Consider the following 144,179-nt stretch of genomic DNA (forward strand, 5'->3'; position numbering starts at 1 on the left):
AGCTGAGAACTCATTAATGCTCCAGGTAATCTGGGCATGCACAGTAGACAGACAGATGGACAGAGCAGGGGGTTTTGTCTGTGGCCCTTTGGGTTACACAGCCTTGTCAGGCTCTGTGTTACAGTGGAAACAGAAGAAAGCAACGTGCCACAATGGGGGCATAAAATTCTCCTTTCATGCGGGTAGAGGAAAACCCTGTCCTTTTTGGGGAAATGCTTTAGAAGCTGCAGCTGATCTGTATTTTGTCATTGCTGTTATCATGAGGCAACAGTAATTGATGTATCTTTAGCCTGCTGCCTTGCTCTCTTTATACATGTAATTTAATCTTTAAAGAGCTTTAAATATTGATGCAGTTACACAGTTGAGAAAAGAAGGCAATAAAGGGAGGAAGAAGAAAAAGACTAAGTGAAAATAAAACAAGGTGAAAAATGAAGTGGGTAGCAAGGTAGCAAATAGCGATTATAATTTTCTGATACTGTCAGCAGTCCGGTATGAAAAGATGAAGAAGCCGAGAAGGTAGTGATGATAATGAGCCTGCCACAAATGGAAATCCTGGGGCCACATGGAGGATGCTAGACAGCAGCAGACTGCAGGGCCTCTCTGCATCTCTCCCAAGTTTTGGGAATCCCATTGATTGGAGGTGCTGCTTCCCATCCAAGCGATACCTGTGTGCTTCCATGCCACCAGTAAGCCCTTGGTGGATAGACATGATGGAACGATACCCTGTCAGCTCTGCAGATATGGACAGTCTCAGCCTCTTGCCAGCATCTCATTTTCATGATTTGTTGTTTTAACTGTGCAAGTGAGCACCAAATCTGACTCAAAAGCGAGCCGCAGAAGGCTCTGTACTTTACTGAGAAAAAGAGCTTGATAAAATGAGACAGATACTGTCATAGAAAATAAAGCAGAACATGTGTTGAATAGAGCTTCTCTTGAAGAAAAGGCAAGTATCTCATGCAGCATATATTGAATTTTCTGTGATTTACTATGTTTATTTTGTGAAGCTGCTGAAGCCTTAGCTGGTTGTGTGTGTTGTTGTGAGGTCGCATGGCCACCCAACACTGAGAAACAGCAGAAACGGAATTTTTCAAGCAATACCTCAACATCTGCACTCTGGCTTTTTAGAGAAGACAGTTATTGAATTTTCCATGCAAAGAAAAACAGTTGTGGAGTATTTATTTGAACTCAAAAGACCCCAACTATATTTTTATATAGATGTGCTTTAGGAGAACAAGTTCACTTCTTGCAGTCTGCTTCCTTACAGAAAATCTGCCAAGACAAAATTGCTGGAAGATGTAGTGAGGAGTAGGCCAGTTGCAGGGGAGGGTGCTGCAATGGAAACCCCACAGCTTCAGGGTTGGCTCAAATTTCTGAAAGTAAGAAAAGATGAACCATCAGCCTGGAATCCTTCCTTAGGATAAATTTTACAGCACTTCAGAGGGTGCTGAAGAGACTTAACAGATTTGGGAGCAGTGTCTTGGGGGAGGCTAGAAGATCATGAATACTCTTTTTTTCAGTGGTCTGCTGATACTTGGCCAGACTTTGGCATTACTGAGAAGACATTCAATGATTTAATCCATATTAAACCCTCAGGTTTTTGGATACATGTGTCTGATATGTTGCTGAATTGCTGCACTCAAGCAGAAGCAACAGCAACTATCAGTGAACAGAAAAGGAGGAAGTAGAAGTGGTATTGTAGCAGTGATCCAATAGCACCAATATCTGAGCCTCTTTTCAACCTGGGTGTCTGTGAGAAAGGGAGTTTTGTGTTTTCTTTTTGGTTCTCGCATTTATTTCTCTTTAGAAATTAAGTGCTATTTAAAGGTGAATTGCTGCTTTCCATGTGCAGTACACCTGCATTAAAATTCAAAAATTCAATATGTCATTACTAGTTTTAGCTATGTTGACATGTTATTTTGTCCAAGACACTCACATTTTAATGTCCTTTACTCTGTTGTTGTCTTTATTTATTTTTTTTAATTGGATTTTTTGGTACAGTCTAAAATACATCTACTATCACTTAGCCCTAGTACCTTTACCAGGCTGTTTGGAGATGCTTGAATATTGCAGTGCCCTGGCACTTTTGGGAATGTTTCCCTCTTTGTGTACCATTTTTCAATTGTTCCTTAGGGCTGGTTGGTTTGGTTGTGGCAAGGCTTGTGCTTTCTCAGGAAAACACCACCAGACCCCAACAAAAGTAAACAGATTCATGTTATAGGGTTCCTCTGATAACTGTTTTTACACATTAGGGGTGTATTTCCACAGCTTCTATGAAGTTTGAATTTCCTGTTCCTTGTCAGGCTTTACACCTCTTTAGAACTGATCATCGTGAAGAATTTTCCTTGTAAGCTGATGTTGAAAAAAACCTTTCCTATCTTTATTTAGAAAAAACACTAGTAAGTTTTGTGTGTGATAACATTTAAGACTGATGTTTCTATGGCCCCACAAAAAAAGGTGATGGAAAATACTCATTCATCCTGGTTCTTGAACTAGCTGCTGACATGAGGAACACCCAGCCTGAAAACTTGAGCTTCTTCTGCTCCAATTAAACTTCCCTTTTGGTGTAACAGATGCACATTTTTTGTGGATCACCACAGACAAGGACTTGAGTAGTATCTAAAGTTATATATCCACTTGCAGTGCTGATCAGAGAACAGCTTGGTTTACTCTGAAAAAAAGCTGAGATCTGGGGAGAGCTCCCCCTCCTCACAGCAAGTTCAGTATTTTCAGAGACTGTGTGCAAGAATCTATTTTATTTCCATTTTAAGCTTTAGAGAAAAATTTAATGAGGTACATACAGCCTGAAAGATTGGAGTTTTTTTAAAAAAATACATTTTGGAATGTGTCTTTCTGAAACATTTGTGATAGGAATGGCCCAGTTTAATTATCATGAGATTCTTTTCTTCCAGTTTTGGTAGAATTAAAGCAGCATTTTTCTGTGAAAAAGCACAGTTAAAAAGTTGTATTCTCTTTGGTTCCTAGGGGCATGATCTTATTCTTACTATTCAGGCTAGCCAGTATTTCTTTACAGCCTTCATTTAACCTCTCATCACACCACAGACTTTCTCCACTATTCTGTGGTGCTCCTCTGGAAAGTTAACCTGGAAAGTTAAACCTCTGTTTGCTTTTCTTCCATAGAGTTGGAAATGAGTCCCTCATAATCTCAGAAAGAAAAACATCACAGAGCCTGTTGTTGGTGGTTGATTAAACATAAAGGAACAATAAAGGTGCTTTAAAAAGCACTGGGTTTTTTTTGGTTTTTTTTGTAAGGAAGGGTGATACAGGGTCAGCTGTGAAATGACAGCAACTTTGTCCTGAAAAAAATTCCATATGGTGACTAAATGGAAAACTACAAGTAAAAAAAGTAAGCCAAATACACACTGGTTGTATTTACAGTGTACCAAGGAATCCAGCAGGACTTGACAGATTGCTTAAAAGCGGGCATGTTGAGGCCAGTTCAAGGAATGCTTGTTGGTGCAGTCTTGGTTGGCTTTTTCTCTGTGTTCTGGTTACAGATGTTAATGCTGATCTTCTGTTTTGAGAGGTGCATTTCCATGATGGTTTATTTTTTATTTTGTGGTGTTTTGGTGAAGAACTTCTTCAGCAAAACTAGCTGCTAAGGGGGTGACAATCCATGAAAGACACCCAAAGCACCCCCCAGCCAGATTCCTGAGGCCTTACAGCAGGAGACTGCACATGATGCAAAGTGATGAAACAGATGCAAGGTCTTGCAAGACAGTGTCATACCTGACCCCCCAGGAGAGACATCTGGGTGTTCCCACCTGGCCCAAATGTGTATTAATCCACTGAACTCTGTGTTTTTTGGGGGACCCTCACCACCAAGAAGACAAGATGGAGAGGATCAATGAGATACTGTTGGGATCCACAGAATGGTGATATTTTCTACTCAATCTGTCTCTGTCACTATCTCTCTCCTCCCACCTCTTTTCTATTTCTCTCTCTCTCAGATTTACTGTTAAATAATATTCCTAGTATTGACTTTGACATATGGTCTCATTTGCACTTTAATTCAGGCAGAGGCATCTCTAAAAATTTTAATAACTGAATTGTAGCAGCTACGTGGGGGCAAACAGTTGCCTAATTAACCTCCTGTGCCGAAGAACGGGAATTGGCTGGGGCACCAAGAAGTGATTGAACACATTGATGTGAAGGTTGTGTTCTTCTGCAGAAGGTTTTAAGGGGTTTGCTGGTGTTAGGTGAAACCATTGTGGCATTGGTAACCCCAGTTTCCCCACTGGCATTATCTCTACAAGGTACCATGCAGGCACCCAGCAACTTTAAACGCCCAACTCTTAATCCCTTTAATCTCCTTTTCTTCTGAGCAATGCTATAAATTAGCAAAGTACCTTTTTTCACCCCATCTCATTTTTTTTTTCCCTTTAGAAAACAAGTTCAATTTGCTTTATTCTTCCAGAATGAAAGACAATGCTGTGGGCATTGTGTTTGAATTGGAATGTTCTTTTTCTTGCTAATATGTTATTGCCAATATTTGTTTGTTTGCTGTGTGTTAATTTTTGGATAAAACAGAAAAATCCAGAGACAGCTGGATATACATTAATCTTTGCTAAAAGCTTTTCAGCAGATTAACCCTGGAAGGCAAAAAGGATGCGAACACAGCTGGAATAAATGATTGTTTTCTATTTCAAAGAATAAATCTCTTTATTTTGGAGATTCACACTGAGAATTACAAAATTATCTCCTCCTGCTTTTTTTCAGACTTGCCTTGTCATGGGAGTAACTTACTGTATATATCTATTTCTGTCCAGTTGATGAAATATATTGCCCAAATCCTTCCTGTCCCTCTCCTGGACTACCATTGGTAGCTCTGATTTCTTAGGTATTTGACCTGTTTATGGCAAATTTGCTGGGAATTCATAAGACCTAAGACTAAAATCAAGGAGTGTGGGATATATGTGTAGTTTGATGTTTGTGCCACACAATGTTTTTGTTGTGCCCTATAGTTTCCATCTGTTACTGTTTTGTCCTGGAGCACAGCCAAAGCCCTCATGGGGGTATGAGGAGTAACTGAACATCCAGCACGTAAAGAATGAGAAATAAAGAGTCAGAGTTTCATTTTTGAGGCAGAAACTGAAAACGGAAAGAGTAAAGTGAGTAAAAAACACTTTTCATCTTGGACTCAGAGCAGTCTTTTGCTCTCAAGGTATTGTGCAGGTGTGCCAGTAGTTCCTCTGCCAGAGGGGAACTACTTTGGACACAAATCCTTTGGGCATTTCACGCTGCTGACTCTGGCGCTGAAACTTGCAGCATGTCCAGGGCTAATAAGAAGCAGAGCCTTGTGTGGGACAGGTGAATGACTTGGTTGAGTAAAATCGATGGACACAAGGGAGTTTGCAGCTCTGCCATCACTGCCATGTGCTCCAACCTCCCCCTCTCCTGGCACTTGGAACCTTTGCCAACTCTTTTGCCTTTGAACCATGCCAAACAGACCCCACTGTCCTTGTGCTGCTCAAAAAATCAAAGCAGAACAAAGCAAAACCCTAAGGATGCCCCCAACTCTGAACTTAAAAGCAAACAACCCCCTTCTGCCCATTACTTTGACCTTTAATATTTCCACCTCCTCTTTTATATATTTGTGACTTCTACACTTCAGTCAGCCTCCAGAAGAGCTTGTTGCGGAGGAGGCTGTTACAGCAATTCCAGCTGTCTAGAAAAGGCAGCTTTCACATGCCAGCTGAGGATTCCATGTTCCAGCTGCTGTGGTGCAAGCAAAGAGCAGTGTCCGCAGCGACTGATGGATGCAGTGCAGGAGCTGCTGGCCTTGGGGGATTTTGCTTGTGGGAAGGAAGCTGACACTCAAAAAGGCACATTAAATACAGAGATGGCTCAATGATTCCTTTCAAAACTTCCTGATGTGGTGCAAGGGACAGATTTGTATCCATAGTGTGTGGAAGAGAAGTCTGGACAAATATATTTAAATTGCCACAATATTTTTGTTTGGTTTTAAACCAGTGTCTGACTGTAAATCCGTATGGACTCTGTCTTTCTCTGTCATCTTCATCACAGCATTTGAAAATTTCATAAAGGTTTCCAGGTTGTTTCCCTGCAATGTCAGACTTGGACATATGCCTATCTTACGGACCTGTACTGGAGTTAGTTTCCTTCCCAGGGGCTGTGGTTTGGAGCTGTGCTGCACACAGGGCTGGTAACACAGAGATGTTGTCATTGCTGAGCAGGGATTGCACAGAGCCAAGGCCTTTCCTGCCCCTCAGAGCCTGCACTGGGGAGGGGCTGGGGCTGCCTGGGAGGTTGGGAGGGGACACAGCCAGGACAGGTGATCCTGACTGACCCAAGGGATGCTTCAGACCCTATGACATCATGCTCAGTGTGTAAAGGGGCAGGAGGAAGGAGGGGATGTTTGCAGTGATGGCATTTGTCTTCTCAAATCACTCTTCCAGGGGAAGAGGCCCTGCTCTCCTGGAGGTGCTGAACACCTGCCTGCCCATGGGAAGCGGGGAATTAATTCCTTGTTTTGCTTTGCTTTTGTGTGTGACTTTTACTTTCCCTATTAAACTGTCTTTATTTCCACCCATGAGTATCCTAGCTTTTATCTTTCCAATCCTCTCCCTGATCCCACTGGTGGGAGTGACTTTGTGGTGTTTAGTTGCTGGCTGGGGTTAGACCACAACAGGACCTGAGATGGTGAGAACTGAACTGTGCAGCCCAAGGGCTCAGAGAAAGCTTCTGGCAGCCAAAACCCCACATGACCTTCAGCTGTGGTCTGGCATTGGGGTTGTAAAATGTGTCTGGCACATTCTTGATGACAGATTGATTTCTCAGAACATATTGCCAGGCAGGTTTGGAGAGAGGATGCTTGAGATAAAAGAAGTATTCCAGGATGAATATCCAGGGGTGTTCTGTAGCTTGTTTTCCAACAGTTTATTGCAACACAAAGGATAACAAAAATAAATTAAAACTTTTACTGCCTGTATGACATTTACTTCCTGTTGAGCTAAATGTTTTGATGAGAAATATTGCAATTGAATTTTAGCACATTCTTGAGCATGTTTTGGTTTGCTCCTAGCTGAGGCTGCATGTGCCTGAGGTCCCACTGCTTTTTGCTGGAGCTGCGGCCACAGAGACTAGCAGGGAAGCAAATGTTCCTCTGCTTGACAGAAAATTTATAAAAACTGGATAAGTCCCCACTGTTTTAGAAGCCTTCCCCATTGTTCCTCTATCACCATTATAAGAAATCACTTGAGCTTCTTCGGGAGGGGCATCTCAAGACATTCCTGTAACAACATAAGTTCACAGCAAAATTTTCGTTTTGCCATAGGCATTTATTTCCTTTGTGTGTTTCAGTTTATGGGAAACAGGGAAGAAAAATTTAGACCATCAATTTTATTCTTTCCTGGGGTTTATTAATCACCAGACAGCAAGCAATACTTCCTCTAGAGTGTGGTTATTATTGCATTGTTCTTGATTCTAATATAAGTATTTTTGAGATGTCCTTCTAACTGAATATGTTTGCATTAAATCAGCAGTTCTGTTATGTTTATTAAAACCTAACTTTTCCTTATTGTGTATTGTTGCAGAATTAATTACCAGCCTGTTACTGAGTTCCTTTCTTTTCCAACAAGAGAGGATTAAAGTGGCAGATGCTGGGAATGTATTAGCCATAGCAGTTTTCATAAAGCTTTCCTGAGAACTTGAATTTGCTGTTCTGTTATTTACGTGTCTTGACCTGGAGATCAGATGAAGGTATTAGGAGAAACCACTCATATTTACACCCAAGAAGTCCCTACTAGGACGGCCTGAAAATAAGACTGTGCAATATTCTGCAGGCAGGAAAATTTTCTTGGTGTCCTCTCTCTGATATAGTCAATGGCAAGAAGTAGCCCAAACTTTTGCTTCATACTGTCTTTTTGAATGCTCTACAAGCTCCAGGTATAATGCTGACCTGCTAAGACCTGGCTGCCACCAAATGCATCCCACCCAACCTCTCTGATCCGTATCTTGGAGCTACAAAGCACATGGAAACCCATGAGTAGTTCAGCTGAAACCAATGGCTTCAGGTACACCAGGGCAGGTTTTCTTGAATGAGAAACTTTTGGCTGAAATGGCAATAAAATAAAATAAAATAAAATAAAATAAAATAAAATAAAATAAAATAAAATAAAATAAAATAAAATAAAATAAAAATAATAATAAAAAATCCTGCAGTTGCTTTGGCAAAATATTTATGTTTTTGCAGAGGCTCCCTTTTACCCAGTTTTGTATTTTCCTGTTAGTTCTGCAGTTTTCTGTATGTCTTTCAGTGAGTAGCCATTTGTAGCACTCATTTTCCTATGGCAGCATGGGAGGAATTAATGATGATTAATGAAAGTTAGACAGGCTTGAAGGGGATGGCCAAGCCAATGTCTCGAGCTGGGACATGGCACAGTGAAGGAGAGCCAGAGTCTCTCAGCCAAGCAGGAAAAAACTTTGTGGCTTTTCTGAGCCAGACCATTCTTCATGCTTGCAGATGAATTCTCGGTATGTGTTCACATGCCCTGGGCGAGTGGCGGCTCCTCTTGATCTGAGGTCCAAACATCTCTGGATGTTTGACTTTGCCTGGGAAAGGAGCCTGGCTGAGGTATGAGGCTGCTGCTCGGGTGTATGCAGATAGGGGGGTTGGGGTTCCCTCTGGCTCAGGGGCTCACAGTAACCAGGCACATGGCTTGGCTTTCCTTCAGACCCTGCTATTTTTACCCTATTCTGCTCCAAATTTATTTGCCGCCTGCCAGCTCCCCAAGGTTTGTCTCCTCAATTCACCTCAGCAGCAAAGCCAAAGCCCAACCCTGTGGGGCAAACTGGCCAGCACTGGGGCAGTAGAGTGTGGGTTTGAATCACAGATGCAAAGCTCACACTTAAAAGTGTTTTTAAAAACTGCTTCCTTTCCTTAGGGCATGCAGATGTTCCTGGCTCCCTGGAAAAGAGGGAAGTGCCTCATTGCCTGTTGATGGAATGAGGCAGAGAGTGGTGGGGCTGGAAAACACACCTGCAGCGTGGGGAGACCTGGCAAAGGGAAGGGCAGTGTTCCAGGGATTGTGCCCTGGAGAAGACGATAGCACAAGGGACCCTGGGTCAAACCTTGGGAAGTGGCCATGTAAAAATCTGCCCATAGCATCAGGTTGCAAATTTACATAGCTCTGACAGAGTCTCTTTCAAGAACAAGGCTTGGTCCAGAGCATGCTGGACCTCCAGTGTGGGCTGGTGTTAGAATTGCATTTGGGAGCCTCTAGTGACTATACAGGTCACTGCAGCAGAGAATGGCATTTTGCAGCTGGTTAGGAAAGAGCACAGTCTAGCCAAAACATTCTTTCTTTAAGTGTTGCGAAGGAAAAGTGTGAAAACAGAAAGCTGGATTTGCCCAAATTGTTCATTCCTACCAGCAAGGAATGTGTGTCTCTAAAAAATGTTGCTGGAAGCCTTAGTGCCTACAATCCTAGAAGGATCCTAGAAGAAAGGAGATTTCTTAATACTAGTGGTTCTCCTATGGCCTGTTTTCCTGTTGTCTGAACACTGGAGATTGGGAAGAGGAGTAGAAAGTGTGTTCAAGTAGTCCAAGTATTCCCGTTTTATTTCTGTCCTGAATCAGTTCCACTTCTGGGCACTTTTTCCAAATGTTTGTGGTTCCCCTTTTGTTGGTGTAATGCTGAAGGACCTGAGGCAAAGGAGCAGGTCTCCAGGCAAAGGCAGCGGTCAGTGATGCCTTGGCTGAGCAGAGACACCTCCCTGCACAGACTGGGAGGGGCAATGCTTCAGAAGGTGAAGCTGCTGGTCCTTGCAGAAAAGTCTTTGCTTGCTGAGGGCTGTGAGGCATGGCTGGGTCAAAGCATTGCCTGTGCTTAGCGTGCTCCTTGTATATGGGCAGTGTGGGGAGAAGATGTGAAAAGGAGGAATGATGACTGCAGAACACAAACAGAAGTCACCTCCTGTGCCACTGAGCTACAGCCTAGAAACTCCATAAAAATGTGACTGTGGTTTAAGCAGTGCCTTTTATTTATGTGGCATTTCTGTGGGTAGTATAACCAAACAAAATCTATGAGTGTCACAGGATTGCATGAGTTCTTTCCTTAGGGTTTGGGGCTTCTAAGATTTTTTATTAGCTGGAGATGATTTCTTTAACAAACAGCTAGCAGCTAGCAAAGAAAAGAGGGAAAGGTTGTGAAATGTCTTTGAGCTCCTCTATCTGCATAATAATAGCAGATCCAGCACAGGGATACTGTGTCTCCTTGCAAAATAAATTCCCATCTGGTTTTCTCTGGTGGCTGCTGGGAGCACATTCACTCAAGGAAATAGGAGGTGGACTCTGTTGTTAAAATGATAATGGAGTTTATACAGTAAACCCCAGCAATCACTAGCTCACTGGAGGTGGCACTTCCTACTGTGCTCCCATCCCCCCTAGCAGCATTTTGCAATATAAATTTTTCCAACAAAAGCGAGGCATGCTTTGAGGAAGGTGGCTTTACAGGGAACAGTTTGATGCTGTACAGTAATAGTAGTAATGATGCAATATTCTTAATTCTCACGACAACAAATACTGGAAAGCAGAGGAGGCCTTATGTCAGGGAGCAAAAACCTTGAGGTAAAATGGAACACAGCTTTTCAGATGTTTCAACTGTTTACAGTAGCCCTACATGAAAAAAAAGTTAAGCAGTAACTATGAGGCAGTCAAAACAAACAAAACCCACATAATTCACAAAAATATCATAAATTAAATCTGTGTAGCTGGCTAAGGGGAGAGTATTCTCAAATGTTACCTAGATCAGTCTTTTTTTTGTTTGTATGTTGTCAAAGCCAAGAATTTAAACTCGATTGTCACTGCTAATTCTGACTAAAACAAAGCAGCAGCAGTATTCATACCTAGAGTGTTGGTATGTTTCCCCCCCATCCCCCCAGTAATGTTTTTTCATTTTCCAAATTAAATTAATTGTTGGGAGTAGCTTGGGTGAGTAACAGCGTTTTGTTGTTTTCTTGGAAATAAAAATAAATCATAGCTCTATTTTCTCTCCTTGTCCTTCTGTATGTGTGAACAACCAGCAAATCAACAAAGTCTCTGCTTTCTAGCAAGAATAAACAGTTTAAAGGAACTGGCTGTGATGCCCCTGTTTGTTTCTGACTTGGTGATAATGGCAGTCTGTAAGCCACTATCAGTGTTTTACCATCTTCTATAGAAATTCCAGAGGTATTTAATTTGCTGCTTGGTAAATAAAAGCTGTGTCTGCTGAGCATAATGTGCTGAATATAATCCTTCCTCGATTACTAGAAGCATATCAAAAAATTGTTGAATTGAAACTTTGTGTGAGGAAGCTGTAACACACCCAATCCATCTGTTTACTTCCTTTGTCTTGTATATTTAACTGTTTTCACAATTCCAGGTGCAGTTTGAGAAGGGGACTGAGTTGCAACTATTTGTAATTTTTTCATATTTATGTATTTTTAAAGCTGCTTTTTGTCCTCTTTCTTTCTGCAATATGTTCCATAAATTTTAGCACAGTGGAGTGCAATTGTAGTCTCTTACACTTGTAAAACCCCTAAGAATTACTGAAGTGTTTCTTTAATGAAAATGATCCTTTTCTACTTTAGAGCTGATGTGCTCTGTTATAGAAGCTCCAGAAATACACTCTGGCACATGAAGTAAGTGACATTACAAAGGATTTTTCATCCTTCCTTTAAAATTTGGCTTTAAAAATCTGTTTTTGAGTGTTTAGGTATATTCCCTAGCACAGTCTCTAATCTGTGAAAAATGAAGTTCACTCCTGTAAAATTTTAAAAAGGTTTAATAAAGACAATAAGAGACATAAAGTAAAGCAAAGAGTTACGGCCGGGTGCCTTGGCGCGCTGCCAAGAGCACACCTGGTATCTTGGGAATACCCTTTTTATCCCATCCTGCTGTGAGGGGTTAATGCATATTCAACGCATGTCCCCTCCCTGGTTCCACCTTCTTAGATCATGCTTTTGCACAATTTTATTTTCTGCTGGTCAGCATATTTTTTGCTGGTCATCATTATTCTAGCTGGTCAGCATTATTTGAAGTTTGGTTTCCTTTCTTCTGCAAATGGTCACTGTTGATAACAATCCAGGCCCGTCATCCTTCCTTTGAGGGCAGCTGGGCTTCATATCTCTCCCCCCCGCCAACATCCTGGTACTGGCTTTTTGATAATGGTTTGCTCTCCATTTCCTGCTGCTGATAATAGCCTGTTTTCCACAGCTTGATCCTCCCATTGTCGTGCCTGTTGGAGTTATCTTGCCTTGTCCGGATGAAACATATCCTTACCATTCAGAATTCCTATCTAAGCCTATAACTTGCTAAGAGAGAAAAGAATATAACGAAAGCATATAGTATATATTTATCAGAATAATTGTGAAAAGCCAATATTTACAACATGAATTCACAACAAATCTAAGGCTAGATCTGTTGCTGGAAGGATAATTTCTAATGAGAAAAGGTATCTGATGAGTATAAATACCAGGACTTCAGTTGGATATCAAGGAGTTGGGATGGACCAAAGAGGACAGCAAGTGCTGGACAGGAAAACAGCTGAGGGAAACTAAAGCTTGAGGACAGCAGGACAGAGCAAGAACAGTTTCTATAAAAGGAAACAATCTGTCCCAAGAGGTGATGTTGTCAAAAATATTCCCTACTAATAGAAGAGTTGAAATTTCAGCTCAGCATCCTCAGTATTTTGGGAACATTGGCAATGATGCCTCCTAAACAACAGGTGATGAAGAGACTTGAGAGGGTGTTCAGAAAATCTAAACCTTTCTGGGGAAAAGTTTCCAAATCCTCAGCCTGGAAGCAAAGAGCAAATTAAATCTCATTTCCCTGAAAACTGTTTGCCCTGCCTTTTCATACAGAGCAAACTAAACTGTGTTTGCCTCAGCTGGGGAGGTGAGCCATCTGGGACAGTGTATTTTAGGTATAAAAGTCAAAATGTTGCTTTCTTTCTGCTCAGTTGCAGTTTGGTCTTCTCTGCTTGCCTTGAGTAGTGAAAAGATTGTATTTATTTTTTATCAGGCTCTGCGCAATGTCCCACATTTCCCTCTTAAACATCTGGTATTTGCAACTGCTGGAAATGTGATGGAGATTAAATATAAACGCGTATTGATTTACGCAATGGCCTTAATGGCTTTTTTATGGTATGGTTTGGCTTCTTGGGGCCCCTTCCCCCCATTTCTAAATCCATTCTTTGGGTTAAATACACTCTCTTCATTTTACCCTTGTACAGACTATGGAGTTCTGGTATCTGGGGATTTCCTGCAGATGAAAAGGAAGCCATGAATTTTGAAGCTATCAAAATACTCGGAAGCTCAAATCTCTACAGCTATTCCACACAGCCTTTGAAACACTAAAGTGAGTTTTATTACAGAGATTAGTTTATGTTACACTCATTTATTAAAACCTAAGGACATGTTTATAAAAACTACTGTATATAAAGACGAGAGCAGTGCAATAGCAGTGTAAAACACATTTTTGGTTTACTTGGCAATCACTTTAGAAAGACAACATGATTCATAATATGAAGTCAGAGAATGCTGCAAAAAATAGGACAGGATTAGACCAGAAACTAGATTAGCAAATCACTGGACACTGGCACGTATTGATTTCAAACATCAAGTGTTATGTAAACAGTATTATCATCAATGTATCAATAAAGAGAAATCACTGCAACCCTAGAATTTCTAGTTAGCTTAGTTAGCCTAAAATAGTCAGCTGACTATCAAAATAGACTATTGCACTGTATATATATTATCTTCTTAGTAATTTACTACTTTTGTAAAAGGAGGACTAGAAGAAATGCCTGTCTTATAGAAGAGAACTTTTGAGGCTGAGAAAAGGTGTTTCTTCCCAGCCAGTGGTTGAGGTTTTGTTTTTGTTGCTTTACTTTTCATACACAATCACAGGTGGCATAGAACTGACTTTAAAAAATCATTTTGACACCACTTCTTCATGTGGACAGTCCTCATACAGAAATTACAGCCATAGTAAAACTATAAAAAACAGGTGTCTAAAATAGCTGCTACAATATGCTGAATTATACATTAAGAGGCCAGATTATTTTCACTCTGTTTTTTGTAAAATCCATAACCAGGCACAAAAGATGGTTAAATTACAACACCAAGTCCTGCACAAGCTTTTTAACTTATCTTTTTATGTCCTACATTATACACAACAATTACTAAGAAGTTGGACACAGTTCTCAGTGAAACAGGAGAGAGGAAATTATTTGGACAGGGGAAGAGGCTTCTGGAGCAGGAAGGTCACTAATAGCCACCGAGAGAGACAGCTGCCATTGTCACATAGGGGTATAATGTATGCACTTTTGTAAGTGTTAATTTCAGTTCTGTTATTTTTCCAAACATATCAGGATGGACATAGAGGAAAATACAATTATTTTAGTCCAGATAATTTCTTTTAGAGAAGAATTGCATTTGAACCAGTCTCTCTGCAGAAATAACTGAAAAATTCATTGCAGTTTGTCTGGTCCATCATTATTTTGATTAAGTAAATGAAGGGGGATACCAGAACACAGCTACAGAGGTGGCTGAGGTGTTCAGGTGGCTGTTTGTGTAGCCAGTGCTCTTCTCCAGTGTCCCAACACCAAGGAAGAAGGGCTGATAGAAATGGTGGTAGGGAAATACATAATTTTCCTTTTATTTAATGAATTATTTCCCTTTAATTTAATTTAAGGCCCAACTAGCATTAGTCTTATTCAGGATCTTTTATTCTGCTAGAGAGGCTATCAGATTAAAACAACACAATTGATGAAAAATAGTTCACCAGCTACATGATTTATCCATAAATTAACTGGTAGGCAAAATCAGAATTTCAGCCAGAGAATAATATACCTTATATTAACTGGCTCAGTATAGAGAGTAAAAGAAAACAAACAAACAAAATGCACATCCATTACAAGGTATACATGTGCCAGAAGTAAAGCATAAAACTGCTCATTAATAACGCACAATTCCCAAAGGGAAAAAAACCCTTACAAAATACAGTAAGTCACACAAACCAGTATTTAATACAAATTCCTTTATGAACATAAGCTTTTTCCAAAGCTCTCTGTGGCAGTCATCACTTCACACTGAAAGTAGGTGCCGGGAGAAGGTAAAAAACCCAAGCAGTTACTGCAGAGCACCACAAAAAGTATCTACTGTGGATACTTTTTTGGGTGTCTGCAGTGGTTATGGATCTTGGAGCCAAGGAGGAAGTGGGGAGGTATCACCCTGAAATTACAGCCTTCTGATTGTATGGAGTATTGTATTTTCCTGTTATTTATCCTTTTGATTGTTTATAATGTTGCTAGTTTCTTTGTTCATTTTTCTTTTCTTTTTGTAAAACCAAAAAGGGTGAGATGTCACCCTGAAAACTCAGCTTCTGAGCTTGCTAACATAGTTTTCTAAGGACTTTCCCAGGACAGTAACTGTGAACATAGATATGTGTACATTCTTTCTGTTACATGTCTTGTGATGGGCATCTCTCATGGCCAGTGCAGTGAGAAAGTGTTATCCTGACCATCCAATCCCTGGCCGTGGTCAGAAACCTATAAATCCTGGGAGGAAAAATAAACTTTCTCTTCCTTTCACCACACCTCGACCTGTGTCCGCATGATCTATTCATCTTCAGCGGTAACAGGGAGGGGGCATGACGTTGGCATGGATGGCATCACCTCTAGCTACTCAGTTTCTTTTTCTTTTCTTGGAGAGTTGTTAAGGTGTAACACAGGTGTAACACCCCAGGTGCACTGTGGCAGCTCCTGTAGGTATCTGCAAGCTGAGGGGGTGGGCAGGAACTTCTGTGGTGAGTGAGAGTGGGCCAGGCTTCAAGCTTTCCTGGAACAGGATGGAGTTTAATGCCTGCAGCATGGCACACCTACCTGTGAATTTGTTCTTTTAGGTACTGCCTGCCCTGACTCACTGGTACCTAGCATGTTTAGCTGTTGGTTTACAGAGAAAAGGGGCAAGTGCATGTGGGTATCCTACTCAGACTGGGCTTTATTTGAAGACTGGGCTTCCACTCCTGTGGTTTCCAGCCTTGTTGGGTACTCCAACACTATCTATTCCTTCATGGTTTTAGTCATGTACCATCCTGAACTCCAGTAGCCATGAAGTAACTCAAATCACTGAGAAAAGTGTCCCCTTTGAGTTCAACAGAAGACTAAAATTCATTCAGCCAAAGAGGTACAAAAGGAACATTTGATTATTCATTAGCAAGGTGTTCCTCATGTTGTGGTTACATGGTAAAATGTACGGTTACTTTAAAGTTACTGAGATTTGCAGGACAAAATGTTAGACATGAATCATGAAATTGGCATTATCATGGCTTTGTGTTATGATTTCCAGATGAACTCCTCTGTTTGCTTGTCATTGCCAGGATCTCCATGCAAATATCTTAAATAACTGAATTTCACAGGATTTTTTCATGTAATTGATACTGTATGATTTTAAAATAATCCCGTCCTGTGGAAAGTTACATCAACCTATTGCAACCCAGTGATCAAGTGCTCCACATACTTCTCTGGCAGTCATTGCCTTTCTGGCTTACAAATGGATTCTGAGACTTGTGTGGGGTAAACTCTGCAGCCAGTCAGTGGCTGAGGGAATTGGACTACTGCCTTGTAAAGCAGGGGGACAGTGGTATTATTGCTTTTGAAATATACAGTTTGTTGTGTTTTTTCTGTTTCTTTCAGCTTCAAGGAGTATGGGGGTGGAACGGTATTGCATCCTAATAAAGTTTGCCTCTTCAAGAACCTGAATTTAAGATGGGCTCAGATGTCTTAGCAGAATCATTGCCAGCAATGTAGAAATGTATGTTATGATTGCTACCCTGCAGTCTGACTCAATGAAAGGGCTCTGCTTACCTTAGCAATGCATAGGACAATATGGTGAACAGTGATGTGGATTGCCAGCAGCTACCCTACAGTGACAAAATGTTCACCAGAGAACTTTGGAAAAACTCACATTCAGGATTCTGACACTTAGGCTGAGATTAGGCTCAAATGGCAATTGATGGATGGGGAGGCAAAGAAAAGTTATCTACCAAAGGTTTGTCTTGTGGTTGTTTTCCACCTTTGTGTGGATTTGCCAGAGCAACTTAATTTTCTTCCTATTGAGCATTTTTGCAAATATGATGCTTCCTTTCAGAGATAATAGTGTCAGTCTAGAATTAAAATATTGCTTACAGACTACTTTCTCCTGGAGACTCTTTCTATATAATTTGCCTGTAGAAGTTGTTTGAATGGTGTCTGTCTTCATGTGACTTGCTCAATCTTCCTCTTTGTAGTCTTTCCTGCTTATCCGTAATTTTTTTTTCAGCTCTTGTAATTTAATTGGTTTCCTTGAAAGCTGCTCCTTGAAGTCTGGTCTTACCTCTCCCATCTTGAGGCACATCAATATAATTTTCTGGAAGACATAAAGTACAAATAGTTTCCATAATGTTTCAGGAGCACTCAACACCAAAGTATTTCCTATAAAGAAAAACTTGTAGTATTCTCAGCTGCAGATTTAATTTGTGGAGGCAAGAAAGACAAAGAAAAAGCATGAGGAAGGAAGAGGAGGTGTAAAGAGGCCTCTACCTTCCCTTATTATTTCTGTTTGGTCTGGTATGACCTTATGTGTGCTATGGATGGCTGCATTCTCCTTCTCTTTTTTGATTCTGCATAGCAAGAGTGGGAGGCTAAGCTTGTTTCTCCCTGCTCATATTAAGCTTGTCCTGGCTGCTTACTCTGACTCCTATTCCTTTCCTATAAATGTGCTTCTATTTCCACACATATACGTGGGTAAATAATATATTTATGTGCTTTCCTCACACAAGTGTTGTAAGTATTACTAAGCTTTTTACTTGCAGCACCTTCTGGAAATTACAGCTGCTTTAAATCTGCTGCTTTAAATCTTGTGCAGAGTGTGCAGCTGTCTGTGTGATCTACCCACAGACAGCTATGGCAGGGTGCAGGGGACTGGGCTGAAGGTCCAGCTAGGGAATGTTTTGAAGTAGACTAAAATCATTAATCATAGGAACAAATTAAAGAAATACATCTGTTTGCTCAAGCAGGTAACAAGTGTGAGATGCTGGGGCAGTGCAAGGTGGAGTATGCAGCCACCTGAGCACAACAGTGTTACCTTAATTCAGATTGAGATGTTTTTCACAGAACTGTCAGCCAGGGAGGACCTCAAACAGAAATATGTGATTTTCTTACAACTCTGAGGGTTTAAGCCTTCACCCAAAACTCAGTCACATGAGACCTGCCAAGACAGCTAATTCCTTTCTAATAATCAAATAGCCTTATTCATGTTAAAAATACAAAAAAAATTAAGTTGTTTTGCTCTGCCACTGTCCTTTTTTGATACTGGTAGAAATGCATATTAACACAAGATGCAAACCTGCCTCTTGTAAGGTCTGCACACAGATGAAGTTCAAAATGAGTTGTTCATATCTTGAAGAGAGTCTCAGAAGAGAGCTATAACTAATTAAAAGAACACCTGGGGAGATGAGCGCATATCATGGCTTGCAGACACCTCTGTCCTTCACCTTCAGTTGTTTCTGCTCACTCTTTTGTAGATTGCCATGTGTGCTTCCTCTCCTGTGAAATGATTTACTAATTTGCTATCTGCATAATTTACATCACTAGATTGTTTGACAGGATGCAGTTTCTTTTATTTATCTGTCTTTGCTTTTAAATAAATGTTTAGAGATGATGCAGACAGAGGAGGCATTTGTGTGTCCCAGGACAGAGTGCAGTTTTAAATATGTCGGACCTATCAGCAAGTTGCTCTTTTCCTCTACCTGAGTGTCCCAAAGTTGCTGCTGGTCAGGTCCTTCTTCAGGTTGATGTAAAATCAAGTGTCACCAAGGTGGTGTAAAGTGAGAGTTACTGGAGTCCCTGGACCCAAAGACCATAGCAAAGTTCATGAATATATGTCTGCAGCACAGAAGCTAAAATATCACTCCTGTGAGTATCTTGGATTTCCTTCCAATTCTTCTCATCTGTCTAAAGCTATGGGAGAATGACTGTGAGGATGTGGACAGCAGAGCAAACAACACACAGACCCTACTCATTTCTGAAAGCCTCTTACAGCAAGTAGAAGTATTCACCCTGCATTTTCCAAGCTGGATGAGTCTGGGCCAAATTGACAGCTTCTCCCTGAAACCAAACCCTGACAGGACAGTTGCTAGGCTAAAAAGTCCTCTTCCCCTACAAAAAATGAAGTGAGTTGTGTGATTGATTGATTGACTATGGAGCTGGACCAGTAAGGTTGAGAGGTACTGCTTCAGATCATTTTGCACCAGCAGGATCCCATAAAAATACCTGCATTTTCCTAAGAAAGATGAATGCTAATTTCCATGTGCAAGAGTGCTACTTTCCAGTCTCCCAACATAGAGTGCTTGGCAGCAGAAACCCTGTGTTTGTCACTTCTGGTCACTTCTATAGCATTTTCATGCACTTGGAGCTGAAGCTTGTATTCTGGAAGTGGCTCAGGTTGCTCCTTTTCCCTGGTAGAGGTCATTGTCACAATGCAGCACCCCAGGCTGCCACTGCTACTCTACCTGGCTGCTCAATGAACAGCACCTAGTCAAGCCACATCAACTAGGGGGAACTTCAGATCAGATATTGGGAAGAAATTCTTTACCATGAGGGTGCTGAGGCCCTGGCACTTTGGGCACAGGTTGCCCAAAGCAGCTGTGGCTGCCCCATGCCTGAAAGTGTCCAACGCCAGGTTGGATGGGGCTCTAAGCAACCCGGGATTGTGGAAGGTGTCCCTGCCCGTGCAGAGGGTGGAAGTGGATAAGCTCTAAGGTCCCTTCCAACCCAAAGCATTCTGTGATTTTTAATGCCTGACAAGGCAGCAGCCAACTAAAAGACTGCCTCCTCTTTGACAGCAACAATTGCTTGGTAGGTCACTTCTGATGGAATGAAATGTCATCCATTAGTAATGAAGGAATGATTCAAAGCCTCTGGAGGCAAGTTTTTGTAGAGATTTCTGCCATTTTTCTAACAAATGAGGTTGCCACATTCACCATTACAAGGCCTCTGGTTAAGTTGGTGTTTACATACAAGTGCCATCAATCACCACAATCCCTTCAGGCCTCAGATACATCCTGGATCCCATGACTTACATGAGTTGCGGCCCACAGTTCACATGAAAACAACCAATCTCTGCAACTGCTCAGGCTTTACTCTGGCATAAAATGGCACTACACTGATCTGAGCAGGCCTGCTGTGATCTGCATCTGTTTAAGGTTCTGCTGCAGTGCCTTCCAGTCTGGTCAGTGGGATTAGGAGAAAAGCGTTTGCTCTCTCTGTTCACAGGCAGAGCTGGGATGCCAGGCTAACAAACAGCTTTCTGCAATTAGAAGCCCTTGGTGGCTACACTGATTGTTACGGGAAATAGGAATGTGCCCTCCTTCCCCAGAAATGGAAGGATGAGGGAGGACAAAGAACAATGCACTAGACTTTGTAAAAACCTCACCAGATTGAAAGGAAGGACATGATAAATTAATCATGTAAGGCAAGCATCAAATGAAAAGCCATTCAGTTGTCTAAATACATTTTAAACCAGAAAGAAATAGAATATAATCTAATCCCTCTGCTTCTGGAGTCTGCCAAAGAGCAGGGAAATAATTTTCATAGTTTGGCATGTGTAGACTCCTATGGCTATGTTATACAGAGCATGTAACATTATATGCAAAATATACACTGAAGGTTGCTTGGGTTACCAATACTAATTCTTAAAAGCTATAGAATTCCAGAATGAATGCTGCTGGTTCAATCTCAATTTGGCCATCTTGTTTACATGAAAGAAAATGGAAAGTCTCAGACTTTTTAGACATGGCTCCTAATTTTTTTTTTTTTTTTTTTTTTTTTGAGAGCATCAAAACAGCTGAATGAGTCAGGTTTGAAGAAATTTCAACAAGAAAAATTTGCTTCAGGTTGGCTCAATACCAAAGAGGCTGGATGTTCAGGATTTTTTGAACTGACAAGGGACAACTCGGCATTAAGCAGTGGCCCTGGATGCTGCCATATTGCCATAAAGAAACATTGGATTTGCCTCTATTTTCATTCCCAGGCTGAATTACCTCACTTTTGATGGATCATGAATTCTCCTCTGGTCTAGCTGTGAAATGCATCCCAGCACCGGCATGAGGTTCAGATGAGAGGAGGACCTTAAGTGGTGGCAAATCAATTTTGTCCCAGCCACTGTGTAAAAATGACCACCATCACTGATAGCCACTGCTAGTATTTCTAAACAATATCTGGCTCAGGGAAAACAGACATGTGGTGCTTAAGAGTTTAAACAAAAGTCAGGCACTGGAAATGCTCAACTTGAAAAGCAGACTAAGATTTCAACTCAAGTTGTGAAATTCTGTTCCTACTGTAGCTGACAATTCTGCAAAAATTGAAAGAAATGTCAAAATATGTTTGAAAGCAAATACCTCAGGATGGTGTTAAGGTTTAAACAGTATAAATGTGCAATACATGGCTGATTCACCAGAGTTAAACAATGTTGCTTTGCAGGTAGGAAGAAAGCATTTGGATTATTTAAATTTCCCCTGCATTATGCTTACAGCAGTGTATTTGCTCACGCTACAACAAGCTAACATCAGCACAGTGTCCGTGAGGTCAGACACAAGGTGTGAATGTCACCTGGGCAGCTGTTCTCCCTTCCACCTAGGAAATGCAGGTGGGAAACAGGCATGTGCTTACTTCCACTGCTCTTTCACAGCTCAGTAGCTAGTCTGTGTAATGGGAGGTAATTATCACCTAAGGGCATCATGTGTTAAAAAGGTGACTGCTGTCAGTTGTCTCAGACATTGGCGTCCTGACTGTTTACAATGGATTACTAGAAAGGCTTACTAGAAAAAAATCAACTTGTGAAGAAGCTCAACTTTAAAGAAGTTTACATCTGGATAGTTTGTTATGAGTGCTGGTAAGTCTGCTTTTTAAATAGCTCACCACATTTCTTAAGAATCTCACCTTATACAAAACAGCTTAAGCTTGTGCAACTCCCATAAGGGCTCAGGGAACATAACCTGAACTGCACATTGCATCACATCACTTCTGAGAGCCGCTCCCTGGTTTTGGAGGAACTTTAGACACTTTGGGAAGATCTTGTGTTCCCGAGGGACAGGCTGGCTTGGGCAGAGAGAGTTGCTGCCAGACGTCAGGCAGGTACCTGCTGGCCAGGTCATGCTGCTGTCCTGCAGAGGAAGGTTGGTGAACCAGGGGAGGTGTAGGGCTGCTCTCTGTGTCAGAGGGACAGACAAGAACTTGAAAGATTTAAACTCCACTGCTGCCGATTTTCCAGGCAGATCTGAAACTAATACCAAGACCTTCTAACTAATAACAGCTGCATGCCCCCACTGGCAGGCACTCACCCATAAGACTGGGTTATCCCACCAGTGGACAAGCTTTGTTTGCCTCTTTAAATTACTTTTAAATTTGATTCTATGACTTTCTGTTGTTGAGTTCAGAGATGGTTTTCATAGGAACACTCTGCCTATAGGATGTGTTTGGGCTTCACACTGGTAGGCTCACTGGTTTCAACTCATGTGTTGATATATTTTATATATTAGTAAAGGCCTATATGCACAAACCAGCCTTTGAAATAAGTTGTGATATTAAAGGCTAAAGTCCTTGAAAGCTTCCTGCAGAAGAGAGAGTAAAGCAAAACAATATCCTTGTGTGTAGGAGAAAAAATGTAAACCTGTGTGTGTTAGCCAATAGTAACTTGCTCTGCCCGCAGACCCTGTAAAACCCTATAAAAGGTGTGCTAAAGATAGAAATAAACGGTGTTCACGTTTACTTCTATGGAGGCTGGTGAATAGGTGGCGGTCTCTCAAAATCTGGCGCTCTGACCAGGGACCTCCTGTGTGCAGAGGGGCTTTGGAGCCAGTGGAGCGGATCTGGGTGCGGGAAGCCGCGGGCACGGATCGGCACCGGATAGGCAGCCTGAGTGTGGTGAGACGCGGTGCGGTTGGACGTGGAAATTCAGGCTGCTGGGGAGGACCGAGAGGCGGGGGCGTAGTAGAAGGGTCGCAATCTTCCCTCCCGCGGTTTGCCACTAGCATGGAAGCGGAATGTGCGGCGGCGAAAAAACTGCTTCTTAGCATCCTCGTTAAACGAGGTGAAGCAGCCCGGGAAAAGGACCTGGATATGCTCATTATATGGGCTAATTGTCATGGGCATTTAGTAGTGCCACCACTGTTCTTTGCAGTGAAGGAATGGACGGATTTAAGGGCTCTGATATGGGAAACGGCAATCACAGAAAAGAGCAAGGACACTGTGTCTCTCGGTCGAACTTGGCAGATCATAATTAATACCTTAAAAACCAGAAAAGCGAGATATGCTGAGGCTGTGAGCCCCGTAATTCTACCTGTGTCACAGCGGCAGATGCCTTTACCTCCCACTGCTGGGCAAGCACTCCTATCTATGCTGCCCATGGAGAGAGGGAGGGAGAGTCAAAGAGAAGAAAATTATGAGAAAAAAGTTCCACAGCGAACGCTGAAACAACGAACAGAATCTGTTCAGTTATGGCAGGATGTGATACATCCAGAAATATTTGCTTCATTTTTGGAGTCACTTTTAACATTACAATCTTATTTAAGTTCCATCTTTACCACCCTGGAAGAAAAGAAGCCAAACTTAGATTGGTTTCCACCCGAACCAAGGGGACATGGGGGAGCACTGAGGTGTGCGCAAAGAACAAAGGCACCCTCGGGGTAGAAACAGCGCAAGAAAAGTTCCAAGGCCACACTGATAAGCTGCAATGATCGCTGCTGTTAGCACCTGATCGTGGGAGACTTTTCGTGTAACATTGCCTGCTTCTGTAAAAATAGTGCCCTTTTTTCCTCTATCTGCGAACAACAAGAGAGATTGAGAGAAAAAACTGCATTTGTTAAAGTTAACTTTGTGAGGTTTTTCTTCTTTCTCTCCATTTTTCCTCTCTGCGAGAGCACGTGGAGGATGTGAAAGAAGATAACAGCAGCAGAGAGCAGCAGCAGAGCGGGCAGTCCACCCCCCCCGCTCCCTCGCTAAGAAAAAGCACCGGGATAATACCCAGTTTGTTACAAAGTCATGATTTATTGGGTTTTCAAAATGTTTTTATATACCCTTTTAGAGTTCATTTTGTGTTTTAAGTAATTATGAGTTTGTGCAATTGCATTTTTTAGGATTTTACTAGAGAAGTTATTGTGATTCTTTGAATGTTTAAAAAAAAAAAAAGTGTTTAAGGTGAATATTAACAGAAGTTGCCTTGCAATAATTAGTTTTAGAACGTAAGGTTAAAATATGGTATGATTTACAGCTTCTAAGAAAACCTTCCAATTAATGTTATCTACAGAAGAGATTTGTAGTTTAAAAAATAATTAGTTAAGAGAACTTTACTGTACAAGATAAAGTTAAGTTAGAGCATATATTATCTATTTGCTTGTTTTTTCCACAATTTTAATAAGGTAATTTCAATGTGAGTTCTTTTGTTATATAAAACACATATAACTGCATATATACCAATTGGGATTTTGGATACTAGGCAAATTCCTATTATGAATAAGTATTTTTTAGTAACATTTGCAGTTATTGTGGGTTATTCTCAAAGCTAGATGACATAGAATTGTGATCTTTATAGTGAACCCATGTTACTGTTATATTGTGTTTAAAAGTTGTACATCAAACTTTTAGTTGTTTTTTGTAGTAACAGAATAAGATTAAGTTATGTTTTTATTTAATATAGATTAAGTGTTAATAGAATTAAGGATAGTCAAGTTTTATTATGTTTAGGCTTGAATGTTTTTAAGTTAAGTTTTCTAACTTAGATATTCCTTTAAGGTTAAGTTTTGTTATTTCCTTTTGTTATAATTAATTTTTATTAGGTTTAAATATTGTTTAATTTTAATAGTTTTATGTTTTATTGGAGACACTTGTCCAAACTGCAAAGTATAGTTATTTTTCTAGAGAAATGAAAATAGCCACAACTGAAACAGCTGTGATAGAACACTGATGAACACCTGCTTGTGGATAGAAGTGAATGCAGTCTGTGACACCCTTGACTTCATCGGGAGCTCTATTGTTTATTGCAATCTCTGCAGTTTTTGTTTGTTATAGCTTTCTTATTTTTCAGTGTTTCCAGAATTTTAAGAAGATGTACCATTGCTGAGGATCAGCTGCCATGGGGGAGGCTTCAGATTAAACCAACTGCTGCATGGTTGTTGAGGGTTAGGTGTCCTTTTTTTTGTTTTGTCTTCTGGCCTGCCCGGGGAATTTTTACCCATTATGTGCTGGGGCAACCTAACTACCGGTACTTAGGGGTGATTGACAACGGACAAAGAGTAGCCGGGCCCGGGGGGGGGGGGGGAAGGGGGGAGAAAAGGAGGGTGGGGACAGTTTTTAGCTGGCTTTTCTTCGGCTTCGGGGAAAGACGTTCGTTTGCTGGGTCGCGGAGCTGCTGCGGTGGAGAGAAGGGAATTTTTCGCCATCACACAGACAGAGCTGCTGCTTCTTCTCCTTCTCCCCTCTTTGTTGGTGGCCTCGCACCCCCTGCCCTGCCGGGACGTGTGGCAGTGCCAGGCACCGCCGCAGAGCTGCTGATACACCTCAGCCACCGGCCCAGGATCTCAGCTCATCCCTGCTGTTCCAGCCGACTGTTCCTCGGAGCCCTGCAGGAGCACCGGGACTGACTGTCCGAGGGGTTTGTGAAAACAAAACCTCTCCTCCATCCTGTCTCAGCCGAGAAGGCTGTCCCGGGGTCCCTGGTTCTGTGTTCTTGTTATTGCTGTAGTTATTGTTGTTTGTTTGCCTGGTTATACTAGTAAAGAACTGTTATTCCTATTCCCAGATCTCTGTCTGAAAGCCCCTTGATTTCAGAATTATAGTAATTCGGAGGGAGGGGGTCTACATTTTTTCATCCCAAGGGAGGCTCCTGCTCTCCCTAGCAGACACCTGTCTTCTAGAACCAAGACAATGGTTTAATTGGTCTGGTACCTAAGGCTTCTGATCATTTGATTTGTACAAATGCATTTTAACAGTTTGCTGTGCTGTAAGCATCTCATAGCTGCTACTATTGAGAACTTTGTTTTAGAAATGAGTTAAGAGGCATCTTTCCAGTTTAAAGCCTAGGCCCTGGCCAAGCCTTGACTTTACCTGGACGGAATGTTTGCCAACAGATCCAGATGTTTTCTGTACCAAAAGAGCATTTGAGTCAGTTTTTGACTCAGCAATTTGACCCTATTAATACGACAGCTGGATCAATTTTGAAGTGAGCTTGGAGAATCATTTCCGGAGGTGATTATCCAATCCTTCACTGATCTTTTTTTTCTCTTTCTGTTTGTTTGCTAACTATGGGATGCTGGTGCAGTGTTTTAGTAATTAATAGTAGTTTTATATTACATATGTTATTAATAATGTTTATGATTTAATTGATTTTTAACTGGTATAAGTTCTTATTAATTGTGTATATGGTTTTGTGTTGATGTTGATGTTTATAACAGAAGTACATCTCATTTTATTTTTTTTTAAGAAAACGGGGGAAATGGATGCCCTAAAAGCATTTGATTAGTGTAATTCATTAACTTCAAGGGGAGAAGTGTCTGTGTTTTGTTGGCAGGTTCAAAAAGGTCACCTGTCCATCTGACCAGACTGTGTGCCTCTGAACACATGCGATCCAGTGAACAGAGAAGTCACCATACAGCCTTGGTACTCCAGACATGGATCAGAAGTGGACCTGTCAGGACACAGTTGTAAACAGAGAGTTTACCAACAGAACTTTTATGTTGTTATTATGATGTTGTGTCTCTATCAATTTTTCAGGTATCCTTTGTTTTAAGATTTAGAAGGATCTGAAGAACAACTTGAACATCAAAGCCCTCAGTCACCGATCAGCTGCCAGCTGACATCACGGGAGCAGTGAACGCTCCAGGACTGAATCGTGTTAGAGAAATTCTGTAGAAGATCTAAGAAGTGTAGAGACTCCATTCAACTGTATATAAAGCAAATTGTAGTTGTGTGTTTACCCTTTCAGCAAATTGCTTTCACGCTTAGACTACATATATACCAGAGCACGTGTGTTAAAGGTAGTTAGATAATAGTTTAAGATAAAGAGTTTAGCCTGTGTAGTAATTGTTATGTCAGTATAAAGTATAAGTATTCCCCCTCCAAGAGGTAGTGTAAGCATCTTTGAAAGTTCATTTAACGTTAAAGTTTTAGCTGTGAGTTTGCAAGTATGATGTCATTTACATGGAACAAACTTCTTATGGTAATTGTGCTGTGTATAGTCCTGACCAACTGCTAACTAACATCCAAAAGCGACAGAACATATGGGTCACTTTGGCACACTGAACTGGCCAAAGGTCAATGTGTTTGAGCCTAGCCACACCTGGAGATCTTTTCACACCTGTCTCATAGGAGTCCCTGAATGGGATCCTCAAGCATTTAAAGGGTTAGTTGGTAACGAGACTCGACTGAATCGATTGGCAATGTTGCAAGAGTGCAGTCACACTGTTGGCTTCACATTAAGACAACTTGAACCCTGCTGGCAAGCAAAAATTACCAAAGTTCTTAATGTTACCATACAACCCTCAGAAGAATTAGATTTGTTAAGTTCCACCAATACCTCAGGTGGATGGATAATGTTTGAACCCCCGACAAAAAGTCATTCTAACAAAGTAATGCGGCACTGGGATGCAGTCAACCCTATAGCTGATCTCATTACTACCACTGAAAGTAAAGCCTTTATTCGCGGTGCAATCTCACAGGACAATTACCAAAGTGATTACCTAGTTCCATATTCCTAATCTGTGGAGATAGAGCATGGAATTAGATTCCTGCTATTCCACATAGAAGACCCTGTTATCTTGGGAAACTCACTTTGTTCCACCCAAGCTTACACCAATTGCTGAATGCAGCTAGCAAAATGAAGAACATCAAACAGTCAAAGTGAAGCCTGAATGAATTAAAACTTAGCAACTCTAAAAAGGCTTGCTTCTTAGACTAAGGAAGAATTGAACTTAACATCCACAATGTTAAGTGAACTTTCAGCCGATGTGAGTAGTGTATGTCACGCAGTATTACAGAATCGAGCTGCAACTGATTTCTTGATCTTAGTACAAGGACATGGTTGTGAGGAGTTTGAAGGCATGATCTTACTGATCATTCAGCTTCCATCCATAAACAACTACAACAGCTACAGGATGGGTTGCATGCCCTGAAAGAAGATAGTGACCCCACTGGAAGTTGGTTTGCCAGCTGGGGCATCACTGGATGGTTGAGGTCTCTTGTGCTAGAAGGGGGACGGACTTCACTTATAGTGTTAATGGGGATGACAGTCTAAGTTGTATGTTATCTTGTCTTCATAAGAGTATAGAAAGAGTCACATCCAAAGCCTGGTTTGTGCAAAAAGAGAAAGGGGGAATATTAGTTAAGGCCTGTATGCACAAACCAGTCTTTGAAATAAGTCGTGATATTAAAGGCTAAAGTCCTTGAAAGCTTCCTGCAGAAGAGAGAGTAAAGCAAAACAATATCCTTGTGTGTAGGAGAAAAAATGTAAACCTGTGTGTGTTAGCCAATAGTAACTTGCTCTGCCCGCGGACCCTGTAGAACCCTATAAAAGGTGTGCTAAAGATAGAAATAAACGGTGTTCACGTTCACTTCTGTGAAGGCTGGTGAATAAACTGGCGGTCTCTCAAAACTCATGTGTATGGCAGTGCTGTGATCTAGAAGCCAGAGAGCTTGGAAACAAATTTCAACCACTCAGGAACTGATTTTGATCAGCCAGGTTTTGGCACAGCACTGTGGTCACTCTACCAAATAATTTGGCTGCTCTTTTGGGAAGAAGGGCTTAGGATCTGCTTGGATCTAAGGCCTGTCCTACAAATGCATGCAGGAGGAGATTTGGCACTTGGAGTGAACCTGGAGAGCAGACAAGAACTGGCCTCCTCCAGCTCCTTCCCCTGAACTGTTGGTGTTAAAACAGCAGCTGGCTTAACTTTTGTTATTAATATGGCTGCCTGGCCAACAGACCAAAGCTAAGAGGGAAAACTGGTTTCCTGTAGAGTCTCTGGAATATCCATAACTGTACAAATTAAATACATCTTTTGTCCTATCAGCTGGGTTGGGTGGGAGAGGAATGAAACCACACAGGATACAATTTTCTCTATTTTCTTACTAATGGCCGTATTTTACAATACTCACTTGCAGTGATGTGAAACCAATTGGGTTGCTAACATAAATAAACATTACTTACTGTAAATAAGGTTTCTGAAGTAATTCTATGCTCCTGAAAGTCAAGTATTTTTCAATTAGTAGCAGTGTTTTTCATTTGGTAGTTCCTGAATTGTTGATACTCCTGAACACTGTTCTGAAAAGCAAAAACAACCAGGAGAATTTCTGAGGTTTGTTTTTATTTTAAATGGAAATCTGAAGCATTCAAGCTTTGATTTACAAGTTTTAAATGGAGGAACTAGGAAAGTCTGAGGACGTAAATTGAAAGATGATCACTGAAAAGCCGTGTTTTCCTCACTGAGGAGCTGAAGTTTGACTTTTTGTGATCTGAAGTGTTTTCTTCCTCCTCTTAAGATTATTTGAGTAAAAATACTCAGAACACCCCAGGCCTTCTAAAGTGTCTTAAAAGAGTGGATGGCCAATTACAACTGAAAATTTGACTTACTAATTCTCCATATATTTATGAAACCCTCATGTAACTGCCAGGCTGCCTGAATAAGATGTGTCACTTGAGGCTGAAATTCATCTGGTTGATTGTTGATGAATTTTCCTGCTAATATGTGGCAGTCTTCAACAGCGGATACACCTGAACCAAAATTTCTTTGTGTGATTCACAAAAAATCTCCAACCCTGGTTTTTCTATATAAACACTGTGAGCTGCTTTCAAGTTTTTTCAAGATCCCAAGGCATCATAATGCCAAGCTGAATGTGGGTATCATGTGAGGGACTGAAGACTTATTATTCCACTTGAGACTCATTTTCACATCTTTTTCATGTAACTGGAGTGACCAAATAGCTTTAATTGCACTCCTGTCATAAAGGAAGGCATTTAAAAACAGACGGGCTAGAGGCAAGAGAGTATTTTTTTTTTTTGGTCTGCTTCTTTAAGGTCCAAGTGAGTTGCTTTGGAGAGGAGATTTATTGCTGTGTGCAGTGTAATTTAATGGCAGAGATACTCCAAGTGGGTTTTCATCCCACTTAACTGCAGACACTAGAATGGTAAGATGGGTTCATTTCTAGAGAGTCACCTCAGGGTCCTTTACTGTCAACAGAAAGCAACTCTGCAGAGCTACTCCATTTCTCCTTAGACAGGTTCCAAAAGAAACTGACAGTGCAGGAACTCCACAGTCCCAAGCCTAACTTAGGAAATGAGAAGCCCCAGTGGTCCCAAAAACTGAATTATAAAAATGTGCAGCACTGGTATAGATTTCTCTTAACATCATCTTTGTCATGAATAAAATCTCCCAAGAAATCCACCCTGGTTAAAATACTGTGTTTAGTTATGTACAGTTAATGTTCTTATCCCATTTGTAAACCTTGTACCCCTTGTTTACTCCGATGGTTATTAGTAATGTTAATTACTTACCAGTTTCTGAAGCGTTTTAAAGGTTCTTATGAGACATTCCTCTACCCCTTTCCCTTACTTCCTTGCTACTGAGAGGAATGATGGGTTTGTCTTTACAAACAAGCTGTGGGTCTGCTGATAAGGTGTAGCTATCAGTGAGAGACAACAGAAACAATGGGATGGATTCTACTAAAATATGGAAGAGGCACTTAAAGAGCACCATGGATTCCACAAAGGTTAAGAATTAAGAAGGGATTATGCACTAGGTGGGGGAAGGTATTGCAAGTATTAGGCGTTCCGGGAAGCCTGTACCTCTCAAGTACCTCAGCCTATGGGGAAAGGGAGAAGGGACAAGCGGCTGGGAATTAGGATAAAAAGGAGGCTGCGCCCTCCAAAAATTTGAGAGACCCCAGGGGAATGCCCCATGGCCTCTCCCTTTATTCGAATAAAGAAGAAGGAATCCTCTGTTTCCTTTTTGGACATAAACCTCTAGTGTTTGTGGATTAATTTTCCTGACACTACTATGTAACAAAGCTGCTCCCATGGGGGCTAAATCAAACTAACAAAACCCATTAGAAAGGTATGCTACAGAAGGAGGCAACTCTCATGGACGCTGTGCCACACTAGAACAAAGAAACTCCCAGGAAGCTGTGCAACCAAGTAATATGCAAACTAAGGCATGCAAGACACCAAAACAACGAGCTAACAGAGGAATAAAAGGACAAGGAAACATATTCTAGAAAGCTATGATGAAAGATCATCTCCCTGCATCACCTAAGCCTGCTTAGAAACCATCTTCCTGCATCACCATGACCTAAGAGGACTGGAAAGGACTGACCCCCCCTAGACAACGAGCCAGAACAACAGGCCTCCTGGCTACTCTCATGAGGATGGAAGCCCCAGCTCTGCAGTGTGTGCTGCAAAGCTGAATTGTGCCTCCTCCTTGGAGCTGCCAGTGTGAGAATGGCCATGGTGCAAGCAACCCCTCGGGCCCCCCACCCCAAGAGTTGAATCCTAATAAAGGCATCAAATGGGAGTCTTGTCTCCTGGCCAATTTCTTTCAGTCTTCACTTTCATACTGCCACATGCAAATATACAATTTTCTATGTAAATATATGTGACTCTGTTTTACAATCTAGTATCACAAAGTGAAAGGGTTTCTGGAGTCTCCATGTTCTGCTTAGAAACCTTCTTCCCTCACATTTATTCATGACCAGATTTGATGAACACGTAAAACAGACCTATAACATCCTAAAAGCTTCTGATGGAAAACCCAAGGCTTGTAGGTATTTCCTCAAACACAGATATCTCTGGAAAGAGAAGGAGATTCCTATACTACATCTGCATGTGACGTCCTAGATTTTTTCCCCATCTCACAAACTCAGTGGCAGGAAAGGTGAATCCCTAAGGCTCATGACATGCCAAAAGATGCTGCATATTCCTGTGGGTGGGGTAAGAGATGGGCACTCTCTGGAGAAGGGCTTGATCCTCAATTTTTTCTTGGTACTGCTGTAAAAGCTCTTAAAAAATCTGTGAACTTGAATATTTCTGCATCACTGGTAAGGACTAAGCTATCTCTGGTTTCAGCTCATCCCAATTTCCCAAAAGCTGATGTCACCAGCTTTCAAAATCTGTTCCTAGAGTGGCTCTGACATACCTCAGACACTCAAATGTTCTACCGGTGTGCTGAGCTCTTATACAGGAGTGCCAAACCATTTATCTTAGGTCCAGGGGGGCACAGTGGAAAGTACAGGAGCCTTTACAAGAGTGTGCCCTTTTGTGTTAAAATTCAGGTATATGATAGGAGAATAAGGCCTCCTTTCATGATGACTGACAATTTGAATTTAACAGATCCTCTAGAAATTGAAAGTGAGGTTAAAGCAAAACAAACAACAACAAAAAAGCAGTAAAACTTGGCATGTGATTTACGATGCAGCTTATTAGGACACTGCCTTTCCCTGCTTACACAGCCTCCTAATGCACTGAAAATACTGACAGGGATTTTTAAAAACTCACAAACACCAAAACTTTGGTTTAACAGTATTGGCTTGATTCAGAAAGAGCACTTATAGAGCAGTCTGGTAACTTTTAATTTTTTTTAATCAATTTATTTATATATGAAGGGCATAATTTAAAAGGCTGTCTGTGGAAGCTATACTCAGTATAGCTCAGAGTATCTTTACTTATGGGGATTCTAAGTGTTGTAACAGTCTTCGCAAGTTACAGCTGAGGGTAAATACAGCTCAGTTATACAGGACAATGTGGTTTGTCCCTTGGCATTAATTGAATGGAAAAGTTAGTGAGTAGAGGAGAAATGTGGCCAGATGTAAGAAATACATGTATTTATTTATGTATCTATTTATCTGAACCACAGTTCCTGTATATAATCTCTGTATATAATTCTTTATATAGGTGTAGCTTTGTTTCTGTGTAAAATTCAAAAATAAGCTACTGAGCTAAAGAACAGCTCTGGCCAGCCACGTGAATAACCTGCTCTTTTTGCCCTAACATCTTGGCATCAGCAAAAGTCAATCTATTAAAATTGCTGCATACTATGTCCTGATGTCTAACAGGGGCTAAACCCCAATCACTTTCATGGAAATTGAACTGCTGAAACATGCTGCAAGGAAAAAGGGGTCAGCCAAACATTAGATTGGAGTGTTCTGGTACTATCGGCAGAGCTTTGAGGGACTTCTTTTGAGGCCCACAGAACTCTGTCAAGAAAACTGAAAGCCACTCAGATTTCAGGGAACTTATGTTAGAAGCAGGACAAGAGTTTCTCCTAGATTCTGTCTGAAAGAAGGTGGTAATGTTGGTTTACAAGGCAGACTAAATGAGTATATTGCTTGAACTGGATCCCAGCTGGATCACTAGGAAATACTCCAGGCTCTTGTTCCCCTGGTGGGAGGGTGGGTGCTGCAGGGATGGGGGGCAGAACAGTGGAGGAAGGTGCCCAATTCCTGTGCTGGCTTCCAACAACCAGGGAGCCCCCCTGGGTACTGGAACTGCTCTCAGAACAATCTTCTGAGACAAGATGCATGTGCTGCTTCTCTATGCCTCACCAGAGGCTCAAATTGCTCCAGCTGCACAACCATCTATTTAGGAGGGAGGAATCAGTTTCAGCACTTGAGTGTTGAGCACCAAACCCGTGGTTCAGCCCAGAGGTGGGTATTTGCTCCAAGTTAAATTAACTTTTTTATTTACCTCTGCACAATACAGGAGATTCTGTCATTTCTGGAAATAAAATGCACATTAATGACATGTGAGAAAAAGTATTTTTTAAAGTAGTTATTTCTTTTACCAAGAGCTTTATTTTCTGCTCTCACTTTTCAGTATTAAGAGGGCTAGTCCTCTGAGTCAGAGGTAAAGAGAAAATATGTACTAATTACTGTGTTGAGAGCTTTCATTGTAGGATGGAACCAGTCATGTTTCCTGCAACTGTTCCTTCTGTGTATATTTTTCTTTTCACAACCAAATTTGTATGGCTTTTCTAGCGGCAGGAAAATTTAAACTGTTTCTTTTAAAATAAGTTTCTGAAGACACTTCAAAAAACAACACAGAACAGCTTTTTAACATTAACAAAAGTATCAACAGCTAAAATCAAAATGAGTAAAGCCTTTGAAATTTATTCTGGTTCCTGTTTGGCTTCCTGTTGTAGATCCAGTGTATGTTTCCTTGCACATAATCATCCAAGCAATGAATAATTTTTAACTTTATTTCTTTGCAGTTAGGAGCAGAAGGGCAACACCCAAATGACCATCATTGGTTACAGCACTACATACTGGAAGCGATGTTAGAAATACAATTTTATGCAGAAATGCTTCTTCCCTCTTTCCTCCCCGCCTTTCCCATGTAAAGAAGTGATAGGAGAAATTGAGGTGCGCTGTGATGTGGAAAGAGAAGAGGCCAAGGACCCTGGGCAATTTTAGCAGAGTGCAAAAGGCAAGAAAACAATTTCTCTTCTGTGGTTATCTGAGCTGTATGGCTGGTTTTACACAGAAACGTGTTTTGACGCCAGCACTGGAACTGTGACTGGTTTATTATTTTTAAATTGTCTCACAGCTGCATCTAGATATGGGTATGCTGGGCCATAGAATGTCCTTTGGCTGCAACAGGAACATTTTGCATGGCTCAGTAACAGTGTATGAGCCCTGCAGAGCAGCATTTCTTGAGTCACGGAGAAAGAAAAACAGTGCTTGGTTAGTGTCACAGGACTGAGGAATTCCACTTGGTATGGCATGGTTTGAATGATAATTTACGAAGCATGGAGATTTTTTGTTGTGCACCATTGTGACTGCCAGCTGGTGGGCTATTCTTGTTTTGTTTTATTGTACTTTTCATTATTTGGCTTTTTTTTTTTAAAATCTGTGTACACATTTCATATTGTGGATCTATTGTGTGCTCATTTTTTTATGACAAGAAATTTAAGCTTCCTAGAGCTGCCCAGTAATAACTGCAGCTATCATGTGTACACCTTTACATTAGATGAGAAACAGAAAGGCTGTAAGAATTCAGGATGATTAATTCCACCACAGCTTTTACATGCACACACTGTAACAGATCCCATTGCTGGATGCTCTCACGTCCACTATAATCTCACAGTACTTCCATATGCAAAGTTTGAAAAAGTTATTTTTGCCTTTTACATGCAAAAATAATTTTCACCTCTTCAGTGCTGCTACCACCACTGGCTCTCTGAGCTTACAGAACCTGAGAGATGAGGACTTGGCAGGTGGTGCTGGGATGAAGCTTTGCCCAGAGATTCCCATTCTCTAAAGCGATTAAGCCATCACTGCACAGTCCCACTAGCATCAGCAGCTATTATGCAGCAGCTGCATAATCAGGCATATATTGGAAGAGGTGGGGAAAGAAGGCCACATGTTTGTCCCCTGCAGTCCTGAATGGCAGAGGGTGACATAACTTGAGAAAAGCATGGTGTGTGTTTTGATGTGCAGCTGTTGGTTTGTGTTTCCTGACTGCTCAGTGAGCATGATGAGCTTGCCATGCTGGGAAAATGTGATGCTTGGTCACCCTTGCAGCTTGAGGCTGGGGCAGAGGGGCTGGAAAGCTGGGAAAGGCCCTGGGGGTGCTGGGGACAGCAGCTGGACAGGAGCCCAGCAGGGCAAGAGGCCAAAGGCACCTGGGCTGTGCCAGCCGTGGTGTGGCAGCAGGGCCAGGGCAGTGACTGTCCCTGTGCTGGGGCCACACCTCAGATCCTGGGGCAGCTCTGAGCATTTGCAAGGGAGACATTGAGGGGCTGGAGCAGCAGGAAGGGCTGAGGGAGCCGGGGCAGCTCAGCCTGGAGTAAAAAAGGCTCGTACGGGACCTCGTTGCTCTTTACTACTATCTGGAAAGAGGCTGAAAACAGGTGGAGGTCGTTTCTTCTACCAGATAACAAGTGATTAGGTAAGAGGAAATAGCCTCAATTGGCACCAGGGGAGGTTTAGCTTGGATATTAGGAGAAATTTCTTCACTGAAAGAGCTGTCAAGCACTAGCAGAGGCTACCCAGGGCAATGGTGAAGTTCCCATCCCTGGAGGGATTTCAAAGCTGTGTGGATGTGGCACTTGGGGACTTGGGTTGACAGTGCTGGTGGAATGGTTGGACTCTATGACCTTAAGGATCTTTTCCAGCCTAATGATTCTAAGAAGATTGATGTTGGTATGAATCTTCTGCAGCCTCACCCATTCCCCAGAAAAATCAGATTTTTGAAGAGCTGTTCTCTTAGGATCTTCAGTTTGGCCAGCTGTGCAAACCTAGCTTCCCATTCTTCCCACTGTTGCTTAAGCTCCACAGGCTCCCTTGCCAATCTTAAAATCAGAAGTAAGGGGTGTTCTGCTGCATCTCAAGACATTTCCTTGATCAACTGCCAACTTTAAAAGAAATGCACATTTGGAGGAGATGAGTCCCACTGGCAAATTTCATCTGGGTAAATGACTTCTATAAATTCATCTTCCAGCATAATGTCAAAAAAATTAATCAAGCCAGACTTCCAAGCAATTTCATCCATCTTAAGATAGATGGAATAAATAACCCCCTGGAAATGCTTCTTTCAATGTGTTAGTGATGATAACTAATAGATACAGGACTTTTGATGGCTAAATTGACTGAGTTTAATCCTGCTCTTTATCACCAGTAAAGATTTTTATAATTAGATCTTCTAGGTATTGGATATTTTTCTGTCTTTGTACAGTCCTGTACTATCTGAAATTTCCTTGCCATGAAGAATTTGCAGACCAAACTCAAATTGCCTTTTAATGTTCCTTTAGCCTTGAGCTTCTTAAACTCCTTAGTCTGACAAACTTTCTGGAAGTCAGGTAAGCTCTGCAGCTCTTCCTGAATGCTTTCCCACCTGTCACTAGGACTTTTCCTGCTGCAGGTCCTAGGGAAAGTGGTGTTTCACTCTAGCAATCTCTTACTACTCGTGAGACAACAGTTCCCTAACTGGTATCTCCTCTCCATGTGCTCCAGAATTCCGTTTGCTTGTTTAGGCATCCTACTGTATGGGAAACTGATGGTGGGGAGTTACCTGCTGTACCACTGTGTGTTTCAAATAGTTCTAGGATATTCTCTATCAGCAGTGCCTGCAGCAGAGCACTGGAGAGGGAGTTGTACTCTTACCCAACCCAGTACAAAATTTTACACGAATTAGACCAACGGCAACCTTGCCAAATGTTTTCATGGCCCTCAGTACCCAGACAAGTTTTCCCTTTCCTCTGTCCAATGGAAGCAGCAGGAGATGGCTGGCTCACCCAAGCACTGTGTGGACAAACACCACAACCTACTAAGGACTCACAGACTCCTACAGTAACAACAGCACCAATTCCAGCTACAGACAGTAGCCTCTGAGAAAGATAAAGCCAGACAATCCCCTAGCTCATTTTTACTATTTTTTTTAAACATTCCAGACCATGTTTGCACTTATTTAACTAGAATAAAGGGAAAAAAATTAACTGAGGCAGCTGTTGCCCTCACAGGTGGAATTTATTAGTGTAACGAACACTGGAAGATTTAGGGCTCAGAATGGGATGATGGGGATTATTCCTCACCATCCTAATGCTTAACAAGGTGGGTTTTTTCCTAGTATCTCACTTTTCCCTAACTCCTTCAAAACCTGCCCCCCGCATCCAAGTATGATTGCTGGACTGCTTCAGGTAGTTCTACTTTTGCTTTATGTATTGCCAAGGAAAAGACAGGAAGAGTCAACCTCTGAGGCTGAACCAATCTTCTTTTTTTTATTTATTTTTTTAATAGCATCCCAATTAGGGTAATATTTTTAACACACCCACAAAAACACATCCCCATTTTGTCTTCTTTTTGTTGTTCATGCAATCACTGGGGTTCTTTTTAATTGGGATGCCTATTTTTGTTATGCTCTGAGAGGTTTCAGTGAATATTAAAAAAATATTATGGAGTAACCTCTCAGTTCATCATGTAATTTTCTTTAAAATGTCTTAAAATGCAAATCAGGCAGGTGTTCTTCTGGCTGCTGTTGACTTCAGCAGCATGAGAAACATTTGGGAGGTTTTTGGTGAGTGAAAGGCTGATCTCTGGCTGCCCTCCAGTCACAATTTCTTCAGAACGTTTTTGGCGAAGCTGTGCTGGCGATGAGCAGGTAGCAGGTGCTGGGTTCTGCAGCTCCCTGTGACTCACCACTTTCCACAGACTGTGAATGCAACAGAAAATTACTCTGCCTCCCTCCTCTGCATGACTGACTAAAATCTGTATCACTAATCAACAAAGAATATAGTTAATGACTGTTTGATTAATTTACTGTAATTCCTGATGAAGCTCACTGCAGTTCCATGTGATAGCTGTGATTTCCAGCAGACAGAGACAGCCCGTGTGCCATGTGCTCAGCAGAACTCAGCTCAAGGATATGCTCAGCTTGATAGATCAGCTTGTTAATACACACAATTTCCCTAACTAGGATGACTCCTTTGTGCATAAACTCCTCCATGGTGTACCAGAGCACCACTTCTTCAGGAGGGAAAATTGTGGGTGGAGCTTGTTCCCTTCCAGATCGGAGCCCCACAGTTATTTTTCTGCTGTGAACCACTGTGTAAACACCTTTCCATCGCTGCCTTTAACATTTACTGTGAACAGTTCTGTGTCCCCAGTCATTCCACCTCTGAGATTCTGTGGAGCCTATGTAAAGGCTCCCCACTACCATAGAAACACTTCCTATTGGGAAGTGAGGTAGCTTAATTCCACATAACTACTTTTTACATGTCTTTTTTTACCTTCCTGTATATTATGATGGGTGCCATCATAATTCCAGCCAATAGTTCCAACCAATTACTCCTCTCCTGCTGCTCTGTGCAGGCTACAACATGTTGTGCTGATTAAACTAATTTCCAAGTTGTTTGAAGCAATGTGCCTCACTTGTTCTGTCTTGGGATCATGTTGTCACCTGATGTTGCACTAACATTAGCAGCGTTTCTAACTGTGTTCCAGTGACATGTCATATTCCTGCCATTTCATGTCTTAAGCTGGTTTTATCTCCTCAGTGTTGCTAATTTCCAAGAAACTTTCTATGTGGATTTCAAACTGTCCTCAGAGGTATGGCTTTTTTCTGCAGTGAATTGTAGAGTCTGTGCATATTTATTTGTGACAGTGTTGGTCATGTAACTTCCCCAAAACCTTTTAAGTTCCTGAAAATTGTTTGCTGATTGACATCAGCATACTCTCATGTCTCAATGAAGAGTAAAATGACGCAGATTTCAATGCTTCATGATCTGTTTTGCTTTTGAGACTTTTAACAGCCAAGCTATATCTGGTATCTTGCTAATAATGAAAAACTGTGTGTAATTTTTGGGCTATTCTTGAGTTGTTCAGTGAAAAATCATTATAAAACCAAGGCCATACACACACGTTTTAGCGCTTCTCTGATGAAATGACTACTGTGGTTGTTTTCATCATGATCTCATCAGGGGACAGGGACAATAAAAGTAATGATGTGGTAGATTCCTGACCTCAGCTTTCACTGAAAATAATTGTCTGACATTGACAATGATAACAATGATAACATTGTCTGACATTGTTATCATTAACAGTCCTGCCTTCAGCATTATCACATGTTTCTGATGATTTAATTAATGCCTGGTATCCCATAATATGCCATCATTTCACACAGAAATTTTAGCTTACTTAAAAAAATCTTCTGCTACCCCATCAAAGGATTATTTATGACACATGGCTTTTTGTTTAATAATAACTGAGAATAAGAAATAGGTCAGCATAGGATCTTCAGCTCTATTACCTGCTTGTTCCTTCTTGAGTTTAGGGAATTACTTGTTTTTCAGCATCCAAAATATATGTTGGGAGTTCATTTTCCAAGGTGAAAGCAATGGCATCTTAATTCAAAGATTCTTATTTTGATTTTTCTTCTTCCTTCTCACTTCTGTTAAAAGCACCAAGTCTACATAGATAGCTGTTCTACAGGTATTTTAAGTAGTTCTCTGGGGCATAAACTACTGAAGATGGGCAATATCTGGTCTATATTTTTTTTGATTTTTGAAAAATGCTTTCTTTCAGTTCCGAACTATGAATTACACTAAATCTCCTACTTAGAAATCCTGTTGCCACTTTGCATAAAGTAAGGATTGTCTGTTTAGATCATTAGCTCCAGCTCCTCAACACCTCCCCTTTTATTCTTTCTACCCCTGGAAATATCTTTGGCTAATGCTAAAGTTTCTCTCTCATACTTCAGAACTCAAGTGAGGACATTCTTTTATTTTTCTGTGCATATTTAAAATGTGTAAAACATTACTCAATTACTATTGAGCATCTGGCACCTAAGAGGATGCCGGGGTAGGACTTCTGTAACTACCAAAATATTTATAGAGTCTTTTAAAGTTTCTGTTGTGACAGAGGAGATGAAATTGGTTGATACAGTTTGGGATGTCAAACTCCTTCCTTGTGATGCTACAGTGTTGTGACATTAGCAGTGAAATTGTGGGCTTAATTGAAGTGTTCTGATTTCACATAAATTTTATGCTGCTATCTGCTACTTCAGTACGGTCATTCCATATCTGCATCATGGAGATGAGGTAATGATCTCACTGCAAACAATTCTGTTCTGAATAGATGAGAATATTTAAATATGGAAGATGTTCAGATCTGGTTTCCAGTAATTTTACTAGATTTCATTTCTCAGCAATTTTATTTCATTCAGCAATAGTACTCAGCCTTTTAACCACTCACTTTTGGCCTAATTACTATTTTCTCACAATTCATATTAAATTGCTTCAACTGTATAGTCTCTTTAAAAGGAAGATTTTCTTAAAGCTAATGAATGCAACAGTCCCAACTCAATGAAAAGGCTGAGAAACAGCTGAAATAGGGAATATCAATCAGCCCACAGGCCATGAATCTGAAGTTAAGAATGTAGAGAAATCAATACAGGGTGTATAATTTGCAGAGCCAAAGGAAAAGGAGAATATAGCATGAAATGAACAATGTGTACTACATATGTATCAACAAAAGATGCAGTTTGTGCATATATACACAAAGATTTAGATTGAACTGGACAAAAGCCTTGCATACTGGCTTAACTTCACATGCTAATAGTCAATTTCTAAACACAAAGAAGAAAGGAAGTGGGCACTCAGTAACTTGAATTATTTAAATGAAAATGATAGAACCAAAATCTCTCAATTTTTTGTATGTTGTATTGAGGCAAGCAAACAAGACTTGGAGCACTGCAGATTTTGAGGTGCTTTGTTCCAAGCCTGATGTATGTTTGTGGTGGTTTCCTGCCCTGATGTGCTGGTTTGTGCTGGGGTAGAGCTAATTTCTATTTTTACAGTTATGAAGTTCCCAGCAAGCAAGGTAAGAATATTTAGAAGGAAATACCTTCAGCAGTATCTGTTATTCTAACCCAATATATTCCAAAGGTATTGGAGGGCCACAGATAATGGTAGATGTAGCCTCACACACCTAATCTTTGTAACCAAACAGATTTTTCAGGTGATGTCAAGTCCCAGACAGCTCTTCCAAGAAAGTACAGTGTAAGTATTCAATTTTGTTTCTTTTCATCTTTTTTAAAAATACAAACTACTGGTGCTCTGACTTGCCATATTTAGTCTAACATAAAAGTCTAGGTCAGGGTTCTAAATAACAACTATGCTTGGCCCTATGATGCAAGATTCTGCATCTTTAAAACAGCATCTTTAAAACATCCTATTCCTGTTCAGTGAAATAATTCTGCAAATATAAAGTTGAGATATTATTTACTTAAAATGGAAGGAGGCAGCTTTTTTTCCCCTTGCTTACTGCAAATAACTTGTATCAAGAGCAGCCTCTGCATGAACTCCCCTGTCACCACAATGGCTCATGATTTTAGTGGACTGTGTGCACAGTGACCAACTGCAGCACCAGTATCCCATGACACAGGCAAGATTGTAGCTCTTACAAGTCACTGAAGGAAGCACTTCAGTGATAGTCGATATTTTGTTTCAAAATTTGGTATCAAAGCAAATTCTTTTACATGGTCTTTTTAGCCACTAGCAAATGTTTGGGTGGTTTTTGTTCAGTTGCTGTGGACATGCTCAGTTACCTGCTGGCTCCTAAACTCTGCCAGTATCTTTATAGGCTTTATTCTCTCTGCTGCTTTGGTAGTCATCTAAAGAGGTGTCAAGTAGAAGGTGAATAGCAGCAGGCTAGAAACTATTCTATTTGTTGTCCGAAAGACAAAGTGCCCCAGAGGAATTCACAGCACAAGCTGATTCCAGCCTTTAATAAGGGAAAGTAAAATAGACTTGCCTTTGCCTAATCCACTCCAGCTGTGTCAAGGAAATAACATGGGCTAACCCTGCTGGGCTGCTACCTTTCCTGATTCTAGACAAGCAGCAGGTTTCTGAAACTGAGAGTCATGGAGCACATGTGTGATCACAGACAGTGCCTCTGCCTACTGTTGTGCAGAAAGGCAAGGAACACAGAAGCAAATCTTGGACTTCAAGGCAGTATTTATTCCCTGTGATTTGCATCCTTGATGGAGGTGAGAAGTTTAACATCAGCAGAGCAAGGCTCAGGGATTAGGTCTCCCTCCCACATCCAGAACACAATACAGCCATGGAGGACATGGAGGAACTCTGCCAGGCTGCCCTGGTTCCTGTTTAGTCTGACCATTTTAATTACTGTTAATTAACAATATTCCCACAGTTGTGAGAACAGGTTGTTTCAGCAGTCAGGATTTTGATTCCCCAACTGGCAATATTTCATTTTATCACTTCCCTGGCTTTTACTTTGGTGAGAAGTAGAAATAATTTGCTTGCTGTGGTTCCATCTCCCGCTGTAAAAGCTTGCTCAGGTAACCAGACGGCAGGTTCTCCCTCAGGCCAGGGAGTGTGCAAGGGCCCAGCTCGTGACCTGCAGGAAGCACCCCGAGAGAAACCACCGCTGTGTGAGCTCAGTCACTGGCAGGCTGTGATGGTGCTGGGCTTGCAGAAGGTGCATCCACCGTGACCTTCAGCCCACACAGGCCTTGGACAGCCCTCAGATGCTTTTCATACTAAAGAAGAAATCAGCATTAGTTGGGCTGCAAAATCCACACACTACAGGATGAAGCAACATTAGTCCAAATGGGGTTGGATGCTCCTGAGATTAATGATTTTCTTTCCTATCCTCACATGACACTGCAAGAGTAGCCAGCAGCTTGCCTAATGGATTCCAGACCTCTTTATTTATAATAATATTATGGCTATACATGGTTCTCTTTGTCTCAAGTAAACAACAAAGTGACCCACAGTGACAAAATGTTTAAACATCATAGGGATGGTTCTACCCGCTTTATACTATTGCCTGCTTGATTTTTCCTTCTGACATACCCAATTCACTGCCAATTCATAGCACTTAAACCAGGCAAGGAAAGAAATGCTGAAATAAAATCCAGTTACATAATTTTTCTAATCCAGGAAAATCTAAAAACTGCTTTACAAACTACAGGTTAATCCTGACATCCTTCTTGTGGCAACTTGCCCATTCTCTGCAGTACTCAAGGGATTTGCAAGAATCACTTTCTTATTTTCATCATGTAGTATCTTCTAGAATGGGCATATTTTTAGCTGTGCTCAGATGAATGTAGTACAGGAAGTTAACTTCAACAACATCTGTCATCATAAAAATTTGAAAACTGGTTTGGAAAATATTTTTAACAGTATTTAAGTTTTTTATGCCTAGGGGTATATTCATACCTGTCAGGATTAGAAGATCTATTCTGCATTTTCAGAATGCTCATCTGTACACAGGAACCATTCTTATGGTATGATATCATGTGTATATATATATATATACACACACACATACACACACACACATATACCTAGTGTGTTTGTGAGGTGCTAAAGAAAAATGTTTATTTTCCCTACAGATAGAAAAGCTGGGATAAATTTGGGACACATTAAAATGGCAACATAAACAAGTTGATTTTTTTAGACTGGAAATCTGGTGTATTACCAAAGCAGGTGTCATAATCTAGAATAATGGAAATTCAGGTAGAAAATTTAAAACCGGTCTTTTAGTAGACTCAGTAGTTTTGAAAATGGGGGTGGAAATTATAAATTCCATTAGTGTTCACTTCTTCACTGGTAGTATGGTTACATTTTGAGAAGACAGTACTGAGGTCATTCATCAAATATAGACTGCAGCAGAAAATTAGACTCTGAAACTAAGCTTAATTTCTGTAGGGCAAAATTATCATATTTTCATCTATATAACCTGCAGATTATCTAACAGAGAAATAAATAGCCAGGCAACCCACTCTCCACTGTTTTAGCAATTGCTGTAGTACACAAATCTGTCATTTTCTGAGGGAGCTGTTTACTCAAAATCCTCTTTTGCATGCTAAACATCTTGCCTGTAATCACCAGTGCCTATTGCTATTTTTTCTGTATCCAACACAGACTGAAGCATCTGTGCTCTTGGTCCATGGGCTCAGAGTTCAGAAAGTTGCAGGTTACAAGAATGAAAATATGGAAGCTCATGTAGTGTTTTACATGCTGAAATACAGGGGATAAATAGGGGTTTGATAGGGAAGCCTCTATTTCTTCCACTGAACAAGGGAAGGACCAGGGGGGAAAAAGGGAACAATTTCAAGGGAGCTGAGGGGAGCACAAACAGCTCACTGGGGAAGAAGTGAGGGTTACTGGAGTGATGTATGAATGCTCATCTCCAGCCAACACAGGACAAGGAGCATATGTGATGTGCTCACCTGATCCTAACATACATTGCCCTCTTAATGCTTTGGGAAATGCAAAGAAACAGAACAACATGAGTCAGTTGTGACAGGTGGCCAGGAATCAAGCCTTCAAAAAAATTGAATGGTTTCAATTTATAATGTTAGAGCAGACTAAAGCGGTATATAAATTTAGAGATGCAGTCATTTTTGTACATGTACACATGCATATTAAGCCAGGATACCATAACTGTACTACAAATATAGTTCTTAACATACATGGCGATTTTAACTGGAGACTGGGAAATCAATGTGCAAAAAAGCTGGAAGAATTAGGGGAAAGAAAAAGGAAAGAGGAAGTGAAAAGAAGTATGTTCACAACAAAGCACAAGAAATTCGCTCTCTTAAGTAGCAGCCTCAGATTCTTCTGCTTGAGCAAGCCCTGCTGGAATGGTGCTTAAGTCTGATCGGCACTGGATACATCCAACACTGGCTCCAGTGCCAAGCAACCTCCTGTATCACTGAATTAACCATCACTTATTTCCCTATTGCAAGAAACCTTCAGCTCTATTTGCTCTAGATTTATACTTAAGATTAAGGAGCAAATGATGAAATTCAAGGACCATCACTGTTATCATCCAATCTGCAACAATACCTGAAGGTTTCAGACTGACATCAGTGCTGAGGTTTCATGTGCTCCACAGCCCAGGAGCTGCTGTCATCTTTTTCACCCTGCACATTCTTAGATCACTTTATTTTGTAAAAAGTCAACACTCAGCCTTCTGGAACTCCTCTAAAATACACTGCTGACTTGGTAGTCTCTCTGCATCCCTCCAAATCCTAATGCTTTCTTGCCAAGAAAAAAAGTCCCTGTCTTTCTTGACACCTTTTTCAGAAAAGTGTTTTACTGTGCTCTCTCCCTTTGCTTTTATTTTCTTTGCAAAGCCAGTCCAATATGACAAGATTTGACATAATTTTGTCCCATGTGTTTAATTTTTTTCTATTTATACTGCAAGTTCTGCTTGCTCCCATAGATCTGTCTCCCTTTTAGTCTGAGGGGGTTTTTTGGAGGTTTTGTCTTGGTTTCATAGCATTTAACCTTATGGTAGCCTACTCATGTCACTCTGTCAAATGAGATCAAGCAAAGCTTTTTTGGCTGTGCATATAAAAAACTAACCTGGTTTTTATGTTGTTTCTGTGTCTCATGCCACAAATAGAGGATTTTTGACATCTCACATTGAAGCTATCCATACAGTCTTTTAAAACCAGAGCAATAGGTATACATAGCAATTAGTCTTTGAGACCAGATTAAAACTACTTTTACAATGGTTGATGCAGATTTGTAGTTTATTTGCATGACACAGTAGTAAAACTTTTCAGCACTGAAAGATGGCAGCACCTGTTTCTCCAAGAAGAAAATTAAAAGATGACTTAATATATTCCAGAGTAAGACATTACTCCTAAGCAGTAATTTGATAAGAAAGGTCATGATATAAATAATTATGTGCTAGAAATGGTCCTGTTCAGCCTGAATTCATGGGCACTTCCAAATATAGGTGATTGTTCACACTCCAAAACAACAAAATAACATATCTCAGTATGGCTTAGCTTACTTACCAGGCAGATGTACTCTGAAAAGACACCAGGGGTGGGCTTAAAGCATCTCCTTTTAAAGTGTGTACTGTCTGTGATGTTCGAGGCTGGGGCTGAGTTTGAGGCTGTGTCTCTGGCTGAGGCTGTGTTTGTCTTGGGTCCTGAGCAGGGTTAATCCATCGGCTCTGTCCCTGTGTCATCCACTTTCCCTGGATTCCCCAGCGAGCCAGGTAGAATTTGCAAATATCATAGTTCATTGAAGAGTAATATAAAAGGTCCAGTATCAGTAAGATCACCACAAAAAAGCCATAGATCCACACTCCTAACAGTGCACTGTAGTTGCTGTAAAAGGAAGAAAAGGCATGACAAAGGAAGGTATCAGTAGTGGTCACTGTGTACTTCATCAAGGTTGTTTGTTTCATTAATTTTATGTAGATGGCTGAAACAAAATATTGTTCCAAAGCACGTCTCTTTAAAAATGAGCTATTTCTTTCAATATGAATACTGCTATAGGCATGATTTTATAAACTAAGGCCACCACTCTTACTAAAATTTTTGTCCTTCTCATCTCTGCATAGGCTTTCCAGAGCAGCTGCTACTGACCTCTTAATATGGCTGGCAATAAATTTTAGGAAGGAAGAACATTGGCAAAATCATGTTAGACAATGCACTTCACAGGTAATGTGTATATAAAGATAGATAAAGGACACAGAACTTATATGGTGCAAAGAGCTGTAAAGCTGTGACAGATAACTAAAGATAATAAAAGAAAGGGGAAAAAAACAGGAGGAAAAAGTGTGAGGGGTCAAAAATTTTGAGATCAAAAAGGGGAAGAAGTGCTAATGCCCTGCTGGAGATGAAGTATTATTAAAAGAAAAATGACTGTCAGGTGTAAATGCAGTTTGGATTGGAAACTGTGTGAGTAGGGAGGATGAGATCAGAACTGAGATGGAAAGAAATGTATAAAAATGAGACTGTTAGATAGAAAGAAAAAAAAAAGGCTGATCTAGACCCATGGGCTAATGTGGCAGTAGATGTGTTGGAGACTGTAAAACCAAGAGGAAGCTGAGGGATGTTAGTAAAAAAATATCATTAGGAAGGCAGTCTCAGAAAAAAATTATATCCAAGTCATAAGTGGGCAACCCACATCTGCATGGAGCTAAACTCAAAACTGAACACACACTCAACCACTCTCTCCTTTCACAGCCAGTCAGAGAAACTTGGAAGAAATCATATTTTATCAGGACATTGATCAAAATGGAAGCGCTGCAAGAAGAAAAAAAGGATGAGAAGACATCATACATGCAAGCCAGAAGGATATTTTGATATTTTAAAAACATGTCTCCCAGCCTTTCTGGATCAAAAGATTTCAAGTCTCTGCTTTTAACTTTCATTTCTATTTAAACTATTGTATGAGTCTTTCATTTTATACTTTTAAAAAATCAGGATTTGCAACAAGAAATCAGAATTTTACTTTCTGTGTCACTGTCTGTCAGCACTTCAAGAGACTGATTTGTCCCTTCAGGGAATGATTTTTCCATTACACAGCTATAATGCCTTTAGATTAAATAAGGTTCCATTTCAAATAACTAAGTAACAAGAGGAAGGTCCAAGCTGTTAATGGCTCACTTCTGGTAGAACTTCAGGACTATACAAGCCTAGAATTAAAATTTTAAAAAAGAAAGAAATCAGAAAATTTCCAGGAGGATTGAAAGTAGGTAAAATTTAATGTTCTTAAAACCCTTAATTGCACAGTTTTTCCCTCTGCTAAGGACTTACATATGCAAGCCTAGCTTCACACAACAGAGGGTAGACCTTAGTAATGCACTAAAATCAGCAGTTCAGGCCCTTGAAGGTAGAACAAGATCTGGTTAATCCAGGCTTCTCAGCAGTGCTGTTCTTGTACTTATAAAACTACTCTTACAGTAGTTTTAGCTCTATTGGGGGTAAATTCTTCTGCTTTCCATTAATATAAATAAAAGGCAAGCAAAGGCTGGAGAAGTCAGCAAGAGATGCACTTGGACAAATCTCATTATTGCTCATCATTAATACAAACAGGATCCATTTTGTATACAGGTGAGCTGTATTTAACCCACACTAAGGAAACATATTTGTTTTGGCAAAAATGTGAGAGGCAAAAACATATAGTTATATATATAGTTAACTCAAAGAATTTGTTTGTATTTTAGGTATTTAATTTCATCTACCAAAATTTTGATTAGTGAAAATTAGAGCTATTTTGAGTGTTTCAATTTAAAGCAGCACTTTATCAATCATGCCAATATATAAATTATTCATCTGCTCCTCCTAAAAAACATCTATTTCTCACAAGTACAATAAATGAAAGGCTGCTTTATATTAATTAACAGACAATGGGACCACAGCACTATCAAAAGGGCCTTGTGAAAAATCACAAGCAAAAAAAGTAAGCAGTATGTTTAGTACACAGAAGGATATTCCATACGTTATCTTCTATTTCTCCAACTATTAAGGTGGTAGAAAATGTTAATTTTTCCTGATGGCTACTACTTAAAATTATAACTACCCTGCAAATCAAGAAGATGTCCTCATTAGAAAATAAACAATCTTAGTTACACAGAATAACTGTAAGGCCAGAAACACAGAAAAGAACCTGGAATCCAAAAACTTCTAGGACTTACTCTCATTTCACTGACCTGAATGATTTAACTGTCAAAGTTTATTATTGCAATCTGGTTTTCCTGATCTTTTGGGCAGAAGTTAATTTTTTTCCTAAAACTAAAGTGTGAACATATTCCAAATTTGCTGAGTTTTGAATTATAGGGTTTGTTCAATTACACGCTGTATCATGTTGCATCCATCTCATTCATTCACTCTTTGAGACAGGTAACAAGCTGGTTATGACTAGCCTATATCTTTTTAGTAGATTTTCTTGGGTTTTATGTACAGCAGCCCATACATAAAAAAATAACTCATTTAAAAATTCAGATTTGAAAGAAATAACAAATCTAAAAAATTGTGGGCTGAATTCTACAGTTGCAGAGTTTAAATGTGGGCAGATGGTCACAGAAATGCTTCCTTCCCCTGTTCTACTTAAAAGGGGCTGTTCCTTTGAGTAGTAAAAATAAGGGTTGTCCCTAGGATATGCAAGATTACATCCTCGGTACTGAGGAAACCAGTGCGGTTTTTCCATCTACACTTTAAATGAGATTTTTTCCCCACTCTTTTTCTTTTATAATTATCTGCAGGACTTTGTCCAATCGTGAATTTTCCTAAGGAATCTCTTGCTACTGTACCTGAGAGATCTTCCCTGCCAAATTACATACTTTTGCAACAGTTGGTAGTCAGATTGATTTATTTTTTTTAATTTTTTTTAATTTTTTTTTTCTTTCTTGTCAATATGACTCTCTGAGTGCTATTTAAGCAAACACCATTTCTGCAGGGGACATTCAGTACCTGCAGAAAGAAGATGCTATTCTGTTCCCACACTGCTTTGGGGTGCCAGTGTTGGAATGAGGTGTTCAAAAGCCATTCCACTCTGAAAAACTGGACTCAGAGATAATGAAAAACACGGACACACTACAGACTGCCAGAACATTGCTCCAGTATCAGATTAAGGACCCCTGTCACAGCAGTACTACTGATAATCCACCAAAATATGCACAACAGAAAACTTGACTATGAAAACTAGACAAACTAGACTCAAGTGGATACTATTTTTATGAATAGTTAAACAATTTCTTAGAGGTTCTAAGGGAAAATACTTCGGATTACAGAGCTTTTCCTGTCTGTTAGTCAGCATTTGTGTATCTATATTTAATACTAAATGAATTATTCACATTCAAAAATATTAGAGACTGATTAATCTGCATGGTTGCAAAGATATAATACTCCCAATATTTTGCTCTTATAAAAACATAAAAATATTGTGCTACAGTAATGGAAAAATGTAAATAAATATGACTATAGTTGCATTGTGGGACTGGTGAAGACAAATGTGCCTTTTGAGCTGCACCATATCAAAGTAGTCACAAGTCACTTAATTAACTTTTTCCCTCAACTGTACTATAAAAAAAAATAACTTTGTTTTGGTGATCACAAGAATGGCTAAGGGGAAAAATAAACCAAATAATAATATTGAAATAAACCAAGCAATAATATTGAATCACTCTTCCCTGAAAACTATAATCCATTTTTTTTCAGTTCATTGCTATTCCCATATCTTAAATTATTCTCCTCTGACACAGTACAATAGGTTCCATCAGACTTTTTTTCAGTGGTGTGTGAAATTAGATCTAAACAAAGAGCTGACTGTCACTGTAAACTGAAGCCTGGATGCATTAGAATCCAAATTATCATGAATGATAAATAAAGTCAGAGCATTAAGAAAGAACCTTTTCGCAATGTTTTTAATGTAGGCACGTAGGGTTCACTTCTTTCTGCTCCTTCCAAAAATACCAGGAATTCTTCTACCAATGTCACCTTTTCAGGGTGAGGAGATCCGTCTCCTGTCTCATTCCATGGGTGTAGTTTTATGTAGGAAGCAGCAATTCAGCTCACTTTCCTGGTCCTGACAGATTTATCAGAAGTGATGTTTGAGGAACAAGGTTCTATTCCTGCACTTCTCTACGCTACACCTCCAGAGGCTTTTTACCGTATCCAGTATGTCACATACGTACATATGTCACATACCTTTGCAAAAGTTCACACACAGCTGATGTCCCTAGGAAATCCTGGACTGGATAGTAAATGGTCTGCAGCTGGTTCTCAACCACAAATCCTACCAACAAAAACTACATAGGGACCTCTTTCTCCATCACAATTGAATAAGGTGACTTTTAAAAAATAGCTCTACATGAAAAATAATGTAATAGCTTTTGCTCTAAATATTTTAATCAAAATGAATGCTGCACTTCACAGAATATCAAACTCCTTTTTTTTTTTTCCAAACTGCTCACACACACAACAGTCCAGTGATATGAAGATCCCTGGGTTTATTTCTCTGGGGGTGTGTGCGCATGTGCAGATGTGAGCGGGCAAACAATGCTGGAGGCAGAGAAACACTCTGTTGTCCTGGCACATCTTTTGCAATCAGCCTGGACCTGTTCGTCTGCCTTGGAAAGGGGCTGGTTGCCCTCTACATTGGTTGCTTGTGAAAGGAAGGGCAGAAGAGCCTTACCTGAATAAGCTCTGGCCATGACTAGACAGAGTAGCTGCTGAGACACTGGGAAAAGCCTGAAGCATTGGCTTTGTGTTTGCCTGAACTGCCTTTGATGGTAACATCCCGACCTCTGAGAGACAAGATGGTAGGGCCAGTGCAGGGTTTACAGAACAGCAGGGCAAGAAATAAAACAAATTTGCTGTGTGCAGGACAAAGACCTGGAAAAGCGGGGGTGCAACATCCTCACAAGCCCTTCCTGAGGCTCATTTTGTCCCTTTAAGTGTGCAGCAGATTCTGGCTTTGTCTGTGACTACCTGCAGAGCCCTTCTGTTCTGGGAGTCCTGTGAGGATCTCTGACATCCAGGACTGCTGAGGGAGCAGGGCCACCCCAGTACACAAAGGGGCAGCACACCCTGGATTTTTAGCATGTGTAGAGCACACATTGTATGGGACCACTAGGGCTATAAACTCTACTATCAGCTCCAGGTTACCTGGAACTATTTATGTTGCCAGATTTGGAGAGCCCCAGGTGAAAGTTGCTGGATTGTCTGGGCTGCACAAAAGCTGGAGAAAATGGATGGTCTTTAATGGGCTTGGTACTACAGTATCTTCCCAGTGTTCTGTGTGATCTGTTCCCATGATCCCATATGCACTACAAAGCCAAGGCAAGGAAATTCCTCCTGAAAGACCTAACTGCACATAAAGTAACACCCCAGTATAGATCCACATTGATTTAAAGATACCTTATATGGGTAGAGTATGTTTTTGTCTGTCTTTGAAGGTGATTGATACTTTAACAACCAGTGAATTTAGAGAATGCAACTTCTACATATATGCAAGACTGAAATTTCTCTGGGCAGGTCTGTGTGAGGTCCTGTGTGAGGAGTGGTTGTTAAGGAAGGCAGTGCTTTGCTGATTCCATGAGCTGAGCACAGCTGCACACAATGAGTTAGAGCAGCCAGCATTAGTATTCCAGCACCATCATCTCCTAACAGCCCTGCTCCTGCTCCCATAGGGATGAATACAACATACCAATTGACTGGCACCACAGAAAACACCAAAATCCTGCTGTAAACAGAAATCCATACACTGTGATTCCACCTGTCTTTAATCTGCCCCTTCCTTGTCCTGGAGGGGCTGAATACTAGGATAAAATGGCAAGGAAAGCAAACTGATCAGAATTTGATCTTGGGGATTACACCAAGGGATATCACAGCAGATTAGTGTGGCCAGAATGTCAATACTAAATAGGAAACTGACCACAAGGGAAGATTTTGTTCCTGTAAATAGGTATTCAGTAACAAAGATCTACTTGCTACTTCCTACTTCTTCATAAATAAAAAACTTACTGACATTTATTTTGGGGGACAGCCCTCAGCAGAACATGGAAGTATCCCAGGTAACAGGCAAAGAGACCACACAATGTTGGTATAAAAGTAAATACATTCTGTTCCCCAAGGCTAGTGATTTGTTACAAGAGATTAAGATTCAAAAACATTAGGGGTTCCAGACTATTTGCATTGATACAGAAAATGTCAGCTCACTCCCTCTCTCACCTATGAACAGCTTTGGGGTTTATTTTTACTGATGCACATTTAAAAATAGTTTGGATCAAATGAGGGTCAGGGAAAAGACTTTTCTAACTTTTATATGAAACTTCTACTCTCCTTGAAATGTTTACAGCCCACGTCAAAGCAAAGAAAGCAAAACTGAAATATTCTTTCTTTTAGGATCTCTACAACAACAAAAAACCCTTTAGTAATTATTTTCTGTATTTATATGCAATTATTCTAATTGTTTCCATCATTAAGTGCACCTCAGACTCTGCTATCAGACCAGGAACAGTTTGGTGAAGAGTACTTTAAAATTTGTTTACTTACTTATGCATATATCCATCTGCATTCCCTGTTAAGTTCATCTGCATAACAGTCTGAAATTCTGTCTCATTGCAGCAATATTTAAACACTGTGTTGTTATGGTGACAGCAAAAGATGTAAGATTTATTGTCAGAAAGACGGGGGCAGTGAAAACCAAAGTGGTAGCGACCTTTGTAGTCCGTGTATGGCTCGCAGACCCGAAAATGTGCAGACAACACTGGAAAACAAAAACAACATTGGCTTTGTCAGTCATTTCTGTCGCTTTTATGTTATCAACTCTCATTTTTCAAGACTACACAATTGCTGGTTGATTTCTGAAAAACACGAGTAGTTCAGAACTTTCAATGTTTTAACATTTAGTACTTAAAGGTAAGAATGTTCAGACTTATGTCGTATTTTGAGTTCTGTTGCTTCTGTGTTTCTGATTACTGTTGTTTGTTTTAAGGGAAGGGAAGAAATGCCCTCCACCTTAAGAGTCACAAAAGTATTTAGGGAAATGTTTTCATACCCCTGTTCTAAATGTAGGGATATCCACAACACACAACAATGTTCATGTTTGATTCTCCTGGGACAATTTAATAAAAACAAAACATCTATGTATAAACTGCAATAAAAATTTGATGATACTTGGTTTACTGTTCCTGATTTCTTCTCTAAAGATCAATCTTTGATAAGGAATACTCTATCAAACAGTCATTACAAACAGTATAACAAATCTGAACAACTGTGGACTTGCAAATAGACAGAACTAATAAAACACAGGTGCTCCTGGGAGTTCTTACATTTCTTCTTTAACAAGTTCTCAAGGAAAGTGTTTATTACAGCTCTGAGAACATTTTTCTTTTTTAAAGTCATGTGCCACACCATCACTTTTACTGGGGGAAAAAAACAGCTTTCCATAGATACTCTTTCATCATCTTAGTTTCCCTAAGCTTTTCAATTGTGCAGAGGGGCAGGAGAGAGGCCCCTTCCAAAATGGTCATAAGCAACCATATGCAGCTTCCTGAAAGACTTTTAGGAGTCAGTATTTGGTTTCACACTCACAATTTGTGTTACAGTAGGCCTTACAGCATCATTTAGGAGTACACATACCCCACAGACACCCCAAAGGGCTTAAGCTGTGAGGAAAGTGAAATGTGGAAGCTGAGTCTGAATCCTCTTAGCAGTGAAATGCTTTTCCTTTGGAGAACTGAGAGTCAGCAATGCTGTGGGCAGCTGCTTCTCATAAGGTTACACCAATTAATAAATGATACATTCACTTTGGACTGACAGAATTAACACTTGTAATTTGGTGCCCAAATTTTCTGTCAGTTTACCAGTACAAGAGTTTACACATAATGGCTTGCATGGATTTAGCTGAACTGCACTGTACCCCTCTGCACAGAGCACCTGTTCATGTGCAATTGCATCTGTGCACCTTATCTGTCTAATCATCTTTTTTTTTTCTACTTTACTTTAAAAAAAAAAAAAAGCCTATTCCTAACACTTTTTTTTGTCAATTTTATAAATACATTAATTTCAAGACAACATTTAAGGATTGTGACAGTGGAGATCACTTCATTTGTGTGTAGAGAGTGGGAGCCAAGAACAGAGTACTACACTGACAACAAGGTAATCTTGTACTGCAGCCTGAGTCAAGAAAGCTCACTCTAAATATTTATGTGTGAATGTAAATATACCTGGCATCATTACTGGCATAAAAGAAGAAATAATTTTTGTAGATTAATTCAGTCAAGAACTGAAAGTGCTGAAGAAAGCCATTTCTAAAGGAACACAGATATTGAGATAACGAATTACCTACCTGTTCTTGCCCTACCTGGGAAAAAAACATGTGTTCCAAATGTGAGAATACTATCATCAGTAAAGAAACTTTCTTTAGACTTAGGTGTTCAACACACTCTGCAACTCTTGTAACAAATCTGCATGTTCAAATTCTGTCACAAAATCCACGCAGCATGGAATGAGTTTGTTTGAACAAGTAATTTGCTGCATCCCTCACTAATTAACACAGCAATAATAAAAGTGTGTCAGGGCAGATTATGATGTCAAAAACCTCAATGTTTGCAGCTGGAAGGGACCTCTGGAGGCCATCTCATGCAAATCCTCTGCTTGGAGAGGGCCACCTGTTTCCCAGAACCATGTCCAAATGGCTTTTGAGTATCTCCAAGGATGGAGACTCCATATCCTCCACAAGCAACCTGTGGTAGTGCTCAGTCCCCCTCACAGTGAAAAAGCACTTCTTGACATTTGGAAGGAGCCCTCTAGGTTGCAGTTTGTGCCAATAGCCTCTGGTCCTGTCACTGCCACTCAGGTTAAGCCTGCTTGTCACTGCCAAGTGTTTTGTTTAACTGCACATGTGGAAGTGTTCCCTGATCCCTACATAGGTCCTTTGCACATTTTAAAATTAAAACAATCCTCAAAGTTCTCTGAGAATGAAAACTGAGAAAAAAATTATTACAGAAGGAAGGGAAAATTAAGATAAACTCAGCTCCTAGGAGGATGAATGTCTGCAATAAAACAGTCCTAAGCAAATCCTTAAATAGCAAAATGTGTGGGTGATTAAATAAATGCATGATGTGATGATTGAATCCCATTCTGAACTTGGCAGTCAGTGTGTGGTGGGTTACCCCTGCTGGGCAGCTGAACACCACACAGCTGCTTGCTTGCTTCCCCCTCCCAGTGGGATGGGCCAGGGAATCAGAAGGGCAAAGAGAAAATTCATTGGTTAAAATACACACTGTATAATAAATAAGAAAAAAAACCACAACACCAAAAACAAAAAACAAAGCACAAGTGATGCTAAAGCAATCACTCACTACCAGCAGACTGATGTCCAGCCAGACCCTGAGAAATTTTTGGATAAATTCCCACCCCACTTTTACTGCTGAGCATCCATCCCATGGCATGGAAACCACCTTGGCCAGCGTGAGTCAGCAGTGCCAGCCTGTCACCAGCCACAACAGTGCTGTGACACCAGCACTGCTTTGGTCACCCACCTAAAACACAGCCTTGACCCCATCCCAGACAGACCTAACACACCTTCTCCATTTACTGTAATCTGTGTAATTTCACTTGCTGTTTTTGCTTCACTGTGGATCAGAGAGCAAATAAACAAAGTGGAAGTTATTTTCTTCCAAGTATCATTTTTTTGTGAAAATAACTTTGCTTAAATCCCCAGGTTTAAAGGACCTTATTTCTATAGAAATACTTTAGATAAAAGTATTGTACCTGTAAAGGCCTTCTCAGTTACAAAGGTGCAGCTGTGTCTGAAGTGGAGCTGCAAGTGCAAATTCTCACAGTTTTTGAAAACAGTTATTGAACAGTTGATGCAGATGATCCTCTCTCCATTCCAACTGACTTCAAGAGAATAGTCTGTCATGCTTCTTCATCACAAAAAAAAAAAGTATTACCTACTTTACCTTAAAAACTACACAGCCAGCAAACATCAAACTGTTACTTCTCTATCTGGTCACAGCTAGAGATCCACCTAATGTACATTTTTAATTTAGATAGAAAATTTTTAAAGCCCCAAGACCCTCTGAATGGCTGGTGTTTATTAAGCTTTCCATATGGAACCACAGAAATATTCATATGTATACATTTTACCACATGTTAACTTGCTGTGTGGATGTTCATTTCCTACTTCAAAGAAAAAATGCTGTAATGTGCAAATAATCTGACAATTTTTGCTTGTTAATATAAACTTTGCTGTCAGCACTGATTTTACAAGTGTGTTTCAATCCTTTAAATGAGTAAGCATCAACATTTGCAAAACCAATCTAAGAGTTAGTGGTCAGAAAGTCATTCTTCCAGCATGAATGCACAGTGCTCCTCCCGTTATTATGCATTCCTTGTGAGCCCAGTAAAACCAGTAAGCTAAAATGTCACTGTGATGAAATAAATCATCACAATAGTCACTAGCACTGAAATAAAATACCTCAAGTTTCAGTATTCTCAACCCAGAAACTGACTACTAAGATTGTTAATCTTAGTATACCAAAGACTTGGAAGTTAAGCAAGATCTTACAGATGGAAGCCTGTATATCTAGGTCACTCAAAGGGAGCCTTGCCATTAGATTTTCATTTCAGCTCAGGTTAAAAATGAGGTTCATATCATTCCAGTGAGAGTAGCATCCTTCCCCCTCCCCCCCATCATTCACTGCATAAAGCCAATAGTTTTTCTTTATGGAAACTTATCTGTTTCGGACAAAAAAGTAAATAAATACATTGTCTGGCTGAAAAATAATAATAAATTTCCTCCTGTAAAATGTGTTGTGAGTCACCTAATGACCTAAATGCCTTCCTACAGATGACTGTGGCAAAATTCCACAAGGAGGGAGCCAGTTTGGCTGGCATGAAAGGCTTGGGTTGCCTTAAGCCTGGATTCTACATGCTAATAGAGGACATCAGATAAGAAAACACCAACAGCCAAGAACCAACAAAATGATAAACACATCTACAAAACCAATAGTTATCAAGGATAATTGATAAATTATATAAGAAGTAAAAGCTGTGTGTAATTGGTTTCTAATAAAGGCATGCACTTCAGAGACAGTATTTCTAAGAGAGGAAAAAAGTAAAAAAAATATGACTGGGTTTGAGGGGATAAGGGTTTGAGGGTGTGCTCCAGTTGCTGAGTACAGCTATTTGCATACACAGTGCAATCACAGTGTCCCACTCAACTCCAACACAGGTATTTATCATCTTGAGGAAGATGGGCTGGAGGAGTGGGATCTCAGGACAGCTCTAGTTGAAGTATCCCATAAAGAGTGGCAAAGGTATAAAAACTTAAAAATCGACAGAAGAGACTGGAGCAGCTGGAACAGTTTTGTGATTGATATCTGTTTGATCACTTCATTGAAGACTGCTTGATAACCAAGTTCATTGCTACAGCAGGGAGGTAGATTTTTGAAATTTCTTTAGCCTGGAGGAAGACAAAGAAGCAGCTCCAGCCCCTGTGCCTGATCCCAGTTCATCAGAGGAGGACAGTTCCATAATTAGGAATGCAGTGCCATACGTGGGGATTTCAGGGGAAGGGCTCTAAAGGAAAGCAGTGATTTAACACGAGCAGAGGAGTGTTTTAATTGATAGTATTATAACATTGTTAGCAAAAGGGCTGTGTCAGAGCTAAGTAATGAATTATCATTAGCAAGAATCAACTTCAACACTGCAAACAAGCAATGAGACTCTGTGCAACAAAACACTTGCTGGCACTGACTGATGAGAATATGATTATGAATATTTTAAGAGTATTAAAGACACAGACTCAGTAGTAACAATTTTAACTTAAGCACAAGGATACTTTAAGAAACATGGTGCCTGGTAAAGTTTTAACTCCAGTGGTTGGGGATGTGATGTACAAGAGAATAAGGATCAGTGATTGGAAAAAAAAAAAAAAGTCTTTTTCTATTTGTCGTGGTTTTAAACCAATAACTAAGAAAATTACTTATTTCTTGCTGTGAGATATGGATTAGAACAAGAGCAAAACAGGCATAAAACTTAAAAGGGAAAAAAAAAAGAAAGTTTATTGACAAACTACAATAAGAACACCAGAATAAACTTCCAGAAAAACCTTTTCATCCCCTGTCTACCCACTATTCCCTTGTTCACATGACAAAAGAGACAAAACCTTTGGAACTTTGATGGTTAAAACAGTCCCAATTCTTGCTACAGTCCTTTCACCAGTCTTTATAGAGAAACAGAAGTTTCTTCCTGTTAATTTATGGAGTTTCTCACAAGAAAAACTATTTTTGTTATAGTTTTCCATTGCTCTAATGTTAGCTGCCCAGAGCTGCTGTTATTAGAGCCCACTCCTCCCATTTTCACATCCCATGGGCCATGAGACTAGGGATGGGATTTTTAAGGATAAGTTATTCAAAGGCAAAAAGTCTTCTTCATCTGTTTCCGTGAGCTTCACCAGAAAACAGTTTTCTCATTGCCTCTCAAGGCTTCAAATCTTCCAGCACTTCACTGTACCATAATTACTCTACTTTTTACTCAAAATTTACACTTTGAACACTCTATTCCTCCCTATTTACTGTCATGAATTAAAGGAGCGTTTTCAAGACCTTATTGTCCATTTCCATAGTTTTAACAGAAAGATATTTCAGCTTAATTAAAGCATCTTCTTAATTCTCTACCTTTTCTTTTCTTTCCTGTCACTAGTAGTTTATAAAGTCTCTTTTCATGTTGATCACTCTCTTTTCTCTGTCTGGATAAAAAGATCAATCCGCAAGTCTCATCTGGGAAATGAAAGAGTTAAAATCTTGCCCAGGCTGTTGTAGGTAGTTCTGTGGCCTCGGCCGGTGCAGGAGCTGGAGCCGTCTGCGATGGAAAGCTCCTCATGGCTGCTCTGGAGAGTGCAGTCGCCGCGCCCAGCCCGCTGCAGGCCCAGAGCCCCTCTCCTTCTTCACTCAGCAGTCTCCAGTGAATCCAGCCACAGCAAAAAACCTGCAGCCGAGCCAGAGATCGGCTCGGCCCGGCCCGGCCAGAGCCCGGAGAAAACCCCCTCCACAGGGCCCGCATCCCCCGGCCGGGAGACGCTGGGCCCAGCCCAGTCCCCGCCCGGCCGCATGGCCTGGGCAGGGAACCGGAGGCCTGGAGCTCTGCCACCCTTCACAGCCAGGAAACAAAGAGAACCAAGAGAGCTCTGGTTTTACACTTTAAGGTAGGGTTCACAAGTTGATCCCACTTTTCAATGGCCTAAACTGCTGTCAATTCTCAGCAATGACCGATAATTGGTCAGGAGAAAAGACGCCAGGCAGATCCCAGCAACTTAAACTTTCTTAAAGGTAAAGTAACTCCATGACACTATTAAAAATTGCCTCAAGAATGAAGGATAAAAGACACTGAACTAAAAAGCTGTAAGACCAAATCTATTTGGATTGAGAACCTTTAAAAAATTTATTTTAAATATTCACTCATGATTACAAAAACCCTTAAATGGCTTCTGATGGACAAATACAACCAATAATCAGAGCACCCAACTAATTCTCAAACAACTGGCACATTTCCACACAAACCCTTTCTGTGTGCTAATAGCAAACATCTAGAGCAGAACTACCAAGCATCAGGAGAAACATCTCTGGTCCAGTCAATTCTTTAGATTCAGGAAAATTACACAGATTCCAAGTTCAATCCTTTACATTCTCTGGTGTGCACACATTAAAACACAACTGGAATATGACTTGCTCTGCCTCCAGTGGATGGTTATTTAGCAAATTGGATGTGTTTTCTGATGGTATAGAAATTATTCCTTTCTTTAAGGTGAGCTGAAAAAATAGCATATCCAAAGAAATAACACTACTCTTCCAACTTTCCAGTCTGCTTTGTTCTAAAAGTGAATTTTCAGTTCCATTTCAAATTCCAGTTTCCAGTTCTTAAATACAAAGAGGCTTCATTTATATTGGAACTAGATGATCTTGAAGGTGCCTTCCAGCCCTCACCATTCTATGATTCTATGACTTACTTATTATGAAATTAACAATCATTTGGTCTTGTTTATTTTGTGGGAACCCAGTATTAAACTGCAATTATTTTTTTGCTGTGGCACACATCAGTAAAAAATAAATTATAAAAGTTACCTGCTGACAAGAGTAATGAGAGCAGAACCATCAGCACATTCAAGGACTGTTGACCACAACTTGTCATCGTTGGCTTTCATTGGTCCATTAGAGAATTACCTGTTGGACAAGATGCAACATCATGATTAAACGTATATTTCATCTCCTTTCGTTGTTCAAATGTTCACTTCCCCACAAAACTTTGGTAAAATGAGATGGCTTCGCACAGTAGGGGAAAAAATCAGATTTTTTTCTGCCCTTAAAAGTGAAATAAAATCTCCTTTATACAGTTAAAATTACTTTCTCATTTCACCATGGATATACACAGCTGTTTATGTACTTTTCATTAACCAGAGTAGAGATGATTTATATAAAGTCTTTACTGAACATTCATATATCCCCTGTAATCTACATCCAGCAGAAATGTTTGTTTTACTGTTACAAAAACAGGTTATTGTATTATATGTGTAAGGGCTAGAAAAGAATAAACAACAGAAAAACAAATTGGCTGCTTTGAAAGTGAATCTGTTTTACCCCATTAGAGGGTGCAGTCGCTCAGAAAGTGGGTCAAGTAACTGAGATGGTTAGAAACACTTCAAAAAAGGTCTTTTCATTAGCATCAAAGCCTCCCATGGGATTTTTATTTGCTTGAAGGACAGGGAGTGAGAAGTGATGTGGTTTGATCTGACTGGCAGCCCTCCTACAAAGGCTCTGCATGGTGTTTCCCAGGCAAGGTGAGTCAAACAGCTCTTCTCTTCCCCTCCATTCAACAGCAGCAGCTGCACGTTCAAGCAGCTGCAGCAGGGACTGTCCCAGGTGTCACCAGCAAGGTGATGCAGGACCAGGTGGAACCTGGTACTGCCATCACTGATAAATCCAACTAACTCTAGGTCTTGGAGGTTTCCAGCATCCTGAAGTCACACTGACAGCAGGGCACAACAAGAGGTGATTTCTGCCTTTGAACACGAACGCTGTGTGCACTTAGGGCACAGACAGGATGGGCTTGGGAGTGCTGCAGAAAGCTGGTGTGATGAATACAACTCCTGCACTGCTAAAATTGCTCTAAGATGTTTACAATGGAGCAGGTTGGGGAAAAAAAGAAAAGGGAATTTGCAATTTCTGTAAAAATTACACTGCTCCCAACACCTCAAGAGACACATTTTGCCAAATGCTTATGAAATAAACACTGTATCCTATAAATACTACATGGTTTACTAGCCGGTGTCTCCTACAACCTACTGAATCAAATTAAAATCCCCAAACAATTGCACCTGCACGTAACAAAAGGGGGAGTGGGTGAAAATGAACACACCGTAACTGAATCCTGAGTAACAGACTTGGGCACTGGAGGGGAGACACAGTGCTACCTACAAAGTGTTGGGAGTCAACAGATTCCTCACTAACACAATATGCTGTGTGTGGCACAAGCAGATTCACCAAGAATTACCTTAGCACATAAAAAAGACCTAAAAATCAGTGTGACTTTTGTACAAGAAGTCATAACATTGTACACAATTTGCTACAAGCATGATTAACACCCAAACCACTGTGGTTCTGGCTTTAAAATAAGCCAATTCCTCCAGAGGAAAACAATTTGAAACTACAACACTGTAACAAGAAAATAATAGTGCAAGAAACAAGGAATTCTAAGTAAGAATATTTGTCATTAATACGGTTTAAAAAACTGCCTCCTTTTTTTCAGAAGGAATATCATATTAATTATAAAATTTAGCAGACTTAAAGTTGGAATTGTAATTTTTTTTTTTAAAAAAAAAGAATAATAATGATATAAACCAGAGGTTGAGAATGTAGGCATTTAATAATGAAAAACAGCTACAAATAACTAGATACTACAATAACTACAAATACAAGATACTGCCAATATTGATAGGAATATAAGGAATTTGATATTTTCCTGAGTAAACCAAAGCTGCAGGAATTCTGGTAGTGGTTCATTACTGAGGGAAATCTTGGCCTTCACAATAGTAAATTAAAAGGAGATCAATAAGCATTCCCATTGTGTATCTGGGATGACAAAGATGTTTGGTATAGCTATTAAATTTACTACTATTAAATATTTCCATGCCAAGAATAATTCAGGATGACATTAATGAATTGATACTAAGGTTTGTAATTTGATATTTGCAATTCTGTGTAGTTTGTACCTAGTTATTTCAGCAGAGGTGGCTGGGGGGACATATATATCATGTTTTCCATTTGCTGGAAATTGGCAACTTTCAGAGGACCTGAAGAAATGTAGAAGTAAATGAGATAATCCAGGTAATCATAAGCTTGTGTGATGTCAATCCAGACAAAATTAATGGCATGGTTAATATGCCTTCCAATTAATAAATAGTTAAGGAGATAAATATAATTAATGTGGTCACTATGGGCTTATGGCAAAGTTAATTTTATTTCTCTCAGGGCCACTGACCAATGTAAAACATTCCACTTTAGTAGAACACAATTTGAGCAGGCAGTGAGAACGATGAAAAAAAACTTCTTATCAGCTGTGGAAGGATAACTCAGTCTGGAAATCAGGTACATGTCTTGGAAAGTACAATCCTGTTATTAACTGAGTATAGCCTCACTGCTAATTTCTTAAGCAGCACTGTAGGTACAAATCTAGAAGCTTTTCAGGGAGGGAAAATTTATTCAATTATATCCAACAGAATGGGCAACAATGAAATTGGCAGTTTAATCCAAATCATGCATTGCTTGTATTTCACTGAGTGTCAGCTGGGAGGATCAGAGTGGGGGACTAGACAGCGAGAGCTGCACATCAAGAACCAGCAGAGTGACAGAATCTGTGTAAATGAATACATACATGCATCAAGGTATATATTTGTGACAGTAGGGAAATGCTCCAATTTTATAACTTAATAAACAATAATTTTATTGCTTTAGTGATAATTACACAGAGTAAGACTATTTTTTGTAGGTCAGAAATACAAATAACTGTTCCTTGATTATTAATAAAAATAACTCCTTGACTATTTTGAGTTTTTTACATGCTACTGTCTGGCTAAAGCCATCATATTTCACGCAGTACCATGGTGACATCTGTGAGCTATTAGAGCCCAATCAGCCACTGGAGGAGATAAGCATGGCAACACAGGTGTTATGCTACAAGGAAGAGCCTAATCATACACAGTATTTCCTAATCTCTAGCCACAGAATAGGGAGGGCAGAAACATGGACATTAGTAATAATCTAGATAAATAAATTGGCATTTATTACTGTTATTAGTTAAAGACTGATGGCATTTTAAAACAAGAGCATTACATCCTGAAGGACAGAGGAAAAGAAGATTTAGTTGTAGTCTCCTTTTTTGTTTTTTGAGTAGAAATTGAGGGCCTGGAGGCTGTGTGATTATGCTTTCCTTCTAGTTCAGAAAACCAGCAATTAGAAGGGTGGTCTAACACACCAGTTTTCATTTTTAATGCACCATTCTAAGCTTCTTTGTGGTCATTGTGGAGGTAAGGATGATACCCATCCTTTTATTCCTCCTTTAATTCGTACCCTCACACCACCTCCTCCCCTCTGCTGGCAATCTCAAGTATCTCTGCAGCTACCCCAGAAAGCAGACTAAAGAAATGGCTGAGGAATCACATTTTTAGAGGCTTTTTTTTCATCACTTTTCCACATCTTGTCCTTATTCCCCTCTCATTATTATTATTGTTATTATTGTTATTATTGTACAAGCAGCTGCATGGCTATGCCATGGCTACTTAGTTGTAGGCTGGGATTAAACCATGTCTAATCCAGAATAGAAGATATGGTCCTCACTCCTGATTTTTGCTATCTTCTCATGAATAAGGATCCTGTGCAGAACGTTGCTTTCCCCTTGCAGAAGACGCAGCCATGCACAATCCAAAGAGAGCAATGCTCAAAGGAAAGGTGCTGTAACATTATGATCAAGGGGACCACAGGAATGTACGAACTCATTATGCCAGATTTTACTTTTCTGTGACATTTTAGCTCTCACTGTGTTCCTTACCTACACTGCTTTGGTTATCCCCATGGTTCTATCTAGCTGTCTTTTCTTGAAGGGAATCAGTGAATCAATGCAAAGAAAAGCTGCCAAGAGAAACAACCATTTCATGAGGGAAGATTCTGATGAAGGAATTATTTTTCCCTGACTTTAAAGGAAAAGAGAAGTTATGCTTAGAAGAGATGTCTGAAAAACAATGCACCTTTTGCATTTTTTGGTTAGTAGGAAGAACTAAAAGAAGCTAGAGCAAGAGAATTTATTAAACACATCAGCACTGCCTCACAAGTTTCTCTCTGCCTAGAACAGAAAATAGGGCAATTCAGGAGATAATTTAATTCCTTTTGTCTGCCACAGAACATCTAAACCATTCTTCACTGAAGTTCACAGGATTCCCACCACCAATGCCTTTCTAACCTTCTCAGGAAATTCCCTAGAGTGGAAACCTAGAAAGGTTTCCCTATGCCAAATTTGCAGCTCCTTTGCTTTGCTGTAAGCCCTCTCTATCAGCAGTGGAGCTGGAGAATGATTTACCTACAGACACACTGATTTACACCTCTTTGCATCAATCTTTTAATTAATACACACAAGAAGTGCAGTCATATCTTCACTCAGCCTTTTCTTAGGCTAACAGCTTACAACTCTTGTAACAAGGATATTTTTAAGGAAAGATTGCACATTCTATGACACCTCTTTTATCTGCCTCTATTCTTTGCAGCAAGGTTATGCAAGTAATTTCAGCATCATTTTATTTTCTGTGGTATTTCCTTAGTGCCCTGTTTATTAGTGTCCTAATAAACATCCCAATAGCTACCAGTTCTTCCAAGAGAAATAAAAACACAGCATTGCCAAAGTGCAGAGAGCCACGAAGCTTCTGCTAATTCTCAGCTATTCAAAGGACACACAGGTAAACCCCTATTAAACAAAGAGGCACATCTACACACAGACAAAACTACATGGGTGAAAAATCATCAGGGCTACAGAGACACAATGCTGGTGCACTGTGGCAACAGCAAGGGGATGAGTAACACAACCAGAGCATGACAGTGGTTGAGAAAGATGTTTAAAATTAGATGGAAAAGACTGTGATCCAAACCTAACTTCTAGTCCAGCTCTGTTCACTTCTCATTTTAAAGAGGGCTTAAAAATGCATCCAGTATGTGCTCATGAATGGCATTACAATGAAATTACAGGCTTATTACAAAGGAAGCAATATAACTGGCATGAAAGAAAACCTGATTACTAAGAAAACATGTGGTTTTGCACTGCAGCAACCTCAACAAAATATTTATGAAAAACAGATACTAGGTTTCAATTGATAGTTATCTTACTTGAAAAAAACCTATGGAAAGGAGCTGCTGGTAGGAACCTTCTGGATTATGCAGCACTGACATTATTCAGTGCCTTTTCCCTAAAAACATCTCATTACACATACACTGGAAGTTAAGCACAAGTGAATCTCAGCCCAGCTGCAGATAAAGGCTTTGCAGTCAAGAGCTTTAGTACTGCTAAAGGTGAGGAAATGCATATTACATACCTATCTTAAAAACGAGATTCACTTAATAAATTATAAAAAGAATTTAATATAAATAAAAGACAATTAGGAGACATAAGAAATAAAGCAAAGGGTTAAAACGGCCGGGTGCCTTGGCGCGCTGCCAAGAGCACACCTGGTATCCCAGGGATCCCCTTTTTATCCCCTCCTTGCTGTGAGGGGTTAATGCATATTCAAGCATGTCCCCTCCCTGGTTCCGCCTTCTTGGATCATGCTCTTGCACAATCTCATTTTCTGCTGGTCAGCATAATTTTTTTGCTGGTCATCATTATTCTAGCTGGTCAGCATTCTTTTGGAGTCTGGTTTCCTTTTTTCTGCAGATGGTCAGTTGTTGATAAGGGTCTGGGCCCCTCATCCTTCTTCTGAGGGCAGCTGAGCTTATCTTTCCCCCCTGCCCACGTCCTGGTACTGGCTTTTTGATAACAGTTTGCTCTCCATTTCCTGCTGCTGATAACAGCCTGTTTTCCACAGCTTGATCCTCCCATTGTCTTGCCTTGTCCGGATGAAACACATCCTTACCATTCAGAATTCCTATCTAAGCCTATAACTTGCTAAGAGGGAAAAGAATATAGTGAAAGCATATAATATATATTTATCAGAATAATTGTGAAAAGCCAATATTTACAACATGAATTTACAACACCTAGGTCACAAAATTCTTCCCCCTTATTTATGAATTTTTTAATTGAAAATATAAACTGCTTTTTTTTTATTACACCCTACAGTGTTTATTATTTCCCAGAGCTGTTCTCCAAACAGTTATATGCATGAATCCTAAAAAATAAAGCTCTGACGTACAGCCTGAAGCCCATCTTGTGAACTTCAAGTTGTTATTAACAGATCAGGGCCAAGAAACCTGCACATGCCATAAGTCTCAGCTGTCAAAGCCACTCATCCCTCTCCTTTTATCTCTCTTTTACCCCTTCCCTTTTTCACCAACACAATTCGTTGGTCGTTGGGAACTGTCCCACAGCCACATCCTGGGAGACACATCATGAACATCCAAGTTGGAAATGGGTTTTAGCAGTTTCCACCTGTGAGAAATGAACTTGTAAAAATTCGTAGAAATCTAAATAAATGTATATAACAATAATGATATAAAATATAAAGTACAGTATGACACACAAGCCCTTCCCAGATCTAGCCACGAATTCCCACTCAAAGGATAACGATCCTAGCCGGCGCCCATCAACGAAAAAGAATAGACAGGACAAGGCTCATCAAGCTGACAGGACAAAACTCATCAAGCTGACAGGGACAGGCTCGGTGCCCATCAACGGGAAAGAATAGACAGGACACGAAACATCAAGCCAACAAGGAGAGGCTCCGACGAGATACTCATCACCGGACCTGAACACCCCGCCTTGCAGGCTACCGTTGGGGGAAGCCATCAGGTAAACAAAAGGAAAAATCCAGCCGAGATATCCATCGGCTCCAACCCGGATCCAACCATCCCATCCAGATGGCCTGAACCACAATGAAATCAAGAACCACCCAGAACTTCTTTACATATGAGGAGACTCGGTCCGGACGTCCATTTGACTCTATTCTCCAACGCCAGGAAATCAATTCATACGACAATCAAGGACTGTTGATGAATGGTGCCTGCCTGGAATTTGGCCTCAAGGCTAAAAATCCCTATAAAAACCCCGGACAGTCTACCCTCCTTCGTGGATTTGGGAACACCTATACCTTTGGGTATAGACCCCTGTCCACCCAGCGCTGCGCTGTTTGTTTTATTGTGGTTTTTCCTCATTGTTTATTTTTTTATAGAAATTGTTTTATAATAAATTGTTTTTATTTAACCCAAATCTGCCTTTGCATTTATAACACACCCTAAGCACAATGCACAGCAGAGCCTGATACAGAGTTAATGGGTCCCTTTATTACGAAAGATTTCATTTTAGAGAGTCAGTGGTGCATTCAGACCTTATAATCACAAAATGTAACTGATGAGAAAATTCCACAAGAAAGCACAAACTATTTACAGCCAAGTTCTAAACTGTCTCTGTAGCACATCTAGAAATATTACGGATAATACCAGAATGTAGCTGTAGAGCAAATAAGTGATTCATTACATACTTGCACTTGGTAGAATAAATGTTTAATTTCCTAGATTTATTGCTGACAAAGCTCAGAAAATTTTAGACTGTTGTCTGTCCTACAACTGGCCTTACACCATATACATTAGACCTCATTTTTGGGGAAAATTACTTTGTGGAGACAGTCAGCTTTGTGAAAATAACAACCGCAGTTGTGATAATTTACTGACACTGACAACTAACTTCAGCTACAAGTTAGTGGCAACTTTCTCACTTGTCATTAAGAAAGATTCATTGTGCAGCCAAGAGTTGAAACCTTTCCTAATACTCTGAAACCACTGAGACTAAAATATTTGTATTTTCTCATTTGCATGTATTTTATCAGCCTGAGCATAGGCAGCTGATGAAGGTTTTTTCATCCAGAACCCTAATTTTTAGTGAAATAACTCAGTTTAGAGGTACACCTCGATTACTGAGTCAGCTGAGGGGATTTTGTACAACCCAACATCTATGATCTGTGGGAGCTCAACCAAGTGCTTTGTTAATGAATTCATAAATCTACCAGGGTGAGATTACCAAGCTATACATGAAAAGCAATCTAAGAAAACTGAATTTTCACTCTGAAATTATGAATGCTCTTGGGTCTCCACAAGGCAGGAATGATAAAGAATCATGTGTAATAATACATAATAATCATGTGTAATAATATTCTAAGACTTTAAGAAAGGGATAGGATACATTTTTAAGTGATTACAAATCTCTACTGTTAATCAAGTTTCAGTTTTCAAAGAAATGCAAGGCTCTTCTCTAGGGAAAATTTGTGGTTTTTGAGTTACTTTCTGTACAGTACCAGAGCAAATGTGTTTTAATTTAAAATATTACCAAGTCTTAAATTAATAACAATTTCTACTAGTTTAATGTGAAACAGTTTGTCCAAGTAATTTTAAGGATGTCACTAAGAAATAAAATTAGTTTAGATGGTAAGATTAGAGGTTTTATAACAGCCAGGTTTTACAAAACTCCTACATCTAATCCCTCATTCTGCTTTACAGTATACCTCTAAAACTTGTGAATGTGTGTACCTGTAAAAAGGGCAGTAAACCTGGTTAGTGTATTTTTAATATCCATTTGAGAAAAAAGTAATATATCAGCAGTTTATCTAGTGAAAAATGTGAGCACATTTCTGGTTTCCCCAACATGCTGTCAGCTGCATATATACAGAAAGCAGAAACTACCTATAGTCTCTCTGGGAACATTTTTGACATGTTTTCCTTTCAAAATGGCCTCTCCTGAAAAATAAGCCTTCCAGTGCAAAGTCTGTGGCATCTAAGTTTTATTTCATTCTCACATTCTTCAACATCAATTATCAACATCTGTATCTAATCAGATGGGTTTCTAACCTTCTGTCACTCTGGGTCTGTAGACATGTTCAAATGTTATTATGCTCAAAAGTGAAAAAATATGAGGACTAAGTTAAACACAAATTGAAGTCAACTCAGAAAACCATTAATTTGATCATATCAAATATGAAGGAAATCAGAATTCTCATAAATACTTTTTCCTCTTTCCATCAGCTTTAGAATGCATGTTTCCTTTTACAAATACAAATTACTCCATTCCTTTACAATCTAATTAACCATTTCAAAATGAAAAAAAAACCAACATTTTTTTCCCCTCAAGAGGATCATTTAACCATACCAACACAAAGTGTAGCTAACTTGACATAGCTGGATCGGCACTACAAGTATTTTGGCAGCATTATTTCAACTTTCCTAAGGATAACACCTCATTGTGCAAAAGGCAGGACCTCTTCATTTTTAAAACCTGAAACTAGTCCCTCAAGAGGAAAAGAACTCTGAATTCCTGCAAACATTTTGGTCAAATCTTCCTTACCCTCTTGTTAAAGAAAACTATGAAAAAGACCTACTGGAGTAAAATAAGAAACCAGAGAATCAAGATGAAAGGAACCCACAAGCATCAGCAAGTTCAAAAGAATTTGCCTCTCTTAAAATGCCTGCAAATGTTTCCCATACTGAAATAGCTCTCAGTAACATCACAAATGAACGTTCTTTCTATAGCAGACTCTAACAGGAAGAAGAGCTGTCACTGCACCAGCTAAGGAAAAAGGAAACTCTGTGGGAGCCTCAGCCAAGGACTGCTAGAAGGAAAAAAAAAAAGCAGAGTAGAAGGTGGGAGTAACTTCCTTTTCACCTATTCTTTTGTCTCATTCTGACTGAACAACCAGCTTCACACTACAGGAGAAAATGCCATTTTTCACTCTGCACACATAAATATATTAAAGAGCTGGTTTCAGGGGCAGTACATGGCTGTACTACTGCAACCCTCCTAGCTCACAGCTATTCTAATTAAAACCCCTGAATTTTCAACCCCAAGAACACTGGACTGTTAACAAAAGCTTAATTTTGATAGTAGCAAGGCAGAGAAACCAAGGAAAATGCTAGTGAATCCTTTGTCCTCTCCTCTTAAGCAGAAATACCTGCAGGACAAAAGAAAGGACAATTTTTAGTAGTCAGAACAGCAGGTGTGGAGGTTGCCAAGCAGAAGGAGATAAAGCATGCAGAGCAACAGAAAAGTGGCTTTCAACAATTTATCTTCTTTCTTCTTTTTTTTTAAGACTGACATTTTTGGAACTGAAAAGACAGGTAAAACAAAACTGTGCTGCTGGTGGTAACATCACATGGCCCCAAGCTTTGTTTCACACCCTTTATTTTACAAGATTTAAAAACTACTTTTTTTAAGCCTAGCTTGGGGTGTCTGTAGATTTTATGCTGTGCACAGAAGTGGGTGTGAGAGGAGCTGCATCCAAACGCTTGTACAGAATTCCACAGAAATTCTGATTCTTGGCCTCCCGCGGATCAAGCATCAAACACCCCTCTCCTCAGTGAGCCCAGTGCAGCTGAGCAAAATGGAATGTACCAGAAGCATCAGCTGCAGATTGAAGCCACAGTTGTTTAGTATTTATTTATATATGTTCACTGGGCAGGTTTACATCCCTTACACAGATCAATCCAGTGTTCCAGCTGCTACAATCAACGCTGCATTTTGGCTCCAAACAGCCCCACCCCTAACAGCGGCCTCCATCTGAAACACTTCTATTAATAGGTGCATTAACTACAGCAATACACAGAGAACAATTTGCCAGAACTTTCTGAAATGGTTCCTCTGAAAGTGAAAAGTGACATGCACGTCCCATTTTCCTTAGAGCCCAGTATCTAGAACACCACCAGGAGAACCTCTGAAGTCCAAATATTTGGTAAGGATGAAAATATGTCATTCATCACATATATAACACAGCAAAGCTATTTACCAGCAAGCAATACTGCAGTCACACAGTCTGTTCCTTCTCACAGATATTTTGGAGTCCAAACAAATGAAAAAAAAACCAAAAAAACAACAACAAAAAAACCAGACCAAGTGGAGGGGTGGCACTGTTTCTAGTTTACAAAAAAAGATGCTGATGCTCGGAGCACTTACAGTCATAAAGGAGGAATACAAAAGGTTTGAGGACTGTACATCAAGTTTGTAGATCTAATGCTTTAAACAGGAAATACTGATTTTAAAAGCCATGTGGAAAAACAATCAGGGTAGGGAAAAAGAACTTCACCTATGAGAATACAAATTCACTTGATGTTTAAAAGATTTTCATTCAGTTTATGTACAGAAGAGAGCATAGCTTGGGAATTCTGCTACACCCAATTAAGTAATGGTCAATTCTCAAGTTCATTGTAAGGTGCAGTGATGGCTTCTGGACTAGTAAAGCTGAGATGTGGCAGGTCACAGGTTGATTACAACTTTCTGATAGGAACCAGATGCCAGCCACTCCATCTTTGAGATGCACTTACAAACTCTCTGACCCAAAGAATTGAAAAATTTAATTATGCCTCTGTATAATTAAATACACACCTCAACATAATAAAAGATTGTGGTGAAAGGGTACAGGGATACCATCATCACTTTGAAGCATCCTTGCTGAAAGCAAGCTTAGATATCTTTTAAGGATCACAATTTCCACATTTAGATAGAGAGAAACAGCTCAAAATTAGGTAAGGAAGCAAAATAATGTAGAGTTTTAAATAACAAAAACTATTTTAAAAATTAGATGCTTTGTTGCTGGAAATTTTAGCTGAACAACTGCTTTTCCTCTCTGCAATAATACTACATTACATGCATTACCTCATCAAAGTCGACATTAAAAAGTCCTTACTCATACGGGGACCAATTTCTCACCTTCTCCTCACCATTCTTTGGGGTATTTTAGCAACATGAAATTAGTTACATTTGGTAAGAAACAATTTTATTACCATATAACACAGAGAATTTTAGCTATTTCCCTTAAATGGGGAGCACAGAAAGCTCATCATAAAACATATTAAAAAAAAAAAAAAAAGAAAAAGAAAAAAGAAAATGCTGGAACTACAACATCCAAGGCAGGAAGGGCCTGATATGCTTGCAAATTTTATGAGCAGAGTGTTATTTTAATCCTGGTATCTCAAGGCATTTTCAAGGTCTGTTCCCAAAACATTATGCTTATTGTAACACTACTTTTAGCCTCTTGTCTAATAAAAATCTAATCCTTTTGGCAGCTGCCACAGATCCTCATTCTGTAATCATTTTCTTTTCACCAACCACTAAGGCCTTTGATACCCACTTTTTAATATATTTATCAGTATGGATGAAGTCACATAGCCCAGACAATCACTTTTGTGTCTTGGCACAGTAAACAACATCCAAAATATATTGAATGGAGAAATCCTTAGACCTTCAGTGTAACTGAACTGAATCTAATGGAATCTGTAAAGAGCAGAGGGGCTTTTTATATTTAAAATTAACCCATTTCAGTTACAGGTAATAAACCAGAATTCCCCACATAGAGAGGCCTGATATGGAGAAAGAAGGATTGAAATCTGCCTTCCTTATTTTACTTGGAATGACAACTCACAGAGACATCTCTGGACAACTCTGGGGGAAAGACAGCTATTATTTTAAGAGGCAAACTATGGAAATATTTAATTTCTATCTCATATAAATGAGACAGAAACTGAATGACAGCATAATGGGAAACACAGTTGTCCAAGTAAGAGAACAGTAGCCAGATAACCTGATTCTATTCCTTCCCATCTTCTACTGCTTTCAGCTGCTTAAATCATTATTTAGTCCTTCCAACAAAAATGGTGCAAATAGAAGTGATCAGATCTGAAAACCCCAGTCCCTTCTTGAACTATATTCTAAATAATTATTTTACTAAAAATCAAAGTCAGCAGTCCATTCCTCAGCTTCCTTGGTAATCAACTGTCTTCTACACTAATAAACATATTGCTCTGGTTTGTGGCATTTCAGCAAAGGTCATATGTCATTCTCTTCTCTCCTTGCTGTCCTATTTTTTTTTTCTCTTCAAACAAATCCTTATATTGGGTAAACCACTTATCTCATGTTTTAATACATGGGCTTCAACATCAGTTAAAAGGGTAGGCACAGACTGCAGCATGGCTTGGTGTAATTTCTACCATGTAATCGCCATCTAGGATTACTGTCCTTTTCAGGAACCATAACAGTGGCAAAGGAGGCTTTTCCAAGGGCTCTTGAAGAGTCAGTGCCTCTGCTGCTGGAGCTACTGAAGATCCTGAGGATAACCTCAAGTCAAACAAACTTCTGAATACACTGTCAGTAAATTGTACTTTAGGAACATAATCTGGATTTATAGTTACAGCAAAATGTAGCAAATAAACACAGCCCTCCTAAGAAGGCTTAACCAATCCAAGGTGTTTCATGCAAAGATGTAATTCATTTTTATTTAAAATCTTATCCATTCTGCACTAATACAATGCAGAAATTTGGTTACCCTGGCCACGACAGTGAAAAAGCATTGTAAGCCTACCAATTAAAGGAAGTCATCTGCCCCAAAAATGGTTTACATAGTTTTCAAAGCCCAGAATAGCATCTTATTCCACATGCACATGACTCAAAGCATTAGACTAATCACTGGAAGTGCAACAGGGCTTTTTGGTTGGCAGAAATACATGTTACAACTGCTAGAACTTTACCATCCTAGTTTTCTGCTGCATGGTAGAACTATCAGGTGGCTGTACTCTAGTTCAGTAGGTTAGAAGACCATATCATTCCAGTCTTCCTCCTGCAGAACTGACTTCCAGATATGTGGGCATGAGGAGAAGTTTGTCTTAGAGATAGATTTCTTCTATATCCCTCTAATAAGGCTAAAAATGTTTTGAAGGAAAAATTAATTCCTGAAAAATCTTCATGTAATCATCACAGCAATAAATTAATTGTTTATATAAATGTCTGCTTTTCCTCAGAGCTCTTATCAGCATGGATATCTTTTACTTCAATAACTTCTACTGATTGGCTGTAAATAAATAGTAAGTGCTGCTGGACCAAATTAACATTCTCTTATTCTTGCTTTACGAACGGGCTGATTTGCCCTTGCAGTATCACTACTTTTGCATCCTACTTCCCAAAAAAGTTTAATTTATCAGTATCCTCCTCTTTAGGACAAGTCTTGTATCACTTATCCTGTGAGAAATATGGGAGAAACTCAATAGTCTTAGATAAGGATCATAATCCTTATTTCAAAGAAGCACTCAGAAAATGAAATATTGAAACACCAATTAATTTGAAGAAGTAAGGAAATATTTCACAGTAGACTGATATTTACACATAGATTAAAAATACTGCTTTCTTTGAGAAGGTACATCACACTAGGTCAGAAACCTTATCAACTAGAAACACCATCCAGTGAGTAAGAAATTCAATTAAAAGGAGGCCTTGTTCTTAACCTGATGTATTCCTAGCTAAGAAATCTCACACCATGCTTCTGTCACAGCTTTTTTTTCCTCCCCCAGCTGCTGTCCTTACCTCATTTGTGTACTGAAAATGCCAAACCAAAGGGCAAACCTGCAATTTCATCATTCTCATAAGCTCCAAGCACAGCAGCTTCTGAAGGCTATTTTGAACAATGAATTTCCAAGCACAGCACTAATTACAAAAGAATTCAAGAAAAACCACACTTAGGGAAACACTTTTGAGTTAATCAGGCCTTTAGCTTGAAACTGTAACATTGTGGCCACCAAATTCCATGTCACCCCTCCCAGCAAGGCTAATAACCAGGTTTGGCATCTGCGCTGTGCCTGCCTTCCAAACTCTCTCCTTGTCAAAAAGGGGCTCTTCAAATGAAGAGGGATGTAAAATATGCTCAGAGAAGAAAGCAAGATTCATGTGAAGAAGTGGTAACTTACTCAGGAAAGTCAAGAGGTGGCAACCAGAGCTGAAACACCACAGTGTGCTAAGAATCCCTGCTGCATGTGGAAGAGTGAGCCCATTTGTTTCTCTAGCATGAAAACACCTGGAATCTTCAAACAGATGAAGCAAGTTATCGAGAAATCCAGAAGGCATTGTTTCTTAAAGCAATCAGAAAGGAAAACTGGCCAGGACTGAAGACCAATAGGACAATTAAAGGTGACTTGGTTAGTGCTGCTGGGCAGGGATGGCACAGCATCCAACATTCCCCCAGCAGAGGGCTAGGGGTGGGCAAGGTCCCACCAGGGGACACAGCCAGGCCAGTGACCCAAGGGATATTCCAAACCATGTGACATTGATTCATACAAAACCTAAGAAAAGAAAGAAGAAGGGGGAGCATTGATTATTTACCGTGTTTGCCTTTCAGAGCAACACTGGAGCCCTGCTTCCCTTGGATGTTGCTTGCTGATGAGAAATAATGAATAAAATCTTTGGGCTTTTTCCTTTGCTTGTACATGTTATAAATTTGTATTGTGATATTGGCTTTCGCCAATGAATATTATATGTTAAATACTTTTTAGCTATGTATGTACTTTTTTCTTGCTAACAAGTCTTAAGCTTAAAAGAATTTCCTAGGTACAAGGCAAGGAAACCCCAGAGGGCAAGGACAGTGGGGCCCAAACTCTTATCAAGAGAACTATAGAGGCCAAACTGTTATCAGCGGAAGATATGAAACCCATCTGTCCTCAGGGGAAGGATGATGGCCCCGGACTGTTATCTGCCCTGACCATTTGCAAAAAGAAAGGAAACCAAACTCCAGAAAAATGCTGACCAGCAAGAATAATGATGACCAGCAAAAAATATATGCTGACCAGCAGAAAATAAAACTGTGAAAAGCATGATCCAAGAAGGCAGAACCAGGGAGGGGACATGCTTGAATATGCATTAACCCCTCACAGCAAGGAGGGGATAAAAAGGAGATCCCTAGGATACCAGGTGTGCTCTTGGCAGCGCGCCAAGGCACCCGGCCGTTTTAACCCTTTGCTTTATTTCTTATGTCTCCTAATTGTCTTTTATTTATATTAAATTCTTTTTATAATTTATTAAGTGAATCTCGTTTTTAAGAATTTTGGGGGCTCGTCCGGGATAAGCACCTCACCTCTGGGACCACCGGAGATCCAGAACGGGGAAACAGGCGCGCCCCTGCTGAGTTCAGCAGACCCCACTCCGTTTCTCCTAGCGTGGGCCAAGCGGCTGCAGGTCAAAACCCCGAGGACAAGAAGGAGAGGAATAAAGCAAAGGAGAGGGGAAAAGGCTCCCTAAAAACCGCGGTATTTTTGCTCCATAATTCTTGTGCACGAAGACCCAAAGAAGAGGACGGATTGTAAGTAATCTTTGGGGGAGCAGGAAGCGGGGGTTGCAAGATACCCCCGGGGTTACTGGGACTGGGTCTCAGGGGAGGGGTTAGCCCCTTGGGAAAGGGAGCCCAAGGTTTTCCTGGCACAATCCACTGGGAAAACAGAGTAAAATGTGGATTCTCTAAAACTTTGTCAAGTTGAGGATTAAATCCAAGAAATTTGGACTTAAAACTGCCAAATTGAGGAATAATCCAAGAAACTTGAGATATTTGACATATTACAGTGCCCATAGGCGTATATTAACAAGTAACTGGGAAGTAAAGAGCACCTTATTGTCTTGCTGTGACTGGGTGGAGTTGAATGAACAGATGTGAGAAAGCGTAAATAGGTGTGATTGTTGTGTTAAAGTTTGTTTGGTTTTTTTTTTGGAATTGTGTTGCTAAAGAGGAAAGGTATCCTGTGCTGTGCTGGAGTAAGAGTGAACACGGGTCGATGTTTCCACAGGGACTAGATCACGGTGGGGACACATGGAGTGATTGGCTTCCTCCCTGCGAGCTCCTATCATGGAGCCCTGGGGGGGAGGGGCAAACCAGAACTGGGGCTTGTAGCCCAGGAGCCGCGGGGGTGTTGTATCAAATCTGTTCTCAGCGGGTCTGGTCTCAGAGCAAAGCCAAGGTTATCTTTAGTGGAGATCTTCCCTCCGCGCCTTTCCTCCCCCCCCGGGCAACAAGAGCTGCTTGCGGGGGAGGGATCGCTTTGGTGAGCTGGTATGTGATTCAGCGTTTGAAGTGTTTGTTTTTTGGTTTTTTTAGAAGTTTTTTTTTGCCCCACTGTGGCAGCGGTGAAAGGTTTTCCTGGGAGATCGTGCTCCCAGGGCTACTCCCTGCTGAGCTATTGGGACGGAGAGGCGGGTCAGCCTCAGGAGTGCAAGGGAACTCCTGGAGCTCCGGCTGGCGGTGAGTCGGGCCGAACCCTGATAAGATCAGGCACGGAGGGTGCCCTGAGGGGATGAATTCAGCTCATCCCTTTTCAGTAAAGTGAGGGCAGGGGGCCGTCTAAGTCTTGGTGCCCCTGGATTGTTTAAACTTATTTTGGAGTTCTCAAGCCGCAGAGCTGTGTTTAGGTGGCTGCCGGCAGGCTGGATTGAACCACAGATGCTGGTTCGGGTTCCCTGCTCCAGGCACAGGGGGATCAGAGGAGCTCTCAGTGACTCCTGGAACCTCCTGAAGCTGTGAAACAGGCCGGGAACATGCCCAATGGTGAGAGAGCCGGGTGAGTCCCTCTGGGACCCAGGTTTTCTATGCCGGGGTCTTATGAGACCTCGGGCACATTAAGTTCTGTGATTCCGAGAGTAAAGACTGGTGTCAAACTGTCTCAGAGAGCTTTTTCTTAGCCAGATGTGTGAGTGAGATATGGAGCAGTACTGGCGTATGGTATCAGCTCCAAACCAAGGGAGCTGCAAGTTGCAAGCCTTTGTTTTCCCGGGTTCTGAGAGAATTCCGTGTATGATAGTGCTGTGGGCTTCTGCAGCAGTAAGCTGTGTCGGTGATTAAAATTTGAGATTTCAGGAAGAGCAGAGAAGTTTTGGAGAGAAGCTTAGAAGAATTCCAAGAAATGGATCCTGGGAGAAAGTGGAAAAAGAAGTAAGCTCTGTTTGTTTTTTTTTCTTGAGTGACTGCAATATTTATTTTGTAGAGAAACAAACCCATTTCTTAGTATGCCTTCCAATTTCTTTACTTTAGTGAGTATCGTAGAATTTAGTAGTTGATTTTAATTTTAAAGGCAAGTTACAGTAATTTGCATAGTTGTCACTTCTTAAGGTGAAAACTTATCAGGTTGTCAATAAGTGTTAGAGCGGTTAACCCTAATGTTGTTTGTGTCCCGTGCTGATGGGCACAGCCCATGGTTCTTAACAGCAGAACCCGGTACCAGCCTAAAAGCAAAATCCTATGGATTGTTGTAAATCTTTTTACTGCTGCTGAAAATTATTTTGTCTCTCTTTTCACAATATGAAATGCTGGTCATCTCTCTGATGATTTCTAAAAAGAGTTATTGTGATGGTGTGTTTAAGCGAAGATCAGGCTCAGAACTGCCATGATTTCTTGTTCTTTTGAATTTGCCAAGAAAGTGCACATGTCTCTAGGAGTGCTTGTGTTGTTTTGCAGCTGTGCTTATTACAGAAGCAGAAGTGGACCCAGTTAAAAGATTAGAATTAAAATTGTTAGTCTTTCAAATTGAGAAGAGAATTGTGGAGACTCTAAACTTGGGCTATTTTAATAAGTACATGTGTTAATTTAGAGATGAGTCTTATTTTGTGAAAGAAGAGTTTGAAAACAATTGTAAGACTGGTTCTTGCTATAGATTGTTCATAGTATATAAGCTGCAAGTGTTGTTGAAACATAAAGGTATTGTCAGAAACTTGTCAATGTATCTAAATGCCTGTAAAAATAAAAGACCTGATCATATCTTGTCATAAAAAAAAAAGTTACACTAGAGATTATTCACATTAAGCAGCTGTGTGAAGATGGATTCCTTTGTACTTGTAGAAGAAAATTTAGAGAAGAATGATGTCTGTGTCTTCATTTCTAGCTTGACTGAAGATCTGTTCAAGGCAGTAGAAATAGTAATTGCAGGTTTGTTTTAGTTGGTAAAAGTAGCTGGCTTAGCTGACTGGTCTCTGTGTCTAGCGCCTTTGGGGTTTTGGGGAGGATCCCCAAAAAGGAGGTGTTAGGATTTTGTAGTTGATTCTGAAGCAAAGTTATTTGTGTAGTGGAGATTCTGGAGAGATGTGGTGTAAAGAGTGCGAGATGATAGTGGCAGAGAGAGAGAGGGAGGTTTGCGATGCCTTTCATTAGAGTTGTAAAGATTTTTAGAAAGAGAGTGAGAAGTGTCTTGTTGGCTCCGAAGAGTGTGCACTGGCTTGTGAGGAGAAAAAACTTTCAAGCGCGATTAGAGGTGAGAATTGTGCCCAAAATAGGAAATGTTAGGAGTATCTGGAGCGCTGGGTTAGGAGTTGCTAGGTTTAGGTGTTGTTTTATTGCTTTTATGTAAAGCGGCTGTAGCAGGACCCGGTCCCTGTAAGTGGCGAACAGCGGGGCCCGGTGTGGCGGCTCCCGGTCCTCTCGCACCCGATGTGAAGGGTGCAGAGCGCGGTTCGTGAGGGGCGCTGCTGGAGCGGGACCCGCCGTGTCTGTGCCGGGGTCTCGAGGGGTGCGGGGTGCCGGCAGTGCTCGCCGGCCCAGCAGCGGTGCTGGGTGAGGTTTGCCGCTGAGGAGCGAGCTGGCCCAGCAGAGGAGCCCCAGACCAGAGCACTGTGGACTCCGGGCTCTGCCCCTCGGCTGTGGTGGGAGCTGAGTGTGTTTGAACATGCCAGTCCTGTGTGTGAAGGGACGGCCCAGCAGGGAAAGAGGGGACACGAGCTTTGCCCCAGGGTCAGCACACAAGTGACAGCTCCTCCCTGCAGAGCGAGCTGCTGAAACAGCCTGCTTGGCCCAGAGCTGCAGCAGCAGGAGGGGGAGAGAGAAATAGCCTGAAAAACTGCTGTGAATGGGAAAGAAGGAACGGAACAAAGGCTGAAGAAACAGACCGGTGTATGATGAGACCAAAGCAAAAGTAGTCTAGCTCGTTAGGTTCTGAAAACCTCATCAAAGTGTTTAATTTCTTGAAATAAGATCTCTTTTTCTCTTATTTTTTTTTTTTCTCCCTTTCTTTCTTTTACTCTTGTTGTTAAAAGGAAGGGGTTTGTTCTAAGAAACCGATAAAAGAAGTTTGTGAAGCTAAACAAGTAAATATTAACCAAAGGGTAAAAAGGTAATGAATGTAATTTATTTGAAGTCAAAACTAACCTAGCCTTTCTTGTTTAACTAATTTGAACGCGCAGAAAGAGATTGGCTCCTATGTTAACTGTTAAATTTTGCTTAACCCAAGAATTTTAAAGAATACTGATGGAAAATTTTGATGTGATGTTTTCATTCTCCCTGTGTTATTAAGAAATTGTTTTCAGGTACTACTGATAATTAAGGCAGAGAAGCTGCAATCTGGACCAAAGAGTGAAGTTGGATTCACACCAATAAGATCAAAAGACCTGAGGACTGGACTGTAACACCCAAACCGAGTGATACAAACTGGACTCTTGGATAGAGGCCGGCGGTAATGAACTGAAACAATCCAAATGACCCAAGGAATGAGCTAAGAATCACGCCTAACTGAGAAGTAAGACCAAGCCTGTATCAGTAGTTTCAAGTCCTGCCTGGACAAGTTCTGGGACACTTTCGATATCCACCTTGGGGAGGAAAAATCCCACTCCAAACAGGAGGACTGGGGCTGTTTTGGTCGGGAAATCCTCATATATTTTTGCTTTTGCCTGTGATTTGTATAAAGGAGGGGGGGAGAACCACAACTTCCATCAGTGCCACATCATATACCTTGTCTAAATCATCCCAATACGGGACATGCTATCTGGATTAAATATAAGTGTTTAAATTAGAGAATAATAGGTATTATGGTTCACAAAGTTAAGCCTCTCGTTGCAGGAAGTGTTGGGTGCCAAATCTATTAAGAATAACTTAAATGATAACTTTTTTTACAGATGGGAAATTACTAGTGCGTGTTGAGTGGGAAGTACCTGAGGAACGGTGGGAAACTGCTGTTAAAAGGTGTCAAAAGAAATTTGCTTGGAAATTACAAAAGAGGAAGTGACAAGGAAATAGGGGGCAAGACCAGACTGACCACTACAACTCACCACCGAGAAGAATATAAAACACCTGCTGTGAGCTGCAACCTCATAGGCAGGATTGGTGGGGGTGTAAGTCATACTGGACCCCTATTATTCCTTCTTCTGTCACTTATCCTTTTCCCTTTTGGGACACCAGCAAAGCCATGTTACAAATGCTATCAAAAGCTCTACATGGAATGACACCGGGTTTTCTTTCTCATTACCCACACCAATATCAATAGTCACTGCTATAACCCATCCAAGTTAAGTGCCTGTATACATAAATGGGAAAAATATTGGATCACAGAAAACTTAGGAGTCAGTGGTACTAGATTGGGAAGCACTTGCCCAGAAGGGGAAAAATGGATTTGCTTCACGGGGGCGGTCAAGGGAAAGATCCAAGAATTGATAAAAGAGCAAGTGATAAGAAAAAAGATAAAACCAACACAGAAACCTAAACCTAACTTAACCTCACGTCAGGACCTGTATGCAAGGCTCAAACAGCAATTAAAAGAGGAAATAGATATCTCGAGACTAGGGAAAAACCTGTTTGTGGATTTAGGGGAGAGGATAAGTAAAGAACTTAACATAACAAACTGCTGGGTCTGTGGAGGAGCCTTGATGACGGAGGAATGGCCATGGAAAGGTAGTAGCATAGGCCCGGTGGAACTCCTTAAGTGGAACCGGACCAATATAAGAGGGAGGACTCAACCAGAAGGATGGATTCTAAGTTCAACAGTGATAGGGGAAGAATGTTTATGGCAAACTGGTAAGGAATTTATTAAAGAAATAGGGAAAACTCCCTCTAAAAGGTATAAGGTTAGCAATGGAACTTCTACATGGTGGATCCCAGGGGAGCCAGCTCTGTATTGGACTCAAGGAAAAGTAAAAGAAAAGAATTGTGTGTATGATAATCAAACCAGACTCTTCAGATGTAATGGTAAAGGGAAAAATCCTTACTCTGGAATCCCAGAAATATCTAAATTTGGGGAAAATATAAATCAAGAGAAAAATTACTATTGGAAGGCACCAGATGGCTTATTTTGGATATGTGAGAAAAGTGCATACCCAAAGCTCCCTTCGCAATGGAAGGGGAGTTGTACTCTGACGAGACAGAAATCCGTTGGGGTGTTAGTTTTGGAGGTCCTAAAAAGAAATAAAAGAGAATGGTTTTGAGCACCTCAAAAATGGGGAGATGAGAAATGGCCCCTGAACGCATATTGGAAACATTCTTGGGCACAAGATGGAAGTTGGGGATATCGAACCCCAATTTTTGCATTATGAAACTCCAAGCTGTTGTAGAAATCATAACCAATAAAACAGCTGGGGCTATGGAACTAATAGCCAGTCAGAGATGAAAAGCCAGAGCTGCAATATATCAGAGTAAGGTGGCTTTAGACTATTTATTAGCTAAAAGAAGGGGTGTTCTGTGAAAAAAATTAATACATAAGATTGTTGTTTTCAATGACAATAAAAATGCCGTTCTAGATATCGCCAAAGATATCAGAAAAATGGCCCATGTGCCGGTTCAAAAATGAAAATCAGTAATGACCACTAATTGGTGGGATAATGTATTGGGGATAGAGTAGTAGAAGAAGCTAAGCTTCTTCCCCTTGTAGCAGTGCTACAGCTGGTTTAATAGTTCTTCTTTGTTTAATCCCCTGTTTAATTTGGCTGATCACCAATATAGTTCAAAGCATAGCAAATGCCTATAGACCTGAAATTAGCTACATCTAGAATGGCAAAAACAAAAAAAATCATAGTATTAAGAAAACAAAATAATGTGAAAAATCTGTTGAAAGAAGCTAAATTGATTTGTGAATAAATGAACGAGTGCTAGAAGCTAGAAAACAAGAATTATTGCTCAAGCCAAATGATTTATAAAAAAAAGAAGAGGAGGGGTTTGTTATAAATTTGTATTGTGATATTGGCTTTCGCCGATGAATATTATATGTTAAATACTTTTTAGCTATGTATGTACTTTTTTCTTGCTAACAAGTCTTAAGCTTAAAAGAATTTCCTAGGTACAAGGCAAGGAAACCCCAGAGGGCAAGGACAGTGGGGCCCAAACTCTTATCAAGAGAACTATAGAGGCCAAACTGTTATCAGCGGAAGATATGAAACCCATCTGTCCTCAGGGGAAGGATGATGGCCCCGGACTGTTATCTGCCCTGACCATTTGCAAAAAGAAAGGAAACCAAACTCCAGAAAAATGCTGACCAGCAAGAATAATGATGACCAGCAAAAAATATATGCTGACCAGCAGAAAATAAAACTGTGAAAAGCATGATCCAAGAAGGCAGAACCAGGGAGGGGACATGCTTGAATATGCATTAACCCCTCACAGCAAGGAGGGGATAAAAAGGAGATCCCTAGGATACCAGGTGTGCTCTTGGCAGCGCGCCAAGGCACCCGGCCGTTTTAACCCTTTGCTTTATTTCTTATAATTTATTAAGTGAATCTCGTTTTTAAGATGCACATTCAATTTTGGCTTTTGCTCTATCTCATCCTCTTGTCTTCCATCTCATTTTCTCTACCCTGTCCAGCTGCGGAGTGATGGAGTGGCTTGGTGAGCACCCACCATACAGATACTGGGTTTGCCTGGCAAAGCTCTTGTAGTGGGTGGGCTACAGGGTGCCTTCTGTGAGAAGCTCCCAGAAGCCTCCCCCATGTCCAGCAGAGACAGTGCCAGCCCAGGCTCCAGGACAGACCTGCCACTGGTCAAGGCTGAGGCCAGCAGAGATGGCAGCAATGCCTTGGGGATAATGGATTTAAGAACAAAAAAAGTTATTGCACAGTGATAATTTGGTACAGAGATGAGTGAGATGCGATGAACTGCCCTTAACCCCCATTACCACCTCCCTGTGCTGCTGGGAGGGGAGGAGGGGAAGAATCGAGATTAATCCTGGGAAGAAGAGAGAGGTGGGGGACAGATGCTTTCAAGACTGGTTTTACTTCTCATTATCCTGTTCTCTGTTCATAAATGCAATCAATTTCCCTAAGTTTATCCTGGTTTTCCCATGACAGTGATGGGGGAGGGATCTCCCCCTGCTCCTATCTGAACTCCAGAGCCTTTTCTCTCCTCTGTGCAGCTAAGAGAAGCAGTGATAGAAAGGTCTTGATGGGCGTCTGGCATCCAGACAAGTAAAACTGACCACACAACGCCATTGGCCAGCAATACATAGACTTTTGAAGGTCTTTGACTGGCTGCTAAATGCCTGAAATACAAGATGAAGAGATGCACCTGAGACTTGTGGGGATATCAGCCCAATGAACAAGCAGTTTCAATTGAACCGTCTCAATTGCAACTGTGTAACAGTCAGTTCAGGAGAATGTCCATGTGAAGGACAAACAAAGCATCTGCAAACAAAATAATAATTATAAAATTCAGGGCAGTCATATCGGTCTGACAACCCGCAGACATCTTCAAAATTTCCACGGGAAGAGAGTGATCAGCGTGTTTTTGAAAGTAAATATTGCTCTTAAAAAGGGAGATCTCCCACAGAAGGAAAGGTTTCAGAGTGTATCAGTGGTGATACCACTTGGAAATGGTAGCAGCTAACCTGAGTAAAGTGTTTGTTTTGTTGTTTGTCTTCCATGTGCAAGGGAACAAACTTTCCTCCAAGTAGGAGCACATCAGTGGCTCTCTGAGGCTACTCATACGGACCAAAGACCAGAACCACCAGGAACACTTTAGTGGAAGCCTCCATTTTGGTCTCACAATCAGGAAAAAGCACCTAGATTATCCAGCTTTTATGCAGTCAGGAAAGCAGTTGCACTGTATTTCAATTAGCCTTTGTATTGGGAGCATAAAAAAACATTCTGGGGAGCTTTGTTGTGCCCAAAGGGGAAGAAATAATCACAAGCATTAAGTACTTATATTGCACCATCTATATATTAATGTCACCTATTTTTACTGCTAAAAGCAAGACTGAAGTTTTTTTTGCTTTTAATAACATTTTTTATTGAAAATAAAAAATTCGTACATTCTGTATAATTCATATTGTTCTACCATGCAAACATATGGCTCAGATTGCTCATTCGCATGAAGATAAATATGTTTATTCTCCCACTGACTCAGTGCTATGCGAAACTTAATTCACTTGAAAGTCACCCATAATATAACTCAAAAATGAGTATTTAAATCCTTCAAAGCCTTCTTACTGGGAAAAGGTAATCCAATAATTAGAGAGCTGCTTTTCATCAGGAAAATCAGCAGTTTTACAGTAAGAAATAACTACTGATGCAAACATTAGTATTTTCTTCACTGTTACAAATATGATTCAATTTGAACATGTGCACACAGGTAATTTCCAAATATTTAAGCCCAGTCTGCAGACAGCACCCAACAGCCTGGAGTGGTACTTTATTATTCAGTTGTGTGCTGGCTAAAAAAACTCTATCCAGCTGCTCAGCACTCCAAAAGCAACCAACAATTTGGGTCTGAAGTGTGCTAATCAGTGAAACAGATTTATCTAATAACCACCACAGTGCTGACATGCCACTGCACGCGTACTCTCCTCTCCTGTACAAGCACAGTTCTGGCACAGGATTGCAATCCTTGAGCAACAACACAATCCCCTCTGTTCTTTACAGAGTAAGAGCCAGAATGCAAAAAAATCAAAAATCCTCCCTCTCTTAATGGATTTGGACTGCTCTGATGTCTAACTCTTCTAAGGTGAAACTTTTTAAAGATAAAAATTACTCTGTCAGTAATTACAAGCAGCATGACTTGTGCTCAAACACAAGTTTTACTTCTGGACAAAAAGTGACCTGAAAATTATTTCCTCCGTTATTTGAAAGATTTTTGTAGTGTTTCCAGGTAATGTATTTTCAGGCATTCCTTGAAAGCAACAAGAAATATTCTTGGATATTCTTTTTTCCAATAAGTATTTCTGAAGGGCTTTAAAAACTAACAGGGAAATTCAGAGTGCCTTAACAAAAATACTTCCCATGTACAGCAGCTTGACTTTCACCCTTTGGATTTTGCAAGGTCATCACTGTGGTAGTCCTTTTGGTCAACCCAGAAAGATTCTGTATTGGACAAAGATAGAGTACTTAATGGAAGCAACACCTGGGAACAGAAACTGATTCCTAAGATTTTGAAACATTCCTGGTTTTAACTGAATTACAGAAGTTTCTTCCTCCACTGTACTTCACACTAAAATGGAAATGGCATTTTAGACTTTTCTACTTTAACTGCCCTCACTTGTTTGTGCAAAAATGATTGAAAAGGATGTGATAATATGTGATAAATGTGACACAGGGTAAGTGTGATACATAGGATTTGGTACGTGCGACATGTATCACATGACATCTTAGATACAACAGTATGATTTAAAAAATATTATATAACTAGTCATGGCAAATACAATATGTGATATATATATACAATATATGTGATAAATATGAAACATTAATAGCACATCTATATTATATAATATATGTGGCATATATATGAGGTATGATATAATAGGACTTTTGGTTTTTTTGAGCGAGAGATCCTCATAAGAACGGACTAAGATCACCTGTTTTCTGGATTTTTTGTGTATTTGAAGAAGGAGCAGGTTTAGAAAAAAAAAGATGAGTCACAAGCTTGTGCAGTCCTGAACACTGAAAGATCAGGAAAGCAATGATTTTCATTACCACAATACCCACTTCATGTTCAGTGAAAACTTTAAATACCATATAAATTCTCTACTTAATAGCTGGATTTTCTGCAATCTGCCTGGATTAAGCTACATTGTCTCAAGACATTAAACGTGACAAATCTTATTTTCAAATCTACTACAATATGTTTTAAAAGCTATTCCAAAAGCCCTTTTACTGACTTTCAGTAAAAATCACCTATTAACTATGCTGAATCACAGCACACCCTATAAATGGATGCAAGACTCTAATAAAAGATAGGTTATTAATAAAAATGAGGAGTGGGAAGATGGATCAACAACTGAGAAAGCTGCATAGCAACGATAAGGGTGCAGGAATGAAAAAATGCTGCACACAGGAAGCAAATTTATGCAAAACACAGGCTGGAGTACAACTGAACAAGTACCTGCCTTTGAGTAACAAAAGAGCATTTCACATGTTTAGAAAAATGTACTTAGGTAAAAAACATTAGCACTTACTACTGATAACTGGACTGCCAGGTATAGGACAGGTATTTTGTACACTGCCATGGTTAAAGAGTCTTCTGTCCTAAATGCACTTAACAACTAAAACTACTCATGCAGGATGAAAAATCAAAGCCTGTTCCAATTATTTGAAGACTCAATGTAGCTAAGGGAGAACGTAACTGAAAACAGGAGGAAGGGTAGTATTTTTTATTTCCATAGTAATCATCTTTGTAATACTTTGTAGTTGAGAAAAGTTCAAAGTTGTTTTACAAATGGCTTGGAAAGAATTCCTTGATCACTTGGAACAGCGTCTGTTTTGTTGCCCAGAGTCTCGGATCCAAACAACTGATGTCTGCTTTGTTTTAGCCCACAACTGTTCAATTGGTACCACACAACAGGCACCTCTGTGTGATTTTTACCAATATATCCCCTCTCCCCAGTCTCTCATCTCCAGAGAATTCAAAGGTTAAACAACCATGACCAATCAACAAGTTACAGATCTTAAGAAACTTAAAGAAACAAACTATTAATATACTTAATGAATTACTAGTTAAACAATGCTGCACGTATCTGTGAAGGGCCTTATTCAAAATGTCAGCTTGCTATTGTTAGGCAGCAGTGAATACACAAGGCTCGAGTTTGCTGTGTGTTAGAGCTCTGTTGTCTCATTTTCTTTCCTTGGCCAAGATCAGCTTCATCAAAAGGATGGGCTGAGTATTTCTCCAATAATTGGCAGCAATAAGTAATAAGAGAGATGGTAGGAACACAACTTCTGGATAAGCTCACATTACCTAAAGAGGAGCCACATACTGGCCCATGCTGATGGATCGATCACATGTGGTCACTCTTGTTTCCCATCTCTAGACACAGCTCTGGGGGACAGACTGCTGTGTCCCATGCTTCACTTCCAAAATCAAGCACAGAATGGTATTCTAGGAAGAGAAACAAAGCTAACTAAACCACACCAAAATTACACCAGGACAAGGAACCTGCTGTCCACACAATGACTTATGTAGAAGAGGGGTGAATTAAGGGTACCTAAGCAGAACTCCAGCAGATATTCAGACATTCCTGGGACACCACTCACCTATCTTTAGAAACTTCCTGCAGCACATAGAACTGTATCTATACTCAGTTCAGTGGAGAGGGGCTTTCCACATGCAAATCAATATGAATATCTCCATTTGGAAGACAAAGAAGGTGCTGTTGGCTCCACTGGGTGGAGAGGACTCCATTGTCCATGAAAACATCAAGTCCAAAGAGTCACACCTCATCTACTTAGCACTGGCACCAGTTAAGGGTGAGACAGCTTTAGGAAAACCTTATTTCTGCCAGCAGTTGATTGTCTTATAGTCAAATGTGACAGACGGGGCCAACTATGGGTTGGCCTCATCATCAGAGGTAAATAAGGAATACTGCACTGACAAGAGACCAGGGAAGCACAGAAAGACCACTGGAAGATGCAGCCTTGAACGTTCTTGAGGAAATGAGGATGTGCCAAGTGAAGAAAATCCAACTATACACAGTTGACAGCAACTATGCAAACTACAGAGAACCCAGACTGTTACAAGCAAAAGAAATCTGATGCTGAAAGTTGCCCATGGACCTCTGGCAAATTGAGAGCACAATAACTTCCTGCCATGTGAAGGACAGATGCAGGGACTGCAAGAGGATTACTTTGCTTACAAGAGCACTTAAGAACCAGAGCTTACATAACATGGCTGAGAACCATGTCAGTAGGAGAATTAATTCAAAAGTATTTTACTTCAGAGTTACGTACAAGGTTTTAGGAGAAGATAAGACTATCAGCCTGAAATTAAACAGGCTGCTTATTACATTTGTGTTTGGCATACCCAAGTCAGCATAGTTAGCCAAATCATGGCCTACAAACTTAAAGAAAAAGCACTTCACAGAAAGAAGTTAAACTGAGGTTCAAGAGTGCTTTGCTTTTGCCATGGCAGAATACAGAATAAAATGCTTCAGTAAATGAACTGAGAAAGGTATAGCACATAGTGGAGGAGGAATTACCCCTCACTGAGATTAACTGGTTGTTCACTAGCCAGGCCATTCCTGCAATATATCAAATTGCTAACCCTTGGTCTAAGGACCATATTACCATGATAACAGAACAGATCTCAAAAGTTCAAGCACTCAGCAGTCTGTGCCTTAGGACACAGAGCAGAGGGTTTTTTGTCACACAGCTGTTAGAATAAACTGTACAAGCAGAGAGCGAATGCCGCTACAGCTCAAAAGGAGGTAGAACTTAGATACTGACTGAAATGAACCAACCAAATATGTAAAAAGAGTATGTGTGGGAAAAACCTGGAGAGAGAAATGACTCCATGTATTCCCTGAACCTAAAGACAGCACAAGGTCACATATAAAGCTGTTGGTTGGTTGGAAACTCAGAATACCTTTAGGGTGCCCATTAAGGAAATGTAGTCTGTAGATTACTTTCCCATCAAAGAAAGCAAATAAAGGAAAAGCATAGATATTTTAATGATCTAAAAGGAGGTGCTGATTACCTCTAGCCAAGGTAAGGACACTAGGAGGGAAGATCCCTCAATATCTGATGGCTCACTGAAAACATGGCTAGTTTCCACATGGACAAAACTTATGGTTTATAGAAGAAGGAAGATTTGACATCCTCAAAGATTTTTCTTCTTGTTTGGTGAGGAGACACATCTTAAGAATCTTTTATATGAGGAACTCAACTACTGCATCCGTGAGAACACATAGTTTTAAAGCAGTCTGAATAAACATTGGAAATCTCATCGTGTTGAAGGTCCCTTCTCTCATCACCAAGGAGTCCAATTCCCACTGCTGACCAAAACACTACACAGGGAGCAAAAACCAAGAGCCATTTCTGTCACAGACACTTTAAATCTGTAAAAGGAACACAGCACAATGCCACCGTGGAAAAGAGCTTTAGTGCTGCCACCTGAGAAATGCCAAACATCTACAGAATCCTGATGATCAGAGTGCATGTAGGGAATAAATGTCTCTGCTGTCAGTGGAACATGTACCATAGTTGTCATCCTGCCATCAAGATGCTGTTTATAAGTTAAGGGATTTCTAGTGAAGACCAACCTCTGTATTTTTTTTTTGTGATTCCAGGTCACTTTTCCTGTCCCACTGCTGAACTTGGTGCTGAAAACTAGTAAAGCAGTCCATATTCCCTCTGTTACTGTCAAGCTTTTTTTTTTTTTTGAAGGACCATTCAGTCCTTCAAAGACTCTGTGCCAGATGGCAAAGAACTGCACAGGGTTAACAGAATATCTTGACCAACTTTACTTCAGAGAATTTAGGCATTCCAATTCCTCAAAACTACAAGTCCCAAGACACACTTTCCCTTACACTGAGCTGACTCCCTCCTCAAAGCATCCACAGCTTGGAGAACACTTCCTTGCCTTCACCCAGAAATTATTCTAACAGGATCCACCACTCACTGAGGAGCTGAGGGATAGAACAGTAAATGAAATTCATGCTGGTAAATGCAAAGTAAAGGAAGGAAATTCCTTTCTCTCAGCACTGGGGAGGCTACTGCATCTTAGAGAGATAGGAAAGCTATAATGAAATTATGCACATCAATTATATGCTGATAGTGATTTAGTACTCAGTAGCAGATAGAATTTCAGAAGCTGATGAGGGAAAAAAAAAGGCAGAGGGGGAAAGAAAAGCTCATGATACCATGGTATGATTTTTCTACATCTCTAGAGCTGGAAAGGGATCAGGCATGACGAAGATAGTAAGGGCTGCAAAATGTTTTCTGTACGTAAAGCATTTGAAATTACTAGGAAGACTCAGCTGGGAAGGAATTTGATAAAAGTCTACAAAAATTTACAAGCAGCATTGACAACCTGAATAGACCGCAATCCTGCATCACTTCTCATAATACAAGAATTATCAGATAGCACTCTGAAAAACAACAAAAGGAGGTGGTTTTCCCACACAGTTCTCTTTATGACAGAAGCTTGCTTATCTTTCAAGAACAACTAGGAAAATTCTATGGATAAAAACTTCCACCAGTAGCTATTAAACACAAAACTGTGACTCTGCTGCCAGACAGAATGTGCCTGTGAGGCAGCCAGCCAGAAGCTGTGAGGGTATAACTGGTGAAATACAATTTCCCCATACTTAGATAATAAAATAACCTGTTGGTGGCTGGTTCTGGGGGTCTGTCCAATCCCCAGCTGCTGCCACAGACCTCCCGGATAGGGGTCCTGCAAGGAATGGCCGTCCGGGGGTCTCAGGCAGTTTCCAGCTGGGGATAACCCCTATGAGCTCAGCCTGAGGCTTCAAGTGATTAGCACTTTTAGATGTGATTTCATCTCTTGCAGTGCTCAGCTCAGCTCATGGGTTACCCCAGCTGACACGGGGACGAGAGACGGGAGGCCATGTAGCATTCCACAGAGTCCTTTATGGGCAGGCTTCAGCAAAGGGGGCCATTGACAGTCTTCCACTGAACTGGGCAAAAGCTGGAGTTTTATAGGAAGGGGAGAATTGGGAAAAGGACCAATGGTTTAAGACAGGGATAAAATGACCAACAGTTTACAAGGAGGTAACATGGAGTGCCAAAGCAGGAAGGAGTCCACAGCTTAGTCACCATGACTAAATAGTTTTGTTTTATCCCAGGGAACAGATCTCCAAGGTGGAAGCCCTTCCGAGGACTGGCCTTCCTCCACAAATACCCAGCCCAGGCAATAGTAACAAGCTAGAAGGATGCCTAACTGACCTAAACATTCACTCCTTCACCCTTCTCCTGGGTCATGTGCCCAACCCAAGAGTCACACCAGTCATTAAATTGTTTATAGGAACACAGCTATTCCCTTTTGCTGTCACAATGAAACAGAAATGAGATCTCAGTTTTCTTTTTAAAGAACCTAATATTGTATAGATATTTATGCCTTACTGCATCCTGCTGATCACTTGTGTTTTGATAGCTTTACTTTCTGTTTCACTGTGCTTTATATGGTGCAAATAAACAAAGGGTTTGTGTTCTGATGACCTTCAGCTTTGACTAAAAGTGTGCCACATCACACCACTAAAACAGACAGACCATGAAGAAGAATTTATTTTTTTAAATTTCAAGTGGCACTTTACTACTTCTGTCTTAGAACAGTATATTCTTCAAACATTATTTCATCCTTCTGATGTGCCAGAACTGCTCCTAACTACTCATATCAATACATTTGCAGAGATAATTCACTCTTGTGACAGAAAAAAACTTCAGGTTTAGGTGCTGGTTTACGTATTTTAAGGCATTGGGCTTTCTGCTTAGCCTTGCTGGAAATCCCAGATCCCATTCACAGGGGAAGGAAGACCAGAGAAACTGACATGCCAATTAATTCCCATTACATCCATTGTAATTTAGTACCTCAAAATTCAGGCTCTGTATTTTTGAATCCTTGCTATGAATACTTGCTGGGTGACCGTGTTTGTTTTTGGTGTATCATTACATTTGCTAGCAGTAGCAAGCAGTAGAGCATGCTGCTTGCTTTACTGGGTCTGCTTTGCTACTCATAGCTAGAAGACTCAGTTTTGGTTACATCCTTCTTCCTGCACCCCCAAATGACTAAAACCATCATTCTGATAGATTGCATTCAGCTTGGATACAGAAACAACATGCAAGATAATTTCACCTTATAACACAAGAGGTATTTATCACTAAATACTCTTTACACTTACTGAAAGAGGATTAAAAAAATTGTGATTCTATCATAAGAAGAGCCATTACGGGCTTAAGAACTGAAAATACTAAATTCCTTGAGGACCATGTCTCAGCTTTGTTTTCAAGAAAAGGATACAGGTAATCTACTCCCTTCAACAAAGCTTTGGGGTTCTTTTAGTGGTTTCCTAAACTCTTCAAACTCTAAGTCTGTGGCTGTTCAATCATGGAAAATGCTCTTGTCCAAGAGCATAGGATTTCTGAGGGCTTGTGATGATGATGGCTGTGGAAACAAATTGATCATATCTGTGATAAGCATCTCAATTCACAGAAGAAAACATGTTCTTGTGGAGGGCCACTCTGTGTCAGATACAAATTCTCCATAAGGGTTATGCAACTGACAGGCGTTTTTTGCTTTTTTGGCAGCTGAATTGGAAGAAAATTATCAAAGAAATTAATGTTTAAACAGGCTAAACATTTGTTTGGTTTTGATGCTTGATACTAAAACACCAGAACATTTACTTCATGCCAGGCAGAAAGGAAAAAGAAAGGAAAAGGCAAAGGAAAGAGGAATTAGGCTCATGGAACAGGAAAATTATTTTCCAAGTTCTGATCAGTACTGCTTGAAACAAAATCATTGCTACCAGCCCCAGCACCACTTCCCATGGAAGACATGAAGACGAAGAAGACTCCAACAAATACTTCTAAGATAAAAGCCTGGCTCATTTGGAAGTTTGTTGGCAGCTACTGGGCAGCCAGCCCATGCCAGCAGTAAACTGCAAAACAGTCAGTCCCAACCCTGGTAACTAAAGCAAATTACAAGATTTCCATTTGCCTGCCTAAGCACCCCCCAAGAAAGGATACAGGGCTGACAACACAGAACAGGGAAGGCAGAACAAATTCAGAAACTAAGAAGAAACTTTAGCTTTGATCATGGTGAGTGATTGCACTACAGTTTCATTTGCATTATTGATTTCATACAGGGTTTTTAACTGTTTGTTGTAATATGCAGGAGGTAGCAAAAACAATGCTTTCTTTCTGTGCCTAATTATCAAAAAACATAGTAACATAATACAGTAACATAAACGCATCCTGCTTAAGAAAAGTGTTGACTTCCTTGAGAATATTGTTCCTCTTTTATCTTTCCTTGAAAAACAACTGGCACCAAGAGCTATGACTGGGGCTTTCTATGGCACAGACACAGTACAGGCTGCTCCTGAAAACCATGGCAGGAGCTCTGGCTTGAGGCTCTAAGGTTGCTCCATAATTACCATTGGTTTAACACTACTGGAATAAATTTCAGTGATCAAAAGAGAAAAATAATGCCTTAAATGTTTCAAACTGTGAAGCCTTGTGAGCATGTTCACTCTGTATTTCATTTCCATCTCTGCAGTATGTTTGGAGCAATGTTACTTAGCTTCAACACAAAGGAATAAATTGTATTCTTAATAGTTCTCAGCCACTAGAACTCATGTTCATGCTACTGAAAATTTCCCACTGCAGTCCATAATCAGAAGGTTTAGGGAGAAGTGGAGTTAGGGGATAGCAATAAAGGTTAAAAACTGAAGCAAAATTTGCCATCAGCATTAACCCTCTTGCAACTCTAATCACAGAGAGAGCAAACCAATAGAGAAGTACAAAATGAACACATGTGATACAAATTAATTTTAAGGAGAGCTATGTGTTGCCATAAAACCAGCTAGGCAACCTGGTTCGGGAACGACATGGCAACTACCTCAAGCCAGCTCGGACCACTGCTCACAGACACCAATGTGGTGGATGGCAAATGGCATTTATTATGGGGTGATTCAGCTTTTTATATTTTCCAGCTCGGCATGTCATTTCCGCCTGCTTACGTCATTGCCACCTGCAGCTGGCATCATAACTATAAGTATAACTGGCATAACCCATGAACAGGGGGTGGGGAGGAAGGACCCTGCCTCCTCGTACAACGCGCCATTTTCCAGTCGGTCACTCTAACTTTTTCCCTCTCTCAACAGCTATGCGTGCATGTAGATCCGTATTTACTTCTCTCTTGTCCAATAGATTATAGGAAAAAAAAACCAGCAAACTTCAGATTCTGGCCTTAGGGCTTAAATGACTAGTGATGGATAGAACTTTCCCTGCTATTAACATGTTACTGTGAGAAAGAGGAGACTGTCTAACGAAGACTGAATTAATGAAGTGCATGGCACAAAAGCGTGGAAATCTAATCTCACAGGGAGTGGATGGGGCTGGCAGGGACCTCTGGAGATCATCCAGCCCAATCACCCTGCTCAAGGGTCACCTGCAACGAGTTCCACAGGACTGCATCCAGGTGGGTTTGGAAACTCTCCAGAAAAGGAGACTGCAAAGCCTCTGTAAAGCTAGTTTCAGTGCTCTGTCACCCTCACACACCCATAAGCTCCTGGCAAAGCCCAACACATTCCAGCTGCTCTCTCACATAAACAGCAGCTCCATGACCTTGCCTTGCTGCCCTGGCTTTCCTAGAAGGAATGTAGCCATCCATGACTGTATTCCCACCATGTCTCTGTGGCTGCAATGAGACCAAGGCCCCAGTGATAAAGAGCAGAAACGCAAAAGTAGTACCATTGCTGCCAATTCCCTTCCTCATTAATTTCTCATTGTTATGTTTAGCTTACTGTCCAGGAGTGCATCCCAATTCAAGCAGAGAGGACTCAGCAAGGGTTTACTTTCACAATAGCAGCCCTCAGGAACATGGGACCCTGCTCCCATTCAAATAAATAAGAATTTGCCCATGGACTTGCAAAAGTAGGATACCTGTCTTGAAAACAGTTATTTCATATTAAAGAAGTATTTCAGCTTTGTTCAGTAATTCTTCACTTGTCCCCTTCTGCTCCAAAATAAAGGCAAATTGTTGCAAGACAAGCTTGTAATTTAACAATATAGTCCTATGTGTGAGGCTCCTAAAAAGCAATTATCACCAGCAATGTACAACATGAGCTGGTTTCTTATGTAAAATTTGTTTCTGAGGTAAACCCTCAGGAGTTTCAAGGAGCTGCCTTTGACTGACCCTAGCTGGGAGATGAACAGTGAAAAGGAAGAAGAGAAATGGGAAGAAGAGTTACAGGGCCTGATCTTTGCAGCAGAGGTGAGCACAGTGATTTGTGCACTCTGCTGCTCTTCCAGCGGTGGAACTACTTGTCAAAACCCACAGGGGAGAAGAAGATCACCAAGGCCACGGGACTCTTTCCATTCGCCACCTGCCCTGAAGGGGCTGGGGGACAGGACGTTGCTCAGTGCCACTGCCCTAGCCTGTGTCCCTGCACTACAGCAATCCCTCTGCTAGCCCCTGACACAATTTCCCACAAGAATTCACACACTTGCCCAAACAGGGATGAGAGAGGCTGCAACACAAAGTAATAATTAAAAAATCTCCAGTGTGTGTGTAAACAATCTCCTTGTAGAGCTGGCTCCAGTGATTGTTCACTTCCTGGCTGGGGTCCAGGTTTCTAATAGTATCTCAAAATGTATTTCCAGCAATATCTTAATCAACAAAATGTTGCCACATTACAACACTTTACAGCAAAATCACAACAAATTACTCTTAGAACTCCACACAATTAAACAGGGTAATGAGCATTATACTGTACTTGCCTCTGAAGGATGGTTTCGGTACTGAGAGCAGCCACGCACTGATTCCTGCCATGACTTTCATATTCCTGCCCTGTCTATCTGTGATACTGTCTGTCTCTCAAGATGCCAGATACTGCACTGGTGTTTTATTCAGGTCAGGGCTCCTTCACCACTGATCTATAAGGGGATTTTAACTGACAATATGAATGTTAGAAGAATGAATGTATTGTTTTCATGACAAGATAGAAAATAAATTATTAGAAAGTATTAGAAATTAAATTAATTAATATAAATTAAAGCAATTAATCAGTTTCAATTATTTCAATTTACACATGCTTGACAACTCCCCACTTTGGGATAAAATGTTCTTCAGGACCATGAAATTTTGGGCCACAGCTTTCAAGTAAATTATTCAAGCAGTCTTGTGTCCAAGCTCTGCTTTTTGGAGTATTTGTACCTTTAGAAATAGAAATGTTTTGTATCTTGCTGATAGGAAGCTTGGCTATTATCTTGTCAGCCCTCTGTCCAATCACATGTAATGGTCATACTGAAAAAAACAAGACATGAACAAAGAACCCAAGCTTAACTCTGGATTTTAATGTATATCAAACACTTATATTTGCCATTCAAGATAAAGTGTATGCAATTTCCTTGGAAAAGTTTCTCTCTCTAGACTTTTGTCTCTATGTTCAAATGTTAAAATAGTAATTACCTGGAAAGTGACATAAGGGAAAGTATGTATGCTACAGGCTTTACAAGTCAAACTGTTTCTTAAATTTTAGTAAGTGTACTAACTATTGGGCAGGGGACTAAGTAAAGAAGAATTTAACAAATGTTGGTACTGTTAAGACACCAAAGGGGGGAAAAAAGCATTTTCGCAAACATTCACCACACAAAAAAAAAACAGTCCAAGATGGGAGATGACCAGAGAAAATGATACTCTGGCTACCACAAACTGAAAATTGTGTGAAAAAAGAGCCCTGAGGCTTTCATGTATGGGAATGCAACACAAATCGCAAAAGCACTGATCTACATCTTTTCACCACTCCCTTGCACCCTGACAGCTCTATTTGGAACAGTGCCTTTCTAGTGGCAAAATTAATGGAATACATGGATTTGGGAAAGGAAAGAATTGCAGATATCTATGAGGTACATTTGGAAACCCTTGCTTCCAACAAGCTTTAGGTGATTCATTTTGACCCCTCTTAAAGAGAAATCCTGTAACTGTAAAGGATTCACTGCTGTGAAAGAGCAATACAGGAATGTCAGTAAAATGAGGGCTGGAACATCTCCACCTAAAAACAGTAACATCCAAATAAAGAAGAAGAAAGAAAAGTTTTAGTTAGGAACCAGTCTGGCTACAGTATGATAGCAGCAGAATTGCATTCCAAAGTTTTCCTTAGTAACTTCCAAGAGTCTCCCACATCAGTGTGGGAGACGACATTTTGCTTGTTCAGGTAAATTGAAATCCCACTGCTCTTTCTGCTTGATGTAGAAAATCTTTTGTACAACAGCTACTACATCGCTGCTCCTTGAGTTCCACTCCTGATATGACCTAAGGGGCTCAAAATGGCATCCATTAGAATAAACAAGATTTTATCAGTAACATGCTGAAGCCTCAGTTGTTTCTCTGGGCTGAATGAGAGCAAATAATCCTTTACAGTGCTCCAAGGAATGCCCTGAGATTTGCTGTTTGCAGTGCTTGGTCTGCAGACATGTTACTAAGAGCTCTGAAGTGAAGCTCAGAACAATGCCTTGTGTTCTGTGTTATACGAATCTGGTTCTTTATTAGGAAGTTTCTTTCTAGCTACTGAAGTATGTTTAGGAATACATCTTGTTCCTATGGAAATCAGTGAGAATTCTGCCCTTGCCTCCAAACAGAGCAGGAACAGACTCCCTGTCTGCAACATCAGACATCCTGGCATAAAGTGAGAAAATTGGGAGGGCCTGCTAAGCTTCATTAGTGTGGGAAGGTCAGCCTACAAATCAAGAGACTCCCACAGGAGAAGCAGGAGGGCTCCAGCACATGCAGAGGGGAGGCCTCTCCCTGCCTTATCCCTAGAGAAAATCCCAAATCCACTCCTTGGCTCCTTCCCCCTGCCAGCCCATCCCGGCAGCTGAAGGTAAAAGGCAGCCATGGCTGAGGTGCTGCTGAATCCAACACTGAGTGATACAGGTATGGGAAGAACTTGAATTTCTAAGAAATTTGAGCTGACATCTCTATTTTATAAGTAGAAAACACACCCAGGTCCAAAAATTCCAAAATGGCTAGGGAGTTTGAGTATGTGAATTTGCATGTGTGTAATCAGGCACCTCAGAGACGGGGGAGAGGCATCCCTCCAAAATGCATTTTTTAAAACACAGATTTATTTGGGTTGTTTCAAACATGGGTCTTAAAAGCCTAAGTAGTTTTGAAATTATTATACATGGTTCATTAAAAATATGGCGAGTAAGTGAAAGGCCAGAAAGGAGCATTTTTACATCTTCACGTTTAATAAGTTTCACTTTTTAAAATAATAAAATGACAGACACAGGAGAGTTTTACATTACCACTGGTATGTAAAAATATAGTTTTTGTTTTATCTTAAGTTTGGCCATTAAATTCTGATGAAAAGCAGAAGTAAGTCTACCATATATAAGAGATATAATTTTAAAAGTCAGTTTTTCATCTGCAAACCTTTCATACAAAACAATCATACCTCAATCTAAAAGATTGGTTTATCAGAAAGATTATTAGGATGATTTTGAAATGAAGACCAAACTACAAACCCTATAGCTAAATCAAGTACATCACCATTTGAGGTATAAACCCTTTATACTAGCTTATGAAGAACATAACTGAGCTCCCAACTGGAATAACAGAAACATCTCTCATACCTTCCTAACACCATTACTCACTCCTTTCAAATGAGGTTGTGCATTTTATAAGCTCAGAAAGTATACCTGGAAACTCACCTGCTCAACCCTCTCCTAAAAATATAGAAAAAAAATTAAAAATTTCACTTTGGATATTTAGTGCTGGTCTCTGCCCTTCATGAGCCCCTTGCTGCCAGTATGCCTATTTTAAATTAATAATGGACTTATTTTTCCATCCAGAAAACCAGTACATTCAACCTGACAGCAAAGAGGAAAAGCAGTGATGAGCCATTCTTTATTTTCAAGTCCTTGGAGTATATACCCTGTGAACTTTTTCTCTGAAATCTGTTTCCCTAAAATATATTCAGCAAGATGAATGTTAAGGAACTAGCACTGGAAGCAATTCCTCCATCTTCACACTGATCTCCAACAATCTCACTGGTGTACAGATGCCAGTGACCTAGGACTGAGATGGGAAAAATCTTGGCTCCCCTTTGTTATTGTGCTGCCCTAACATTTTGCCGCTTCTCCAGAGATCTTTCTAGGCACAATATAGGCACACAGCAAAACTCCACACTCCAAATAAGCAACACTGGATGATGATTAATGGGGATAGGAAAAAGTTAAAATAGTGGGATAAAATGACTTGTCCAGAGTAGATCATTTACAGAGAAAGGAACTCAACCACCTTCTCTAAATACCAGTCCAGTATCATTCATCCCAGGTGTGGGACTTCCAACACCAGAGAAACAAAGAATATTAAGTCTATTTCCACATGACAGCAAAGTTTGAGCAACAGGCTGGTCGAGCAATTTGAGGTATCTTGAATATGAACACCATTAGAAGCACTATTGTTTATAAAACCAGCATACATTATATCCAAGTTTCTTTGGTATAATGTTGAGTAAAACACAGAGCAAACCAATATTATTATTATCCATATTTATAGACTTAGCCTTCATGTCTGTGTACTTTTTTCCCCACTCCCTCAAACAAAACCCCTTTATCAGTGACAGCTTTAGATACTCAGATATCTTCTCACAAACTAAAGTGATTATTGTTCTGAAGATATCTATAAAAGTAATAAAGGCTTGTTACAGATTATCTTTCTTGCTACCAGTCTTAAAAAATAAAGCTAAGATTTTTTTTTTACCCCCTCATGGTACCTAGGGTCTGAAAATTAACTGGAATATCTGTTGCTCTTACTACCACCAATAATAAAAGACTGAGCTTTACAGAGGATGCACAGCACAGAGTAAAACCTGTATCACTTTCTCTCTACTTGTATTGACTGTATAGCACTAAGTAGTAAAAATGTAGTTATTCAGCAAGGAAATTTAGGTCAATGACATCCAAAGGAGACAAGACAAAAACTAAGATTTCTGTTCTTTTTTTTCCTATTAATGGGATTGTCATAAAATTATTTCACTGGTAACTAGGGGCTGGTGATGGTCCTCAAATCACAAGAAATATTTTCAGACAGGTATCTCACTACTGAGTTGCTAAAAAACAGAATACAAAATTCAAGGTCACAAGTCATAGGGGTATTTCATAAAAATACCTTTAGGGTATTTTCGCAAAAGCCTGAAGTGTGATTTGCCTACTCCAATGCATTTGGAATGAGGCAGATGTTTTAGTACTTTGCTGGAATGAGCTGAGGATAGACTCCTCATAACATGAGACACTTATAACAGTTTATTCACTCAGAAGGAGTGTTTCAAGAAAGAATGTATGCTTCATATAGAAGTTCCCCCACTATTGTAACTTCCTACTCCTGTAATCTGAAACAGTCACAACTGAACGTCTCTCAGGCAGTATTTCAGAACTGAATATTCCAAAAGATTCCGTACACACTCCCAATGCTCTTCAACATAACACTACATATTAAACTGTATCTTGCAAAACCATGAAAATTTGCAGGGGAGTTTCAGATGTTTAACCTAACATATAGTTAAGTTAAAAGTGTATGTTTGATCATTCTCTCTAAAAACAGCTTTTAAGTCCCTCTTAGGTTGCAATGCTAAGGCAAGTGATCAAGACTGTCATTCAGTTTCACAGCATTTTCTTCCCTTACTCTTGCATCTTCTCACTGGAGGTGTACTCTTTATAACAGTGGATATTCCTACAAATTTCAGAATGCTAAAGACTCTCATTTTTACCTGGTTCTGATGAAGTTAACCCAGGAAAGTTAACCAGGAAAAAATGACATTGGAAACACTCTTTATAGCTGGATGCTAACAGTTCACCCTTTTGAAGGCCAGCAAGACTGTGCTATGTTAAATAAAGACTGGAGTTTAAAAGGAGGATTTTTATCTCTACCATTAAGGAAAAGGAACTTATCATATATGTTCTCTCCTCATAACAGAGGGCGACACACTCGTATACTCGATTTTAACAGTACTCCATCTTAGATAAAGTGCTGTGCTGGATTAACTCTGAGCACAGGTGCAAGTAAGCGATATTTCCTTCTGTTGAGAGCAGTGGGGTAGGAAGAAGTTAAAGAGACCTGTCAAGGTCACACTACAACGCGATGACAAACTTAGAGGGGAAGTCACCACTAATTCCCAGCTCAACTGTATCAGAGACTGCAAAACCAGTCTCCTCAAAGGGCTCTGTGCTGCCAAATGGCATACAAGCAAGATCAGAATCAGTTTTTAGCACTAACACCTCTCAGGACTACTCTGAACACGAGACAAGTCAGAACACGTCTTAGTTTGAGCTTTATAGCTAAACGAGGTAATGCAGCAGAACAAGTACTCAGAAACCTTGTGTAACTCTCACACTTGCTTAATTACATCCACGTTTCGTCAATTAAGTCTGGGGAAATCGTTGAGCTTTGGAGGAAAAGCGGAAGAGGGGCTACAGGATCACTCACTCAAGGTTTATTTGCTTGTTTTTGTCCCCGGTGACAAAACACGGTGCTAGTACAAATATGAAAAAAGAGAGAAAATCAGGCAAATAGATAACTCCGAAGGCTCCGAGGGGTCCTGTCGTCATGGAAACAAGTCACCGCTAATGAGCTTTCCACGGCATGAGTGATTAATGCCCAAGCCCTGTAAATAAACATTGATTCCGAGCCCAAACAGACACAGGCAGCCGTTGGGTTGGGGCAATCAGCAGCGCAGCGCGCACTCGCCGCGGCTCCCTGCGCACGAAGGGGACCGCACAAAGTTTCCCGAGCGCTGCTGCCACCGCGCTGCGCGGGGGGGCGACGGCGGCCACCGCACAGCACAGCCCGGGCCGGGCCGGGCGCTCTGCCCCGCTCCTGGAGCCGGGCACAGTGCCCGCAGATGTCCAGCAGCGCACGGAGCAGTGCAGCCCGCGACCCGCACAGGCACACAGACACACCAGCCCTCACCTTGCGCTAAGTCGCTGCCCGCACACAGCCACCTTTCCCGACAGTCCACGGAGAGCGCGACTCCAGCTTGTGCCCGGGGACGGCAGCGGCGGCACCTCCGACCTCGGAGAGCAGAGCACGGTGCTTCAGCCAGCGAGCGGGGGGAGGAAGCACCGATGCACAGGAACAACAACAGCTGCTACTGCTGCTACTGCAACCTCCTTCCTCAACTCCCCCATCCCCTCCTGTCCCCGCCCGCTTCTCCACCTTCGCTCTTCCTGCCCCCGCCCCCGCTCAACCAGCTGTTTTCGCTCCACCTGGGCCGGCTTTCCAGGTGCCTCCCTGCTTCCACACGCTTCCCCTACAGCAGCTGCAGCTCCGGGGTGGCGGCTCCGCCTCTTGCCGCGCTGGCTCCGCTGTCCCGCACGGAAACTTCCCCGCTGCCGGCGCTCCTGTTCTGTTCGGCCGGGGACATCGCAGCGCGGAGCCCTGTCCCGGCACGGGGACAGGCAGAGCCGCCCGGAGGTGGCCACTCACCTCAGGAAAGCCCGCCGGTGCCCTCCGGGGATGGGGGTGGACACGGCGCTGGCGGCGTCACCGATGGAGGTGAAACCTGGCGGAGGAGCGGGGTGCTCCCCCTGCCCTCTTCCTGCCCTCTCCCTGTCCTACTCCTCCTGCAGGGCTCCCCGGGGAGGGACGCGCTGCCTGCACTGCCGGGCCGCCTCTGCGGTGGCCGCCGCCCGCCCTCCGGAGCCGGGGGGGGGGAGGATGGATGAGGAAGGGGGCGCTGGCAGGGCGGGTGCGGCCGGAGCTGAGCCGTGCGGTGCCGCTCTGAGGGGCACAAGGATCGGCTTCTCTTGGGCAGACTGGGCTCTGTCACCAGCGAGCGGGCGGCCGGACCAGGACGCGACAGTGCTGCGGCTTCCCCAGGGCTCCCAGCCAGGCGCTGGTTCCCTGCCCGGCTACGACCCGGACCTGCTCCCCTCCTCTTCTTCCCCCCCTCTTCCCGCACGCCGCCCTCCCTCCCAGGCGCTACGAGGGCACCGGGGATTAAGTGTACATTCAATTTTAAGAACATTATATTAATAAACAGCGATTCGGTGGTTTTAAATTACTCTGCGAGCATCCATCCGGCAGCCTGTTAAGAAGGAATCCTCTCCAAGCATCGGAAGGATCAGAGCGCGGGCGCCGCGTCCTCCGGTGCCTCCGGCGGGGCTTGCCCGGGGAGCCGCGGCCGAACGCCCGCCTGCTGTGGGGTTCCTTAGGAAAATTCCTTACGGAAGAGCCCTGCCCGGTTCGGGAAGGAGGTGCGCGCACAGCTGCCGGCGGGAGGGACGGAGGGAGCACCGGGAGAACCCCGGCCTCCGCCTGGGAACAGCCCCAGAGTTTGTCCCACGTCTCACTGGAGACTAAACCAGCCCGGGCTAGGCAGGGGCTGGCCGTGCAGCCGGAGTTTAGACGCTGGAGGAAGTGCACGCCTTTAGAGCAGTGGAAATGTGGCTTTTATACGGCGTGACGCCAGCGGACACACGGACAGCAGCGCGATGTGAACCCTCCTGGCTCCCAGAGAGAGCCTCGAGCTCACCTGCGCACCCGGCGGCCCCTCGCTGCTGCAGCACCCGCGGCTCCACGACAAAGACTGAAGCAACCCCGAGATGGGAAGAGGAGGATAGGCACTGATTTGAGGGCTCAGCCTTCAAAAAATGGCTAAAGCTTTCCCTTCTCCCCCTCCTTCCTTCTGCATCACACCTCCAGAGCCCAACAGGTGGTTGGCATCTCAGAGCCTCAGAGAAGATCTAAGCTAATCTAAGTAGTGTCTAAAAATGACCTCTCTCATGAATTCACATTATAAGAAAAAAAAGATTTTTCATTTACATTTTAATGTAATGCAAAGTAGGGAGCTCCAGACACTGTTGCAAAGAATGATGACTCATGCCCACCACATGTACATTGTTTATTGTCCAAAGATGGGACCGTGTTTAAATTAGGCTGATGGATAACCTAATCCGAATGTTCTCAACTGCTTCCCTATAATTATGTTCTGGAGAAAGTAAAGCATCATTTCTTAACCCTAGTCTCTCTCCCTGACACATTTCAATTTAATCTTGTGTGGAACTACATGTTTTGAATTTCCTAGCAGGTGGAGTGTTCTTTCTGCACAGGCACTGCACGTGGAAAGGAATGATCACAGATGTACTTCTCATATCAGGCAGGAATGTAAACCATGGCTTTCTGCACATTAGCAGATAAAAGCTGTGAGTTCAACAATTTCAAACAGAAATTAATACCCTGTCAGCTTGTGCTAGTCTCTCAATGGGTTGTCTCATTGCACAGCTTTGTTAAACTAGGCTTCACCATCCTACTGGGACTAATTCTATTCCAGACACCAAAAAAACCCCCTCCTTATGGCTAGGTGGGCTGCTCTTATTTTTTTCATAAAATAATTACAGAGCAAAGAAATGGTGAACCATCAGTTCATCTGTCTGTTTCCTTCTTGCAGTTCCATACTATTGCCAATTCCTGCATTTCACTAAATCTCCAGAGTACCAGGGCAATAAGCTGTTCTGTTCCCTGTTCTTCATTTGTTTTTTCTTTTCAAGCAGATGGTATTAAGGAAGCTCTTCCCACACATACACAAAGATTCAAGTCCATTCCTATAAGGAACTCAGGCTTCAGCTACTCCTTTTGTTCTGTGCTTCTCTTTCTGTGAGACTGACACACTCTCACCCTCACCCATATAATTGTTGTGACCAAAGGAGAACCTATGGCCAGTCTCCTCTAAATATGACACAAACAACTCTGTGGTACTCATGCCTATTTTGTGAGGAGCAGACATTTTTCAGTGGATAAATGTGTGAGGGGAAAGATCAGGATGAAGAGTGTTTATTTTTGCTCAATATTTTGGAGGAAAGAGAGAAACGCTGGGCTTTTAATGGTTTGAGCTTTCAATTGGCTTTTGGTCAGATCCCAAACCCACAGGGTTGAAACACAGCAAACAGTAATAGGGAAATGCAAATTAAGACAAGAAATTAAAATTTAATCCCGATCAATGATTCTGTCATCCCATGCTTGTACCAGATGCAGCAACCAAATGCTTGTGTCCCAGCAGCCTCATCATCTGCTTGATGTTGTGTGGCTCTTTCTGCAGTAAATATAAAATAAAACAAGTATTATATTTTAGCGAGTTGGTAGACACTTTCTATTTTCTAAAATATCTACAAGTCTTCCCACTCTAGCACTCCTGTTTCATAAATAAAGCTGTTCAAAATCATGACTTCTGCCCCAATGTAAACTTCAAATACCTGCCTTGGTGTGGAAGGTGACACCAATCAAAAGATGGTGATTTAACTATCACTCTTGCCAAAACCAGTGCTGGAATTGGTGTTAGGATTCAATACCACTGAGTGTGGCAGTGTTCCCAATCCAGCCTATACTGCTTCAAGGTTTTGATGTTAAAGCTCTATATAAAAATACAGAAAATGGTTAGAATCCAAGAAGTGATCATTTGCTTAATGTGGTATAAAGAAACCTTAAATAGGAACCTCATTTGGGCCTTGAGACAATACCACAGTAAATAGTAAAATAATGAAAAATAGCATAAAGCTGCTATTCAAAGAGCCTTTTTTCTCTCTCATCTGGAGTTAGAGAAAGGCAGTATTTTCAAGTTCACAATATCTGAGCAGCTAATTTGCTATTTTAGCCCTTACAGGCCAGCTCTACTGGCTCACATAAACTAACTTTGCTCCCAGGGAACGTCCCACTGACTACAGCAAGGACAAGTTCACACCCCAGGCTTTACACTGCAGATTCTGTACTGGAACAACTGTTTCAGGGGCCAAATGCTGCAATGATCTCCAGACATGAGTTATACATGAAGATAAGCAGGTGTCTAAGCCTCTGTGGGTCTGACCCCAAATTTCTCAGGTATTCTACACTAAAGATGGAAGGCCAAAAGCTTAATTGTTCCATCCTGGGAATCCCATTCACTTTCATCCTCTGTATGAGGATGAAAAACTTCATGTTTAACATAAAGTTTTTCCTTGGTAACATCAGGAAATCTTGCTAAGGTATTATATGCACAGAAGTACAGTATGTCAGTATCAGATTCATTTCTGAAAAGGCTAATTTACCTTCTAGCATTCCTAGTATAATGACTATAATGACATGAAATGCTCTGTTTCCACACAGTGTTTGGAAAATACTGTAAGATAGTGTTTCCAATATTGTTTCACTCATCTTTCATAACTCATCGTAAAAGATTACCTAGGGGGAAACCTGCATGGGTTTTCTTTTGTGAGGGACTTACATGCTGACAAGGTGCATTAGATCATTCCAGATGAAAACTGCTGGCATCTGCAGTGAATTAACAGTCAGAGTGCTGACTGCAAAAAGGGCAGTCCAAACTCAGGTGGTTTGGACATGGCCTTGGCTATCACATGGTCATTGAAGATTGCCAAAGATGGTTTTTCAAAGCTAAATGTCAAAGAAATTACTTGGGGATGGCCCTTACTGTTGCTGTCCAGGCTGTACATGTGTATATAAATGTATGTATGTTTCATTTTCAGGAAAAAAATTATATTTAAAATGTAGATCAGAGCCAAGAACCCTGGCATATACTTCTAAAAACATTCTTGAAGCTGTGAGTTTGGAAAGGACTACCTCTAACATAAATACTTGGGTATCATTTAAATTATCTGGGGTTTCCAAAACAAAAACAAAAAAAAAAAAAAAAAAAAAGGAAAATAACAGAGGCAAAACAATAGTTAATTATAAGAGTGTAAGGACATTTATCTGTGTGATTTGTGCACACATAATAGGCACATATACATAAATACACATTTTTCAAGCCCACATCCAGGGAAGTAGAGTGGGTTGCAATATTACACAGTGCAGATGCCACTCCATGCTAGCTGGTGGTAAGGGCTTGTATTGGTAGATCCATCCCAGAACACACATAAATGTGTGGGATTGGCATTAATCCTGTTATCCCAGAGGGAAGGACATTCATTCCTCCTCCCACAGAGCAGCCTACCAAGAATTCACAATGCTCTCTCCTCCCCTTGATTCCTAAGCCAGCCAGACTGCAGCACCTCTCTCCCCCTCATATGCACTCCAGGCAGCTGCTGCTCAGAAGGGCAAGAGGGGAAGTGAGCTGTTTTTGTGGCAGCAAATCGAAAATACTGGTTGCTTCTGGGTGTAGACAGTGGGTTCTGCTATGGCAGCCGACATTTAAAACACATTCACACTTGTCACACAAATATTACACAACATGTGGATTGTCCCTGCCTAGCTCAGCAAAGGCCATCCCTCTCCCCGCTCTCTTCTAGACGCTTTTTGCTCTGTGTCTGATTGCCAAGGAGAAAATGTCTGATTGCTCCCAGAAGGTTAACAGACCTGTGCTCTTAGGCTCTGCTACCACGCACTCGTAAAGAAGAGAGAGGAGAGCTGGAGTAGCCTTCCAGGCTGACATTAAAAGCAAAGGTGCCTCTGCAGCTCTCTGTAAAAAGACAGACCATCCTTCTGAGTCATTCTGTGCAAAGCAGAGGAGTTATCAGTTCCAAAAGAGTCTGAGTTGGATGGGGCTGGATAACTTTGTGTTGGTGAAGAGAGGAGTGGGGAAGTGAAGAGAAAGGGAAGGGAGGGAGGGAGGGGGGGGGGAGGGGGGAGGAGGAAGGGAGGAAGGGAGGAAGGAAGTGGCAGAAGGAAGGAAGTGGCGGAAGGAAGTGGTGGAGGGAAGGAAGTGGCGGAAGGAAGTAGCGGAAGGAAGGAAGTGGCGGAAGGAAGTGGCGGAAGTGGCGGAAGTGGCGGAAGTGGCGGAAGGAAGTGGCGGAAGGAAGTGGCGGAAGGAAGTGGCGGAAGGAAGGAAGGAAGTGGCGGAAGGAAGGAAGGAAGTGGCGGAAGGAAGGAAGGAAGTGGCGGAAGGAAGGAAGGAAGTGGCGGAAGTGGCGGAAGTGGCGGAAGTGGCGGAAGGAAGGAAGGAAGTGGCGGAAGGAAGGAAGGAAGGAAGGAAGGAAGGAAGGAAGGAAGGAAGGAAGGAAGGGAAGGAAGGAAGGAAGGAAGGAAGGAAGGAAGGAAGGAAGGAAGGAAGGAAGGAAGGAAGGAAGGAAGGAAGGAAGGAAGGAAGGAAGGAAGGAAGGAAGTGGCGGAAGGAAGGAAGTGGCGGAAGGAAGGAGAAGGAATGGCGGAAGGAAGGAAGTGGCGGAAGGAAGTGGCGGAAGGAAGTGGCGGAAGGAAGCGGAAGGAAGTGGCGGAAGGAAGTGGAAGGAAGTGAGGAAGGAAGGCGGAAGGAAGTGGCGGAAGGAAGTGGCGGAAGGAAGGAAGGAAGGAAGGAAGGAAGGAAGGAAGGAAGGAAGGAAGGAAGGAAGGAAGGAAGGAAGGAAGGAAGGAAGGAAGGAAGGAAGGAAGGAAGGAAGGAAGGAAGGAAGGAAGGAAGGAAGGAAGGAAGGAAGGAAGGAAGGAAGGAAGTGGAGGAAGGAAGGAAGTGGCGGAAGGAAGTGGCGGAAGGAAGGAATGAAGGAAGTGGCGGAAGGAAGGAAGGAAGTGGCGGAAGGAAGGAAGGAAGTGGCGGAAGGAAGGAAGGAAGGAAGGAAGGAAGGAAGGAAGGAAGGAAGGAAGGAAGGAAGGAAGGAAGGAAGGAAGGAAGGAAGGAAGGAAGGAAAGAAGGAAGGAAGGAAGGAAGGAAGGAAGTGGCGGAAGGAAGGAAGGAAGGAAGGAAGGAAGGAAGGAAGGAAGGAAGGAAGGAAGGAAGGAAGGAAGGAAGGAAGGAAGGAAGGAAGGAAGGAAGGAAGGAAGGAAGGAAGGAAGGAAGGAAGGAAGGAAGGAAGGAAGGAAGGAAGGAAGGAAGGAAGGAAGGAAGTGGCGGAAGGAAGGAAGGAAGGAAGTGGCGGAAGGAAGGAAGGAAGGAAGGAAGGAAGGAAGTGGCGGAAGGAAGTGGCGGAAGGAAGGAAGTGGCGGAAGGAAGGAAGGAAGTGGCGGAAGGAAGGAAGGAAGTGGCGGAAGGAAGGAAGTGGCGGAAGGAAGGAAGTGGCGGAAGGAAGGAAGTGGCGGAAGGAAGGAAGGAAGGAAGGAAGGAAGGAAGGAAGGAAGGAAGGAAGGAAGGAAGGAAGGAAGGAAGGAAGGAAGGAAGGAAGGAAGGAAGGAAGGAAGGAAGGAAGGAAGGAAGGAAGGAAGGAAGGAAGGAAGGATGGATTTGACTCTATAAAATGAAAGTAGATCTTGGTGGTCACGCTGTTCAGCCAAAGCCTCCAATTATGAAAGAAAGAGATGCAGCTTGATGCAGTATTTGGACTTGTATGTAGAATCCTTAATAAGAGAAAAAATTGGTAGAACAATTATAAGTAGATCTATGCAAACCAAATGGGAAGTGTGATGAGAAAAGGGAGCAAATTCTGGAGCAAGTTTTATGTTCTCCACAATTTATGGTGTAAATTATTGAACAACACATATCAGCTATTAGTTTTTCCACAAGTTCAATTCTGTCACTGTTCACTTTCTGTCAGAGATCATTACACAGGGTTGGATTGTTGAACAGTGGCTACATTTCATTCCAAATATGGCTGCACTTCAGGGGAGAGATTGTTATTGCTGAATTGTGTCAATTTTTAAGGGAGTCTGAGATCCTTGACATGGAAAAAAGTTATGCAGATGTGTGATGACTATATTTTACTGGAAGATACTAACCAAAGCAGGGAGGAAAGCCAGCAGGGTGGACTTTCATGTCCTTACAGGACATGAAGTTTCCCAGGGTTCTTGGGAATATTTTTTTTTCCCCCTTACTGGGTCTTTGACAAGTAGAGCATGTTTTGGTTTAGCTATCCACAGCATAAACACAAAAATATCTGGTCTGCCTGATGTGCTGCAGAACATATTGTTTGTCAAGTATTTTAAGGTTCCCTAAATGAGAAGAAATTTGTATTGTTGTGTTTTGCTTACTAGAAACCAGCAGGAACTTTTCTATGGCCAACTCCATCACCACTGGCTCACTTTGGGGGGTTTTTGCAGGGTGGTACACGAGACAGGGGAGTGACTCATGCTCACGTTTGTCAGCATAAATTACCTTTTCAGGACAGATTGGTTGGAAGATTTCTGGGAAAATAGCTTAGCTTTGGGTTCTCTTGTCTCTTTCAGTCCTCTTGCAGAATATTTAAGGATCTGGTGCAATGAGGGAGGAAAGGAAGGCTGCTTTTAAATGAGTCGGAAAAGGTTTTATTTTGATGGGCGCACAAAATGAGATTTCTCTCTAATCCTCTGTGTAATTCATTGGCGTAATCTCTTTGTAGGCACATCATATTAACCCTTGTTATTACAGAGAGAACCTCAAGCATGGAAAGTTTCAAAACATGCTGCTGTATGGAGAAGGCCAAGACATTGAATCTCCCTACTCTTTATACTATAATAAAGATTTACATCATTTATGCCTTAGCAGTTCACTGGAAATAGTCCTTGAAGTTAGTATGCACAGGAAAAAAAGGAAAAAGGAATAAAAATGAGAGAAAGTGTTTTAATTGAGAAACATTGAGCCATACCAGCAAAGGGATTTTTCTCTTGTGTGGGAATGAACAGCAAAAGTTCACTGAAAGGGGTTTTAATGTCAGTGGAACCCAGAGCCTGAAGCATAATTTGCAGAGTTGCTTATGATTTCCTTTATATTCAACTCCAAGGGTTCTGTCAGTGCAGAACATACACACAAGAGAAAATAACCTATAAAACCATAATGTAAATAGGTTTCTCTTTCACAATATTCTGTGGTCACAGGTTTTAGATTGCTGTCCTTGGGCTAGGATTTGCAGACAGGAAATGTGCCTTTACTGTTGCATGGGTATGGCTTATAATCAAAATTACCTCTATATTAATAAGTGATTACATCCAGAGCCATATTCCATCCTCCTGGTTAGGATTTCTTCCTGAGGGACTGGAAAAGGAAATTTTTAACTCCACTGGAAATTTATTCTCCTGCCTGAAATAGGAACTGGGATAGGTACTTCCCCCATGATGGCATGTCCCTCCCTCACAGTACTGCTGTATCCTCCCTTCTACACTTCACCTGTGTATTTTCTCCTTTGCAAAAACCAACACACCAAGCACGGGCAGATTGGAGGACACAAATTTACATGTTCTCTTAAACCATCTCTGTCCACACCCATAAAGTTATTTAAGCATCAGAGTAACACTGCTCCATATCCTTGAGGATCCAGGTCAGAAATGTATTAGAAAATGTTATCTTCACTTTGAAGTCCATCTTCAATACAAATCTGCTTGCTTCCTTGCTGCTCCCTCAGTTCCTGTTTATTTATACCAGAATACTTTTTGTTAGTGAAAGAAACAGAAATAGGTTACTTGGTATCTCAGCCTCTTAACCACAAATTTTTGGGCCACTCTTTATCCTGAGGATAAAGAGGATATCCCTTTTTAGAGGTGGCACACCTATGTTAAGACACCACAAATCACTGACAAAAAATGAAGGGATTTGTGAATGAGACTTCTAAAATGAAGGTGATTTTCTGTTCAACACAAACTTAATAAGGTCTTGTGGTTCTGCTGTACCTTGCTAAAGGATGGTTGCAAACCCATGGTGTTCTGTGAGCCATGGCTGGTCAAATTCCTTTTCAGGATGAAGCACATTACACAAGATCACTGTCTGAAAGTAATAGGCACCAGTCATTTGATGTCATAATATTAGGCTTGCAATTCCAGAATCTTCATAAAAATAGAAGACTGTTGTTCATGCTGCTTCTTGGGGAAAGTTTGCTTTCTCTTGGGTAAAGTATTTCTTTTTCCTTTTCAACAAATAACACACATGGAATTGTAAGGGATGAAAGAGAAGCCAGTGGTTCATGGAATCATAGGATCATTTAAGTTGGAAAAGACCTCAAAGATAATTTGGTCCAACTTTGAGCCATCACCCCCTTGTGTCATGTGAAAAGGGGATATTTCCTTGATCCTTGGTGTTTAATTTGTCTGTCAGTGCACAGGAAAGCTGAGATCCTTTGTGCCTGACCAGTCCCATCCCATTTTGGGAACCTTTTCCCTGGACAGGCCTGCTGGATCAGAAGATGCTTGGACTGAATTCAGGGACACACACCAACAGCATCCCCTTCAGCAGGTGCTGTGGATGCAGTTTGTGGCTGTGGGAATCATCATGAAATAGCTTTTGAGCATTCCGTCCAGGAAGCAGCAGATGAATTTTATCCTAAAATTTCTGTACTGTTACAGTCTGTGTTGGGATATGAATAAAGTTCCTCAGCTTCCTCTGATTTTACCTCCTGCCATCTTTTCACACCTCATCAACCAGCCCAGAGCACTGAGTGCTTTGTCCAGTCATTCCTTGAACACCTCCAGGTCAAACACCTCCCTGAGCAGCCTCTGCCAGTGCAAGAAGAAGAAATTTCACTGAAGAAATTCCTCCTGATGTCCAACCTGAACATCCCCTGGCACAGCTTGAGGCTGTGTCCCCTTGTCCTGTCCAAGTTATAAGGATCTCAGAGCTCCTGTGTAATGTATGTGCATAATTAGAGGGCTGGAAGTCTTTTATGCCAGTCATGGTGACAGTGACCATGGTTGCATCTTACCCAAATTTACATGTCAGGGCTTCCAAATCCTGTTGCACAGACTCTCACACTTGAAGCCCTGTCAGGGCAGCCAGAGAATGCTACCAGCCTTACTGGTCATTCCTGTAGGAATTCTGGACATTCTCTTAGGACAAAAACATTTGCAAAGAAAAGGAGTAAACAATAAGAAGTCACGAGTGTTTTCACAGCTATATCTCAGTGTTGAAGGTAATGCTTAAGAATATCTCCTCTCCCCCTTTCCCACATGTCAGGGCCTTGTCCCAGCCTCCTGAGGATCAGAAATTAAAGTCGGAGAGAATTGTAGGTGGAACATAATATTAATATAATTAATTATTGAATACTACTACTACTTACTGTTATTATTAGCATCATCATTATTATTATTTTTGTCTTTATTTTACACAGTGCTAATAGTCTTTCTGATTCCTGTATTTTTCTAGTACTCCTGTATTTAAAAGGATATTGTTTAATCAGAAGCTGTCACTGCTTTCATTATAATAGCAATATTTGCTCTACAAAGCTATGTAAATAAAGCACACTCACATTCTGATCTAGTGTTTTCACATCCCATTTATTTGCAGTATTCTTAAGAACCTTGTAAGAGCTGTTTAAACTGTTCTCCTCTGCAAAAAAAATCACATTTAGTTGGATTTCTGCTGAAGTGGAAGCCAACCTGGCCACCTTCTCTTGGGCTCTTCTCTTCATTTAGAGATGGGAGCTGTATCTACCTGTTAATTTTTGCTTCACAATGGTAGGTTAAAAAATAATCATGCATAATCTTTTGCTTTTTTCTTTCATGGCAAGGATTTGCCTAAAGTTTGAATGAGTGGGCAGAGCTGCTAATAGAAATACAGACTCACTTGGCCATGCCTGCTGTGGTTGGAATCAGCCAGGGAAGGGCCTGAATTTGTTCAAGGTCAAACAAGAAGATAAGTCTTAATAGCAGATTCTAAGAAACCTGCACATGACCAGAAACCACATCCAATTGTTGTCACCTTTCAAGCACATGCAGTTGTGGCAAATCTTGCAGTCTTCACACAGAGAAAATTCCCACTAGAATTGACAGGAATTTGTGTAAACAAGAGTTGAATAAGTGCAGACTCACAGCCCAGCCGGACAAGTCTTTCCTCATTACAGCATCCAGTTAAGATTAATGAAGTAACTTGTTCAAGGATCACCCAGGGGAATGATGGGAGAGGCAGGGGTAGAACACAGATTACATGAGTCACTGCCAAGTTCCCTGATGTTAAAAAGTCAAAAATACTTAGAAGACAGAAATGCTGAAGAATAGTGAGAAATGAGAACCATTAGTTGAAGTGACTTCCAGGCAATCTGTCTGGGGTGATCCATTTAAATATTTATCCCTACCAAGATATAAACCCTGCAATATTTCTCACCTCTCTCCCATCTAATTGGGAATTATAGCCAAAATGTGAGAGTACCTCATCTTTTGCAAAGGAAAATAATTATATCTTAATATCACCAGTGGACTTCATCTCTGTTTCTTCAACTACCCAAATTTCAGTTCACCCTTGACTTTTGAGAGCAGCCCAGACATTTCAAATGCAGCTGTCTGTGCCTGATTTTTCCCCTTACCCACCTCAAACCAGAAAGTTATATTCTGTTTGTGACCACCCCTCCTCCTTTCTCTAGTTTACCCTCTTCACAGGAAGCAGCTGAAGGGAAGTAACATCCCTTTGCAAGCCAGCCGAGAAAGAAGCTCTTAAATCAATTTATCATCACCTGTGATGTTAGATTGGCATGAGGGGAATGGGAAGGGTGTAAGGATTTGGCCTGCTACTTATAAAATAAACAAGTTTGCTTGCTCATGTTACAAGTGCCAGATGGGAGTCAGTAGAAACAGGAAGAGTTTCAGAAACCGAATTTGCTTTTCATTGTGTATGCTGTTTGATTACCTTGTACTGTTCTTTCTGTTTGAAATAAAAACAGTGACTTCCCAGTCATTTTTATTTTAGGTCTCTCTCTGGTATTCATGCACCAATATAGCATTTGAATTGCAAATACTGGAAGTATTTATTAAAGATAGTCACTTCCTCTGGATTTTATGTGTATGTGTGTTTATATCTTCCTAATATTTTCAGTTGCTGTGAGGTCTTATTCTGTTTCCCAGGTGCCTTTTAACTAGCTCTGTGTCCATGAGTGAGAAGGAAAGGAGGGAGCAGTATATTTAATGTACTTCCCTGGAACACTGTTCAATCACAGTTTTTGGAAGAAACATCTGAATATTGTGCAAGAAATCCAGTGTGTTCTCAAAGAAAGTTCCTCTTGACTAGGCACTCAGAGCAGCCTTGTCTGACACCCATGCAACTTAAATTATTAAATGAATTCAAGAGGAAGATCCCATAATGAAATTGCATCCTCTCTTATTTTTCCAGGTGCCTGCCCTTCTCCCAGTGTACCTAACTCAAAATGAGGAGATTGCCTGCTGTGGTCCATTACACTCCAAAAAGAACAAGAAAGAGTGTCTGAATGAAAAGTATAAACCATGTCAATACAAGTCCACAAACACCATCCAAGTCCCTGAACCCCAGAATGCAATATCTTTGTTCCAGCATCCAGCTGCTCATGGGAACGGTACAAAAGGAACAACAAAAAAGAAAACCTCCCCAGCACGCAGAGAGAAAATTCACACAGGCCACTGAGAAAGGTGGAAAATGGGTAAGTCCCACATGGGAAAAGCAGTTTTCCCAAGCTTCTTCCAGGGAGTGTGAATTTTCCCATTGGAGCAAGCACTGTTAACCTTTCTGGAAAAGGAACAAAGGCCACATTGGGCTGAAGCTGCAAACACCTGGGTGGCTGTACATTTGCTAAAGAAGGAAAAGGTCCCTAGATGATGTTGAAACCTCATGTTACAGGAATAAGACCTAACAGTCTTAGCTTTCTGCTCAGCTTTATGACTAGCATTTCAAAACAACCTGATATCAACATAAATAACTAGAATAATGTCCTTTAATTTCTTGCCATTTTTGTAGTTTCCCTCTACTCCCTTGACAAACAAGGAGGTTCCAGCTATTTTTTTTTCCTTAAGTAAGTTGATAGGTTATTGGCACCTTATGCTTGGTGAGCTGCAAACTTAAGATGGAAGGCACCAAAAATCCAGATTTTGTCTCAATATGTCTAGATCTGTTTGTCTGAGTGATATTACACGACCAGAGCTGCAGATTAAAGTGAGCAGAATTATGCTGCTGTCATAAAGTCAATGCATGCAGCACATGCCACATTGCCACTTTTGAATGCCTCTGGCTTTATTTAGGGGATGTGGCATGACAGTGCATGCATCATGAAGCCAAAGCAAATGTCAGGTTCCTCAATTTCCTGACAAGTGGTATTTTAGCAGTAGGATTCCCCAATTCTCCCACTTCCTCACTGCATTCATAAACTGAAATCAGTATTTTTATTTCAGACTCAATTATGATAGATGTTTTTATATTGAATTGAGTCATTAGTAGGATATCCTCTGTTCTTTGTCTCCCCTAAATGATGTTCCTGTTTTCCCTTCATGATAAATTCTCATAATTACATTTTCAATAATACCAGAAAGAAGGAAGTTTCTATCCTTTATTACAGAATGTATTTTTAAGGTTCATTTCTTTTCTTTTTATAGAAGATGCACATATAAAGCCATTTCGGACCAGCACCAGTTGAAATACTATTTGAGTTTGGAAACATCCAATTGCTAATGTAGAAACAGCAGGAAGACCTAGAGGCTATACAAAATCATTATTTTTTATAAGTCATGCTCATAGTTCAGTGAGTCTGGTGTTTATCTCTAGAAGGGACTTACACCATGTGCTTCATCTAGAGGCAAATCTTGTTACTGATCTCCTTCCTTTTGCTCTTGGCAGTAGCTTAAATTGGCATTACAATGAAAACTGAGATGGGAATTCAACAAAAAGCCATGGCTAGTGCTGGACCTTTTGTTCTCTGAAGCATGTCCATGCTGTTCATGCTAAATTCAAGTTTGCAGCTCACTTGGATTACCCATGACAAAAAGCTGCTATGGTGTCTAATTCATTCCTTCATCAGAAAAAAATAGTTGCTTTGCCAAAATGTCAAACCTTGTACAGATTGGGAGAAAAGTATTGGCAGGCAAACAGAAACCTCAGTGGCAGTTAAAAGAGAGGGAACAGAGAGATGTGGGGGTTTTTGAGACCACAAGGTGGGCAGGCAGTTTTCAAATAACTCCATTGTCCCACACTGTGCTGCTCAGCGAGGAGAGGAACAATGGTTGGCTGGGTTGGTGATGCTTCAGTGAGAATGGAGTGACTTCCCTTCCTCTTACAGAGTCAAAATAATCTCTTTCTCTTTCATTTACATGAGATGCAGTGAGGAAGCTCTTGAGCCTACTTGGGGAATTTATGGGATATGACCTGGAAGAGTCTGCCACAGGCTTCAAAAAAGCCTGACTGCTTAGGATGAGACAAAATGCTTCTCCCATGGTGCTATGCAACACTAGATAAATTTAGCTCATCCCCTATAGGTCATTGACCTTTGCGTAGCCCCGGTGCCACCCCTGTGCCCCTGGACTATTGGCTCCTGACCCTATACTTAACCTGAGACACGGCAGGAAATCTTGGTCTTTTGTCACTGAACCCCTTTGGTGGGGTTGCAATAAATCTCTCTGAGAGGCTTTGGACAGGCAGCAGTAACAATATCCATTTACCAGGCTGCTACAATGCAGGTGCATAGTTGCTCAGACTCTGTCAGCAACAGGATGGTTTATGCTGAGAGAGAATCTTTGGTGTGTCATTGTCACGGCACAGAGGGGACATTATCTTAAGGCACACAAAATGAGGCCTTTGTGCTTGTCTGGGAAATAAGATACCAAAAAGATGTCCTGGGAGAGTCATCCCTCTGGCCTTCCTCCCTTTTCTACAAGCTTCCTGCAATTTCTGCTGACCAGGATTCAGTCCTGTCTCCTACTGGAGGATCAGTACAAGCCATTGAAATGTGTGGGATCTGTTTGGCAGTAGAAATGGTTCACTTTTGGGCAAAAATGAGCCGAGTCTGCTAATTTTGCCTCTATGACCTGAAACACTGGGACTGTCAAAAATAATTAATGAGTCAGAAAGAGAAGTACTAAATAAAATAGGAATGTGAAAATATCCTGTTATTACCACATTGTCACCATGATAAATGATAATCCAATTCATCTTTGATACGAAAGAAAAAAAGAAAGTTGAAATCCTCCACAGGGTTAGAAATGTAGACAGTAACACAGCTCCTTATACATCTTGAGATACTTGGTTGTTTATTTGAGAAAATTGACTCTGTTCTTGACGTTTGCTCTTATATTCATGGCACTAAAGCCCTGGAAACCTGGAGAGACAGTTTCTTAACAGTCTGGCTTATGAAAAAAAATACATGGACATCCAGCAAGCTGTACAGTTCAAGAAAAAAATGCCAAATTTATTGCTAGTTGCCTGGTCTAAGCCAGAGGAGCTCAATATCTGCTACCTCACATTTTCACTGGGCTAAACTCACCTATTTTTTTTTTTTTTTAATTTTTGAAGTAGCACAGGTTGTAAAAGGAAGAATTCGGTATTATTGAATGTTTTCACTGGCCAGAAGAGAAGTGCTACCTTTAATTCTTTAATCCCCTCTGTTAAAAAAAAAAAAATATTGGCAACTTCAAATGGATTTTGAAGGCAAAAGTTGAAAAACCTTGTTTAATTCAGCATATTTATGTTTATAACATTGTTTCTATTTTTAAACCATCAACCAAATCAGTGAAGAGTTCGGACTGTCCAACAAATGCATTTTTGGTAAGAGATTAGTAAAATTTATGAGTCTGATTCACTCCACTCTAGTGGAATAGAACAAAATATTGTTTGTCACAATTTTCTAAGATCATTCTTTGTTTAGAAATATGGCTGACTTTCATCTCTTTGTGAAGCTCTGAATGCATATCTAACCTTGAATTACAGAAGCAATTGAAGAATAGTCACTAATACTTCCATGATTGCTTTACAGTACTTCCCCACTGATATGAGGCTCCCACTGGATTAAATTTTGGGCAAATAAAGCTAATCTCCCTGTCTAGAATCCCTCATAATAGGAGTGCTTTAAAAAGACAGGAGTAAAAGAAGTTTGCTTTGTCAGAAGTTTAGTGCTGAAATACAATGAATGATTTTCTCACGTTTTGCAAGAAATCTGTAAAGATCAGAAACTAAACCAGCATCTCCCAAGGGCCTCTGCAGTGCCTTTCTAAAGGGCCAATCCTTCCTGGCAAGGAAAGGCTAACCACACCTTTTATTCCACCCTTTCCCAGCTCCCAGGGTGGCAAAGCTGCTGAGCCAAGGATCACCCCAGTCCCCATGTATGCTGCAGGACAGGACAAAACAGCCCAAATGAAACAGCATTTTGAGGAAAGAGTTCAAGATTAGGCACTGCTGGTACCTCCCTAGAGTGCTTAAATTGCAGCTGAAATCAGGAGCGTATAGTAATGATACATCATTTTTTTTACAAATAATGACAAGCTCAGAGGCATATGAGGATCTGAGTTATAATATTCTGATGAAAGTGTCTGTATTTATATTCTCGTAAAAAAAAGAAATCTCTTTGGAAGGTATTTATCATAATAAGTTTTGGGTTTTTTTCTTTCCTATTTGGAATGTTATGTTCTTTGGAAGATTCCAAGTATAGATGTACAATAAAATTCCCAGGAAGAAAGTCACAAAGGGAGAAAAAATTATTTTCAAAAAGAGAAATTACATGGAAATATGAGAGAAAGATAATTTATTTTTCTTCTATCTGGCATGCAAATAGAATGGATATTGTTGTTTTTAAGAATACTTACTTGATAAAAGTAATCCAGATGTTTATGAGAAAAGAAAAAATGAGAGATCATGAGGAAAAAAGTAGGGGAAGGAGATTTAGCAAGACTCCTACCTTTCATTTTAATTAACAAGAAAATAATCTGGTAAGATAATGGTCTTTGGATGGCAGATGCAAGAACTGTGCCCCCCTTCCTCCAAAATGTATCTGAAATTTCTGCTGTCTGCACAGATTGTGTATAAATAAATTTTAACTACAACATCTTTCTCTCTTTCTTAAGCAAGATTTTACTCTCTCTACTAACTTTTACTCTCTATTTATGGTCTTTGGTTGATGATAATGAGCTGAGCCATATCACATATAGAGTGATACAGAGAAAGTGTGTGAAAAGCTGTTTCAAGGAGGCATATACTGCTCTTTTAGGCAGCATATCATGCCTTATGCAGCAACTTACTTATGCACCTCACTAAAAAAACCAGACCTGCAGTATGAGACATATTTCAGTCACCAAGAGCTTTTTCCCAGGAAGAAGCAGGAATCTGGTCTGGTTAATTACTATTTGACACTACTGATCAATTTTGCTATTAGAATTTTCAATGCTTTGTACAAAGTTTCATACTCACTGAGTATAGTAACAGCAGTAGAACCTTAAGAAATGGTTCCCTTCCCTTCCCTTCCCTTCCCTTCCCTTCCCTTCCCTTCCCTTCCCTTCCCTTCCCTTCCCTTCCCTTCCCTTCCCTTCCCTTCCCTTCCCTTTCCTTCCCTTTCCCTTCCCTTCCCTTCCCTCCCTTTCCCTTCCCTTCCCTTCCCTTCCCTTCCCTTCCCTTCCCTTCCCTTCCCTTCCCTTCCCTTTCCCCTTTCCCCTTTCCCCTTCCCTTCCCTTCCCTTCCCTTCCCTTCCCTTCCCCCTTTCCCCTTTTCCCTTCCCTTCCCTTCCCTTCCCCCTTTTCCCTTCCCTTCCCTTCCCTTCCCTTCCCTTCCCTTCCCTTCCCTTCCCTTCCCTTCCCTTCCCTTCCCTTCCCTTCCCTTCCCTTCCCTTCCCTTCCCTTCCCTTCCCTTCCCGCACCTTCCCTTCCCTTCCCTTCCCTTCCCTTCCCTTCCCTTCCCTTCACCTTCCCTTCCCTTCCCTTCCCGCACCCTTCCCTTCCCTTCCCTTCCCTTCCCCTTTCCCCTTTCCCCTTCCCCTTCCCTTCCCTTCCCTTCCCTTCCCTTCCCTTCCCTTCCCTTCCCCTTCCCTTCCCTTCCCCTTTCCCCTTTCCCTTCCCTTTCCCCTTTCCCTTTCCCCTTTCCCCTTTCCCTTTCCCCTTCCCTTCCCTTCCTTCCCTTCCCTTCCCTTCCCTTTCCCTTCCCTTCCCTTCCCTTCCCCTTCCCTTCCCTTCCCTTCCCTTCCCTTGCCCTTCCCTTCCCTTCCCTTATCCCTTCCCTTCCCTTCCCGTACCTTCCCTTCCCGCACCTTCCCTTCCCTTCCCTTCCCTTCCCTTCCCTTCCCTTCCCTTCCCTTCTTCCCTTCCCTTTCCCTTCCCTTCCCTTCCCTTCCCTTCCCCTTTCCCCTTTCCTCCCTTCCCTTCCCTTTCCCCCCCCCTTCCCTTCCCGCACTCCCCTTTTCCCTTCCCTTCCCTTCCCTTTCCACCCTTCCCTTTCCCTTCCCTTCCCTTCCCTTCCTTCCCTCCCTTCCCTTCCCTCCCTTTCCCCTTCCCTTCCCCTTCCCTTCCCTTCCCTTCCCTTTCCCTTCCCTTCCCTTCCCTTCCCTTCCCTTCCCTTCCCTTTCCCCTTTCCCTTCCCCTTTCCCTTCCCTTCCCTTCCCTTCCCTTCCCTTCCCTTCCCTTCCCTTCCCTCCCTTCCCTTCCCTTCCCTTCCTTCCCTTCCCTTCCCTTCCCTTCCCTTCCCTTCCCTTCCCTTCCCTTCCCCTTTCCCTTCCCTTCCCTTCCCTTCCCCTTTCCCTTCCCTTCCCTTTCCCCTTCCCTTCCCTTCCCTTCCCTTCCCTTCCCTTCCCTTCCCTTCCCTTCCCTTCCTTCCCTTCCCGCACCCTTCCCTTCCCGCACTTCCCTTCCCTTCCCTTTCCCTTCCCTTCCCTTCCCTTCCCCTTCCCCTTCCCTTCCCTTCCCTTCCCCTTTCCCCTTTCCCCCTTCCCTTCCCTTCCCTTCCCTTCCCTTCCCTTTCCCCTTCCCTTCCCTTTCCCCTTTCCCCTTCCCTTCCCTTTCCCTTCCCTTCCCTTCCCTTCCTTCCCTTCCCTTCCCTTCCCTTCCCTTCCCTTCCCTTCCCTTCCCTTCCCTTCCCGCACCTTTCCCTTCCCGCACCTTCCCTTCCCTTCCCTTCCCTTTCCCCCTTTCCCGCACCCTTCCCTTCCCGCACCTTCCCTTCCCGCACCTTCCCTTCCCTTCCCTTCCCTTCCCTTCCCTTCCCTTCCCTTCCCTTCCCTTCCCTTCCCTTCCCTTCCTCCCTTCCCCTTCCCTTCCCTTCCCCTTCCCTTCCCTTCCCTTCCCTTTCCCCTTCCCTTTCCCCTTCCCTTCCCTTCCCTTTCCCTTCCCCTTCCCTTCCCTTCCCTTTCCCTTCCCTTCCCTTTCCCCTTCCCCTTCCCTTCCCTTCCCTTCCCTTCCCTTCCCCTTTTTCCCTTCCCTTCCCCCTTCCTTCCTTCCTTCCCTTCCCTTCCCTTCCCTTCCCCGCCCTTCCCCTTTCCTCCCCTTCCCTTCCCTTCCCTTCCCTTCCCTTCCCTTCCCCCCTTCCCTTCCCTTCCCTTCCCATTCCCTTCCCCTTCCCTTCCCTTCCCTTCCCTTCCCTTCCCTTCCCTTCCCTTCCCGCCCTTCCCTTCCCTTCCCTTCCCTTCCGCCCTTCCCTTCCCTTCCCTTCCCTTCCCTTCCCTTCCCTTCCCTTCCCTTCCCTTCCCTTCCCTTCCCTTCCCTTCCCTTCCCTTCCCTTCCCTTCCCTTCCCTTCCCTTCCCTTCCCTTCCCTTCCCTTCCCTTCCCTTCCCCTCCCCTCCCTTCCCCTCCCCTCCCTTCCCCTCCCTTCCCCTCCCCTTCCCTCCCTTCCCTTCCCTTCCCTTCCCTTCCCTTCCCTTCCCTTCCCTTCCCTTCCCTTCCCTTCCCTTCCCTTCCCTTCCCTTCCCTTCCCTTCCCTTCCCTTCCCTTCCCTTCCCTTCCCTTCCCTTCCCTTCCCTTCCCTTCCCTTCCCGCACCTTCCCTTCCCTTCCCTTCCCTTCCCTTCCCTTCCCTTCCCTTCCCTTCCTCCCTCTTCCCGTCCCTTCCCTTCCCTTCCCTTCCCTTCCCTTCCCTTCCCTTCCCTTCCTTCCCTTCCCTTCCCTTCCCCTTCCCTTCCCTTCCCTTCCCTTCCTTCCCTTCCCTTCCCTTCCCTTCCCTTCCCTTCCCTTCCCTTCCCCTTCCCTTCCCTTCCCTTCCCTTCCCTTCCCTTCCCCACCTTCCCTTCCCTTCCCTTCCCCTTCCCTTCCCTTCCCTTCCCGCCCTTCCCTTCCCTTCCCTTCCCGCACCTTCCCTTCCCTTCCCCTTCCCTTCCCTTCCCGCACCTTCCCCGCACCTTCCCTTCCCTTCCCTTCCCTTCCCTTCCCTTCCCCTTCCCTTCCCTTCCCTTCCCTTCCCTTCCCCTTCCCTTCCCTTTCCCCTTTCCCCTTTCCCCTTTCCCCTTCCCTTCCCTTTCCCCTTCCCCTTTCCCCCTTCCCCTTCCCTTCCCTTCCCCCCCCTTCCTTCCCCTTCCCTTCCCTTCCCTTCCCTTCCCTTCCCCTTCCCTTCCCTCCCTTCCCTTCCCCACCTTCCCTTCCCTTCCCGCACCTTCCCTTCCCGCACCTTCCCTTCCCGCACCTTCCCTTCCTTCCCTTCCCTTCCCTTCCCCTTCCCTTCCCTTCCCTTCCCTTCCCTTCCCTTCCCTTCCCTTCCCTTCCCTTCCCTTCCCTTCCCTTCCCTTCCCTTCCCTTCCCGCACCTTCCCTTCCCGCACCCCCGCCTCCCCCACCTTCCCTCCCCGTCCCTTCCCTTGCCTCCCCTTCCCGTCCCTCCCCTTCCCTTCCCTTCCCTTCCCCTTTCCTTCCCTTCCCTTCCCTTCCTTCCCTTCCCTTCCCTTCCCTTCCCTTCCCTCCCTTCCCTTCCCTTCCCTTCCTTCCCTTCCCTTCCCTTCCCTTCCCTTCCCTTCCCTTCCCTTCCCTTCCCTTCCCTTCCCTTCCCTTCCCGTCCCTTGCGTTCCCGTCCCTCCCTTCCCTTCCCTTCCCTTCCCTTCCCTTCCCTTCCCTTCCCGCCCTTCCCTTCCCTTCCCTTCCCTTCCCTTCCCTTCCCTTCCCTTCCCCCTTCCCTTCCCTTCTTCCCTTCCCTTCCCTTCCCTTCCCTTCCCTTCCCTTCCCTTCCCTTCCCTTCCCTTCCCTTCCCTTCCCTTCCCTTCCCTTCCCTTCCCTTCCCTTCCCTTCCCGCACCTTCCCTTCCCTTCCCCCCCTTCCCCTTCCCTTCCCCTTTCCCTTCCCTTCCCCTTTCCCCTTCCCTTCCGCCCTTTCCCCTTTCCCTTCCCCTTTCCCTTCCCTTCCCTTCCCTTCCCTTCCCTTCCCTTCCCTTCCCTTCCCTTCCCCTTCCCTTCCCTTCCCTTCCCTTCCCTTCCCTTCCCTTCCCTTCCCTTCCTTCCCCTTCCCTTCCCTTCCCTTCCCTTCCCTTCCCTTCCCTTCCCTTCCCCCTTCCCTTCCCTTCCCTTCCCCCTTTCCCTTTCCTCCCTTCCCCTTTCCCCTTCCCTTCCCTTCCCCCTTTTCCCTTCCCCTTTTTCCCTTCCCCCTTTCCCCTTTCCCTTCCCTTCCCTTTCCCCTTCATTCCCTTCCCTTCCCTTCCCTTCCCCTTTTTCCCCTTCCCTTCCCTTCCCCCCCTTTCCCCTTTCCCCTTCCCTTCCCTTCCCTTCCCTTTTCCCTTTCCCCCCTTCCCCTTCCTCCCTTTCCCTTCCCTTCCCTTTCCCCTTTCCCTTCCCTTCCCTTCCCCCCCTTCCCCTTCCCTTCCCTTCCCTTCCCTTTCCCCTTCCCCTTTCCCCTTCCCCCCCCTTCCCTTCCCCTTCCCCCCCTTCCCTTTCCCGCACCTTCCCTTTCCCTTCCCTTCCCTTTCCCCTTTTCCCCTTTCCCCTTCCCCTTTCCCCTTTTCCCTTCCCTTCCCTTCCCTTCCCTTCCCCCCTTCCCTTCCCCTTCCCTTCCCCACCTTCCCTTCCCCCCTTCCCTTCCCTTCCCTTCCCTTCCCTTCCCTTCCCCCCTTCCCTTCCCTTCCCTTCCCTCCCCTTCCCTTCCCTTCCCTTCCCTTCCCTTCCCTTCCCTTTTCCCTTCCCCCTTCCCTTCCTTCCCTTCCCTTCCCTTCCCTTCCCTTCCCTTCCCTTCCCTTCCCTTCCCTTCCCTTCCCTTCCCTTCCCTTCCCTTCCCTTCCCTTCCCTTCCCTTCCCTTCCCTTCCCTTCCCTTCCCTTCCCTTCCCTTCCCTTCCCTTCCCTTCCCTTCCCTTCCCTTCCCTTCCCTTCCCCTTTCCCTTTCCCCTTTCCCCTTTTCCCTTCCCTTTCCCCCTTTCCCTTCCCTTTTCCCTTCCCTTTTCCCTTCCCTTCCCCCCCCTTTCCCCTTTTCCCCTTCCCCTTCCCCCCTTTCCCCTTCCCGCCCCTTTCCCCTTTCCCGCCCCTTCCCTTCCCCCCCTTCCCCTTTCCCCTTCTTCCCCTTCCCTTTCCCCTTTCCCTTCCCCCTTCCCCTTTCCCCTTCCCTTCCCCCTTCCCTTTCCCCTTTTTCCCCTTCCCCTTTTCCCCTTCCCTTCCCCCTTTCCCCTTCCCCTTCCCTTCCCTTCCCTTTTCCCCCCCTTTCCCCCTTCCCTTCCCCCTTCCCTTCCCCCCCTTTCCCCTTTTTCCCTTTCCCCTTCCCTTCCCTTCCCTTCCCTCCCTTCCTTCCCTTTCCCCTTCCCCTTTTCCCTTTCCCCCCCTTCCCTTTCCCCTTTCCCCTTTTCCCTTCCCTTCCCTTTCCCCTTTCCCCTTTCCCCTTTTCTTTCCCCTTCCCTTCCCCTTTTCCCTTTCCCCTTTCCCCTTTCCCTTCCCTTTCCCCCTTTTCCCCTTCCCCCCCCCTTCCCCTTTCCCCTTTTCCCCCCCCTTCCCTTCCCTTCCCTTCCCTTCCCTTCCCTTCCCTTCCCTTCCCTTCCCTTCCCTTCCCTTCCCTTCCCTTCCCTTCCCTTTCCCTTCCCTTCCCTTCCCTTCCCTTCCCTTCCCTTCCCTTCCCCTTCCCTTCCTTCCCTTCCCTTCCCTTCCCTTCCCTTCCTTCCCTTCCCTTCCCTTTCCCTTCCCTTTCCCTTCCCTTCCCCTTCCCTTCCCTTCCCTTCCCTTCCCTTCCCTTCCCTTCCCTTCCCTTCCCTTCCCTTCCCTTCCCCTTCCCTTCCCTTCCCTTCCCTTCCCTTTCCCTTCCCTTCCCTTCCCTTCCCTTCCCCTTCCCTTCCCTTCCCTTCCCTTCCCTTCCCTCCCTTCCCTTCCCTTCCCGCACCTTCCCTTCCCCTTCCCCTTCCCTTTCCCTTCCCTTCCCTTCCCTTCCCCTTCCCTTCCCTTCCCTTCCCTTCCCCCTTCCCTTCCCGCACCTTCCCCCCTTCCCTTTCCCTTCCTTCCCTTCCCTTTCCCTTCCCTTCCCTTCCTTCCCTTCCCTTCCCTTCCCTTCCCTTCCCTTCCCCCTTCCCTTCCCTTCCCTTCCCTTCCCTTCCCTTCCCTTCCCCTTCCCTTCCCTTCCCCTTTCCCCTTCCCTTCCCTTCCTTCCCTTCCCTTCCCTTCCCTTCCCCTTCCCTTCCCTTCCTTCCCTTCCCCTCCCTTCCCTTCCCTTCCTTCCCTTCCCTTCCCTTCCCTTCCCTTCCCTTCCCTTCCCTTCCCTTCCCTTCCCTTCCCTTCCCCCCTTCCCTTCCCCTTCCCTTCCCTTCCCTTCCCTTCCCTTCCCTTCCCTTCCCTTCCCTTCCCTTCCCTTCCCTTCCCTTCCCTTCCCTTCCCTTCCCTTCCCTTCCCTTCCCTTCCCTTTTCTTCCCTTTCCTTTCCCTTCCCTTCCCTTCCCTTCCCTTCCCTTCCCTTCCCTTCCCTTCCCTTCCCTTCCCTTCCCTTCCCTTCCCTTCCCTTCCCTTCCCCTTCCCTTCCCTTCCCTTCCCTTCCCCTTCCCTTCCCTTCCCTTCCCCTTCCCTTCCCTTCCCTTCCCTTCCCCTTCCCCTTCCCTTCCCTTCCCTTCCCTTCCTTCCTTCCCTTCCCTTCCCTTCCCTTCCCTTCCCTTCCCTTCCCTTCCCTTCCCTTCCCTTCCCTCCCTTCCCTTCCCTTTCCCCTTTCCCCCCCCTTTTCCCCTTCCCTTCCCCCCTTCCCCCCTTTCCCTTCCCCCTTTCCCTTTCCCTTTCCCCCCTTCCCCTTTCCCCTTTCCCCCTTCCCTTCCCTTCCCCTTCCCCCCCCCTTCCCTTCCCCCTTCCCCTTTTCCCCTTCCCCTTCCCCTTTCCCCCTTCCCTTTCCTTCCTTCCCTTCCCTTCCCCCCTTCCCTTCCCCCTTCCCTTCCCTTCCCTTTCCCCTTCCCTTCCCTTCCCTTCCCTTCCCTTCCCTTCCCTTCCCCTTCCCTTCCCCTTCCCTTCCTTCCCTTCCCTTCCCTTCCCTTTCCCTTCCTTCCCTTCCCCCCCCCTTCCCTTCCCTTCCCCCCCTTTCCCTTCCCTTCCCCCCTTCCCTTCCCCCTTCCCTTCCCTTCCCCACCTTCCTTCCCTTCCCTTCCCTTCCCTTCCTTCCTTCCCCCTTCCCTTCCCTTCCCCTTTCCCTTCCCGCACCTTCCCTTCCCTTCCCTTCCCTTCCCTTCCCTCCCTCCCTTCCCTTCCCTTCCCCTTCCCCCCCTTTCCCTTCCCCTTTCCCTTTCCCTTCCTTCCCCTTCCCCTTTCCCCTTCCCTTTCCCTTCCCTTTCCCCTTTTTCCCCTTTCCCCTTCCCCTTTCCCCTTCCCCCCCCTTCCCGTCCCTTCCCCCCCCTTCCCTTCCCTTCCCCCCTTCCCCTTCCCTTCCCTTCCCTTCCCTTCCCTTCCCCTTCCCTTCCCTTTCCCTTCCCTTTCCCCTTTCCCCTTTCCCTTTCCCTTCCCCCCTTTCCCCCCCCCCTTCCCCCCCTTCCCTTTCCCCTTTTCCCCCTTCCCCCTTCCCTTCCTCCCCTTCCCTTCCCTTCCCCCTTCCCTTCCCTTCCCCCCTTCCCTTCCCTTCCCCCTTCCCTTCCCTTCCCTTCCCCTTCCCTTCCCTTCCCTTCCCCACCTTCCCTTCCTTCCCTTCCCCTTCCCTTCCCTTTCCCTTCCCCCCTTCCCTTCCCTTCCCTTCCCTTCCCTTCCCCCCTTCTTCCCTTCCCTTCCCTTCCCTTCCCTTCCCTTCCCTTCCCTTCCCTTCCCTTTCCCTCCCCTTCCCTTCCCTTCCCTTCCCTTCCCTTCCCTTCCCATCCCTTCCCTTCCCTTCCCTTCCCTTCCCTTCCCTTCCCTTCCCTTCCCTTCCCTTCCCTTCCCTTCCCTTCCCTTCCCTTCCCTTCCCTTCCCTTCCCTTCCCTTCCCTTCCCTTCCCCCCTTCCCTTCCCCCTTCCCTTCCCTTCCCTTCCCTTCCCTTCCCTTCCCTTCCCTTCCCTTCCCTTCCCCTTCCCTTCCCTTCCCCCCCTTCCCTTCCCCCCTTCCCTTCCCTTCCCCTTTCCCTTCCCTTCCCTTCCCTTCCCTTCCTTCCCTTCCCTTCCCGCCCTTCCCTTCCCTTTTCCCTTCCCTTCCCCCTTCCCTTCCCCACTTCTTCCCTTCCCTTCCCTTCCCTTCCCTTCCCTTCCCTTCCCTTCCCTTCCCCCCCTTCCCCTTTTCCCTCCTTCCCCCCTTCCCTTTCCCCCCTTCCCTTCCCGTTCCCCCCTTCCCTTCCCTTCCCTTCCTTCCTTCCCTTCCCTTCCCTTTCCCTTCCCTTCCCTTCCCTTCCCTTCCCTTCCCTTCCCTTGCCCTTCCCTTCCCTTCCCTTCCCTTCCCTTCCCTTCCCCTCCCTTCCCTTCCCTTCCCTTCCCCTTCCCCCCCTTCCCTTCCCTTCCCTTCCCTTCCCGCCCTTCCCCTTTCCCCTTTCCCTTTCCCCCCCCTTCCCCTTCCCTTTCCCTTCCCTTCCCTTCCTTCCTCCCTTTCCTTCCCTTCCCTTCCCCCTTCCCCCTTCCCTTCCTTCCCCCTTCCCTTCCCTTCCTCCCTTCCCTTCCCCCTTTTCCCTTCCCTTTCCCTTCCCCCTTCCCTTCCCTTCCCTTCCCTTCCCTTCCTTCTTTTCCCTTCCCTTCCCTTCCCTCCCCTTTTCCCCCCCCCCCCTTTTTTTCCTTCCCTTCCCCCCCTTCCCTTCCCTTCCCTTCCCCCTTCCCTTCCCTTCCCTTCCCGCACCTTCCCTTCCCGCCCCTTCCCCCCCTTTCCCTTCCCCTTCCCGCCCTTCCCTTCCCCCCTTTTTCCCCTTTCCCCTTTCCCCTTTCCCTTCCCTGCCCCCCCCTTCCCCTTCCCTTCCCTTTCCCTTCCCTTCCCTTTCCCTTCCTTCTTCCCTTCCCTTCCCCCCCTTCCCTTTCCCTTCCCTTCCCTTCCCTTTCCCTTCCCTTTTTTCCCTTCCCTTTCCCTTCCCTTCCCCTTCCCTTCCCCCTTCCCTTCCCTTCCCCTTCCCTTCCTTCCCCCCTTCCCTTCCTTCCCTTCCCTTCCCCCTTCCCTTCCCCTTCCCCTTCCCTTCCCTTCCTGTCCCCCCTTTCCCTTCCCTTCCCTTCCTTCCTTCCCTTCCCCCTTTCCTTTTCCTTCCCTTCCCTTTCCCCCTTTCCTTCCCTTCCTTCCCCCCCTTCCCCTTTCCCCCCCTTCCCCTTCCCTTCCCTTCCCTTCCTCCCGTTCCCTTCCCTTCCCTTCCCTTCCCTTCCTTTCCCTTCCCTTCCCTTCCCTTCCCTTCCCCCCACCTTCCCTTCCCTTTCCCCCCTTCCCTTCCCTTCCCTTCCCTTCCCTTCCCTTCCCTTTCCCTTCCCTTCCCTTCCCTTCCCCCCCACCTTCCCTTCCCTTTCCCTTCCCTTCCCGCACCTTCCCTTCCCTTCCCTTCCCTTCCCTTCCCGCACCTTCCCTTCCCTTCCCATGCACCTTCCCTTCCCTTCCCATCCCTTCCCTTCCCTTCCCCCACCCTTCCCTTCCCTTCCCTTCCCTTCCCTTCCCGCACCTTTCCCTTCCCCCCCCTTCCCGCACCTTCCCTTCCCCCTTTCCCTTCCCGCACCTTCCCTTCCCTTCCTTCCCCACCTTCCCTTCCCCCTTCCCTTCCCTTCCCTCTCCCTTCCCTTCCCTTCCCTTTCCCTTCCCTTCCCTTCCCTTCCCTTCCCGTTCCCTGCCCTTCCCTTCCCTTCCCTTCCTTGCCCTTCCCCTCCCTCCCTTCCCTTCCCTTCCCTTCCCTTTCCTTCCCTTATCCCCCCTTCTCCCTTCCCTTCCCTCCCCCTTCCCTTTCCCTTCCCTTCCCTTCCCTTCCTTCCCTTCCCTTCCCTTCCCTTCCCTTCCCCTTCCCTTTCCCTTCCTTCCCTCCCTTCCTTGCCCTTCCCCTTCCTTCCCTTCCTTCCCTTCCCTTCCCTCCCTTCCGCACCTTCCCTTTCCCTTCCACCTTCCCTTCCCTCCCTTCCCTTCCCTTCCCTTCCCTTCCCTTCCCTTCCCTTCCCCTTCCCTTATTCCTTCCCTTCCCCCCGCCCTTCCCTTCCCCTTCCCTTCCCTTCCCTTCCTTCCCTTCCCTTCCCTTCCCCCCCACTTTCCCCTTCCCTTCCCTTCCCTTCCCTGTCCCTTCCCTTCCCTTCCCCTTCCCTTCCCTTCCTTCCCCTTCCCTCCCTTCCCTCCCTTCCCTTATCCCTTCCCCCTTTCCCTCCCCCCTTCCCCCCTTCACCCACTGTCCTTCCCCTTCCCTTCCTTCCCCTTTTCCTTTCCCTTTCCCCTTCCCTTCCCCCCCTTTCCCCTTCCTTCCTTCCCTTCCCTTCCCGTCCTCCCTTCCCCTCCTTTCCCTTGCCCCGCCTTCCCGGTCCTTCCTTCCCCCCCTTCCCCTTCCCGCACCTTCCCCTTCCCTTCCTCCCTTCCCCCCCCTTTCCCCCTTCCCTTCCCTTTTCCCCTTCCCCCTTCCTTTCCTTCCTTCCCTTCCCTTCCCCCCCTTCCCTTCCCCCCTTCCCTTTTCCCCCCCTTCCCTTTTCCCCTTCCCCTTTTCCTTCCCTTCCCTTCCCTTCCCTTCCCTTTCCCCTTCCCTTCCCCCCCTTCCCTTCCCTTCCTTCCCTTTCCTCCCCTTCCCTTCCCTTCCTTTCCCCTTGCCCCTTCCCTTCCCCTTTCCCTTCCCCTTCCCTTCCCTATTCCCTTCCCTTCCTTCCCTTCCCTTCCCGCCTTCTTTTCCCTTTCCCTATTTCCCTTCCCTTCTCCCCTTCCCCCCCCTTCCCTTCCCTTCCCTTCCCTTTTTCCCCTTCCCTTCCCTTCCCCTCCCTTCCCCTTGTCCCTCCCTCCCCCTTCTCCCTTTTCCTTCCCCTCCCATTCCCTTCCCTTTTTACCCTCCTCCTTTCCCTTTCCCTTCCCTCCCTTTTTTTATCCTTCCCTTCCTCCCTTCCCTTCCCCCCTTCCTTTCCTTCCCTTCCCTTATTCCCCTCCCACCCCTTCCACCCCTTTCCCTTCCCTTCCCCTTCCCTTCCCTTCCCGCACCTAACCCCCTTCACCCCCCTTCCCTTCCTCCCCTTCCCTTTCCCCTCCCATCCTTCCCCGCACCTTCCCTTCCCAGCCCTTCTTCCCCCCTTCCTTCCCCCTTTCCCTTCCTTCCCTTCCCTTCCCTTCCCTTTCCCTTCCCCCTTTCCCTTCATTCCCTTTTCCCTTCCCCTTCCCCTTCCCTCCCTTCCCCTTCCTTCCCCCTTACCCCTTTCCTCTTCCCTTCCCTTCCCTTCCCTTTCCCCCTTTCACCATTCCCTTCCCTTCCCTTCCCTTCCCCCACCTTCCCTACCCTTCCCTTCCCCCCTTTCCCGCACACCTTCCCTTCCCCGCCCTTCCCTTCCTTCCCTTCCCTTTCCCTTCCTTCCCCTTTCTTTTCCCTTTCCCCATACTTCCCCTTCCCTTCCTTTCCCCTTTTTCCCTTCCCTTCCTTCCCCTTCCCTTCCCTTCCCCTTTCCCCTTCCCTTACCCTTCCCTTCCCTTCCCGCACCTTTCCTCCGCACCTTCCCATTTCCTTCCCTTCCCTTTCCCCTTTCCCCCTTCCCCTTTTCCCCTTCCTTCCCTTCCCTTCCCATTTCCATTCCCTTCCCTCCTTCCCGTTTCCCGCATCCTTCCCCTTCCCTTCCCTTCCATCCCTTCCCTTCCCTTCCCTTTCCCCCTTTCCTCCCTTCCGCCCTTCCCTTTCCCCCTTTTTCCCCTTCCCCTTCCTTCCCTTTTTTATTCCCTTCCCTTCCCTTTCTTCCCTTCCCCCTATTTTATTTTACCCCTTCCCACTTTTCCCTTTCCGCCCACTTTCCCTTCCCTTCCTTCCCCCCCCCTTCCCCCTTCCCTTCCCACCCCTTCCCCTTCCTATCCCCTTCCCTTCCCGCAACCCCTTTCCTTCCCGCGCAACCTTCCCATTCCCGCACCTTCCCTTCCCTTCCCTTCCCGCACCTTCCCTTCCCCCCTTCCCGCAACCTCCTTCCCCTTATTCCCCTTCCCTTCCCTTCCCTTTCCCCTTTCCCCTCCTTCCCTTCCCTTCCCTTCCCCTTCCCTTCCCTTCCCGTTTCCCTTCCCTTCCACCTTCCCTTCCCTTCCCTTCCCTTCCCCTTTCCCCCTTCCCGCACCCTTCCCTTCCCTTCCCTTCTCCTTCCCTTTCCCCTTCCCTTCCTTCCCTTTTCCCCTTCCTCCCCGCCAACTTCCCTTCCCCGCACCTTCCCTTCCCCGCACCTTCCCCTTCCCCTTCCCTTCCCTTTTTTTTTTTTTCCCCCAAAATTTTAAAAAAAATTTTTTTTTTTAAAAAATTTTTTTTGTTTTTTTTTTTTTTTTTTTTTGGAAAAAAAATAATTGGTTTTTTAAAAAATTTGAAAAAGGGGGAAAAAAAAGGGGAAAAAAAAATTTTTGGGAAAAAAATGTTTAAAAAAATAAAATTTTAAAAAAAATTTTTTAAAAAATTTTTTTTTTTTTTTTTTTTAAAATTTTTGGGGTTTTTTAAAATTTTTAAAATTTTTTTTTTTTTTTAAAAAAATTGGGAAAAAAATTGGAAAAATTAAAAATTAAAAAAAATTTTTAAAAAATTTTAAAAAAATTAAAAAATTTTTAAAAAAAGGTAAAAAAAATTGGGAAAAAAAAAAACCCCCCGGAATTAAATTTTTTTTTTTTCCCTTTTTTTTTTTTTTTAAAACCCCTTTTTTTTTTTTTTTTCCCCTTTTTTTTTTTTTTTTTCCCCTTTTTTTTTTTTTTGGGAAATTGGGAAAAAAGGGAAAAAAATTTTGGGAAAAAAAATTGAAAAAAGGGGTTTAAAAAAAATTTTTCCCTTTTTTTTTTTTTTTTTTTTTTTTTTTTAAAAAAAAATTTTTTTGGGGTTTTTAAAAAAAAAATTTTTTTTTTTGTTAAAAAATTTTTTTCCCCTTTTTTAAAAAATTTTTAAAAATTTTAAAAAATTTCCCTTTTTTAAAAAATTTTTAAAAAAAGGGTTAAAAAAATTTTTTTGGGAAAAATTTTTTGATTTTTTTTTTAAAAAAAAATTTTTCCTTTCCCCCTTTTAAATTTTTTTTTTTTTTTTTAAAAAAAATTTTTTTTTTTTTTTTTTTTTTTTTTTTTTTTAATTTTTTTTTTTTTTTTTTTTTTTTAAAAAAATTTTTTTTTGTTTTTTTAAAAAAATTTTTAAAAAAAATTGGAAAATTTGGAAAATTTTTAAAAAAATTTTCCTGATTTTTGATTTTCCCCCCCCTTTTTTTTTAAAAATTTTTTTTTTTTTTTTTTTTTTTTTTTTTTAAAAAAAATTTTCCCCCCTTTTTTTTTTTTATGGGAATTTTTTTTAAATTTTTTTTGAAAATTGGATTAAAAAAATTTTTTTTTAAAAAAAAATTTTAAAAAAACCTTTCCCTTTTTTTGAAATTTTTTCCCCCCGCCCCCTTTTTAAAAAAAATTGAATTTAAATTAAATAAATTAAATTAAGTTAGGATTAAATGAAAGGAAAGGAAAGATTAAAAATGAAAGATAATTGAAAGATAGGAAAATGTAAATGAAATGAAAGATAAGTACATTAAAAGTAAATTAATGAAATTTAAATTATATTGAAATTCACGGAAAGTTAAAGTAAATTAAAGAAAAGTAAATTGATTAAAGATAAGTAAATTAAAGGAATTAAAGTACATTGAAATTATAGGAAAATAAAAGGAAAGTAACGAAAATTAAATAAAGTTAACAGAAAATTTTTAAATTTAATGTAAAGTAAAGTAAATTAAATTAAATGAAATTAAAGTAAATGGAAGGCAAATTTAACTTAAAGATAAGTAAAGGAAATGAATTGAAAGTAAATTGACATAAAATGAAATAAAGGAAAGGAAATGAAATAAGTAAAATGTAACTTAAATTGAAATGGAAAGTGAATGGAAATGAAATGTAAAGAAATTATAAAATGTGAATTAAATTAAATGAAAGGAGAAGAAGAAGTACAGTAACGGTAAATGAAAATTTGACACTGAATTAAATTAAATTAAATTAACTGAAATTTAAAGTAAATTAAGGAAAGAGGAAAGTAAATTAACTTAAATTAAAGTCAAGGAAAATTACAGATAGGAAAGATAATGCAGGAAAGGAAAAGATAAGATAAAGGAAAATTAAATTAAAAGGAACGAGCTAAATAAATTAAAGATAATTAAATTAACTTTAAATTTAAATTAACTTAAATGAAAGGTGTAAATTTAAAAATTAAATGAAAGGGAAAGGAAAATGAAATGAAAGTAAATGCAATTAAATAGAAAGGAAAGTAAATGAAAGGAAAGTGAAAAATGAAATGGTAAATTGAAGATGAAAGTAAAGGAAAGGAAATGAATAAAGGGAAAGGAAATTAAAGTAATTAAAGGAAATTAAAGGGAAGTGAAAGTAAATATAAAGATAAGGACAGTAATGAAATTAAATGAATGATAAGGAAAGGAAAATGAAAGGAAAGAAAGTAAAAGGATCACAGGAATTAAGAAAATGAAAGTAAAGATAATTAAAGCAAATAAATTTAAAAAGATAATTAAAGTAAATTAAAATTAAAGATAAGGATAAGATAAATTAAATTTAAAAGATAAGAAAATTGAAAGAAAATTGAAAAGATAATTAAAGTAAAAGATAAGGGTAGATGGATAAATTGAAGAAAATGTAAATTTACCCTTTTTTGGGGCTTAAAAAGGAAAAGTTGGTTAAAAAGGGGAATTAAAAAAATTTTTAATTTAAAAATTTTTTTTTTTTAAAAACCCCTGAAATTTTTTTGAATACCTTCCCTTCTCTTTATATGACTTAGAAAGAGAAGTACTACGTAAAATAGGAATGTGAAAATATTCTGTTATTACCACATTGTCTTTTATAAGGAGCATGACACCATGATAAATGATAATCCAATTCGTCTTTGATACAAAAGAAAAAAAGAAAGTTGAAATCCTTTATATTTTATATATATAAAATATATATTTTATATTCTAAAATATAAACATGCGACCACCAGTATTTGTAGGAAGACCTGTGCTGGTTGGTTTTTTGTGACCATCTCAAGGGAAAGGAACAATAACTGGTAAAGAAATAGGGATGAGCCTCAGTGTGTACATTTGAGGATGCTCAGACAGGAATCTTCTCATCTGTGAAATGATACTTTAACCTTCCAGACAAAGGAAGCATGAAAACCTCACTCAGAAAAAGCCGTTTTGGATAAACCCCCCCTGAAACCATGAAGTATGTGTGAATCATCCCTTCATCAAATAAAAGCTGAACTGCAAAATCTTGAGAGACGACATTTAACTCTCACACTGTTTGTGTGGATGCTGCCAAAACTGAAGACTCAGAACTGCTCTTGCTCATCTAAAGAAATTCTTGAGGAGAAAATTAAAAATCATAGCAATGTTTTGTAGAGTTTTGCTGCCTGTGGTGGAATAATTTTGTAAGTTCTTGCATGCTTCAAGAAGGAAAGCTGAGGTAACCAGATGGTACTCTGTATTACAAATAAGAATTGTTAAGTGCTCATTTTTAAGAGTCCCATTTCATTAGATTTCTTATAGAAAACCTCATTTATGCATCTGCTTTTTCTTTTCTCTAGGAAAATGCAAAATGAAGTCATCATGACAATATTTTATTGTGTGCAAAATTAGCTCAATTACTAAATCAGACAAGAATTCCAATAGAAACCGATATAACAATAGTTTGGCAAATAAAATCCTGATGGTTCCTTCTTCCCCTACTTGGAAAATGAAGATTGGCCACATGTTGTGGCAGGTCCTGCATTGTTGGCTGTAGAGTGCAAAATTGTGGATTTTAAAGGGAATTAATTATCTCCATTCTGCCAATTAAACTTGTTCTGTTTTAACCCTGATAATGTTCTTTGTATATGAAAAGTATCTGGAAATAGGAGGATTCCTAAAAAAAGCTTTATTTTTATTTGTCATTGTCGTGGTTTTAAAACAGTAACTAAAAAATTACTTATTTCTTGCTGTGAGATATGGATTAGAGCAAGAGCAAAACAGGCTTAAAACTTAAAAAGGAATAAAGAAAGTTTATTAACAAACTACAAGAACAAGAACACCAGAATAAACTTCCAGAAAACCCTTTCTATCCCCTACTACCCACCATTCCCTTGTTCACATGACAACAGAGACAAAAACTTTGGAACTTTGGTGGTTAAAACAGTCCCAATTCTTGCGAGAGTCTTTTTATCAGTTTTTGTAGAGAAGCAGAAGTCTCCTTCTGCTAATCTATGGAGTTTCTCACAAGAAAACTATTTATATTATAGCTTTCTATTTTTCTGATGCCAGTTACCCAGAACTCTTGTCATCAGTTCACTCCTCCCATTTCACATCACTCTGAGGTGTGTATGGGCCATGAGTCTAGGGATGTCATTTTAAGGATGAGTTATTCAAAGGCAAAAGTCTTCTTCATCTGTCTCTGTGAGCTTCACCAGAAAACAGTTTTTCTCATTGCCCCCCAAGGCTTCAAATTTTCGCTTCACTCTCTTCCAGCACTTCACTGTATCACAATTACTCTACTTTTTACTCAAAATCCACACTTTGAACACTCTATTCCTCCCTAAATAGTCTGTCATGAATTAAAGGAGTTTTTTCAAGACCTTATTGTCCATCTCCATAGCTTTAACAGAAAAATATTTCAGCTTATAACGCATCTCCTTATTCTCTACCTCTTCTGAAGATTAATTCTTTTCTTTACTGTCTCTGATAGTTTATAAAGTCTCTTTACATGTTGATTACTCTCTTTTTCTCTCTCTGGATAAAAGGATTAATCTGCAAGTCTCATCTGGGTAATGAAAAGGTTAAAATCTTGCCCAGGCTTTGTAGATGGTTCTGTGATCTCTGCCGGAGCAGCAGCTGGAGCTGTCTGCGATGGAAGATTCTTCATGGCTGCTCTGGAGAGTGTGGTCACTGTCTCAGCCTGCCGCAGGTCCAGAGCTTTTTTTCCCTTTCTTTATTTGGCAGTCTCTGGTGAATTCAGTCACAGCAAAAAAAACCTGCAGCCGAGCCAGGGACCGGCCTGGCCCGGCCGGAGCCCGGGGCAAGCCCTGCAGGCCCCATCTCCCGGCTGGGAGCTGCTGGGCCCAGCCCAGCCCCTGCCCGGGCCACACGGCCTGGGCAGGGGACGGGAAGCCAGCCGGAGCTCGGTTACCTTTCACAGCCAGGAAACAAAGAGAACAAGAGTGCTCTGACTTTACATCTTAAGGTGGTGTTCACAGGTTGACTTAACTTTTTCATGGTCAAAACTGCTGTCAATTCTTAGAAATGACTGATAATTCGTGAGGAGGAAAGACTCCCATCAGCCACCAGCAGCTTCAACTTTCCTTAGCTCTCAAAGCTATCTTAAAGGTAAAGCCACCCCATGACAGTCATAGATTTTTATTTTATACCTATGTCACAACAGCTGTGCCATGGTTTCTATGGATTAGAAATTGGAAAGAGCTGATAACTTTCAGGACAAATGTGTATAATAAATCTCTGAAAGGATAGAAGGTACAAGGGTAGTAAATTCTGTTCCTGCCTGACTTGAGGCTCTGACAAGTTAGACACTTAGCTGATGTGCTTAAATTAGAAACAAGGTCAGGTTAGGTTTCCCACATAGTTAATTCAGTGCAGCCCACCTCAGAAATGAATCACCCACTGGAGGTTCACTGACTGCAAAGGCACCCTCCAAGTGACCTCAATCCAGATATAGATTCTTCAGCCAGGTACTTGAAGTTAGTTTAAAGAGATCCAGGACTCTCTAGGTAGATAGGTAAGTTTAGATTAGAGAGGGAAAAAAGGCAAGATGAAACGGGAAGTCATGCTGTGTATAAAGAATCCAAGAACACTTGGTGTTTGAAGTTTTGATAAGAAAAACCAAACACCTCAAAGAAGAACTTCAGTCCCTTCTTCTTTGTGTCCCATTTTGGCCTCTGACCTTCCATTCTACAAAAGAACCCAAGCCAAAAATAACCCTCCCAGTCTCCTCTGGTTAGTGTGGTTACTTGCTCAGGAATGTGAGATCACCTGTCCTGGGTCAGACCAAAGATCTTCAACAACAGCCAGAATTATTTCTCTGTGGAGGAGTACAAGTTTGGAAAATTCTGCAATATTCTTCCAATGTCTAAGTCTGTGGCTCATGAGCATCCTTTCTAGTTGACCTGCAACTGTATTTCTCTTACCCTGATCTTCCAAACACCCTCTTTAAACTCTGTCCACTCTTGCCACCCACACTTTCCTGGGCTATTGAAGTACAGAACGCTCGCAGTGAGAGACTTCTCCAGGGTCAAGCTGTTCAGGTATAAGCAGTTTATTACATGGGTAAAGAGAGGGAGAGACCCGTGTCCACCGCCAGCCTCGGCGTCCACGTGGTCGGGGGAGGGGAGAGAGAGCGGGGAGAGCAGGAGAGGAGAGGTTAAAGATGGGGAGGGAGGGAACAAGAGCAACAGAGGGAGAGCAGGGAGAACCAGGGAGACTTAGGAGAGAGGGGTAAAACCAAGAGGGTAAGAGTAAGAGAGGGAGAGAGGGAAAAACAAGAGGGTAAGGGAGGGAGAAACAAGAGAGTAACAGCAGGGAAAAACAGAGAGTAAGAGCATGGAAAAACTAAGAGGGTAAGGGAGGGAAAGACTAAGAGAGTAAAGTGCCTGTTACAATCCATTATGTGCTTTCCTATAGTGAATATTCTAATTCCCAGTAACCAATCACTATGAGATACACCCACTTAAGATTTTACATACAGCCTATAAGAATTACTACATTAACATAGAGTGTTGCATTTCAAACTCTAAAAGCTTTACAAATTCTTCCCTTGCTTCTTGACCTTTGGACTTTCTATCTGCAGTAGGACATTGTTTCATCAGCAGGGATTCTCCTTTAGCTGGCTAGGCTATTGTTCTTTGGTCATATAGTAACTAGTACTCAGCATCTTATGACTCAAAGCAAGCTTTCATTTCTACTTTGATTCTAGGCTTCATATTTTCAGAATCTTCTGCCAAACAATCACATTCATGAGGTTTCCCTGTTTCATCCTCCCCAACACTGGGCCAAGGAACTGAACTGCTGAGCTGCACATTTAGCCTTCCCTTTGTTTCTTCTGGTTTTGTGATGTTTTCTGTCCTACAACCTTCTGCAATCAGCACCAGGAAGCCTTGATGGCCCTTCCCTCCTTTGAAAGCTCTGAAGGGTGCAGAGGTAACTCTTAGGTGCAAACTCTCGAGTGACTGAAAGGCTTTGGGAATGGTGCCATCTTTTTCTCTCTTTTCAGGCTCAAGAGGACAACATTGCCTGCCTTGAGAAATCTGCTAAAACACAAAAGGCTGATAAACACCAGTACTAGGGAAGAATGACATGGAAAGGAGAGCACTGATGATGGATTAAGGGCAAGATCTTTGTATGCAGCTGAAAATTTAATATAGGCTTGTTAAATACAACATACTTTAGAACTTCAAAAGAGGTCATCCTGCATCTGCCAGAATTCCTGAGAGGGCAAATAAAAGCAGCCTCTCAAACTGTGCCTCTCCCCACTGCCTGAGGGAGTTTTTACCCTGTTTGATAAAAATAGAAATAATTTTGATGGGTTACTGTCTTCTAAACCAGCACTGAACTGTAAACCTCCAGAACTGATTGGAACATTTTTTCAAATTCCCATTAAAAAAAAAGAGAACGCAGTTAGTCTGTGTTAAAAAAAGAAATTTTGTTAGGGAACACAGTGTATTAAGACAATTATTTTTAAAAATTTAGGCACAAGACAAGCCAGAAGACAGCTCAGATTTTCCAGGAGATATGCTAAGCTGGAAAGACTATTTTTCTCAATGCACTTTGCAGCCCGGCTGCAATTCCAACTCAGTTAGAAAGTGCAGCCTTTGCAGAAACCACAAAAAAACTTTAATGTTTGTACATTAGTTAGTTAGTTTGTTTGTTTGTTTCTCACCAAGCTCCTTTTAGTTTTTACAGTTTCCTACTCATATATAAAACCTTAACCAGTGGCTGTGACTAACACATCTAGAAACCTTCTCCCCTCAAAGCACATGCTTTATTATCTCCTGGAACAAGTATAGCAAGTTGGGATGTGGAATGGTCCAGCAAGACAGAAAAAGTGAATTCCACAGGGTTCTTCTTGAGGGAATGAAATCGTGGCAAGACAAATGCATTTAAACCATATTATCAGGTTTCAGGTTCCTCCAGCCATGGCAGGGAGTTAATGACATGTCGGCATGCACGCCTAACCAGGCAGATCAATAGAGATAATTTGTTTGCAGATAGTGCACTGTTATCTCCACTCTGAAGTGCGCCAAAGAGATGGTTTCCCTGCAGGAAAACACTCACTTTACTTTAGAAAAGGAGTGCCTGCAGAAAACCCTGCTGCACCACCCTGTCTGCTTTCTCGGGGACCACAGGGGCAGATGAATCCACGTTGATCAAAGCAAGCTGCTCTTGCAGAATGGCACCAGCTGATGCATGAATAACCTGAGTGATGCACTGATGGGGGGGGGGGCTGAAAGGAAATAAAGATAAAAATGGCTACTGAGCTATAGGGTACTGTGATTTCCACCCATCTGCAGCTCTTCTTTTTCTTTACTTTGCTACCTTTAGCCTTCATTTTAGTCTCAGATGCTCCTGTTCTGCTCCTGCCCGTCCCCTCTTTCTCACAGGCCCAGTCCCTTCCCCTGTTTTCCTACTTCCTCTCACCTAGAATCTGAGATTCCCTGTCCCTGTTTTGTAGTCAGATCTTCTCAAAAACACTCAGACCTTCAGTATAACAACATGGCACAAGACAGGAGTTTTAATAGGAATATCCAAAATTCATGGGAATAGACTTGTTTAAATTCAGTTTTTTCTCTCTGCCTTTCTGATGGAAAAGGAAATAATCTCTGTATGTAAAGTCTCTTAGTGAGGATACAGAGCTCCCACAATGTTAAATGCCTCAGTTCAAGCCTAAACCTCTGTTACAAGCAATATGCTGCATTTGGCAAACTGATTAAAGAAATAATAGATAGGAATAATTTGACATCAGATAAAACCCAACAAACTTTCTAAGTTTCCATTTCCCAGGTCCCTCCTAAGTACTTGCTCTCCTAGGAGAAACAGAAAATGATCAGGGAAGGTACTGAGTATTGGAAAAGCTCTTGACCAGGACATGACATCTGCTCACCGTATCCCAGCCCTGCCTCCATCTCAATTAATGAGAAGAAAGAAAGAAAGAAAGAAAGAAAGAAAGAAAGAAAGAAAGAAAGAAAGAAAGAAAGAAAGAAAGAAAGAAAGAAAGAAAGAAAGAAAGAAAGAAAGAAAGAAAGAAAGAAAGAAAGAAAGAAAGAAAGAAAGAAAGAAAGAAAGAAAGAAAGAAAGAAAGAGAAAGAGAGAGAGAAAGAGAGAGAGAGAAAGAGAGAAAGAGAGAAAGAGAGAAAGAAGAGAAAGAGAGAAAGAAAGAAAGAAAGAAGAAAGAAAGAAAGAAAGAAAGAAAGAAAGAAAGAAAGAAAAGAAAGAAAGAAAGAAAGAAAGAAAGAAAGAAAGAGAAGAAAAGAAAGGAAAAAAGAAAGAGAAAGAGAAAGAAAGAAAGAAAGAAAGAAAGAAAGAAAGAAAGAAAGAAAGAAAGAAAAGAAAGAAGAAAGAAAGAAAGAAAGAAAGAAAGAAAGAAAGAAAGAAGAAAGAAAGAAAGAAAGAAAGAAAGAAAGAAAGAAAGAAAGAAAGAAAGAAAGAAAGAAAGAAAGAAAGAAAGAAAGAAAGAAAGAAAGAAAGAAAGTAAGAAAGAAAGAAAGAAAGAAAGAAAGAAAGAAAGAAAGAAAGAAAGAAAGAAAGAAAGAAAGAAAGAAAGAAAGAAAGATATCTCCACTCACATTTATGATGTATAGGCCTTTCCAGGGTTTTTATTTTTTAATTGGCTTTTTTAATAACTATATCTTAAATCACACACATGGCTATTGTGATTGCTTTAATGCTTTGATTCCTTTCTGGGTACATCTGACCCCAAAGTCACAAATCAGCTAAAACTACAACTGTGCTGGAAGTACATTGCAAGATGTACAGGTAAGTAAGTAAGTAAGTACCTGGAAGTTCATATATCCAGTCTATGTAGATTATCTGTACTTTTGTCATTTTCTGGGTTCTGTACATGTGCAGTTTTCCTTCTGCTTTGCAGTGCCCTGTTATTTTTCTCTGTCTCTTGTGTTGCCACGACTGCTTCCTGTGACTGAGCATCTGTAACCCTCTGAATGGAAACATGTGCAAGGAGCAGACACTGGGGATTTTACATTTCTGCTAGAGACATACTTCAGAATTTTACAGAGGAAAAAGAACTTGCCAGTGAAAACTAAACAAGCACTCCCCCAACCTATATAACAAATAAACCACCAGATATATCCTAGTAAAAAGTTAAATTAGAATAGAGACATTTTAGGAGTCCTTCAGAAATGAAAGCAAATTACTCTGTTCTATCTGGCATTGCAGGCTCTATTTCCAGATATGTAGCAAGCTCTGGCTAATAGCAATATGATTTCAAAAAGTACATTCATGTCAGGCTCAATTCCTCCTTTATGGACAGGCATTATTTATGGGAATTAGATGGAAAAGCAGGCATTTCTCTTCTGATTATGGTTGAAAGGCCTGAGTAAACAGCCCTTTTGGGTAGAACAGTAGCCCTCTATATTAAGCCACGGTAAATTATTAACATCATCCAAAGATTTCTGGGGAAATTAAAGAAATTTTTTCAATTCTCAGAACACAAGAACCTGCTGGCTAGGAGCACACTGCCATGGAGGGATTACTTATTCAGAAATTGCCAGGAGCTGTGGTAGCA

At 42.0% G+C, this 144,179-nt stretch overlaps 1 protein-coding gene across 4 annotated transcripts; it reads right to left on the reverse strand.

Moving 5' to 3' along the window:
* Positions 1-13,401: 13,401 nt before the first annotated feature.
* SHISAL1 (shisa like 1) lies at positions 13,402-104,137 on the reverse strand. 4 transcript variants are annotated; one of them, XM_088055828.1, is made up of 5 exons: positions 60,951-61,037; positions 56,596-56,750; positions 53,371-53,584; positions 46,375-46,692; positions 13,402-17,430 (listed from the first exon to the last, which is right to left on the reverse strand). In XM_088055828.1, coding segments are annotated over exons 1-5 (768 nt in total). In that variant the 5' UTR covers positions 61,031-61,037; the 3' UTR covers positions 13,402-17,429. The 4 variants fall into 4 exon arrangements, with proteins under 4 accessions (XP_087911954.1, XP_087911956.1, XP_087911955.1 ...); XM_088055830.1 differs by lacking the exons at positions 13,402-17,430; positions 56,596-56,750 and adding exons at positions 42,589-43,095; positions 103,973-104,137 and having other exon boundaries at positions 60,951-61,049; XM_088055829.1 differs by lacking the exons at positions 13,402-17,430; positions 56,596-56,750 and adding exons at positions 42,589-43,095; positions 103,457-104,137 and having other exon boundaries at positions 60,951-61,049.
* Positions 104,138-144,179: the final 40,042 nt, after the last annotated feature.

The sequence above is a fragment of the Pseudopodoces humilis genome, chromosome 5 (genome assembly GCF_049639895.1).
Source record: "Pseudopodoces humilis isolate 2021_Gansu_Grassland_sample_001 chromosome 5, ASM4963989v1, whole genome shotgun sequence".
NCBI classification, from domain to species: Eukaryota; Metazoa; Chordata; class Aves; order Passeriformes; family Paridae; genus Pseudopodoces; species Pseudopodoces humilis.

Excerpts from the sequence above, each read along its gene's own strand:
- SHISAL1 (XM_088055827.1), bottom strand. The coding sequence starts at position 61,030 with ATGAAAGCCAACGATGACAAGTTGTGGTCAACAGTCCTTGAATGTGCT. Across the intron at positions 56,751-60,950 it reads CTCATTACTCTTGTCAGCAG|AAGCATGACAGACTATTCTC; the intron begins GTAACTTTTATA and ends TTTGTGATGAAG. Across the intron at positions 46,693-53,370 it reads GCAGATGGATATATGCATAA|CAACTACAGTGCACTGTTAG; the intron begins GTAAGTAAACAA and ends TTCCTTTTACAG.